The 124,389-nt window shown below is 39.8% G+C and overlaps 7 protein-coding genes and 4 non-coding genes across 15 annotated transcripts; 3 read left to right on the top strand and 8 right to left on the bottom strand.

Moving 5' to 3' along the window:
• The first annotated feature begins 6,250 nt into the window (after positions 1-6,250).
• LOC147333049 (uncharacterized) lies at positions 6,251-15,336 on the top strand. The gene is made up of 2 exons (XM_086289977.1): positions 6,251-11,842; positions 11,929-15,336. Exon 1 carries the CDS (start codon positions 6,867-6,869, stop codon positions 9,999-10,001), a length of 3,135 nt encoding a protein of 1,044 aa, XP_086146103.1. The 5' UTR covers positions 6,251-6,866; the 3' UTR covers positions 10,002-11,842; positions 11,929-15,336.
• Positions 15,337-17,012: 1,676 nt separating this feature from the next.
• On the bottom strand, positions 17,013-25,908 carry hsd3b7 (hydroxy-delta-5-steroid dehydrogenase, 3 beta- and steroid delta-isomerase). The gene is made up of 6 exons (XM_086289976.1): positions 25,715-25,908; positions 24,360-24,515; positions 21,416-21,524; positions 19,275-19,374; positions 18,654-18,816; positions 17,013-18,154 (listed from the first exon to the last, which is right to left on the bottom strand). Exons 1-6 carry the CDS (start codon positions 25,872-25,874, stop codon positions 17,742-17,744), a joined length of 1,101 nt encoding a protein of 366 aa, XP_086146102.1. The 5' UTR covers positions 25,875-25,908; the 3' UTR covers positions 17,013-17,741.
• A 2,196-nt stretch (positions 25,909-28,104) lies between these two features.
• setd1a (SET domain containing 1A, histone lysine methyltransferase) lies at positions 28,105-51,034 on the bottom strand. 4 transcript variants are annotated; one of them, XM_086289974.1, is made up of 21 exons: positions 50,893-51,034; positions 49,715-49,859; positions 49,528-49,626; positions 49,166-49,436; positions 48,727-48,857; positions 48,367-48,617; positions 45,621-47,292; positions 44,310-45,302; positions 43,814-43,981; positions 42,943-43,027; positions 42,715-42,857; positions 41,131-41,167; positions 40,853-41,045; positions 40,724-40,764; positions 39,338-40,629; positions 37,537-37,891; positions 37,161-37,342; positions 33,021-33,131; positions 31,907-32,026; positions 31,508-31,645; positions 28,105-31,394 (listed from the first exon to the last, which is right to left on the bottom strand). In XM_086289974.1, the coding sequence occupies exons 2-21, from the start codon at positions 49,850-49,852 to the stop codon at positions 31,221-31,223; spliced, it is 6,594 nt and encodes a 2,197-aa protein (XP_086146100.1). In that variant the 5' UTR covers positions 49,853-49,859; positions 50,893-51,034; the 3' UTR covers positions 28,105-31,220. The 4 variants fall into 4 exon arrangements, with proteins under 4 accessions (XP_086146100.1, XP_086146097.1, XP_086146098.1 ...); XM_086289971.1 differs by lacking the exon at positions 50,893-51,034 and adding an exon at positions 50,552-50,886; XM_086289972.1 differs by lacking the exon at positions 50,893-51,034 and adding an exon at positions 50,583-50,886.
• A 2,272-nt stretch (positions 51,035-53,306) lies between these two features.
• Positions 53,307-63,261, bottom strand: ccdc47 (coiled-coil domain containing 47). The gene is made up of 13 exons (XM_086289970.1): positions 63,105-63,261; positions 60,336-60,628; positions 60,136-60,237; positions 56,460-56,634; positions 56,233-56,354; positions 56,081-56,146; positions 55,864-55,965; positions 55,573-55,683; positions 55,361-55,446; positions 55,229-55,287; positions 55,020-55,129; positions 54,779-54,946; positions 53,307-53,917 (listed from the first exon to the last, which is right to left on the bottom strand). Exons 1-13 carry the CDS (start codon positions 63,154-63,156, stop codon positions 53,837-53,839), a joined length of 1,527 nt encoding a protein of 508 aa, XP_086146096.1. The 5' UTR covers positions 63,157-63,261; the 3' UTR covers positions 53,307-53,836.
• Positions 63,262-79,430: 16,169 nt separating this feature from the next.
• Positions 79,431-86,201, top strand: dcaf7 (ddb1 and cul4 associated factor 7). Its single transcript, XM_086289969.1, has 7 exons — positions 79,431-79,862; positions 80,177-80,335; positions 81,988-82,099; positions 82,207-82,325; positions 82,414-82,623; positions 82,872-82,989; positions 84,943-86,201. The coding sequence occupies exons 1-7, from the start codon at positions 79,725-79,727 to the stop codon at positions 85,113-85,115; spliced, it is 1,029 nt and encodes a 342-aa protein (XP_086146095.1). The 5' UTR covers positions 79,431-79,724; the 3' UTR covers positions 85,116-86,201.
• Positions 86,202-86,440: 239 nt separating this feature from the next.
• On the bottom strand, positions 86,441-86,512 carry trnac-gca (transfer RNA cysteine (anticodon GCA)). The gene has a single exon. It is a non-coding gene; the product is annotated as a tRNA-Cys (tRNA).
• Positions 86,513-87,543: 1,031 nt separating this feature from the next.
• Positions 87,544-113,449, bottom strand: kcnh6a (potassium voltage-gated channel, subfamily H (eag-related), member 6a). 2 transcript variants are annotated; one of them, XM_086289967.1, is made up of 17 exons: positions 113,359-113,416; positions 112,963-113,074; positions 109,584-109,814; positions 107,831-107,980; positions 107,445-107,548; positions 106,319-106,628; positions 104,389-104,591; positions 96,016-96,444; positions 94,676-95,093; positions 94,020-94,219; positions 92,968-93,220; positions 92,130-92,323; positions 91,094-91,193; positions 90,719-91,006; positions 90,334-90,517; positions 89,596-89,803; positions 87,544-89,087 (listed from the first exon to the last, which is right to left on the bottom strand). In XM_086289967.1, the coding sequence occupies exons 2-17, from the start codon at positions 113,036-113,038 to the stop codon at positions 88,800-88,802; spliced, it is 3,636 nt and encodes a 1,211-aa protein (XP_086146093.1). In that variant the 5' UTR covers positions 113,039-113,074; positions 113,359-113,416; the 3' UTR covers positions 87,544-88,799. The 2 variants fall into 2 exon arrangements, with proteins under 2 accessions (XP_086146093.1, XP_086146094.1); XM_086289968.1 differs by having other exon boundaries at positions 90,334-90,514; positions 112,963-113,449.
• On the top strand, positions 90,217-90,288 carry trnac-gca (transfer RNA cysteine (anticodon GCA)). Its single transcript has one exon. It is a non-coding gene; the product is annotated as a tRNA-Cys (tRNA).
• On the bottom strand, positions 93,541-93,612 carry trnac-gca (transfer RNA cysteine (anticodon GCA)). The gene has a single exon. It is a non-coding gene; the product is annotated as a tRNA-Cys (tRNA).
• trnac-gca (transfer RNA cysteine (anticodon GCA)) lies at positions 108,016-108,087 on the bottom strand. Its single transcript has one exon. It is a non-coding gene; the product is annotated as a tRNA-Cys (tRNA).
• A 4,620-nt stretch (positions 113,450-118,069) lies between the features above and the next one.
• Positions 118,070-124,056, bottom strand: gfap (glial fibrillary acidic protein). The gene is made up of 9 exons (XM_086289966.1): positions 123,512-124,056; positions 121,751-121,811; positions 121,558-121,653; positions 121,297-121,458; positions 120,999-121,124; positions 120,642-120,862; positions 120,511-120,554; positions 120,214-120,296; positions 118,070-119,762 (listed from the first exon to the last, which is right to left on the bottom strand). The coding sequence occupies exons 1-9, from the start codon at positions 124,030-124,032 to the stop codon at positions 119,721-119,723; spliced, it is 1,356 nt and encodes a 451-aa protein (XP_086146092.1). The 5' UTR covers positions 124,033-124,056; the 3' UTR covers positions 118,070-119,720.
• Positions 124,057-124,389: the final 333 nt, after the last annotated feature.

The raw sequence follows: 124,389 nt of genomic DNA, 5'->3' as shown, positions 1-124,389 counted from the left end.
GCATATCTTCACCTTTCCAGGTTTTCTTCCACCTTTTACCTACTTTCATTGTCATCATAGTTCATAGAGACTCCTGCCTGACCTCATCTGTCATTCTGTCCAACACCAATGCAAACAAGAAAGAGCTCAGAGCTAATATCCGATGTAGTCCCACCCACACAGAGCAAGGCGTTCTGACCTTCTCTACTCTTCATCAGCAGTCTCAAAACAAACATCTCATCTGCAGTGCTCTTTCTTGGCATGAAATCATACTGCTGTTCGCTGATCATCACCTCTGTCCTCAACCTAGCTTCAACAACTCTTTCCTATATCTTCATGGTATGGCTCATCACTTTTGTCCCTCTGTAATTATTCCAGGTCTGCACATCATCCTTGTTTTCTTTTTTTTAATAATTAAAGTTTTTTATTATTATTATTTTGAACAATTAAGAAAACCATAACATAACAACCCAAAACAACAAAAAAACACACTCAGCGAAGAAAAATAAATAAATATATAAAATAAATAAATAAATAAATAAATAGATAAACTGTTGCACACACAGTTAAGTCTTAATTCATACTGTATCTCACATTGTCTTCATGTTGTAGGCCCATATAAACCAAAAAACTGTCCCATTGTTCTGTTAGAGTCTCTGTCTTACTGCTCAGTCTTCCCAGCATTTTCTCACATGCGGCATTTTCAGTCATTTTCTCCTTCCACTTTTTTAGGGTTGGAGTCCGAGGGTCTTTCCAAAGTGTTAAAATGAGACGAACACACGTCACAATCCCAGTGTTTAACACTCTAAATCCTGCTTTGTCTAACTTTGGCACCTCACCTCTGTCCCCCAATAGGCACAGTCTTGGTGATCTATGTAATTTTAAGTTTCACCCAACCCTCCATATATTTTAAAACATTTTCCCATATTGGGGAGACCAGTGGACATTCCCATAAAGCATGTACTAACGTACCTTTTCCTTCTTGGCACTTCCAGCACAGGTCGTCTTTACTGATTCCCATTTTACAAAGTCTCGTTGGTGTATAATAGTACCTATTGAGAATTTTATATTGAATACATTTGCCTCTAGCTTCCCTAATGTAGAACCCATTTTCAGAAACAATTGAATCCCATGTTCCCTCATCGAAGGAACAATCCAGATCTTTTTCCCAAGCCCTTTTAAGACTTTTACATATGTTGTTTTTAACCCAATGACATAAATGATACCATTTTGATGCCTTTGCAGTTAAGGGTGGAAGTACAAAGAAATTCTCTATGACATTTTTCTCCTGAGACAATTTTATTTTATCTTTCAGACAGTCTCTCATTTGTAAATATCGCCAAAAATGGCCGGGTCATTCCAAATTAAACTTTACTGTCAAATCATTGAAGGACATAAACATGTTATCTTCATATAAATCACTTATTAATCTTATGCGTTTTTTGTGCCACTGTGGCCAATAAATTGTTTGTTTACCTATTTTTATTTTTGAGTTGTGCCACAGGGGTGCATATTTTTGAAAGTATGGGGAGAGATTGCAGCTCTTGTGAACCTCTTGCCACATCATTTTTGAAAAAAATAACATCATCTTTGTTTTCTAAAATAAGTACCAATCAGTTAATTCAATCTGATTAAAAGCCCACCTCCCTCTCTCCCAGACATCTCCATACCTCCAAATGCATAGATAAACACAGATGTCTTCCGCTGTTCATTTGCTTCATAGCTGTTTTTAGTCATTAGTGTCAGTTTAAATGAAAAACTTGCTGCTATGTTTAGCAACCTAAATGATAAAAAAGTGCAAATAATTTGGACATCAGAAAACAACAGATTTCATCAGTACAATGTATAGTAACTCCCTTTTCCCTGTAATTATAAAACCAAGTAGAATAACAATTGATACAGCTACATTGATAGATAATATATTCACAAATAAAATTGACCATGAAATAGTAGGTGGACTTCTTATAACTGATATAAGCGATCATCTTCCTGTTTTTGCAATTTTCCAAAATTATTTTGGGATTAAAACTAAACAAAAGAATCAAACATTTGATATGATACGACATAGAACAACAAGAGCCATTGCTGCCCTCCAGGTGGACTTAAAGGAACACAATTGGAATGAGGTTTTTGCAAATGAAGATTCAAATAGTGCATATGATGCATTCCTATCAACTGTAATCTCACTATATGAAAAACATTGTCCTTTATTGGAAATCACTAGAAAGCATCACAGATCAAATAAGCCATGGATCACAATCTATATAAGAGATTCATAAAACAGAGGACAAAAGATGCTGAAATAAAGTACAAGTTATACAAAAATAGATTAGTAAATATTATAAGAACAAGTAAGAAAGAATATTACCACAAATTATTGGAGAAAAGTAGAAGTAACACACAAGAAACATGGAGGATATTAAATAATATAATCAAAAAGGGCTCAAAAGATAAGAATTATCCAGACTATTTCAAAAAAAGATAAAGACATTGTGCTTGATAAAACTAAAGACATTGCAAATGAATTTAATGATTTCTTTGTAAATGTTGGCTTTAATTTAGCAAAAGAAATTCCAGAGTCAAGAAATAATAACGACTTAATTATTTAAGTCGTTATTATTTCTTGACTCTGGAATTTCTTTTGTGTCCTCCATGTGTCCTCCATGTTTATTGGTGCTGTAACTCATAGAGAAATAATTAACATTGTGAAGGCATTTAAAAATAAAAAGTCCACTGACTGTTTTGGTATTGACACGATATTAGTTAAAAGTATTATAGAATATATAGTGCAACCTTTCACATACATTTGTAAACTTTCCTTTCGAACTGGTGTGTTTCCCTCACAAATGAAAATAGCAAAAGTTATTCCAATCCATAAAAACGGAGAGAGATGTCAGTTTACCAATTACAGGCCAATATCACTGCTCCCACAGTTCTCAAAAATTTTAGAAAAGTTATTTGTTAATAGACTTGGAGAAGCATAATCTCCTAAGTGATAACCAATATGGCTTTAGAGTGAAAAGGTCCACTTCGATGGCAGTGATGGAACTTGTAGAAGGGATATCTAATGCTATAGATAATAAGGAATATACTGTTGGTGTTTTTATAGACTTAAAAAAGGCGTTTGATACAATTGATCATTCTATATTAATGAATAAACTAGAGAGAGATGGCATAAGAGGGATAGCATACAAGTGGATGAAAAGTTACCTGGATCATAGATCAATATGTCGAAATCAATAATGTAAAATCTAAGCAGTTGAAGGTAACTTGTGGTGTTCCTCAGGGCTCTGTGCTGGGCCCTAAATTATTCATATTATATATAAATGACATATGTAGTGTTTCCAAACCGTTAAAATATTGTTTGCTGATGACACCACTCTGTATTGCTCAGGTAAAAACCTAGAACAGCTTCTGACTACAGCGGAAAAGGAGTTAAATATATTAAAGACACTAGACACATGAAAAATGTATCTAAACTCAGGGTTAATGGAATTGAAATTGAAAGAGTGTACAAAAATAAATTTCTTGGAGTGATAATTGATGATAAGCTGAGTTGGAAGTCTCATATAAACCATGTGAAAACAAAAATGTCAAAAATGAAAAGAGCAAAAATAATAATACTGAAACTCTTGACTGTTTTTCTTTGATGTAGTTACTTATCTAGGGTGGAAAGGTTTTTTTTTCGTTTGTTTATTTGTTTGTTTTTGCTTTGCTTTGTTTTTTTCTTTGCTTCGAGCCCTGTGTACAGGAGCTGTATGCAAAAAGATCTTGTGTTAAAAGGGTTGGCGTAATAAGCAAATGCTTCAGCCAATACCTTTTGATTAGCCTTGTCTCGTGCTTTCTTGCTTTGTAGTAGATCTTTGTTCTATTTGAATGCTAATCAATAAAATCAAAAAATCAATCAATCAAAATCAATAAGTTACTGTATTTATTTATACTTTGTAAGGAACTAAAGGGAAGTTTCAAAGAAATAGGTCATATCAAAAGGAGAAGGCCACAAGATTTCCCACATCAAAATAATGATGGGAAGTTAGGTCAATGAAATCAATCTATTATCGGTTTTTTAAAAAAAAAACTTTGTTGGTGTGTTCAGTTGCGCCACTAGATGGCGCAGTTGCATTTTATTGCGACGAGTTGATTAAGTCTGAGTTTCTAGATGCAGATATCACCATGGCAACGGGAAAATAAAGAGGAGCGTCTCCTTTTTAATCCAGTGGGCCCAGGAATGTGCGTGTCAGTGATGACCGTCTGTCTCAGAGCACTCAAGTAAGGATTACTGTCTTAGAAAGCAGGAGGGGAGGTGGGGAAAGTCATTTTGATTAGCTTGGACCACTCTGTCAACATCGTAGCATAAAAATTTGCATGTGAAAGAAATAAAAACATATGGGGACACAGTTTATTTATGAACCTGTGATCGTCACACCCATAGTAATAGAGAAATCCACAACCCTGATTGTAACAGTTGGTGAAATGTTAGCATTTGACCACTAGGCGGAGCTCTTGTAATGATAATGTAACTAACTCATTTTATTTTGTATGTTTTATTTTTGTGTTGAGCATGTTAACATTTTCCTTTTTTGCCTACCGGATTGGTGTACAGTTAATTTGATACATGGAAAATAGCCGGTTAATTTTGTAAATATAAGGTAAGGGCAGAGGTCACTTCCTGTTTTGGAAAAAAGTCAGAGAAGCTGCGCATGGTGACGGTCTAGCCGTGTAAAAGTCAAGCTAAGAAAGAAGAAATAAGCCCTAAGTTCCAGTTACACCGGTTTGTCTACTTGCAGGCCAAAGTGGTATGTTTGTTTATATTTTGTGAATTTTATATTGTAATATGTTTTAATGCTGAAATATAATTTTCTTGTACATTTGTATTCACCAGTTCTACGGTGTACCTGTACGTTAAGAGAAGCACAGTAAACATCAGTAAAGAAGAACTCTCGTGTCTCTCGTGTATGTGTACAAGCCGGCATAGTAGAACACTCCACTGCTCCGGAGAAGGCAACGAGATGGTTGGACCGACGCTACTAGCAAGAGACGCTACTAGCAAGAGAAGTTACTAGCAAGAGAAGTATCACATGCTCCAGCAAATGCATTGAATACGTAAAGAAGCAAGCTAACAAGTGAAAGATAGTCAAGCAAGCACAAAAGTCCGTGTCTTGGAAGTAACAAAGCACTTGTAAATTGTTATCAAGCCTCAGTTCCATTTGAAATTCAAAGTGACCTTTCATATTAAGGAGCAGCTAAAATCAAGATTTATCAAGTAAATGTTAAAGTCAAGTGAAAATACTATTAAGACAACATGGCAGATGAAAATGAAGATGCAATACAGCCCACTGAAGAAGAAAGTGCTGAGGATAATTTTCAAAATGATGAAAGTAAAGAGCAGACAAATGGAGAAGAAACTCCACAGTGCTCAGTATTTACTGAAGGCACACAGTCAGAAAGCTTACGCAGAAGCCAGCGCACACGCACTCTCACTGAAAAGGGACAATCCTTACAAGAAGCCAAGTTAAATGACTTGACAAACAATTTTGAGCGAGTTTACAAGAAGTAGAAATACCACATAAACTTATTTAAAAGAATGGTGAAGAGTAAAGACATTGAGTTAATACCTGAAGCTGTAAGTGTTATAGACACTAGTATGACTGACATCTGTAACATTCATGATGAGATCAGAAAAATACAAAGTCCTGATATTGAAATGCGCAGAAGATGTGATGTGTGCATGGCTATCAGTGAAACTGCCAGAGCAAAGGCTCGGTGCCTTTTAGAAGAAGATGGTGATCCAAATAGTATACCCTGGCCTGATTCAGAGTCCGTGTATGACAGCAGTTCATCCAGTGCTTCTTCAAGGATCACATATAAGTCAAGGTCTATCTCTGGGATGTCAAAGCAATCATATCTGGTCACACTACAACAAAGACAAGAAGCTGCAGCTGATGTAGCAGCTACAGAAGAAGTCATTAAAATAATGAAAACACAGCATCAGTGTGAGGAAGAAATCAGAGTACTTGAAGTTGAGGATGCAAGGAAAAGAGCTCAATTTCTAACTGAGAGCACCTCAATAAAGACAAGGTTAGATGAAAAGAGAAAGGAAGTGGAACTTTTGAGAGAATTGCAAAAGCGTAATGCAGCACAAGCAAGATTGAAAGTGTATGCTGAAAGTGTGAATAGTGAGGATGAAGACAAATCTCCTGTTCATTCCCAAGTAAGACAAGATAGTTCCGTCCCGCAACCAAGCTTTCCAAATGTGAACTCGAAACCATTCATCCCATCTCAAGTTAGAGCTCCGCAACAAATTGCACCTCTCCGAGCCTCTGTCCCTCAAACAGCAATTCGTAGTGCAAATGAAACGCCCTCCACTGATCTTGTAAGGATGCTCGCTGAAGCTATCACTGCAAACAGAATCCCAATCCCAGAGCCTCCAGTCTTCACAGGTGATCCACTGCAGTATAATGACTGGAAGTTGTCTTTTCAAACATTAGTTGACCGCAAGAATCTGCCAATTCAAGAAAAGCTATTCTTCCTGAGAAAGTATGTTGGAGGTTCAGCGAAGAAGGCTATTGAAGGACATTTTCTGGTTGGAACAGACACCGCTTATCATGCTGCCTGGGAGATACTCAACGACAGGTTTGGAGATCCCTTTGTGATAGGCAAATCATATCGTGACAAGATTCAGTCATGGCCAAAAATTAACAACAAAGACACTAAAGATCTACGTGAGTTTGCAGATTTTCTAAGCAGTGTTGAGTCAGCCATACCTTATGTTCAAGGTTTACAAGTTTTGCATGACTGCGTGGAAAATCAGAGGATAGCTGCAAAGCTGCCTGATTGGCTAAGTGCACGGTGGAACAGAACGGTGACAGTTTCAAGATGAACACAGAATGTTCCCAGATTTTAGTCATTTTGTCAAATTCCTGAATAAAGAAGCAAGAATTGCATGTAATCCTATCACTTCTCTGCCTGCAATAAAGCCGACTGAACAAGACAAGCATGCATTCAAAGACAAGCCCAAAAGAAACTACATGCTGAATGCTAAGTCACTTAGTACAAGCTCTAGTGAAAGGACAAATGTCACATGTCTCTTTTGTAAGAAACCTGGTCACACGCTTCAGAAATGTCGCAAGATAATGGACAAGTCAGTTGAAGAGAGAGTAAAGTTTGTGCAGTCTGAAAAACTGTGCTTTGGTTGCCTCAAGACTGGTCATAACTCTAAGAACTGCACTTCCAGAAGTGTGTGTGACAAATGCCAAAAGCCTCACCCAACTTGTCTACATCAAGACAGAGAGAAAAGAGACAAGGAACAAAGAAAGAATAGCCAACAACAATTTAAGGCTAACCAGGAAACAGAGGTTTCTGAAGTACAAGAGCAAGTATCTAACCAAGTTACATCCAACAGAGTTGTGCAGCAAAAGTCAAAAGGTTGTACTTCCTCAGTTGTCCCAGTTTATGTATCCACTGTGGATGAACCAGAGAATGAAAAGTTGGTGTATGCTTTGCTCGATACTCAAAGTGACACCACTTTCATCTTGAAAGACACAGCTCAGTCGCTCAACGCCATGTTAGAGCCAGTTAAACTCAAGATTTCCACTATAACGTCCAAAACAAAAGTTGTTTCAAGCAGCAAGTTAAAGGACTTACAAGTAAGAGGCATTTACTCTGAAACGAGAATCAAACTACCAACAAGCTATACCAGAGACTACATTCCTGCTAACAGATCACATATTCCCACAAACAAAACAGCAGAGAACTGGTCACATTTGAAACATTTATCAAAGGAGATGGCTCCCAAGCTTGATTGTGAAGTTGGACTACTGATCGGATATAACTGTCCTCAAGCATTGCTCCCTCTAGCGGTGGTCAGTGGTGATCGAGACCAGCCATTTGCACAGAAATCTCTGCTTGGCTGGAGCATCATTGGCTACAGTGACTCTGAAGGTGATTGTGAAGATGAAATAGGAGTAAGCCATCGTGTTATTGTTAGACAAGTCTTGCCAGCTGTAGGACCAGCTCACAAGCTCAAAACGGAAGTTCACTTTGTAAGCAGAAACAAAGTCAAAGAAATACTTACTCCAGCCGAGATACTTCATGTGCTAGAGATGGACTTTGTTGAAAAAAGTGTTGAAGAAGAGTCAATGTCACAATTAGATCTACTGTTTCTAGCCAAAGTAAAAGAAGGCATAAAACAAAGGCAAGATGGCCACTTTGAAATGCCACTACCCTTCAGACAAGAAAGACCTGACTTGCCAAACAACAAACTTTGGGCAGAACACAGACTGAAGTGTTTAGAAAGGCGTCTCAGAAAAGACGAGCGCTACTACAAGGACTACGTGACTTTCATGCAAGACATCATAAAGAGAGGTGACGCAGAGAAAGTGCCAGAGGCTGAGCTAAATAATCAACCAGCATGGTACATTCCTCACCATGGCGTCTACCATCCGCAGAAGCCAAATAAGATCCGCGTCGTCTTTGATTGCTCTGCAAGGTTCCAGAATACATCGCTCAACGAGCATCTCCTGTCAGGACCTGACCTCACAAATACTCTTGTTGGAGTTCTGTGTCGTTTCAGGAAAGGACGTGTAGCTGTCATGTGTGACGTGGAGCGCATGTTTCACCAGTTTCATGTTGCCCCAAAAGATCAAGATTACCTCCGATTCCTATGGTGGGAGGATGGTAACATGGAAAAGTCCACATCAGTGTTTCGCATGAGAGTCCACTTGTTTGGTGCAGCATCTTCACCAGGATGCGCAAACTTTGGATTCAAGCATGTCGCTGCGCAAGGTGAAAATAAGTTCAGTGAAGCCACGGTGAAGTTCATGCAACGCATCTTCTACGTGGACGACGGTTTGGTGAGTGTGGATTCAGTGCAAGAAGCTATTCAACTTGTAAAGGAAGCTAGAGAACTGTGTGCCACCGGTAAGCTGCACCTGCACAAGTTCATTAGCAACAGCAAGGAAGTGATTGCTGCTATCCCAAAGGAAGAATGTGTAGCAGGAGCAACTGATCTGGATCTGGCACTAGGAGAGCCAAAGATAGAAAGAGCCTTAGGGGTCCAATGGTGTGTAAGCTCAGACACCTTTCAATTCAGGGTGATTGTAAAGAATAACCCCTTCACTAGAAGAGGAGTGCTCTCGACAGTGGCCTCAATATTCGACCCACTTGGATTCGTCGCTCCGTTCATTTTAGTTGGTAAGAAACTCCTCCAAAGAATGTGTCAGGAAAAGCTGGACTGGGACAAGCCGCTTCCAGAAGATCTCAAGCCTCAATGGGAAGCTTGGCTCAGAGACCTCCAGAACCTGTCCTCCATAAAGATATCACGTTGTTATGTCCCATCAACATCTGACCAAGTGAAGCAGTATGAGTTACACAGCTTTTCTGATGCCAGTGTAACCGGTTATGGTGTGTGCTCATACTTGAGAACAGTGACCAAGTTTGGAGAAGTACAGTGCACTCTTGTGATGGGTAAAGCAAGAGTCGCTCCTACTAAAGTGACAACCATCCCAAGATTGGAGCTTTCTGCGGCTGTAGTAGCTACGAGAGCAGCTGACTTTCTAAAGAGAGAATTGGAGATCCAAAATATTCAGGTGTACTACTGGACTGATTCCAAAGTTGTCCTTGGTTATATTAACAACGACGCAAGGCGCTTTCATGTATTCGTTGCTAACAGAATACAGAGAATCAGATCAAGTACAGAGCCAAGTCAATGGCGATATGTTGCCTCTGAACAAAATCCTGCAGATCACGCATCACGTGGAGTCATGACAAAAGAACTAGTACAGTCCAACTGGTTCACAGGACCAAGTTTTTTATGGCAAAAGGAACTACCACAAGAAGATGCTAAAGTGAAAGAGATCAGTATCGAAGATCCAGAACTCAAAGTCACAACAGTATTCGCAGTTAAGGCAAAAGAAGAGAAATCCATTTTAGAACGACTGGAAAAATTCTCAGATTGGACGAGAGTTGTGAAAGCAATAGCAAGATTAAGACGACGTGTAAAGTATGCAAAGAACTCAAAGTAAATGTCCAATGAAAGTACTACGTTGGAAGAAAGGAAAGAAGCCGAGGAGTTCATCATACAGACAGTTCAACAAGAAGCATTTGGAAAGGAAATTAAGATCATAAAGGATAAGGAGGAAGTCAGACCATCTCACTCAAAGCTACTTCAGTTAAGTCCATTCCTTGATCAACACAATATCTTGAGGGTAGGAGGAAGACTTACAAAAGCATCAATCCATCCCAACATCAAACACCCAGCCATTCTGCCAAAGAAACATCATGTGTCGCACCTGCTCATCAAACATTTTCATGAGAAGACGCATCATCAAGGCCGAGGGATGACAGTAAATGAGATACGGTCCAATGGCATATGGGTAATTGGCTGCAGTACTGAAGTATCGTCATTTATATACAAATGTGTCAAATGTAGAAAGTACAGGAAAGGCAATCAAGAACAAAGGATGGGAGACCTGCCACCAGAAAGACTGGAAGCTACCCCTCCATTTACATACAGCGGTATGGACTGCTTCGGACCATTCTGTGTAAAAGAAGGGAGGAAAGACTTGAAGAGATATGGACTCTTGTTTACATGTATGTGCTCGAGAGCTATACATATAGAAGTTCTAGATGATCTCAGTGCAGACTGTTTTCTCAATGCACTCCGTTGTTTCATAGCAATACGTGGCAACGTAGGTCAGCTGCATTGTGATCAAGGCACCAATTTTATCGGTGCAAGAAACGAGCTTCTAACGCAAGCAACTCAAGAGAAAGTCAAAGAGCTGGGAATAACTTTCGTTTTCAACCCACCTGCTTCTAGCCACATGGGAGGAGTCTGGGAGAGGCAGATTTGGACAATAAGAAATGTTCTGAAATCCATTCTTGACCAGTCAGCTTCAAGATTAGACACTTCATCATTGAGAACGTTCATGTATGAAGCTATGGCAATAGTAAACAGTCGACCACTAACTGTAGAGTCTATCAACGACCCTGTAGGACTGGAGCCGTTGACACCCAACCATATTTTGACGATGAAGTCAGCAGTGATCTCACCACCACCTGGAGAATTCGCTAAAGAAGATCTCTACCTCCAGAAAAGATGGAAACGAGTACAATATTTGGCGAATGTATTTTGGACAAGGTGGAGAAAGGAATATCTGTTAAACTTGCAACAGAGAAGCAAATGGAATAAAAACAGAAGAAATGCAAAAATAAATGACATTGTGTTATTACAAGAAGACTGTCTTCCAAGAAATCAATGGAAACTCGCCAAAGTTGTGGAAGTCACTCCAGGAGCTGACGGCAGAGTCAGACAAGTTAAGCTTCTCATCGGTGACTCTACTAGAGACAATAAGGGGAAGCACACAACTAAGACGATTTTAAAGAGACCCATACATAAGACTATACTTTTACTTGAAGCAGAGTAAAGACTCAACATAATGTTTATTGGTTAACCTTCGCTAAGTTCATTGTTGGGTCAAATTCCTTTAGGATCACACATGCTGTTGCGATAGTGTGATGGTGGGAGTGTAACAGTTGGTGAAATGTTAGTATTTGACCACTAGGCGGAGCTCTTGTAATGATAATGTAACTAACTCATTTTATTTTGTATGTTTTATTTTTGTGTTGAGCATGTTAACATTTCCCTTTTTTGCCTACCGGATTGGTGTACAGTTAATTTGATACATGGAAAATAGCCGGTTAATTTTGTAAATATAAGGTAAGGGCAGAGGTCACTTCCTGTTTTGGAAAAAAGTCAGAGAAGCTGCGCATGGTGACGGTCTAGCCGTGTAAAAGTCAAGCTAAGAAAGAAGAAATAAGCCCTAAGTTCCAGTTACACCGGTTTGTCTACTTGCAGGCCAAAGTGGTATGTTTGTTTATATTTTGTGAATTTTATATTGTAATATGTTTTAATGCTGAAATATAATTTTCTTGTACATTTGTATTCACCAGTTCTACGGTGTACCTGTACGTTAAGAGAAGCACAGTAAACATCAGTAAAGAAGAACTCTCGTGTCTCTCGTGTATGTGTACAAGCCGGCATACTGATGGATTTAACAACCTTATTTTGCTGCTCATGCCTGGAAAAATTACATCTTTATAGCTGGTCTGGAAACGCCTAGGATTTCCCCCAGATGAGCTGGATGAGGTGGCTGGGGAGAGGGAGGTCCTCCCTTTTGTGTTAGACTTCTGCCTCCAAGGGGCTGGAAATGGATGGATGGACTGTATTGCTTAATAAGATTTACGGAAAAACTCTGCTGTAATGTCCCCCAGTGTGGCCATTTGTAATTTCTAATCTAATTTCAGCCCACACAAATCAACAGCAGTGATCACAAAACGGTGTATAACTGAATACAGTAGTGAGATCTTTAACCAGGTCTTCCCATTAACACCTGACCTGTCCAGAGGTTCAGTCAATGAGCTCGTCAATAGCTTCAATGCTAAAATGTTAAATGTCATTGACACTATTGCTCCCATTAAGGTGAAGGTTATCTCTGGAAGGAAAAAGTCTCCATGGAGAAACTCCACACTGGTGAAAAATGAAAAAAGAGAGTGTAGGAAAGCTGAGCGCAGATGGAGAAAAACAAACCTCCAGGTTCATTATGACATCTATAAAGAGAAACTTCACAATTATAATTTACAACTGAGGAGTGCAAGGAGGTCCTACTTCTCTGACATCATCACCAAAAACAGTCATAATGCTCGGGTCTTATTTTCTACAGTTGACAGGCTAACAAACCCTCCTGTGCCAGTGGCAGCTGAACTTCATTCGACCATGGCCTGCAATGACTTTGCCAAATTCTTCACAGAAAAAGCAATTGGTACATCAACAGCATATTCAGGATATGTACTGTGTCCACTGAAAAACTGTTTAAACACCATCAAACAGTTTCACCCGATTAACAGCAAAGACCTGAAGACATCTTAGGTCAACTGAACTCCTCCTGCTGTTTAGATGTCCTGCCAACAAGTTTTTTCAAAAAGGTCTCAAAGACTTTGGAGTCAGACCTGTTACAGATCGTCAACTTTTCTTTAATGTCAGGTGTGTTTCCAGAACCACTAAAAACTGCTGTAATAAAACCTATACTGAAAAAGGACAATCTTGACAAGACACAAATGAACAACTACAGGCCGATCTCAAATCTCCCATTTTTAAGTAAGATCATTGAAAAAGCAGTTTCTCAACAGCTCAATTACTTCTTAAAACAGAATAACTGCTATGATGCCTTCCAGTCAGGTTTTAGACAGAACCACAGCACTGAAACCGCTCTGACCAAAGTGTTTAATGACATATGTCTGAATACAGACAGTGGAAAAATGTCAGTCTGTCAGGGGTTGACATTTGTTCAAACACAAGTAAGAGAAATAAGACACTGTAGACCGACTCAGAGAGTATTAGAAAACGTGCGCACGGGTGAATGTCTCTGAGAAGACACACACACTGAGCGCAGGCTTGGTTCTTTATTTATAGTGAAAGTTAAGTTACATAGTACTTCCTCTTTTAACTGAAAGGGGAGAGGTCAGGCATTATCTCAGCTTATCTGACCTTGCACACATACAGTACACTGAAAATAACAATGCAGAAGTATATCATGCTTATCTGACATCACACACTGAGGTAAGGAATGCATTATGTTCTCTTTAACAATAAGCTTGGTTATGTGAAAATATATGAACACACAGAATATAAGGCACACTTGATTATATTGTATTATAGAGATTTGGTTATATTGTATAATGTAGAAAATCTCTTAACACAGTCTTAGTTTTACTGGATCTCAGTGCAGCATTTGATACAGTTGACCACAACATATTACTCAAACGACTGGAGAACTGGACAGGTCTTTCAGGAACTGTACTAAACTGGTTCAAAACATACTTAGAAAACAGGAAATACTTTGTATCAATAGGTAACTTCACATCTGAGCAGACAAGTATCACATGTGGAGTTCCCCAAGGTTCCATCTTGGGACCCCTTCTGTTTAACATTTACATGCTCCCACTGGCACAGATTATAAAGAACAACAAAATAAACTACCACAGCTATGCAGATGACACACAAATATATATCACAATGTCACCAGGAGACCGAGGCCCTATACAGGCTGTTGGTAAATGCATCGAGGAAATTAATGACTGGTTGTGCCACAATTTTCTCCAGCTAAACAAAAACTGAAGTAATAGTCTTTGGTGCCAAAGAAAAACAATTACATGTCACCAGAGAACTTCAATCTATACACCTAAAAACCACAAACCCGGAGAGAAATTTGGGGGTAGTGATGGATGCAGACCTAAACTTAGAAAAACACATTAAGACAATAACAAAATCAGCTTACTATCACCTCAAGAATATTTCAAGGATAAAAGATCTGATGTCTCAACAGGACCTGGAAAAACTAGTCCCTGCATTCATCTTTAGTAGGCTTGATTACTGTAACAGCATCTTTACAGGTCTACCTAAAAAATCAGTCAGACAACTACAGCTCATTCAGAACTCTGCTGCTCGAGTCCTCACTAAGACCAAAAAAGTGAACCACATCGGTCCAGCTCTGAGGTCTTTACACTGGCTGCCTGTCCATCAGAGGATAGACTTTAAAGTTCTGATGCTGGCCTATAAAGCTCTGAATGGTTTAGGACCAAAAATACATCAGTGACCTCCTGACCCAGTATGAACCTTCCAGATCCCTCAGGTCATTTGGATCCGGTTTTTTATCAGTTCCCAGAGTCAGAACCAGACACGGAGAAGCTGCATTCAGCTTTTATGCTTCATATATCTGGAACAAACTCCCAGAAAGCCTCAGATCAGCTGAAACACCCAGTTTATTTAAATCCAGGTTGAAGACTCCTATTCTCAGCTACATTTGAATAAAACACCAAATCCACACTGTTAAGCTTAAATTTCAAAACTTACATTTTAACTACTGATTTTATCTACTGTCCTGATTTTATCTACTGTTTTTTAATCAATTTTAACTCATGCTTTTTATTTGTTTTTGTTCTTTAATGTCTCTAAAGCACTTTGAATCACCTTGTTGTTGAATTGTGCTATATAAATAAACTTGCCTTGCCTAATCTAATCTAATGTCGGCCTTCACTGTTTCCTCTCTTGTAGCCGTAGGAGAGATGTCTTATCGAGTTATTGTTAATAGTCATAGTTAGAGCATAGTAATGGTTTCCTATTTAACTGAAAAAAGGCAGGGCAGCTTTACAGGTCTTTATTGAATGTAAGTTTTATCTGTAAAGGCAAACATGTTATGAACCATTTTAGATAAGGACCGGGGAACAGAATACAAACAAAATAAATGAAATATGAACATAAAAATTCAGTCTAGACAGGATGAGCTGCAAAATGGCCATGCTGAACCTCATCCTTGAGTCCTTGATCTTTTTCTGTAGGGCATGGTTTGCTGATCCATTATGGAGCCTCTAATACCTGCAGCTGGGTCCAGTTCTGGGCAGACCCACAGAGTCTGCTTTATGTGATTTTCAGTGGTACAGACACTGTACCTTTCAAATGCTGTTTGACATAATAAGTGAATCTCAATCTTTGAACAAAGACAAACATTACATGTAATCAGATTACATTCAGACAGTCTGTCTGCTTTTAAAACACCCCTTTAAATTCCTTTAGTTTAGTCTTAGTCTTAAAAATCATTTCTGTTCCTTACCCAAATATCCACATCATATCCAAGGTTCCATCTGTAACACAAAATGTTTCCATTAGTGTGACTGATTGCAAAACAAAGAACAGATGTCTTTTATTTAAACAATGATTGCTACAGTGACCTACAATAAATGTTGCAGTGCAAGGAAGCTGGCTGACCCTTACTGTCCACAGAGTGGAGGTCTCTGTTTTCTCTGTCTCCATAGTTCCTGCTTCCTGGAACAGGACCCTCACCTGCCACAGGTCTACGGAGTGGCTTTTCTGACAAAAGACTGTAATTTTTTTTAATTTGTATTATTTTTTGTCTTCTGCTATTCCTGGAGTAAGGATGTGATGCCAGTATTACAACAATGGTGTTTCAATCACAAAGATGCATAATATTGTTTTTTCTTTATAGAATCAATGTGATCTGTCGATTGTTATGACAGCAGACTCTCAGACAGAGTTGAAATTAAACTTTAAGACATCTCAGGCTGTTCATGTTTTTGTATATATAAAAATGTTCAGAATATCTATTCACTTCTCATAAAAGATATAGGTGTTTGTTTTCACATAGGTTATGTTTTACTGGTTCACCCCATTTGTTATATATAGCTCCTGGTTGGCTTGTGAACTCAAACAGGTTTGACACACCTAGAGACTCCAGTTGTGAACCACCAAAACACATCAGTTAAACTCATACAGATATTTTGCTGTATTCCCACAGACATGCTTTCTCTTACATCATAGAAACATTTTATAAGAAAGCCTAGCCTTTGTGTCAGACCATATTACAATCTGCTGGAAATGTAAAAAACAAAACAAAACAAAAAAAACCACACACACACAACTTAATTTTTCCACATTCTTGTTTCCACATCTTTTGGTTTTGTTTGCAAAAAAGGATTTATGAGTTTGTTTGGAAACTGTTAGTCTTTGCTTTGTATTTCCTAGCACCATGCATGGTGGTGTTTTGGAGATTGCTATGCAAAACCTCAAAATGGGGGACACCCAGGTCTACAGGAACACTATTTAGCAAACTCTAAAGGAACTCCCTTTTCCTTCTGAGTCATAGAAGTTCAAATCCAGCTGGTTTTAATATAGCATGACAACAAGTTTCCACATGACTTCAAGGAGTGATTCTCTCTACCTACCGCAATGGGTAAACACTTGGATACATAGAAACCGGAGGACACAATGTAACCATGGGGATATGGTGTGGGCAAATATGCATACTGAAACAAAAACAAGGATTTAAAGTTGTGCAAGTGGTTTCCAGGGATGGGATGTAGTGATGTGTATCAGAGTTGTTATGCAACCAAAGACTGGGATGACAGACAATGAGATCAGGGCACCGCCCTGATGCCAAGCACAACACACGAGGCCTTGTACAAAGGATTAAATAAATCTTTATTTGTAATGACAAAAAAAAATTAAACATTCCAATTGTGACACAATAAACATTTATTCAAACAGTATAAAACATTTTATAAACTCTGCTAAATCAATAAAATATTAGTAACCTGAGTAGTAAATGCATGTAAATTGAGTTTACATTGTCACTATTAATACTGTGCATATTGATAATATTTAATGTGAAATGCATATCTAAAATTAGTACATGCCACAGAAATGGATAGAACAACAACGTAATAATTATGTTGTCTTCACCATTTGCCCCATCTAGAACTAGTTCATTAACAAATGTAGTTAACGGTTCTGATGGAATCAGTGGTCAACATTTTATAATGAAGCTTATTTTAACTTTGAATTAAGGCATTCTGTGGATGTTGGCAGAACTGAAAACACCAACACAAGACCAAGAACAATACTGCTTTATCGGTACTGCATAGTTTTTAAAGCTTGAATGTCGAAATGAATGCCGTTTCAAAAATGTTATGAAAGCACCTTTTAATCTACTACGACGAGAATTATTGAGACATCTTTTATAAAACTATGTTTATATGCTCTGTATAAAAGCTCTGTTACACTGTCCCTACTGTAAGGCACAGTACTGCTTGTTTCTCTACAACATTAATAGACAACAGGCATTATTTACGTATTGCGATCCCGTCTGTTTACATAGCAGCTTCTAATAAATGTTGCTGTGGTTGAGCTCAGATCAACAGTCTTTGGAGTTTTCTGAAGGAAATGTGCTAATCCATTTCTTTGTGCGGGCCAGACATTCATCCCAGCTGTACAAGGGGCGGTAATCGAAATGACGCTCAGCTTTGTCGGTGCGCACTGTGAAGGTGGTGCTAACAACGGCCAAGGTGTAACTGTTCAGCAGCGGCGTGTAGTTGTATATGGGTTTTAGTAACCAGTGCATCAAATCATTAAACATGGCCAGAAACCATAACACCATTGTGGGTATCCGTGCCTTTCGAAAGTTAAACTCTGAGAACAACACCATGTTGAAATCTTCGTAGCTTTTGTAGGGTGAGTCATCGTAGCAGTAGAACGCTTCTCCTCCAACTTTCTCTGGGCGCTCTCTCAAAGCTTGGGCTGCAAGGAGATGCATCCAGGCAACATTGCCTAGGTAGACAAGTGGATAAGTAACGGATTTAATTATGGTGATGGTAAAGAGTGCAAAAATACATCAATTGTAGATACTACTTTAGTCATTTAATCTGCATCCAAGTGACATCCTTTCTATCCAGTTGTGGCTGATACTGCATGCCTTACATGCATGCATTTGTAAAATGTATTAATATCATAAATGCAATCATATTCTGTTAGGAGATCAGAGGATTTGTGGTGTGAATTGGATGCATGTATACATGTTCACCGATAATGACCATCTGGTATTGAATTTATTATAAACGGATTAAAAGTTGCTTAAGAGCATCAGGGTTTCTTATCATATTATCATCTGAAATTCTAATGTTATGAATTGCGTTAGGTGTAAAACCGTAAACTTCCTGCGAAGTGCAGAGGAAGTGCTTCTACATGCTACATCTGCTTTAAAAATGACGGCGCCTTTAACCAAGTTTTCAGTGCCACATAGGAAACATCACAGAAGTGGTAATTTTACCTGCATAAACTCGACCGTGTTCAACATGATCTGGGATGCCTCCAACAATCAAGCCTCCCCTTTGAACACCCTGCTTATAGAAGTCCTTTATTAGCTGGTGCCCCTCGCCATAGATCCCCGTTGGCCTCAGTGAGCATGTGTATAAGTGCTTACCACCCTTAACCTGGACAGGAAATAAAAACAACTTTTAGTTTCCAGGCCGGAGGCAGATAAAATAAAAGAAGATTTAGATATAATTGTAAACAGCAAAAATTACACCATTGTACCACCGCATAGCCACAAGGGAAATTCTCACATTCTGTGGCAAAGTTGCACAAGAAACCACCCCCCCCCACACACACACTATGACTTTGTTTTTTTAAAGGCTCCAGTCCAGCTCAGCAAGAGACTAAAAAACAAAAACATCTGCATATCTCGAGCCTCTGCATGGAACTGCCCAGTCAGAGTTTATCCAGGTTAAGCCTTTTTAGAAACTAATCCTTTTACTGGTTTCACTGCATTATCATAGTTCAGTTCAAATGTACATTTACTAAATCTGCTTCATTGTGATGTAGTTCAAACAGTATACCACTTTTCTTTACACAAAGTAAACATACCATTAATTTGTGAAATATATCTTACCTTGGTGCCATTAGCATCAAGCACAATTTTCTCTGCCTCTGACTTGCTCTTGGGGTAGGCCATGCTGTGTTTCACTGTATAAGGTGTGTCTTCATTGCCCCTACAAAGAAAGAAGTTAAACATTCAGAGAAGTGCTCAGGAGAAGATAATCACCTAGTATTTTCTTGACCTTGCTGTGTGTGTTAGGAATGTGCTTATGACGTACTAAACAGAAGTGTTGAAATGAACCTTGGCAAAGAAGAACAAACCTGATATCCATGTTTATTTGCAAGTTTTTCAAAGTTTGTTCTTATCTTTTTTCCAAATCTACTGTCTAAATAGAACAAATATTTGTAACAAGAGAAGGAAAAGGTTCATTCTTATAGGGTAACGTCAGAACTACAACAGCTTCCAAGGTGCCTGTGTACGTGCAAAGAGTGCACACCATCTGGAAGGCAGACAGCACGTCCAGCACGTTTGCTGGGCGTGATTTTCCTCATGTGACAAGGGCATTATGTGGAATTCTTTAAATCCATTTGTTACTTTAAATCCATTTTTGATATTGATAGTAATATGCTGCGACTTTAATTCTACTAGGAAATACCAGAAAGCCAATCTGTCTCAGTGGCTGGAGATGGGCTGACGTAGAAAGATCTCAGTAGATAAGAGGGCATCCACTTGGAATGATTATATCAATATTTATCTTTTGAATCTTCATCTAACAATCTGAGAACATATTGTACTGTGAAAAAGCTTTGCACGTGTTCTACGTCACACATCAACAAGAAGGTGCCTGATTGGTCCCAGATCCTTCTGTAGCATCAAACATCCCAAAGAATCATCAAAAGAGACAAAAAGAACAAGGAGTCCAGCCTCAGATGCTGGCCTCTGTAAAGCCCTAATCTCAAGATCATGGAGCCAGTCTGAGATTAGCAGGCAGCACTCAGAATTTTACTGGTACAGGTTGGAGGGTAAAGGGTGCACATGCTAAATATGTGGTCAGAGTTTCTGCAGCGCAAACTCTTTTGTTTTTAACCCTTGGTAGTGGTTGGCCAGAATAGATTAACCGTAAACCTTCAGGAACTGGGTGGAATTTCCAACCAGACACTTAAATATTGAAGAATGCCCACTTGTGCACCGTCACCTTAACCTTAGTGCATACAAGCATTGCACACCAGGGTTTTTCATTTCGGTCATGGGTGACAATGGGAAAAACCCTACCTTGAAATGCTTTCAGCCAAAGCACAAAAACTGTTCCCTCTAACCGACATATGCCAGTAAATGGTCTGTCTGGGTCTCCTATTCCTATACTCAAACAATATGATGGTGAACTATACACCTGGATCTGACTCACGCCTTTAGGAGTGAACTTTCCATTTGTCATCAGTCTTGATTCAAGAGTCATTTCTATTTTGGTTTCTGCTCATTCTTACCCAAAATATTCCATAGCTACACAGGTATGGACATGCCACTCAAATGATGTCACTGAAAATGATGAATACACAGAAAAACCCGGAGACAGCCCATATTTAGAAATCACATTGTGTTGCCTTTTCCTCTCATGACAGGCAAAAAACCTGGCAAATGTACATTACATAACATTTTTTATTTGTTATTAAATAATTCAGAACTATTCCTCTGGTATCAACCAACCTTGAGTGACATAACTGTCAATAGCATGCCAATGCAAATGATGGTTGCAAAACAGTTTGAACTTTAAGCTCCAGATTTAAAAGCTGTTTAACTGCAGCAACATTACATAACAAGTGCGTGACATAAGTCTGGAAAATATTAAAGCACTGGCAAAAGAAAGCTCAGACAGTAGCTCCCATTTAATGTCTTTTAATCAGAATAAACTACCTTGATCACTCGGTTGAATAACACACAGAAAATACTAAATACTGCATTTGTCATTGACGTTTGACTCCACCCCATCATATCTTGCGCTGCACAAGTCATGTGTTAAATGATGGTGCTTTTAAGATAAGAGTGGTTACAAGGCAGCAACTACAGAAAATGAACTAGATGAGCTAAAGCACTTCTTCAAATGGGTTTAGATGTCTACTATGTTGGCTCAGTCAGCATAAAAAAATAAGAATAATTAAAAAAAACCAACAACAACATTTTAAACAACTAACAATGTTATAGTTTTTGAATTTCACCTCTTAAAGTGATCTCCATTGATGTTGGGACCGACCACTTCCATGCTGCTGGTATAGAGGAGGCACTCTATGCCGCACTCCACACAGGCTTTGATGACATTCTTTGTTCCTAAGAGGAAAAGAAAACATCGTTTTTAGCAAGTCTGCTCACTTTTGTGTTGATAGAGCAGACTGTAGCTCAAAGGACACTGTGACACAGAAATAGTTTATTCCATCAGTGCAGATTTGAAGAAAGCTGCTATTTTTTATTTTTTTAATGGATTGCTTCAAATTACTATATGAAACATCTCTGTGTGAATAATTTAAACGGGACCCATGCGTGTTCTGTTTGTATGAGAGGATGCCACGAATATTTCTGGCTTCCACTATTGAGGCTATTGTTTACGTATCTGAAAGTTAAAAACAAAAATCTACGGAGTAAACACTTGACAAGCTGCATAGTTAACATTTGTTAAAGTGCTGATGAGAAAAAGAAGTGCTGATGTGTTTAATTTGCCATCTGAGCAAAACAAAACAAAAAAGAAACCCACAGAGTTCACAAATACCATGCACAACTGCACAGACAACCATACCACTCCCTGTAAAGTGACAGACTTATCAGCACCAATGTGGTAGTAGATTATCAGGAACGTATGCCATATTTCACTAGAACAGAGCGAGAGGTTTCACGCGCTACAGAAAAACTGAAAAAGCCAGACCAAAAACACCTCTACAAAATCTAACAGTAAATTTGCTGAATATGTGTTGTGATACTCTATTCTTGGCAAAAGTGATGAACTGAAATTACCAGCACTGTCAAACCTACAGCTTTGCTGCTAGCACAGTTAAAACTAATCTCACTTTAAAGGCAAAAATACATAGAACAGGACACAGATAAGACAGAGGAACAGACCATAATTTAAGATTCAATTTAGGTAAACCAGTTCCACAGTCTTCTATGCATAGTGGCTCACTGGCATGATTTCTAGGACACCTAATTAAAAACAGGAAACACTAATTAAATTTGTTTGATCTGTGCTTTTCCTGATGCAGTAATGTTTACCCTCTGCAAGCTCTGCTGTCTAGCTTTTGTGCCAACATGTGGTCTGAAAGGAGGTTAAACATTGCAGCTACAGCCTAAAATACACAGGCTATAAGTGTTTACAATATACTGCTGTTAGACTAGCATTTTAAATCTATACCAGTTATGAGAAGAAGAGAGATTTTAACCAGACACTAGAGGAGGAGGAACTAACAAGAATGTGTTGAAGAAAACCCCTTGACGCCAACACAGGGGAAATATTAAAATTCTTGAAATATTTTTCAGGTCCGTGAGGCCAAATGGGACAATCTCCTTGGACCGAGTAAAACAGACAGATGCAACTACTGGATCTTATCAGATTTTTACAGAAGAAAAACTTTAACTGTAGTGGTTTGTTCATATACACTCTAGCAATCCAAATAATTAACATCCATATGGAAAAAAGCTGACCTCTGCACGAGATCTTTGGGAGCCTACAGACAAAACTGCCTTTAATCTGCAGTGATTGTTTTTGGGGTACAGATATTAAAAGCAAAGCCTCACCAGCAACATTTGCATCCCTTCTTTATTACTGTGATCAGTGTCTTCAATCTGGTTTTAGATTCAGATCAATGAAATGTTTTTGTTTTCCTTCATCGCAGCACATCTGGCATGCTGCCGTCAATAAAATTCTTTAGTCACTTGAAAGTCAGCGCCAGAGACATTTCAGGAACTCGGGGAAAATAGGCTGCAGCATTTCCTGGCTGACAATTGTAGTCAACAAGTCCACTGAAAACAAATACCTCTTAAGTATAAAGAAGGCTGAATAGCTTATTCCTCTTCGTCACAGAGCTCCACTGTTTTCCACACACCATTTGATTTAAGGTTCAGTTAGCTGAATATTTTTTGAGTTTGTCTAACATGATGCCAACCTACTGTTTTAAATGTCCAAATACCAAAAATATTATAGAGATTAATGATAGCAAAAGCTTCAGTGTTTGAGCCAAATTTATCTCTTGAGAGCCATTTTGCTACATAAAACAGTAGAAGGAATGTTTAGACAGATTTTAAAGAATACAACCTGCCCACCTTCAAAAACCCCTAGAAACAATAGTAAAATAAACCCAGTAAATTCCACAGACCCGAAGAAACGATACTTTTGGGAAGCATTTAAAATAGTTTTCCAGTCAAGAGTAAACTCATTGGTTAACTGTTATTTTGGACTGCTTTTGGCAATCCAATACATTTATGAGTCACTAACTTTTCCAGGTTTGAACAAGGTGTTTTTATTTAACTGAGACACTTGACACACAAATCTGGAGTCTGTCTCTGATGCTCTCATGTGCAAATAGAGCTCTACAGTGACATATGATCAGTTAAACCTTGACCTAAATGTATAATTCAACCGACTCTATTTAGTCATAGTTTCAGTCAGTGAATAGTGACACTACTCTCATCATGTTCCAAAAAAGTAGAGGGGAAGAAAATGGGTTTCCCCAGCAGTTCGCTTCTCGTCTGCACAAAGGAAACCCATCTCCAATAACAACTTCAGCATCATGTAACACTTAAACTCACCGCTAAATTCCACACTAACAGCATCAGCCAATTAGAGTTGAAGTTTAAGAGAATCTGAGACCTCTGGTGTTTAAACAAAGTATCCTTTCATAAAGACGAAACAACACTTTGAACACACAAAATGACCCTTGACTGAAACAAGAGGAAACCACACCTCAGACCAGAAATGTGAATATGTGAACTATAACTATTTTTCCATTTTTTGGTTGAAGGGAAACGTTCAGCCTTGGAAGTCATCCAAAGTAAATGTAGCCAAGGTTCTCCTCTAAATATCTTTCTGTGGTAAAATGTTTTTCAAGTTTAACTGTTGATTGATGTTTCCACCCCACCCCTTTTCCTTGTTATCACTTTGATCTTTCCAAGCCTCACCTGTTACGTTGACAGAGTAGATGAGGGGCTCTGGGACTTTGTACCAAACATCAACCAAGCTGGCTGTGTGGATGACAACATCGGTTCCACGGGAGGCCTCCAACACAGATTCATAATCCGTGATATCTCCTTGAATGACAACCACTCTTGTCCGCTCTGGGTAAAAAACATGAAAACACAAAGTTAAAAACAAACAAATAAACCTGAAAATAATGTCCATATTCTCCCGAGAATTCCACAAGGATGTTACAAATACACTGAGGAACAAACAGTTTGTTTACCAAGCAACTTCAAAACAACCTCATTCTTTTCCCAGCCCGCCCTGATTTCATAATAGCAGTGTTATTTCCAGGTGTGATTTGCATCTTTCCGAATCATCAAGGCAAGTCCAATTTTATCCAAAGTGATAATGTCTTATTTTTAAATTCCACAGAAGTTTAAAACAATATAAGAGATCAGTCTCCACTGTTGCGCTGACATGGCAAAAATATTATGAAGGCCTTGAACCTATAAATTATCTACCATTTGTCCTTGAAACGCTGATAGCTCTGCACCTGGACTTTCACACAGAGATTCTGCTGAAATTCAAACTCTGTTTTATGGGTTTTGATTCTTAGATGGATCACTAGTCTTTTTGTTGGGGCATTAGTCACAGCTTTGAGGGTCTTGTCTTGCTTAACTTCTGTATTTTACTGTAAGCAGACCAGCAATCAAGGAAATAAAACATATCTTGGCTTCCAAGTGATTTCAGTAATGTTTCCCAGGAAGCAGGGAACAAAAACAAACACATCATGTGAACCACCTTTGGTCACGACTTCTGGTTCTATGTAAACCAACAGGTTAGCATTCAAATTATTCAGAAGGTGCTGAAAGTCACGGCAGGTGCAACAACAAGACACGACAGGTAAATTAGGGTGGGCTCAAAACACAGCTTTCTTTACGTTGCCAAGGTGATTAAAAGCATATCTGAGACACAAACATCAGGGTATGCCATTTTTTTCCTTATAAGTAATGCTGTACCTGCTCGAGGTATTTCATTCAAACAGACTCTAATTAAGATGACATAAAGCTGGCACGCTAAAGGTTTGAGTTACGATTCTTATCAGGAATGCGGTGGCGAAGTGATGAAGACAGTTTTGTTTTCTCTGGAGAATTACCATGAAAAGGAAAATGCTGCCGAATAAAACAAACAGCTCGAGTGATTTACGACAATATATCTGCGCGTATGTCTGTTTGCCGGTGAAAGATTTAACGTTAAATCGGTATATTAGCTAACGAAGTTCCGCATTATAAACAGAAACAGCATTGCATGACATAAGTCACGAACAGTCAAGAAGCGCTTCTGCTCGTCTTACCTGTGCTGAGATCATGCAAGGTCGGATCTACGCGTTTGTCAAACACCCGTATCTCCTCTAGACTGTCCTCCTTTTCCAGGAGAATTCTCAGTAAATGCTGGCCGAGAAACCCACAGGCACCGGTGAGCAGATACACAAGACCCCGCTGGTGTTCCGACATCGTGTTACGCTGATGAACTCTGTGCTCTGCAGCGGCGAGCTGGAGCTTTTGCCTATACTCGCCCCGCCCTTCCCGCCCACAGAGATGATGACACTGATGCTAACAGACTCAATAAACTGATCCGCAAGGCCAGCATTATTTTAGGGATGAAGCTGGACTCTCTTAATTTGGTGTTGGAGGGGCGAATGTTGTCCAAGATAAAGACAATGTTGGATAATTCCTCCCACCCACTCCATGACATGCTGGCTAGCCACAGGAGCATGTTCAGTGAGAGACTGACATCAAAAAGCACCACTGCACGACACAGGAAATCATTCCTTTATTTATCAATAAGTGAATTATTTGTATGTATATATTGTGCTACTTCTTGTACTTCTTGTATTGTCTGTTTTTGTTACTGTTTGTACTGGCACACTCTAACCAACATAATTTCCCCTAGGGATCAATAAAGTATTCTGATTCTGATTTACCCCTTTTTGTGTTTTTGTGGGTTGATCAGCCACTATTTTAAGTTTCCCCTTTGTCTCGCTAGGTAGGTCAGTTTGTTTGAGTTATAAGTATTGTTTGTCAACTTTGAGTAGAGTTCTGTTACTTTGACCCAAGATTTCGATTTTTTTGTGTAATGTAACCAACTTTGTTTTGAGGGGAGCTACGGGGGCCTCATCTTGCTTCCTTTACTTTCCTTCTGTCATGAATATATTGTCATAGTAAAATGGATCAGGAGACCTGTGAATGTAAAAGTAATGCCTTACACAAAATGGTCCATGTTTTTCTGCTGATGTTTTTAATATGTTTGCCTCTTGAACACACTCACCTACTTTTCACTGTGAGGAACAGTGGATCAGAAGAAAGTTGGCCTTATAGGGAGAGCACTAAAAAGATGGGAGTTGGAAATGCATATAGGGGCACATGTTAGCCAGCTGTAGCCTCGTCAACTCAGGTCACCATCTGTTCTCATCAGATTTCACTGCTTCCTCTTACAGTCTATGACAGTTGCAGATGCATTCATTTCCGGCACACAACTTCCTGCTCAACCAACATGCCTTTAAAGTGGCATAAGAGAGCGATCAACTAGAAGTCAGACTCTCACGCTTGTTTCCAATCTGAACATCCATATCCAGCAGGACACTGACTTGGTAAAGAAAAACACAAGATTTTCATTTATTTAAAAAATATTTTTTCAACATGTTGCTTTAAATAAACATGGAGACAGTTCCATATTTATGTTGTTTATAAAATAAATATAAGAATTATGCTACATTTTGCTTCTATTTCACTATATTTTGGAAACAAATATTAGTTTATATTATACAATATTGCAAACCATAGGTTTATTTTAGTCATTGCCATTTTTTGCTGGTTGGCAACCATTAGTGAGGGTAATTTGGGTCAACAACAACAAGGCATTTATGCTGCATTATGACAGAAACGGGTCCTTCTTGTGTTCACCATGCTTCATTAAATGTTACAAAGGATCTCCACTGGACAGCGGACTACACTTTGGAAAATCTTCTGCTCTGTAATTGTTTTAGCATGTTGCATTGCTTGATTACATCTACCTTTAAGTGCACAACTGCTTCTCAAGTTTACTAAGAAAAGGCTTTTGAAGTGGTTAGCACTGTTACAGCCCTCTTCTTCAACTTGGGTGTTCGAACCCACTGTGTACTAATAAATTCAGTAGTCTGTAGGCATGCCTGTTTGGTTAACTGATGATTTTAAGGTGACCAATGATGTTTAATGTTTAAGAACATAAAAATGATCTGTTGTGATAGACCAAGGAACACCGCATACCCATCCTTGTGCCTGAGGGGAGCTAGGATTGATCCCAACCATGAACCATAAAATGTATTAACAGTTTTAAGACCACACTTTATGCACCATACTTAAACAGAGGACGTCATTAGAAAAAAGGGAAGAAAACTGGTCACATTTCTATAGTGTCATTTCAAAAGGAAGCAGATAAGAATGACTTGATGGTTAAAGGTTAAGAACTTTTCTTTTTTTTTTACTGCTTCCAGATGAGTTACAGGGCTAGGAGTCTTCTGAACCTGGTGCCTTTATTGCCCTCAATAACTTTTAACCAGCAGCTAATGGCTTCAGAAGTGATGAGGGGAGCTACGGGGGCCTCATCTTGCTTCCTTTACTTTCCTTCTGTCATGAATATATTGTTATAGTAAAGTGGATCAGGAGACCTGTGAATGTAAAAGTAATCACTTACACAAAATGGTCCATGTTTTTCTGCTGATGTTTTTAATATGTTTGCCTCTTGAACACACTCACCAAGATTTTCATTTATTTAAAAAATATTTTAATGCACCATTAATAAAGGGTCCAACGCATTAATACAAGAGAAATATTGCAAATAATATTAAAATAATCATCAAATTAAAAGGAAAAACAATAAAAAATAAATGAATGGAAGGTATGTACATGTTTCCTCCTCATTGAGTAAGGAAACGGAACAACATATTTACAGCTTGGAATCAGTGTGTTTCTACAAGAAACAAACACCTCTACAATATTTACATGTACTTCTTTGTTTTTTTGTTTTTGCTTTTGTTTTTTCCTTTCATCTTTTTCTCCTTTATTAAAGAGGGTTGGTTTGTACTGAAAGGCTTTCATTGCAACAAGAAATATCTTACACATTTTCCTGTTTGGGAAAGAACAAAAAACAGGAGTTTAGTTAAAAGTTCAACATCAAAGTTAAACTTTGGACGGCCATAGCCATGAAAATAAAAAAAAAGACAACACAAAAGGTCACTGAAATCCCCGTCTGCAACGTATCAGAAACTGGCTAGGATTGTTAACCTCGCAGGGACACGGACACTTTCACCTATCTACAATGCAAACAGACTGTAAGCAGGATTTTTTTTTTTTTTTTGAGTTACGATCTTTCAGAAGGGATGACTGAAGTAAAATATAATGCATTCTCATGAATTCTGCAAAGATCTGCAACACAAGGGGAAAACAAGAACTTTAAGTCTTTGAACAGAAACCAAATCAAATAAATGTGCCTTACAAACAGATCTGCCAAGTTTACCTCGAAGGAGTTCTTCTTCTTATTATAACTTTATTTGACTTGGGGCTCTGCTAGAAATGCAAACTTGTAGCAAATGGCTGCAAAGCCAGCAGCATTGTTCACAAACTCACTTGTGTAATTCAGAACTTAACAAAGCAACTAGGGAGAAGGATTTGCAGAAAACGCTTTTGTCAATTGTTTAAACAGGAATTTGTGCGCGTGTTGAAACGAAACAGGGTGATATATTGTAAGCAGCAACAAAACCTTTTCTTGACTTACGTCACTGACATACGTGCTTTTAACCAACAAACGCAACGGCTGTGAAACCAGCGTCATTGCTAATAGGATTGCGTCCTTTGTGAATCTTTAGAATTCACCCACAAACAGGGACGTGACCTTGTCGACAACGAAACATACTTTTGCGACTTCTCTGTTGACACAGCAGATATAGCGTGCCAAATCATCGCTGACAAACAAGCGATTCGAATTATGAACGTATACACTCCCCCTCCATTGTGTTGGTGATAGAAACAGTCATTGACAATTTCTGATCCCACCCCCACTGGACATGTGCTCAACTGCATTTCACAAGCACAGCCCTAATTATTGTAGATGAATAAAGAACCCACAAAGAGCGCACAAATAATTTGTTAAAAGCACCTATGTCAGTATCCATAAGTTTGGAGAAGAACAAAAAAAAAAAAAAAAAAAAAAAAAAAACATAAAAAGGGGAATATAAAAGTTTAGCAGTGGCATTTAAAAAAACCAAAAAAACCAAAAAAACCAAAAAAAAAAAAAAAAAAACACGCACACTGTAAGCTGAAACCTAAATTACACATTTTCACAGTGGGTTAAAACGGCTTTACTCTCATACAGACTGTTGCAAAACAGGAGAGTAACACACAGTGGAGAGAGGAGAAAGGATTTATAGGGCTGGTGGATCACAAAGCCACTGAGGACAGTGGATGGGTACACTGAAGCTCATTTCACTGTAATATACTTACAGCTAATGCAAATAAGTAACAATACCATTAATAACAGCAATAGTAATATAATATAATACTATGAAATGAAATTTAAAAAAAAGCTCCAAAACAACCCTCAGGCTTGGAAATCTTGCATAACTGAAGACCAAATTGATTGAAGTGATTTATCTTAAAAGTTACGCCCTTAGTGAGCGAGTCTAAAAACCCTGAATTTTTCTGGTATTCGTGTGCGTCTCTGTGCGGATTTGTATGGGTGCGTGGTTACAGAAGGAATTCGACACTAGAGGAGTGACTCCTGGACGACGCCGACAAAAGAAAGCCCCTTTCAGACATGACCTCCTTATCATTAACGTGACGGCATCCAAATGCACTGCTTCACATCTGGATAAACACCCTGGCTTCTGTAATTGTCACAAAGAAAATCTTAGAGAGTAGGAGCCTGGCACAACTCTGCTTGCTGCCAAGTCTACAGATAGTTATGCACAATATTATTTTTGCACGTCTTGTGCATGTTTGTGAATTATTAAGTGCCCTAATCAGCAGTAACTTCTGGACGGCATTTTTCCTACCGACTGCTTTTATTAAAGATCAAAGTGTCCCCCACCGATTTGTTTCAGCTACACCCAATAAAGAAAAAAACAATATTTCAGAGGCTGGTTATGAGACGCACAATACAACTTCCACAGCAGCATGCAAACACGTGAACAAGTGCTGCTCTTAGAGATAATGGCAAAGGAAATGAACACCGAAATTGTAGTTTCACTTCACTAAAGTCGTTACTAACAATAGTTATTTACAAAAATATAATCCTTTTGAAAGTAAGTCATGAGGAACATAAAAATGACCCATGTCTGACTGATGCCGTCACTTTAAAAGAGTAATGAAGCCATGTCTGAGAGAGTGCCAATAAACATTTGTCCTTTTTTATTTTTTTCTCCACATTGTCTCCTTTCAAACGGATGCCGGCATGGAATCAGACAAATCCTTCATGCCCTGACTGACGCAACAACTTCCTTGGAGCACCCGGTTTTGTCCAGTAATACTGCCACTAACGAGCTGATGCTAAAGGCCTTGTCATGCATCGAGAGCCAGATGACGCCAATCCATCACCCACTAGCTTGTGGAACTGCCTAGAGAATGAAAACTGCGTGTGAAAAGTGCCAAGTGTGTGCGTGTCTACGTCCTAGGTACTGTGAGGCCGGCTATGAGGCCATGAGGAGGGGCAGCATAGTGTACTGGGGTGGTTCAAGTTACACATTTAGGAGAGCGAACTCATGGGGAAAGGGAGGTTGTTTACGGGTATGGCTGGCCATTGGTAAGTGTGGTAGAGAAGTGCGTTGACTAGTTGAGCGTCCCACGACAGTTCTCCGTTCCGCACAGACAAGGGATCTTGTTCTCCTCCAGTGGGAACTTGTAATCGTACGTGATCTCTTCGTTGACGGCAATGGGTTGCTTTGAGTAGATCACAATCTTTTTCTGGGACTCTATGGTGATGACCTTGGCGTAGCAGTTTGGCTGCAAGGGGGGAAAGCATCGACAGACTGATGGGCGACAGCTGCAGAACTTAACATCAGTCCATATCTAAAGCATGTAAGAGGCAGATCATTGTTGAGTGTTTTCAGACTTACAGTGCAGCAGTGGTTGATGAATCGTGCCAGGTTCCCACACTTGGTGGCATCTATAATCGTATCATGGTCGACTCTGAACAAGTAGCTGCTCCCGATGCCCTGCTGTGCGTAACGCTTCTCTCGATTGTCAGCCACCATCTGCGCATAAAGAACATTTTCTGACTGACCACACCCTCAAAGTGTCTGAAAAACTGCAATTCACATACAGTCATATCAATATTACAATGCAAGAGTAAGGGTCCAACACAGCAGGACTCTTAGAGATTTATTATTTGTATAAGTATTTTACAGATTTGTTTAGATGGCAACAGTGGATAATGAAAACATTTAGATGTCAAGATGGCTGAAAAGTTTCAAAAACCATCACTGGTTAAACACAAAACTCCTTATAAGTCATACCTGTCTTATGTTTTGACCCACATACTCAATGACCATCTCATCAGCAGCAATGGGCTCCATCGCAAACAGGCCCCATTCGTGGATTCGGCTGCGTCCGAAACGAAGCCTCTTCTTTCGGAACTGCATCAGGACAGAGCGGATGTAATTTAAGAGGAGCCTTACTAGCAATAGATATTTTTATAAACTAACCTGTCCTGAATTAACAGACAGCTTTAAGTATTTACAGGCTATATCTTTGTTTTATAATTGGATCTTCAACAATTCAAAAAGGTAAACTAATCCAAGTTGATAATTTGGTGTGAAAACCAGAAAAAAAATAAATTGTTGACTAGAATAAGAACATGCAAAAAAGGCCCACACCCAAAAGTTTGACCACTGACCTACTGTAGTGAGCAGATTTTCTGCACGTTTAGCACAGAGGCAGATCTGTGACCTCGACCCCGGATTTGTGTAACAATGAAAGCCAGAGATACAGCCTCTTTCAAAACCAAACACACACACGCACACAAAAAACGAGACAAGAGCCACCTTCCAAAAAAACGCCTATTCAGACATTGCATTAACAAATAAACAAATTCATCTTGAAACCAAAAGGTAAACCCACCATTGTGAAGGTAAAATTTCTGCATTCAGCCCTGAGTTTCATCTTGTGAAGCTTGGAAAAAACCTTTTGCGAGTTTTGATTAATAAACCACAGAGTTCGTGTCAAAATTGGTCTTGTTTGTAGTCTAAGTCTGGACTTAAAGAAGTCCAGATGCTTTTCTTTCCAAGCTACGATGACCTGGATGACTGAGAACCTTCACAGATGTCTTGTTTGTATTGTGTTTAGACTGTAAAACATGTTGGTATATATCCTACTAAATTCAGCTATGCGCTTCTAAAAGCATGGAATCAGTTTCAGGCTCTGGAAATTTATTCCTTAGATGACCTTTTGATTACACTCGTGAACTGTAAACCATTTAATTTATTGTGTCAGGTGGCATAACTTACAGTGTTTTTGTTTTTTAAGCAAAGATTTTTTTTTTAAAGTTAAATCTGTTGACAAGTCGCAGGTTGCAGTTTAACTTTGTCCTTTAGCTTGTAAGTGACCACATGAATATAGTACTGCTTGTACCTTAAGCTGGTTGAGTTTAAGCAGGTCAGAGTCCATGACAGCAGTGGTGCCGATGACAGTGAGGAGGCGGCGCTGCTCTGAACGTCTCTCTGATAGCACTCGGTTAGCACCCTGCCAGGAAACAAACAAAAGAGCTTCAGAGAGTGCAACGGTTACACTAAGACTTCATCAGATGGCCTTGACGGGTAACAGCATGAACCTCAATTTCCAATACCCCTGCTCTTGTAGCAGAGGTTCATTTGCGAAAGAGATATGACTGGAAAAGTTATTACGCAAGAATAGAAGCAAGTCTGCCCTCGAATACTTCAGTCCCAACTACTGCCTTCCCTCTATTATGGTTCAATAATTAAATTCTTCAGGATGTTAACTTGTGTTCCTTATACATATCAAAAATTACTCTCATAACTACTGTGAAAAAAACTTGAGTGTTAAAGGGAGCCCAGCAGTGTAACTGTAGCACAAATTTCCAAAAACAAGGAAAAGGAATCTATGGAAAAAATGAAGCAGCTGAAACTTCCTTAGAAACAAAATGAACTGACATGTTCTCATGCTACGTCTCAAACATCATTTTAGATTTTGTCAGACTATGCAACTTCTGTGTTTTTACAACCAATTAATGCTTTGCTTTCAGTACTAAACAGATCAATATTACAATCAAGATAATAATCCATGAGATTACATTTCATGTTTCACCTATAAAGCTAAGTGAAACAGCTGTTTCAATGTATCACCATGAAGTTAAATCATGTGTGTCTGTGTTGCTCTGTGTGCGGGGGAGAGATCCTCCTGAGTATCAGTAACTCTTTAAGCCTGCCACAAATCTTTGGTTTGAAAACATAAACAGGGATTATTCATCACGACACATCTCTTTGTTCCTGATATAAGCACATAAAAACCTCAAAGCAGCAGACATATCTCAGTTATTGGGACACTTTGATCAGATAATAAAAGACGCAGACTGATGTGGTGCCCCAGTTACATCTCATTCTGTGCGGAGTCTGAATTAGTCTGTAACTCTAGAAACAGCAAGACTGCATAAAACATGCCACAGTAAAATATAATAATTTGTGTGTATTATTCTAAGGAACTATGCTTGTGTCCATGGAAGCAGTAAGGGAAAGCACAACAGCTAAATGGGAAATACATTACGGAGGAATAAACCTTGCACAGCAACACGATAACGTGGATTTTCCACTCTTAACTCACACAAACACTAAGTGAGCTGATTTTTCAAATGTTCCTGCGTTCCATGACAATCTGGCATTGTGTGGAGGATAACTGGCTGCACATGGGACCAATGACGGTGCATCATATGAGTGTCTGACGAGCATCAAGATCATCACCCCCAAGTGACCCAAACCTTATTTGCAGGCATTATAAAAGAGGAACGTTGCATGATGAAATCATAGAATCATCACAGTAATAGCCATATTTAGGCCTATGATAAATGTGTGGGGCTCTGTGACCCCTCTTACTCCTTTTTTTTCTGCTTTTGACTCTAGGCAGACTTATCAGAAAGCTTTCCCTGCACTTACACCAAAGTAATACTCACAAAGAGCTGAAAATAACTGTTAAAAATACTGTGACGCATTCAGGACACATACTATGTTACTGCCCAGCATTATGCACCGGGCAACCATAGCTCTGTAGGTTAAAGCTGACCACACGAACATATATGCAGTAGGACTATATGCATGTAGTGCAACTGTAATTACTCCTGGCACACAGGAAATGGTTCTCACACATTTTTTTTAATCAGCCATTACTAACAAATAAAAATAAAAAAAATCATCCAAGCTGAACTATATTTAAAGGTTAGCGCAATACAATCAGCAATTCCAACTTATTTTCCCTAAATTCATTCAAACATTTTTATTTTCTCTGTCCACACGCCTCCTTCAGTGGCTTCATGCCCCAGGTCTTTGAAATTAATTGGCTGTAAATAAAAAAAACTGACTTAAAAAAAAATAAATAAATTATTTTTGCATGTCTGTGTTTGCTTTAGGCTGGGAGATGTCTATACTTGAGCAAATCGTGCCTTGGAATACAAAGTGATAAGTGCACAACCGGTCTAGCCTTACTATTTTTGTTTTTTCTAAGTAAATTCTAATGAAGACATAGTGGTTAGTGTGTTTAGTGTAATAAATGCTGCGCTCATGTTTCCTGTTTGTATTTCCAGCTAAGAGGCACCCAATTCAGCAATATTTCATGGAAGTTACAGACTGAACCCAGTCTTTTTTAATGAAAAACACATAAAACATGTATTCAAATCCTCCAATCTTTGAATGTGTGATATTTTCTCCTTTATTTTTAAGAAAGGAGAATTGGTTTAATTCTGGATTGGGAATACATGTGCTGTGCAAATTTCTAGAGCTGTTCAACCATGCTTGACGAAAGTTGGAGTTGCACATTTGCTCTGATTATTCTTTCCAAAACACTTTAAAGGTGTGACACTCACTATGATCAAACTTTTCAGGGAACTTCATAAGAATTTGTGATCGTTAGGATCCTTTGACGTAAATTGGATTCATCATCTTTTGTTCAGGAAGGAGTAATTCACATGTGACAAATCCGGATCTACATCAGGAAAAAAGAATTATGGATTTCCTGTGTCACAAACGGGAATGATCACTGTGCTTTACGTGAAATAACGCCTGGACTGAAACATCCTGCCACTGGCCCAGAGGAAGAATTCACTCTTCAACATTCTCGAAATGCAATAACATTTGTACTGTTTTTGAATACTGACGATAAGATACGTGATATGAACATTAAACTCAAAAGCAGTGGACACAACATACAATTTCAAGTATGTTACAATTATGGCTGCCAACAAAACGGGAAAACAAAGGGAAAACTACACGTTTACATTCAAGGTTGCCGCACTTGTTTCGTCTGTTGTTAAATTCATCACACCCTATCCCCACTCTAAACCCACTTCTAACAGCAAAGATGATGAGAAAAAAAAAGAAAAAAAAATGTCAGTCAGCAAGAAATATTTTTGTTTCAAGTAGTCTTGCAAGGAAAAACAAAAGCCTAATGTTTTCAGACATCACATTATTCCTGTGAACGACCACATTCTGACTCATACAAGCCTGATAAATCAGGAAGCCCGACTAGAAACGACACGCATCTCGCACGTTTCTCCATGACTCTTATTTTCACACAGTTTTTCAGTTTGTATTGTCCTTCTTTTTTTTTTAAGCATGATTATAAATCAATAATTTACTGATTATTATCAGCCCTTATAGCACTGTTGTTGTTTTGTTGAATTTAATGTTCTTTTTACTGACAAAGAATACATGCCATGCTTTAAACATATGAGCAGTGATGTGACTGAAATTAAATATAATTTGTTTTTCCTGCATGAGTCTGTCTCAACCACCAGACAGCACAAATGTAATGCCTAAAACCTCTGTATTGTAAATGTCCACATACTCATCATCTTACTTCTCTGTCATTTGAAAACCCTCACCTTTTTCCATCTCAAATCCTAAAATTACCACTTCAACTAAGCCAAATATGAATCACCTCCATTCCAAATGCCTGAGAGGCACTATCTAGCCAAATGTTGACTTTATAATAATACCCTGAAACAGCTACAAACCCCTAATAATTGATTACTGAGGCAGTGGAGACCAGCAAAATATTTTTCCTGGAAAAAAAAAAAGGTTCAACTGGATATCACATTAAAATTCCATTTAAACCCGGCTTCAACTTTCCACACAATCGAAAGCACGTCCACACCAACGTCTCCACTGCCAATCAGATTTACTGACTTTAGGTTGTGCTGCACGCACAGATTCACTTCACGGGCATTTTATCCTGTTCTTTCAACAACGAATGAAGGATCAAGCACAACAGAATCTCCAATCTCACAAACATTAGATTAGGAGAGTGAACGTTATCTGTGAGCGAGTGAACATGAACATTGAACTGTCCAAGTGCGTCGGCCTGTTACCTGATGCCGACTCGTTTTAAGGAAAAGCCTAAACAAGTTTCGCAAGATATCTCAAGTATTTCAGCAAAGCTTCTCAACTGCTTTAACAGACAAAATCAAACTGATGTGAGAACAACAGATTCAATAAATGGAAAAGAAATAAAAGAAGATGCATCCAAAAAGATTTGGAGTCTGCCTACCGAGGTGTCGACATTCTCCACCTCCCGTATGACCTGCTCGGGTAGGTCAAGGTCCAGGTAGACATCCTTCTCCTTGCGGCTGATGGCGTAGTACCCCTCGCTCCTGGCACAACCGGTCACATGCTCACGAAGCTGCCCATCTGTGTTCTTCTTTTTGCGGCGAGGATTTGGCAAATTGGTTAGTGCAGCCCAAAGGTCAAGGCTGACAACAGGGCACCAAATATCAAAGCATTCCTCAATTTAAAAACGTCACGTTATGCAGACAATTTAGTAAATTCATAACAGTCAGACTTTTTGGATATTGTGTCACTTCCATGTAAATCAAACCTAGTGCCCATACATCTTTGAGGTGAAAGATAATCACTGAAAAGGATATTAGTATGGTTGACCCAATGAGTGTCATTGAGCCAGTCGGAGCTATGGTCATCCTGCAGCAGCTTCTCATAAGTCTTCTTCAAAAACGACAAGTCTTCACCATCCAGACCAGAGTTCCAGATGTCATACAAGATGGTCATCTGCTCAAATTCACTGCGGTTGTCAAACTTCACAGCTGATGGCTCAGGCGCTGGGACAGGTTTCGACCAGTTCTGGGATGTTATTACTCCTGCTTCTTGCAAAAAGAGCCGCTCACTCTTTCTCACTTCTTCAACCAACTCTTCCTCAGTGTCTGAGCTGGACAGCTCCCCAGATTCAAGCTCCTCCACATCCACATCTTTGTCCAAATCTGAGTCCTGCAGGAAAGAAAAAGTCTTTTAGTTTCTAGTCTATGCGGTGTTTACACTAATACAGACTGACACATTGGACATTTCTCTGGCCAGTTAAAGTCATCTAATCCATAACAATATTCATAACTATATTCAGTGACTGAATGTCATTGACATTTTGGTTGAACATAAGTGTTCTTAGAAAAAAGGCACAGGTGTTGTGCCAAGATGCAGTAAAGATCAAAGATTACAATGCAGGGACTCCAGCAACACTTAACGGGAAGAGGATCAACTTTATTGACTGACCAACGCATTTCGCAATTATGTCTCTAAAATGTAGACTTAAAACGAGATGTCTAGAAAGCTTCTCTTTCTTTTGTTGATAAAATAAATTAAATTAATTATCTAGTCCAGTGTTTACTTGGGCATGCCTTAACCAATTTACCAATACCAACCTGTTATATGTCAGCTGGTTTACCTATGAAGATGTGATTGGTTAATTTGAATTTTTTTCTGTTTCCTGCCTTTTATTGAAGCACACTTCTACTATGTGTTACTATGACCCTGATGAAGGCCACAAGCCAAAATGCGTTGGTCAGTCAATAAAGTTGTTCATCTTCCCTTTAAGCGTTGCTGGAGTCCCCGCATTGTGATTATTTTCATCCTCTCCACACACTTTGGAAGCAGGTGAAGTTGTGCCAGAAATTTTTGCAAAGACCAAACCTGAACCTGAGGTAACCTATTGTTTGGAGCACCATCTGGTATTTCAAATACCTATTAGAGAGGAGATGCCTCAGAATCCGTCTGACTAAGTTCAGGGGGTGAAAACAGCAGAGACTCAAAAACAAATCAGAAACTCATCCAAATTGGTACTTTTTCATATATAGTGCACGAGTTGAGACAGTTTAATTCAGACGAAGTCTCTGGACTGTTACCTGCTGTATTTGCAAAAAGCGCCATCGGACATTAGACGTGTCACTGGCAGGTGGCAAGTTTATGGTTAATGAAAACTCATCTGCGCAAGTAAAAGAAGTTTTTTATGATGCAAAGCACCTGGCTGACATTAGCTTTAAGCAATGCTAAGGAAATGTCAGTAATTCTAGTGTGATTGCACCAGTAAGACTGAGAGCAGAGCGCTTCTACAGGGTACACCCTGTTGTTACCCCATCTGTTTTCAGCCAGAACATACCCAAGAATAAAAAAAACAAAACTGTATCACACAGTTCTGTAAATGCAAAAAAACTACATTTCTGTCTACACTGGAAATATATTCCTGGTCTGGAGAGCCCAAAGGTTTACCAGCGGATTCTGATTCTGAAAATTCTTTCGAGACATGTAAAACTCTTCAACTGTACCAATTTCAAAATTCCAACTTTGGGCTTACTGGTAATGAGTCAGTGCTATTGTTGCCTGTGGCATGTTTACGGTTATGACAATCTCAAACATTTACAGGAACAAACGTGACAAATATACCTCTAATTTCCGCTTCCTCTTTTTCTTGCCTGGCTGCTCCTTCTGCTTTTTTGTGTGATGAACCTCAAGGTTTTCTTTATCTTTTCTCTTCCTCTTTTTGCTCTTTTCCTCTTCAGCTTCAAAACCCTTGCCAATTAGGTTCTTCTTCTTTGGTGATGGAGACACCGGCGTAACCTGGCCCGTATCCTCAGAGTCACACATCTCTCCCACTGCAGAAAAGAATTCTCCTGCATCTCCCCGTGACGTAAGTGGATCTCCAATGACTTCCTCTGGGGCTTCCAGCACGCCAGAAATAGAGTTGAGGTCAGCTGGGAGCAAAACAGAAGAATCTTGTCTGGAGGAAGTCCTTTTGGCACCAGTTGGTACTGGTACAACAGGGGGTTTGCAGTAGTTGTGCTCCATAAAGACGATTACAGCCCCTGGACTCATAAGGAGGGCCAGTGACTCTGGGGCGAAGTAATTTCCTTCCATCTTGTGCTCCTCTGCTTCATCAGATGTTTCTGTCTCCTCTGAGTCTCCAGGATCAGGGTCCATTTTCAAAGCCACATCAGCTAACACAGAAAGGTCAGTTGTTGAAGCAGAGGCCAGCTGCAGGAGGCTGGAGGCCCCAACCTGTTCTCTTAGTCTTAACCTCTGCTCACTTTCTTCCTCATCCTCATCTTCCTCTCTGAGAGAGTGACAGGAAGAAGTAGACAGGCTAGATGTCCGTGGTCTGCCTCTGGACCTTTTGTTGACAGATGGTGGTGCTGGGGCCTCCTCAAAGGCCATCCTACACATAGAGGCATGGTCCAAAGGCAGGTTCTGCACAGTGCGGCACACCATAACAGGAGGAGCAGGAGATTTGGGAGACTCTTTGCCTGCACCGCGTTTGCTAGGGGATTTGACTGGGGTAGTCTGGGGAGAAATGAGGGGTCCTCTCTTGGTCTCCTCGGTATCTTGGGTTCGTCCAGATGGGGGCACAATGAGAGCATTCCCTTCGCCTGGTTTAGAGGCAAAGGGAAGCAGCTGGATGCCCTGACTGGGACGAGATGAATTGGGTGAGGTTGCAATGATGGGTGAGTCTGGAAGCCTGCCTGAAAGGAGGGGAGATTCACCCGAAACTTGAGACGGAGATGGTGGTGCAGCTGGCAATTGCATTTTGCTTTCGTTCTCGTCTGTAGAGAAGGAGACTGTCTTTTTGCGCTTCTTGAGAGGGGGCACAAGAACGATAGGGGATGTAGGGCGTGGGTATGGTGGTGAGGGGGGATGTTTGGTAGGCGCCGTTGTGTCTGCCTTGCCATCTTTTGTATCACCTGAGAAAAGATACAAGTTTTCAAAGATTGAACTCGAACTGAAGCAATTATGTTACTGGTGCTTTTTGGTGATTTATAACAACTTCTGACTAACCTGTTTTGACCTCTGCCTTTGGAACAGCTGCATTATTTTCCCTGAGAAAAACAAAACAAGCATTTGAGTGTTGAAAAGTACAACATTCATTGTTATATAATTCTGATTACAGCAGTACAAGTGATGTACCTCTCATTGTCTTTCTCAGTTGTGCTATCCATAGTTGACTCATCCATGCTGTCTGGTCCTTCACTCTCTGCCCGCTCTCCTTCCTCTTCATCTTCATCCTCTTCTGAGGATGAAGATGAAGATCCTGAAGATGAAGAGCCTTCAGAAGAGGATGAGAGGCTCTCGTCATCACTGTCTGCACTGAGGACATCATCTAAAAAAATAAAAAAAAGTCAATGTAAACAGTCATGATAGCTGAAAATAAGAACAAAGTTATGAGATTCCTGTTTGTGGTTTACCATCAGACTCTTTTCCACTTTCGTCTTCCTCATCCTCCTAAACATGGGGGGGAAAAAAAGTTGTCATCACAACAATATAATCACAGTGACATCCTGCCATCTACAGGTGAGGACAGAATTTGTAACCCTGCTATGAAAATTTCTTTTTATTGCATTCAATTCACTACAGAACTATTTCCTAAGTGGTGTTAAAGAGAGCATGGAATTTTTAAACACAGCTTTTCCAAACATATTGTTTTTTTTTTGGATGCTTACATTATTTTACTTTGCACACAGATTTCATAAAAACGACCAGGGTTATTACCCCCCTTGATATTAATAATCAACTGCGTATCCTTTTCCTGGATAACAGCCTGCAGTTGTTTGTTATAGTTTTCATCAAGTCACACACACACACACACACACACACACACACACACACACACACACACACACACACACACACACACACACACACACCCTGAGCAATCGCAGCCCATTCTTCTTTGGCAAATCTCTCAAACTCCTCCAGAGATTTAATGGGTTTTCTGGCACAGACCTCAGTCTACAGTTCACCCCACAGATTTTCAGTGGGACTCAAGTCAAGGCTCAATGTTAACTTGGCTTTCTGTACCAGGAACAACCCATGCTTGGGTGTTGTTGAGTTGGAGAACAAAGCTTATGTTCTACAAACATAAGCATTGTCTCCATGGCCAAAGAACTCTACTTTTGTCTCATCTGACCAAAGGAAACATTTCTTTGGTTCCAACTTTGCTTAGTCATTCACTAGTGTCTTGGCAGTTGTTAATGGGCTCTTTAGACACCTCAAACCCATGCTTGTTTTAGTACTGCATGCAAATTGGAAAATAACCTTCAGTTTGAACCTTCACAAAGTCAAAGCACATCATTGCACAGCAGTGGTTTGTGCTATGGCTCAATAAAAAGGTCTCATTTTCTGGCGACTTATAAAGGTGACACTGGTAATTTTTGATTTCTCAAAAAATTGTTATTGTGTGTAAAAACAAATCAAGAAACAACTAACTTATGGTTTCTAAAAAAATTTAAATAAATAGTATCCTTACAAGTGCTATGTTAAAAATCCCTTGTACGTTTTAAAATAATGGTGATCACCAGTTCTACCCCTTAGCCTCCTAATAGATGCACATATAGCATAAATTTGAAAATCCTAGGCGACTTCCTTCTTGAGTTATTGTATTCACAGGAGTTTCAGAAGATCAAGGTCACCGGGAGTCAAACTCATGTGAGATTTTTAGTTGATGCACCAGTGGTATGAATTTCAAAATCCTATGCTGCCTCGTTGACGTCGCAAACTTGGGATGCCCGCCTGCCTGCCCAATGGGGTGACAGCAACATCCCATCAGCCTTTTACAGCTGAGAGGTAGAAACTACTTTGGAAAGTTTTGAAAACAACTTTAATTTTCATACGAGGCTAATAATTTTGTTCTTATCTGTAGCCAACTAAAATAAATGACAACATGAATTATAAACTCATGTTATCACATTCATATATTCTAATAATCTAAAGTCATTTTTTAAAAATTGTGTTTTAATCTTGAATCACAATTTTAAAACAAACAGACAAACCTTTTCAGTAGAAGAACCATCAGATGTTTCTTCTCCCTCACTGTCAAGCTCCCAGGGTTTCCGATTTCTTGGCTTCTTTTTCCTCCTCTTGTTGTCCCTTTCAGCTCCATGCCTGTCTGCCTCTGGTAATCTCTCGTCAGCAGCTGAAAACAGGATAATTTAAGACTTACATGGAGCAGATCAAGTAATCCAACCTTTTTTTAAAGCCTGAATTACAGCTGAGCAAACCTTCATCATCTTCGTCCGGTGGTGTTGAGGGCCGTGGCCGTTTCATGTCGCCCTCTTCAAACTCTAGAGGTTCTTTCCGTTTCACCTGCATAGTTCAAAGTGTTTTTTAAGAATAAAAACCCCCCAAAAACCCCCAAAATTGACTTTACAAAGTCTGACTATTTTTCAGAACTAGAGGAAGTACCACAAACTGACAACACCAAACACTTGTGCACTTTTTGAATATTGTGGTACCACATAAAAATTCAAAATATTAGAATGACAATATCAGATATTTTAAACTACTCTTGACACCATTTATTGACTTAAGCTTGACATATACTGTGCTGAACATTTATACAGTATGGTTTACCTGTGACAGCCTTAAATGTAGCTTGAAGAGTATCTAATAAGAATTCCAACTACACAATGCACCAACACAATCATTATTATTGGTCCATTTGGTACTAACATGCACTGTAAATACTGCACTATTGACTGAGAAACAATAAGCAGGAAAACAGCATGATGATAATGCAGTGAAACTTATGCCGTTTTATTATGTTCATGTCACATTCAGTTCATGTATGAACAAAATTACTGTCTTTTCTAACTCCTGACACTGGACAGGTCTCCCTTGTAAAAACAGAGTTCAGTACAACTAAATAAATTCTGTATTTATTAGGTCCAACATGGAGAACAGTTTCAGTTACCATTTAGTGACATCAACAAAGTGCCTCAACAAGGTGACATACAAGCACCACTGCCACCTAGTGTTTTGGTGGTGTAATGGCAAATGAGACACAAACAAACATAAAATATGAAGGCAGTATAGATTCCATACAGTAACATGGAGATGAAACCAAAATCTGCAGCAATAAAGTACTGTTACCTTGAAAGAAGGCAGTCGTAGTGCTCCACGGAGAGAAAATCCCTCCATGCCACCACTCTTTGCCCAATCCACAAGAGACATGAGAGGCTCCCGTGGACGGTTGACCTTTTCCTCTTTTTTCTCTTCATCCCGTAACGCAGAAACCCCCCTAACCATCGTCTGGAATGGCTACAAAAAGTAGACATTTACAGAAGATATTACGTTTTTCTGGCCTCGTAACAACAGGCTTTCTTTTATATAGTTAACTGACTAATAAAAGCATCATTAAACTGAGATGAAATAGTAACAGGAATGACATCTTTCATTAAAACAAAAAAACAAAAAAACATGCTAATTATAAAAAAATCAATTACAGTTAAATGGAGGAAGCACATACATAAACTAGTAAAATTATTAAGTAACAGGGTGGGCCTATTTATTTTATTTTACATGCACAAAAATTAACTGCAACCTTAGAAAGATGACCTTCATTATTGTTGAGGCTGGGCTTCCTTACCTTGGCCTTGGTCTCTTTCCGCTCCCACCACTCGTCAAAGGTGGCAAAGGCTACATTCTCCACCATCTTGCGGTTCAGGTCCCTTTGCATGATGTTCTTCATTTCTTGGATAAGAGTGGCCAAGACCATCTGCACTGTGGCTTCATGAGGATTCTCTGCCAGCATGGACATCTCCTCCCCTGGAGCCCTGTACTCATCTCCATCCCCAGGCAGCATCGTGCCATAGCCAGGTGGGGGCATATAAGATGGGTAGTGTGGCGGTAAGACATGTGGAGGCCAGCCACTGTGTGGAGGCGGGATACCATGGTGTGGATGGGGTGGTATTTGAGTGCTGTGGGGATCGGGGTAGGGATAGGTCATGTGGGGTGGCATGTATCGGTGGTCTTGGTCATAATGAGTGCCTGCCCCATTGCCCTCTTGGTCCATGTAGGGGTGGTGTGTGTGATGTTGTGGAATAGAGTGGAGATGGTAGGAATTGTAGTCTGCAGTAGCTGCCTCACCCGGGCCTGTGGTGCCATTGGATGAGGACATGCGCAGCTGGTGTAGGCGACTTAACATGTGGGTCTGCATTTGGAAAGACATAGGGGTTCCACCACTGTACTGGTTCATCAGCTCCATGGAGCTGGCATAGTCATACATGTGGTGAGGCATGGGGGGAGGATACTCAGGATGCAGCTCCATGTGAGGAAGGGGAGGAATCCCTGGTGGAGGTGGGGGTTGTAGGGAGTAACCAGGGGGTGGTGGAGGGGGCAGATGAGGGGGGTAGGATGGTATGGGAGGGTGCATGGAGGTGCCAAAGTGCTGTGCAGAGTCAGAGATGGGTGGGGGTGAAGATGAGGGGTCTGTTGTTTGTGAAGTCATGGCAGCCTGAGATGAAGAAGGTGAGGATCCTGAGGTGACTGATGGCTGGTGGGTGGTCACGGTTGTTATGGTCGTAGTCTCCTCCTCCTCATCTGAGATCTCCATGTCTTCTCCTGAGGAATGAGGAGAGGCCTGAAAGAAAACAGAATTTACTGTCTTAAGTTGAGAAACCACCCACATATTGAAGCAAATTCTCAAAATAACACTTACTGAATTATTTTTCTGTCCCACTTTTCTAACATAGAAACGGGCACATTAAAAGCAAGAAACCAAAACATGAACATTATGTTTGACAGCACTCAGAATGTTAATCACTGTGTCGGTACTGAGGAGGTTTTTATTCATTTCCACCAAATATTTATTTCTCTGCCCACAGACAGGTATTTCTGGGTGACTATCAAAACAACTGATTCTATTTATAAAAATAAATTGAATCAGGACAGATCATACCTGACTCTGTCCATTAAAAGGTGGTGTGTGCGCTCCTGTCCGGCTCTGTGCATCAGCAGATCCAGCCTGTGAAGACTCTTCCTGCAATACTCCAGGACCAGCTGGGCCGACTTGGGCCTGAGTTTCCTCTGGGGGTGGGATGTGGGGAGAATAAGTAGAAACGGGTGGTGTAGATGCTGTAAGTACTGTGGGGCTCTTCCTGCCTTCTCCCCCTTTTCCCCTTTTTCTTCCTCTGTGGCCATCTCTGTCTCTTTCCCCTTTCCTCCTGTGGTCTTTCTCGCCATTGTCCCCCACCTGTTCCCGCTCCCCTTTCGCATCACTTGACCCACGTCTTGTTCCAGCTCCACTTCCATGCTTCTCCTCTTTCCTATCCTCCTCATCTTCTTCATCAGAGGCAAGAAAAGAGAATTTAGCTTTTTGTTCCTTCAAAAGCATCTCAATACGAGAGTCCAGACTGCTGCTGTGGTAGACAAACGGTAAACTCTCATTGGTGGAATCTGGCTCTGGGGAGGACGAGTCCCTTTGAGGGGGTGGAGGGGAGCTAGAAGAAGATGAAAGATGGTGGGGAAGGGAAGTAGAAGAAGGAGAATTAGAAGAGGAAGCAATGGTGGGGTGGGGCGGAGAAGAAGGCGGGGGTGTCTTGGGTGGGGCAGGTGGGGTGCTGGGACGACGTTTGGGTTTTGTCCATTGTTCTTCACCAGCAGGACTATCCTGGTTGAAGTCCAGTGTTCCAAGTGTTTCTGCTACAGCTGCTGCAATAACAGAAGCTGGTGGGAGAGGAGGTGTAGGAGGTGGAGGGAGAGCACTGTGGTGACCATGGTAGTCTTTTTCAGCACCTAATGAAGGCAGAGAACCCCTCTCTGTGAGACTTGTGCTCCCTAGGCGAGTGGAAACGTCCAATCCCTGAGGAGGGGCTGGGGCAGGCTCTTTGGAGGAGTATGTAGAGTAAGATGATGGGGGAGGAGACATGCTGTTAGATGAAGAGCGGTACGAGTTGGAATTGTACCTGGGATCCGAACTGTTAGAGTAGTCACTGTCCCTGTCTCTATCTCGATCTCTGTCTCTGTCTCTGTCCCGGTCATGGCTGCTTCTTCTGCGGCTGCTGCTGCCATGGTGGTTGTGAGAATGGTGGTGGTTGCGGTGTCTCTGGTGGCCGTGGTCACCTGACCGAGAGCCCAGGCTGTCTCGCCTGTACCCCCTGTCATCCCTGCGATCTGAATGGTGGTGGGAATGATGGGAATGGTACTTTGAGGAAGAGTTTGTGTCTTGCTGGTGATGATAAGATGACCTCCTGGAACCAATCCCCGCTGGCCCATACCGTCCCCCTGAGTCTCTTTCACGCTCCCTCTCCCTTTCTGACATTAGGGGCTGATCATATTGGTTGGCAAGAGGTGGTGGGGGCATTGAGGAGTGGTGTGCCATGTGTGGCCCAGGTCCTCCAACATTAGGGTAAGGGGGGTAGCATGGTGGCTCATTGGGACGGTATGATGTTGTTGGGGGGTACATAGGACGACCCCGGTGATACACTGAAGGTTCCTGTGCATCATCAGAGTAGCGTGACACTTTGTATCCTCCAACCGTCGAGGAGACTGCAGAAGACGAAGATGAGGAAGGTAACATGTCCTGGGGAGGGTAGCCGCTGCCCATTGTGCCAGTATTGTAACCAGGATGCCTAAAATGCAGAAATGAGGAATTTATATATGAACCACTAAGTCAATCAATGATGCTTTTTGACTTTATGTGAAAAGGTAAAATGTGGTTTGTGTTGTAACGTCATTTAAATGTTTTTGTTTTAAAAGGGATGACATGAGAAGGATTTTGAGGTTGACATACAATACATACATACAGTGAAATCTAATTGTGGCAAATACTATTGGAAACTCAATGTCGCACAACTGAAACAAACAACCTGAGAGCATTTCCCTCCTCTGTGCAAGCCAAGCTAACAAAGGACACAATAAACAAAAACAAAAAAAATGATGAAAGATGATAAGACCAGACCAGGTCTTTTGTACCAAAAATTTCCCTTCATATCATTTGCACCAACAAGTTCAGGAAAGAAGTATATGGTAAAATATGGTGGAGGCTCGGTTATGGTTTGGGACCGTATTTATAATTATTAATGCAGAAAAGTACCATCAGATTTTGATCCACCACTCAGTACCATCTAGAAAGTGTCTGGCAATAGCTTCATTTTTCAGCATGACAATGATCTCAAGCATACTGCCAATCCAGTAAAAGCATAGAAACACAATAAAAGCAATAACAAAAAATGGACACCATCAGTCATGGACTGGTCTTTCCAATGCCCAAACCTCAACATTACTGAGGAAACAGAGAAGGAACAAATGACAGCCAACATCCAAATAAGAGCTTAGATATGACCTTCAAAAAGTCTGGAGAACTATTTCTGAAAACTACTTAAGTAAATTACAAGAAAGCTTGCCTCAGAAGGTTCAGGCTATGTGGAAAAATAAAAGGTTTTCAAAACAAATATTTCAAGACTATCGAACTTGTTAGAATTGTACAAATCTTGTTTTTTTGCCTCATATACTGTATTTTCATGTATGACTGCATGTTTAAAAAAAAATCGCTGCATCCATTTCTCATTTTCCTAGCAAAATATATCGAAACAAGGGGTGCCTCAGTCTTTTCCACAGTACTTTGAACCAAACCACAACAGTAAGACCACTTAAGGTAAATTTTATTCAAGATGCTTTGTTCCAGTTAATTATCAGAAACTAACCTTCCACCAGCATAGCCCGAGTCTTGTGAAAAAGGGGTCCCAGATCTTGAGCTGTAAGGTGTTCCTCCCCCACCCTGAGATGACGCAGAGGAGCTTGGGGTGTAAGGACCTGCCATGGAGGAGGGGGGCGTGTCTAGACGCTGATCATAGCTAGTCTCTACAGAAGGTGTGACATTTCCCGATGTGAGGGCCTGGACCCCTGCTGCCAAAACTGCAAGCTCACTGGAAAGCCTTCGCCTCATTTCTGATGGCTATGGAAACAGAGTAAAAATGTATAAAATTAAATGCATCTTCATTCAGATTACCACTCAAGCATGACATCACTAAATAAGTGAAGAGATGTTTGTGCAGTCACAATACCGTGTCAGGCTGTGGCTGTGTTGTAGCCTGAGGCTGAAGCCTGTCTGTCAAAGCCTTGCCTCCTAGAGGCACTGTCTGAGGAGTGTAGGACCCATTTACTATCAGGTCATAATATTTCTGCCTCTGTTGACCTGTATAAAAATAAAAGTCACAGCTATTTAAATGCAAGCTCTCAAACCGAATCAACAGACAAACAATTTATATCTAACATGGTTTGTATGAAAAACTTTAGATTTAACTGCAGCTTAAGTTTTTTCTGTGTCACTTGACTGTTTTGTTAGCAAGTCTTCTTCCTTTGAGGAACTGCTCAAAAGATTACATGAAAAAGTGACTCTCTTTGTCTTTTGATTTAAAATTGCAAACTGCATATAAAGAAACTGCCCAAAGCATCACTGTAACAATGTGCATCAGATGGCAAAGAGGAGACATTTTAACTTACCTTTTATATCCAACTGAGCATGAATGATGTTCCCCATGACAGAGGTGTTGTGCAGGTGCTTGACTGTGTCCTTGGCTCCTCTGGTGCTGGTGAACAATACTCGGGCCAGGCCTAGGTGCTTTCTAGTCTTGGGGTGAAACAGAATCTCCATCTCCTCCACCTCACCAAACTTGGCACACATTTCTGCCAAGAAGGGTTCCTTGATGTTGTCATTGAGTCGAGCAAAGGTCACCTCCTTGAGAGGTATGGGACCCACATAGAACTCATCAAGCTGCGGTAACAAATTAAAGGATCAGTGAAAAGATAATCAAACAGAAAGCTCCCGAGACGTGTCAAATGAACACTAATCCAAGTATTCTCACCTTAAACTTTGGCACTGGCAGAGACAGCTCTGTATATCTGGACCACAGTCTCCGGGGTCTTGGATCTCGCAGTTCTCCCACAGGTGGAAATCCAGAGTCCTGGGGACGAAAAATAAACAGCATGCAACATACAAACAATAGTCGAAATGATTGAAGATAAAATAAATAAATGTGAACATTAACTCACTGGCACACTGAAATGCACTCCATCATATCTGTAGATCTTCTGGGTGACACGCCTAATGGCTGGGTCCTGGACGAGTTTGTAGCTTTTCCACTGCAAACTGACAGCTTTTTGTGAATCTGCCCCACCGTCTGGATCCATCCTACAACTGTCACACAAAGAAAGACCACCATTACACACACAGTGCAGAAGCTACTGATAGAAGAAGAAAAGAAAAAAAAGACCGGGCATCAGCACAGGGAAGTAAGCTTTAAAAAATCCCTGCGGAATTAAGCCAAACAGATACAAAGTGCTGCAGTAATTACAGACTATGAGCACTCTGTATGGCAACCTGTCAGGCTAGCGAGCTGCGTCACATCAGCTGCTAACGATCAACTTTTCGGACATCTATATTTCAGTTGTAGTTCTTCTTGCATGGGTAAAATAAGTAAATTAAACAGACTAGCAAATGGGACGCTCTTAGCCGCGGATATGATGCCGTGTGCTGTCAAAACAATGATCACCGTTACGTCACTGACCATATACTTCAGCTAGCCACCTGCTGTTAGCAACGGCTAACCTAGAATATGCAAACTGCTGCTTTCCGGCATCATGACAGATTTCACGTTCCACGCATTGAATCGGGCTTCAGAAACACTCAGTAAAACGCCCACCTATCCGTTTCTCTCACCTCAGATCAGAGCGATGTGATTGTAAATTAGTTATGCCTTCTCGTTTTAGCTAGGGCAAGTCAACGGTACGGTAAGCTAATGCTAGTTAGCAAGAACATCACGTTAGGAGTTAAAACTGTGCACTTCATGTCCCTCAACCCACAGCGATAAAATGTTACCAGTTACGTGCCTCACTACGAGGATCTGTAGACTCGTTTCACCTTCAGTTTAATTAAATTCAGACCCCTCTCCTCTTCGACACCTACTGCCCGCTCATCCGAAAGTAGCAACCCGCCGCTACAGTGTAGGCAGCTCCAGCCAGGCCCGGGAGACGAACAAGAAAAACACTGAGTTCCTAACAGAAACGGCTCACCTCCGGCCCGGCTTTAACGCAAAACCGACGAGCTAAAACGATACCGCTACCATTCCGACAGTTAGTCAAAACAGCAACGCGCCTGTTCGAGCAACGGAGCCATTGTTTTCGCTTCGAAATCCTGACATTGTTGAGAGAGCGGCCATCGCGTAACTAACCTGAAAGCCTCGCCTGTTCTCCATCAGTGTGTTCAAAATGCAACCTGCGATTACTCACCGGCACTTTCGTCAAAGCTGAAACTAAATACAGGGAACTTTCACATTGACACATAACACTGTACACACAACAGCATTAAAAATTGTTAATGTAAATAAAGTCATTTGTTTTATTCAGCGTGAAATTTACGCATTTTTAAAAATTGGTTTGAATCTGCTCCTACATTCGCAAGTATAAAAAATGGCCAAAGGTCCCTCTAGCGGCTGATAAGCAAACCTACCTCAAAATTACTGTCAAATATAATTTATTGTATATTAAAATCTTTCAAGGCTCATATTATACTTGTAGTGAACACTTTAAAGGAATTTATTTCAACATATTAAGTGTATTTATACCGCTACATCTTGAAGAATTTAATTACTTGCCACATACACAATTACACATCTATAATGTGTAGTGAAGTGCTTAAGTGCCAGACTGGCTGTACAAAAGAAAGAGAAATAGAGAAGTATTCCAATCAGCACCCCCCCATTGTGTTAGATAGCTGGTTAACAGCTATCAGTTGAGTAGCTGAGTATCAGATAGGCAGTGTGTGAGTTGCAGTCTCATTTAGCAGTCTCGCGGCTTGAAGGTAAAAGTTCTGCCTCATTCTCTTGACTGAAGTAACTACACTCCTGAGGGCCACCATCAACGTCGTGATGCTCCGACTAAGGATGCTTTCTATAGTGTAAGAATAGAAGTCCCTGAGCATCCCAGCCAGGAGTGTGAAATCCTTTTTCGTTATCTAAAGTAGGAGAAGCAATGATGGGATTTCCTTATCATGAAGTCATCTCTGATAGAACAGCAGCCAGTGGGCACAACTTGGAATATTGATGCTGCAACTTGCTGTAAATAAGCTACAAACCATGAAATTCAAATAATTCGGACTGACCTTAGGCACAGAAGATCTAAACAATCTCCAAAGCTTCAAGGTGGGCACTCAAGATTTTTGTCCCTAGTTCAATAATTAACCAGATGTAAAATATGCTTATAAGCTCCGTCTGGAGTACCTGCCTTGTAATGTTGAATAGTGTGACAATAAAGTTGGTCTTAAGACATTTTGGATAGGAAATTCCATAATTTATTAAATAAGTTGATTAACACCAAGTTGGTTACACTGCAGGGATATCAATCTGTCCGGTTATGAAGAATAAACTGTTGCAAATCCATGTTGTTGGGGACAGCATAACATTTGCCATGGTGTTCCTAGACTCCGTCACTTGAACACACCAAGGTGCTTAGCATGAGCTTGTTCTCATCTGTGTAAAGAACAGGGTGCCAGTGGTGAATCTATCAAGCTGCATGGGGCACAACTGTGATTGCAGATCTTACTAAAAGATACCAGGATCTTTTAGTAGGACCTCATGTCACCACCATGGAGCCAGGTTCAGAGTCCAGTCACAAACATGAACCAGGCTGGAGGGCATTTTCCAGAGTTCTGGTAGGGATCCCTCTGATTCTCTATGGAAAAAGGAGCAGATATTATTCCTGCTGCTGGGCTGATGCCCCTCTAACCTCTTGAGACTGCTACAAGAACCAGAACCTTTGTGTGACTGTGCCAGGTTGGCAGAGTCACACAAAGGTTGTTGACTCTCCATTGCATCAGTTGTCACTTTTAATGTCCCAAAGCAGGTGAAATGGATTCATATTGGTTCTAGCTTTCTAACTGGACAGATCAATTGCCTGAAGTTTAACCGACTTTGTGTTAGAGTGTGACGAGTATCTATTATCTCTCTGATTTATTCGAGATGAAAAAGAACTCACCTGTCAAAGTATGTAAGAACTGGTTTGTGCTGCTGAATTGTATATTTAGTAAATTGATGTAGTTCTAGTTCACCTTTAAAAGAAGGGCAGCAATAAACTGCCAATAATACTAACAAGTGCCTTCTGTTACTTTAACCAGAGAGGGGAGTTCATTAAACAAACATCTGGGACTGTCACACTTTAAAAAAAAAAAAAAGAAAAAAAAAAGGAACTAACATTTTACCAAAGACAAGGATTAAATTATTTTAGCTGACAAAATGACAAGTCCATTTCTGCACTTCATTTCTCCAGATTCAGTAAACTATTAAACACCTTCATGATTACAAATGACTTCCAGCCTCACAGGACTATAATATTTCAGCCTGTTAAGACACGACCATGCCGATGTTACCAAATGTAGCTCAGACTGCTGACAGAGTCTACTAGTTAAATTTAGCACTAAGCCCCACCCGTATTCTGGTGCCCATTTTATTCCTTCACTCTTTCAACAACTACCACCCAAAGAAGTATATCAATTTAATAGTGAGAGACTATTTTATTACCCACACACACGACACTAACACCCATAACCAGCTGCCTTGTCATTTACCATTAAAAACAAAGTTTTCCAACAGACTCCAGTACATTTTATTTTTTGCTCAGATAAAGATTAGAAACAACTTGCAAGAAATCAACCACATTGCATATATAAATTAAAACGTCCTTGACAGTATCATTTATTATATTAATGCTAATATATATCCAATGAAACCACAGCAATCCTTTTATTCCTTTAAAAAAATGTGTCTGAGTATTACCAAATAGCGTATTCCTTCCCTGCAAACTAAGGTTAAAAAGCTCACTGAGCTACGCAACGTTCATGAAATTCAGGGAAAAATCTTGACGTGAGAAGTGGTGACAGATTCAATGGTGAAAAAAAGTCCTCATATTCACTCACAGTCTTTAAGATTTAGCCACTGACATGGAGCAGGTGGTGATACAAACAGCTAAGCTCGACACATCCAGAGGTGCAGAACGTCTGTTTGAAGCTTTGAGCGACTTGTAAGGAAGAGCTGTGGACGTGGTGAGACAAGCTGGAAGAAAACGGTCTGAGCTGAGCACTGCTTTTATGTGTGCTTGTATCCTCATCCCTGTGGTGATGTTTCACATGGCTTTGACTTTGATCTGCTTCATCTTCATCTGCTTCTTCTCAATCTTCTTCTGCTCACGCCGCTGGGCAGCTTCCTGAAAATGTCACATGAGAGAGTTGAATTTTGCAGATTTTGCACACTTGCTGTCTTGCTAAGGTATAAGTGTCTTAATTAAAAGTGTTGTGACACCCCAACACCATCAATGTACATTATAACTGATAATATTAGTCACTTGAACTGAAGATATCTAAAAGATATTCAAAGCCGATTGCATTCAGAGATGGACTTGCAGCAGTCAATTGCTGATCATGAAACTCCCTCAACCTCTGGCCACTTTTGATTGCAGATGTTGCCTGATGGGAGGCAACCCATCTCAAACTCAGGCTAACTGCAATCACTCAGATTGCTGTTATTTCCAAACTTTCACCAATCTGATTTACAATAACAGACAGTTAGTTTGAAAAGATGTTGCAACCAGTCATTAGGTCATGCTTTTTAATCACACTTGCATACCAGAACACCAAATGGACAAGGTCCAGACTTCTTGTCACACTGCTGCTTATTGTCTTTGCTCCCAAGCGCAAAATCTATTAGTTTTCCCTTGTACAGAGCTTTTTCCGTCTGTGCCACCAAGGCTTTGGAGCAGATTACCACTCCAGCTCTGTTTATCTGACTCTGTGGAGTCTTCTTCTCACGGTCTTCATTTATGTTTTTTAAGTTCTTTTTTTAAAACATGGTTCTCTGTTGATATTGTCTTTTAATTGTGTCCGGCACTTTGTGTGTTTTTTGTCTATGAAAAGTGGTATATAAATATTTTAGTTACTCACTTACTAGTGGATTTTACCATGTTTGGTCAGTTTTTCTTTTTCTTTTAGCTAAAGCCATCAGCACATTTACTGCATACCATATCATATCATTTTGAGTGTATTCAGTCTGAAAAGTTCTTGTTGCAGACCTCCAGACGACGTTGTCTCTCAGGGTCCTCTTCATTCATGATCCTCTCCTTCTCTGCTCTCTTCTTCTCCTCCCGCCGTGTTTGGGCTGCCTCCTGACGCTGAGCGTGAGTCTGCTTCAGGAAGTTCTCTTCCACACGGGCACGGTTTTTATCAGCTTTCTGTTTGCCCTAAACATACAAGAATGATTAAAAAAGAAGCTAAAACATTAAAACACTGCAATAGTGGGTGCACTGTACACACCTCTCTGTTCAGACGAAGCTTCTTGACTTTATCGATGCTGTAGATCACCATGTTCATGAGAGGAAGCAGAGCGTCCATGTCTTTGGGAGAGGTGTTGCCCATGCCAGGCACTGAATATAAAAACATAAAATATATTAAAATAAACACCAGTGAAATCAAATTAGGTTTAATGACGATGTCCAAGACAGTAGCAGAAATGACATGCTCACCATTAAATGTAAACAGCAGTGTCTTCTTGGTCTCAGGCAGCTTTAAGGGCTGACCCTCCCTGAAGCATCAAATAAATCCATCAGTAGACAGAAATTCTTAACTATAATCTGAAAAAGTAAATGATTACTTACTCTTGCATAATTTTTGGACCAGAAAATTGGTCCGAGAAATGGATGGACTCAATCTTATCAGCATGATTGGTGATATAATGTACCATCTTAAATAACAAAAAAAAAAGGGAGGCAACACAGAGTTTTAATGACAGCAACAGATTTAAAGAGAGTATTCTCAGAATATTCAGTCTCTTTTATGACACTGCTTTGATATGAGAGCCAGACTTCACCTTGTTGTCCATCACACCATCCGTAACCTCGCCCATCTCACTAAGAATAGCCAGGGAGTCTGGGAGCCCATACTTGGCTCCAGACTTTGGCTTATCACCACAGAACTCACTCTGAGATAAAAGAGATAAAAAATAAAATAAAAAAATAAAGGAATACATAAAAACAAGGCTTTTATTTTAATATTAATGCATAGCTGGTAAAAATTCAAAAAATCCAGACTACACAAGTCAGTATTTGCATAAAAACAGTGAATTTCAAAATTGCATGTCCAATTTGAGGAGGAAACTCACCAAGTCCTGCATCTCCTTCTGAAGCCGGGCCGTGGCCTTCTTGGTGCCCACAGCAAATACAAAAGTATCCATGTCCTCATCATTAAGAGTCACTTTGACTTGCTGCAAAAAAACCCCAAAACAAAATAACAACAAAAACCAACCCACAGATGCGGCTGGTTAGAAAGTGTATCTGCAGCAATATACAGCGGAGAGAAAAGAAAAAGTGAAAACGTACCACTTGGTCACAGGCGGGCCTCATCATCCTGGCCAAAACGTTAAGCAGGTCCTGCCTCTTAAGAAACTTTAAAAGACAATAAAAACATGAGATACATGTAGCATACATATATCTAATACTCATACTTGTATATCAGAACACATTGCCCACACCTTGAGTTGGATCAGCATGCCTTCACAGCACACACGTCCAGAGCACCAGAGGTTGTAGATGTGCTCATTTTCCTGGTTCAGCTTCCCAGTGCTTACCGCTTCTTTACTGGTGCCATCATCACCTACAAAGTGTCAACAGTTAACCTCATGCTAACCATTAACACTAAATACAAGGAAGCAGATCTAGCCTGTTGAGTCATCTTTCTGGCAGTGTGGAAAGAACTCACCCACTAGTGCAAAGTTGCTTTCAAGAAGCTCCCTGTGCGAGTTAAACCAGGCCTGAGCCAGGCGACTGTTTTTGTTCTTTCCAATGATGTAGTTCATGATATAGGCCAGCAGGCCCGTCACCATCAGGATCTCCATGTAGTAACTCTCCCAGCTGTTCTGGAGATGTGCAGGAACCTGCAGAGAAGCAAACAGCCAAGAGTATGGCAGCTCAGTCAGGAATGAAGATTAAATTTAAAGAAAAAAAAAAAAAAAAAGACAATAAAGATTAATTTATAATTTCTCACTCTAAGGCCTGTTTTTATTATCCTTGTTTTTAATGTAAACATTTAACAGCATCTTTAATAAAATTAGAAGATTTTAAATTAAAGGTTTATTACACTTCACTACAAAATGACTCCTAAAAGTACCTGGAAGCCTCACTGATCTTGAAGTGAGTCAAAGGTTTTTGCAGGTGGTCCTTCCTTAGGATCATTATTAGCCTGCAGCTGTTTGCTAATACATTGTGCCATTTGGTTGTTGCTTTTGTTTCCCCAGTGATGTTGTGCTGTTCTTCCCTAGGTGGATTAGTTCATTGCTGCCTGGGGCTCTTGTTGCCCCCATCTACACCCACAGGCATGCTGTGGGCCAGCGGGGGACTGACTGCAGCCCTGGAAAGACTGGTTTACAGTCAAAAAACACTTGCTAGTCTGAGCCTAATGATTACAGAATGACCTTGTGTCTTCCAACACATCCACTTGTTCAGCCGTACATGTTTTATTTAAATTAATCTATCCTTAAACTTTAAATTTAATTTTTTAGTTCAATAACTACATGAGGCTTGTTTATTAAAATAATGATTAAATGTGATTTTTGCCCTGAATTACTGAAGTTTGTGTTTGTTTTTTTAAGATGTTCTGAACTATTAAACAATGGCAATTTTTAAAAACAAAAACAATCTTCAGGTTGAAAACTTGGTTGATTTCTTTTTGACTGTAACATAATAGGGATATTACAGGTTGCTACTTTTGTTCTGGAATGACTGTACTGTTTCTAAATAACCCCAAACCTGGTTTGACATTTCTGAGATCGGTCATTCCTTTGCAGACATACACAGACACTACTGTGTATGAAACAGGTGAATAACAGCCAGGGTATCAGTCTGACTAACTTAGTAATCTAGCTCAAATCAGTGCAACTCTGAGACTATTTTACTCAATAGACTGATGAGGAGGGCAAGCTCTGTCCTGGCCAGTCCCCCAGACTCCATAGAGGTGGTGAGAGGAGGATTATGGTCGATGTACAGCTCCTCTCTCTCCCCCTGCATGAGAATGTGGAGGCCCTGAGCAGCTCCTTGAGCATTAAATGGTTACAGCCATTGTGTAGGACAGAGCACCATAGCTCCTTCCTCCTGACAGTAGTTAGATGGTACAATTCACACACATAATAGGGTGTGTTACATGTGCTAAAACTCAGTCCAGATCAAAAGTTTAAGACCAACTTGAAAAATGTAAAAAAAATAATAATAATTTAAAAACAATCCACATTCAAAAGGTAAAGTTTTTTGCCTTTGCCATCAGAACGTCATGACAGTGACTACCTGACAGAAAATTACAATGAATCCACATTTTTTGCACAGATTTGGCCTTTTAAAGGCATGTGGTCCTAAACTTTTGATCAGCTGTAAAACAGCCTGTTTCAGTTTAAGAGTTGTTTTCAATAAATTGCACTCTCGAAAAAAAAAAGTTTAGTCTCACTCCCATTTCTTCGTGTTGGATGCTGAAGCTCTACTTGGAACCTTGTTAAGATCCAACAATACAAAATATGTTTTTTTTCCCACATTTTTCAAGTGGCCTTAAACTTTTGATCGGGACTGTATGAGTGTATACACCATCACTCCCACTGCACTTTATGTACACATAAAAATAAAATCTGAGTGCATTTTACTGGATAAAGCAACCTTTAATATACAGTACAAATTACTCTTGTGCAGTATTTTGGCTTTTTTTATTTTTTAATTTGTACACAGTTGTTTCTTTCCATTTCTAAACGTATAATATTGATTTTTCTTTCTTCTTTGTGCTGCTGTATCATGTAAATTCCCTCAGTGTGGGATTATTAAAGTTGATGTCTGTGTCTTTAGGATTGACCGAGTTTTATGACTGGCATAAACCTTTTCTGAACTGCTGATCTTTCTGTATTATAATACATCATGTTTAGTGTTTTTGTTTTTTAACATATGATAATGATCATTGATTAGTATTGATGGCAGAACAAGTTCCCCTGTGGAAGGTTTTGCTACACCACATCTAGGCAGAGTTCTCTTTCATCTATGCATTCATTTGGACACTTCACTTATATGACTAGCAATAGATATCCAAGTCATCATCCCCATTTTACTTGTTTGAAGTCTGCTTGAAGTCCACAGACTGGAGAGTAGGGATGGGTATCGTTTAGGTTTTATCCGATACCGGTGCCAAATCGGTACTTTTGAAACAGTGCCGGTGCTTAAACGGTGCTCGAACCGGTGCTTAAAGAATGGAGAACACAAACTTTGTCCAAAAACCTCTCATGTTCAGCTGTTTTTTTTTGTAAAAAGATAACAATGCGTGCCTTTTCTGCAGCCATGTGGCATATATGGCATCACTCTTGGCTGGAAGCAGTGCTTAAACAATGGAAAAAACACAAACTTTGTCCAAAACCTCTCATGTTTAGCTGTTTCCCACTTTTTCTTTGGTCATTTTAGCCTTTTTGGCCAGGGTGAAGGGAGTATCTGCCATCAAACAAGAAGACAGCCGCATGTAGCTATGATGATGTTTGCTAGTTCACCTTACATGCATTAATGTAATAACGTGGTTAGCCTACTCAACGTAAATTACACACGAACAACATTAAGCTACTCATGCAGAGAAGAATGGCTGCTGCTGCCATCATCATCCGTCATCATTTCTGCTACACTGGCAGGGCTAGGGGCCAGGACTCTATTCTTCGGGTTTTTGGGGGATGTTGCTCCGGGTCCGATAACTGGCAACCCACCCGACGTGCACGGTGTGAGGTCTCGCAGCAAGCTACCAAATACGGCGCATTTCTCGGCTTTTAAAAAAACCGCTATGCATCGCCAGCTGTTTAATCGGATTCTTGGTGTTACCTCCTTTGACAGTATCACAGTATCAGCTTAAAGCACTTGTTGCAGGCTGCTGAGTTTGCATATTTTGCTGTGAAGTACAGCCAGACTTTTGACCGCTTCGCCTTGGACATTTTTAATCTGTAGCTCTGCTCTAACAGAACTTACGTACCTGGCCCCGCCTACTATCCTCGGAAACGTAAAATGATTGGCTAGAAGTGTATCACAGCTCAGGAAAAAAAAGCACCGAAATAAAGCACCGAAATGTGCGCTGCTTTTCGGTCTGGTTACTACCGTTTATGTCAGAACCGGTGCCATCATGGCACCGGACACCGGTACCCATCCCTACTGGAGAGCATGTCAAGCTGTTGCACAATAATGTAAACTCTCCACATATAAATGGAGAATTTATGTGTGGTCAAATTAGTGATCTGCATGGACCCTTGCACTCACAGTCCTATTTCTCAGGAGTAAGTGGACTCACAAACATGCAAAGTATATTTAAGGATTAGGAATGCTCCACTCACTATGCCAGACTTGCTTTTTAGGAGATTTCAGCAGTAAGCCCGGCTTACCGTGTGGATTATCAGGGGGTCTTTCATGGAGTGTCCAGTCTTCTCCATGTCTCCAATCCCCTCAAACTCCTCCTGGTCATATTTGCTGTATATATCTTGATCCTAGTAAAATACGAAAACAAAATAAATCAAAACAAACATGATTTAGTATGAAAACTGTGTTCAAATACTGAGACGTAAAGAGTTAGAAGGTAATGAACCTGTGTGTCTGGGTCTTCAAAACCATCCTGTCCATCCTCCAGCTCCACTGTGGCTTCATCTTCATCCTCATCCGGCTGCAAGGATGGTGAAGCCCGAGGCGGAGGGGCGGTTTCTGCTTCAGCTGCTGAATCATCGGTCATGTCCTCAAACTCGGCAAAGTCATTGTCATCGAAGTCTGCTAGGTCCTCTCCATCGTCAAAATCATCATTGTAACGCCCCCTGGAGACGGGGATGGCCAAGAGGAGCAGCAGAGCAGGTATCAGGAGGAGATAGAGGCTTTGCATGGTGGGACCTGCATCAGAGAGAATGTTGATGCGACAAACAGGAAAATAAGGGTTAACATTAAAGCCACTTATGTCACCTTATTTGTAAATACTCAAAGAGTATTGTGTAACTTCATTTAACAGAAATCTGTGCATTTTTCTTTAATCATTGTCCATTTTATAAAACCAGTTCTGGTGAAAAGCCAAACTTTTATACGCAAAATCCTTTGTTAATGTAGAAAAGAATGATATCTGCAGGATGTGAAAGATATAATAGATGGGTGTGGGAAGCACAACCTCTGCATCAATGTGGGGAAGATAAGGAAGTTGGTCTTGGACTTCAGGAAGAGGAGCAATACTCCATCTCCCTTTTCATCAGAGGAGGAGCTGTAGAAACAGTCCACAGCTTCAAATACATCTGAGAACACATTTCCAGGGACATGACGTGGAACAGTAGCACCTGCAGCATCATTAGGAACGCCTACCAGTGACTTCATTTCCTCAAGAGGCTGAGGCAGGTTGGCCTCAACACCCCATCACCACCTGGTATGCTGCTGAGAAGAAGCCGCTGCAGAGCATAGTGGAAGCTGCCCAGATCATTTGTAGCTCCCTCCCCTTCATGGTCTGTATTATGAGGGATCCCACCCACCCACTGACCCAGCCTATAAACTGTTATGACACCCTGCCCTCCACTCAGGCAGAAGACTGTTTAGCATCAACACAAAACCCAAAAACTGTAAGCTCCATACATCACTAACTACACTTACAGTGCTATACTTTTAACATGCAGTGTCAGAGCTTTATTAGTGATACGCTTATAAGTTATAATGCTGGTTTACTCTTAAGGATAGCTTGATGTTATGCATGGAGCTGGTTCTCAGGACAGATTTGGTTTTTCATGTGGAAACATGCAAAAGAAAGAAATCTTCCCCCTGATATCTACTGCTATGTAAATATGCAGGTTTCCAAGCAAACAACAACAAAATAAAATAAGTCATTTGCACAGTTCTGCCCGCCGTGAATGATTTACACAAAAGAGATAACCTGATTTTGTTTTTGTTTTTTTAATTCTTTCTCTGTGAGAAATAAACTGAACTGTGGCTTTAGGGAAATTTTACAACCTCAAAGTGTACCATATCCTCAACCGGATACTAAAAATTTTAACTCTCTCTTTCTCTTACTCCACCCAACAGAAGAACATAAGGCCACTTACTTGAGAACTTTAGAGTTAAGATATAAAGACAGACATACTGAAGCATAGAAAATAAAACCATAACACTAATTATAACCACCTAGGACCATCCCCATCCACACCCACTAAGAGACAAGGGTCATACTTCTTTTGGCTACTCCCTTTAGGGGTTGACATCTGCCCCCTTCACTACATCTATGAACCAGTCAAGTCCCTACTCTCACATCTACAGTCCTGCCTTTCCTTCTCTTGCAGTCTCCTAATATTCCTTCCCTCTCTCCTCTTCCTTTGTTTTCAGCCAACAGTAACGCAGTTTCCACTGGCACCCCAATCTGGTATGGAAATGTCATTCTTTATGACCAGCGTGTTTGAGAACTATATCGATGAGATCGGACATTAAATATTTATGTGGTTGTTGTACTGTACATTAAAAATTAATAACTGCATATAACAACATATTATAAAGAACAATATTTTTGGACAGGTGTGGTAAAGTAATTATTGACGAGTGTATAGTTCATCAAGTTAATGATGCCAAAGACAGAGCTCCAACAACAACAAAAATACAAGATAAGCAGAAAAAGATCCACTAACTTACTAGGATTCAGCAACACTTGACCACAGGAACTTACATATGCGTCTTACGTTTAGCAGATCTTTAACCCAAAGACTTAAGTATTAATCTAAAACCACCATCTTTCTTTGAGATTAAACTCTAAGGAAGTTTAATCTCGTCACACAGTGGGATATTAAGGTGACAAATTCCCAAAGAGGAAGCGCTCCCAGTATAGCGACAGAAACCAGAAAGGACTAATGAAAAAAAAGTACCTTTAATTGTCGCATCTCCGCTTTATCATTAAAGAAAACTTATAAAACTACACCTTCAGACGTCTGTAGACACACATGCCAGCCGGGAGTAACTTAAGCAGCTTCAATCCTATGAGCTTTCTTTAGCTCAAGTAACTTTTAGCCACCGACCCAATCTCTGCTAAACACTCGCTAACAGCTAAAACAGAGATTTAAGTCTTTGACTTTTTAGTGACATTTGTGTTAAAACTATAAATGCGGCCTTATCTAGTAATGGCTATATAATTAAAGCATAAACAGTATTAATATCACCCAACCCATCCCCCCCGCCGCCCAGCTTTCACTCACTCATTAACCGCTAGCAAATCTGACATTAGCATGCTAACGGTAGCTAACTAGCATGACAGCACGTCTCTAACAACACCGCTTACGATTTGAGGAAAACAAAACTTCCTTTACGTTTAAAATAAGCCCACTTATCATAAACTAGTGAATAAACAGCTCACCTGAAGTCGACCTGTGACGGTAAAAGTAGTGCTCGTGTAGATTAAATAGCATGAACTGCCCTTGTGGTGACGGTACACCTGAAAATCAAGAAAAACCTTTCAAAATTAAAGTATCGCGACCGGATGTGGTGGATTTGTTTCTGTACATTTCCAAAATGAAACTTTTATTTTGATTGTTAAAACCGGAAGTGTTTGCATGTCTACATTAAGGTCTATCGACACTGCCGCTCCCTGGCGGACACAGCGCGCAACTACAGTTACACTTAAAACCTGAGTTGTCATACACCACATGTTAATCTTAACGATATTTCTCGTTTACCGTCAATCTTAACGGATTCAATAAAACGCTCTTATTTCTAAACGATAAAAAAGTAAATCAAATAAACAAATAGATATATAAGCATAAAATATATAATATAAAACATAAAAACATCAGATCCTCAGATAATATGGCAAGCGTAATTTATATTTGCATGCAGGCTTTTGTACCTAAAAAGACTAGTTTAAAAAAAATACTCCTTTAATTTACAGTCGTCGAAACACAGTCCCATTCGTTCAGTTATTTTGGTAAAAGTTTGTGTTAAAGTGACAACTTACAACATATCAATACTTATCAGTTAAGTATAATCAACATAACAATGAGGCTTTTGTTTTACTCGAATTGTTCTTTGCATATGGTTACTTTGCAAATTTCTCCAAGGGAACCCAAATTGCCAGCAGCAGCCCTGAATGTGAGACTTTCAGAAAGCTAGAGCTACTTCTAAACCTGCAGGTTTTGTGCCTCAAATATATCCCTTTTCGTTGCTCCAGATGTGGGGAGGCAGATGAACGTTCGAGGTGGCATCGTCCCCTTCTTATGTGCTCAAATGTGCGTTTGCATTACATTCTTTTTTCTACTTGCCTTTGTTTATACATAAGTGTTAGTTGTTCTTGGATTGTTCCAGGAAGGGTTATCTTTTTGTCAATAAAATCCATGTTAATGATTGAAGCAATGTCTCTTGTCTTATAAGTAAAATAAACATCTACAAACTGCTCAGACACAACATAATCAAGAATTAACATAATCTTGATGTAATTATAATCAGGGGTTTTGTTTAATAAGGGTTCTTTGGGTGTTTTGTGACAGATAAAACCCACAATCTTACAGGGAGCACACTTAATTCAAACTGAAAGTTATGAAGTTATAATTATGAAGCCATTCTCTAGTTTTTTGACACATTTTAAAAGATAAATCAAATTATTTTGTGCTGTATAATGTAGATATATTCAAATATAATTGAATATACAACTTTTTACATCAAATAATGTTATTTAACCCAACTGTTAACTGTATATTTCTGCAAATTTAAGCATTATTATTCATATTGCCACATTCATTGACCTTGCTTATAGGTAATTTCATTGTTTAATCACATTAAAATGTTCCTAATTTAATGTCTAAAAGCACTCGGAAAAGGCAAAATCCCATGTAAAATTAGTGCAACAAACTCTATTTTCATCACTGAAAATAACTGTATTTTTATGAGAAAGTTATTTTCTGTTATTTTACGGTATTACTTTGGCGCCCCAGCCGGGGGGTGCTTAGAAATGACTGAAAGATTGGCTCTGTTTTGAGTTTTGTTCAAAAAAGAATGACTTCATATGGAGAAGAATATATATCACATATATAGGACACCTTAAACTAGTTTTTTAATAAAGCAGCAAGGCAGAACAAAGTCGGGGCTGTATCAAGACATGCGGACTAAGCCCTAATTCAACCAGACCCAGAACTGATCTGGAATTAAAACAGGACTACAACAGTTCAAAATCAGGACTATTGGAGGGGTGCTTTATGGAGCTTCAGGTCCTTGAAGGGAATAAATGCCCTTTTAGATGCCTATCTATCTCCGAAAACGTTAGAGCACTTATGCAAGCAACACATTGCGAGCAAGTGCAAAAACTGAGCGAGAGGGGCTGCTATTGTGTATGTGTATGGATAATAGCAAACACTGAAATACATTTTTGCACGCAGCAATGAATTCTGTTCACTCAAATTTAGCTTTTCTTCGCTCAAAATAAATTTCTCCTCAAAATGCAATACTTGCACCTGCAAAAATTTTCTATGTGCGCTCACTTTTCTTTACGTGCGCTCAGAATAGTGGCACAAAAATAACGCCATAGATGCCAGCCCAGCATTTTCCTTCATCACCACGAAGGAAAACAGTCTGTGGTGGTCTCAGTTTGGTGATTTTTGTGTCACAGGTTTACGTGCTTAATACAGGGACCTCCAGAGCCTTTTTAACAGCGCTGCGGACCTAGGGGGGCAGTATTGTGGAAATGACAGTCTTCACTAGTGGGGATAGTTACAACGCTTTCTCCGTTATGAATTAACATGTTTTTATTGAATATTTGAAGAACCAGCAAAAAACCCCAGAAACTCTTTTAGAGGACAAAGTTAGAGATAGAAACGACAAGGAGCTGGTGCATCTAGTACAGGTAGAGCTGCTGCAAAAACCCACAGAGCTCAGCAGCCAGCGCAACAAATTCTGGATCCTTGGCTTTTAGTTAGCAGTTAGCATTAGCAGCACATCCTGCGTCCTATGTGAAAGGACCTTTATGCTGCGCACTGTGGCTCACAGCAATGGTCCCGGGTCAGCCCTGACTTTGTGTTAAACTAATCCTAAAGTAATAATGGTATTTCTAAACACTGATATACCACGACTTTATCTTTTCAACAGCTACTGAAAGTTAGGGGACCTAGCTTCTGTCGGATATTTACATAGAGATCCTCCAGCTTCATTCAAACTGTATTACCCTTCAAGGACCTGCAGTTCTGCAATTGGATAGTTAAATTTGTGACTGACATGACATTGGCCAATCAGCATCCTGCCATGCGATTACCTTTGTTCCTGACCACCGAGAACACTCACGTTAACTTATATCAAGTGGGAAAAAAGTTAGCTTGTTTATATTATGCTAACATAGCTGTGTCGCTAGCGGTCACGTAGCACATCATTATATACCAGCTAGCCCAACTTCAGTAGCCCTACAAACGTCACTGCTGTTTAGTTTTCTGTCTTCATTTATGTTGGAAGTGATAACAGAGCTGTACGTTTTAATTTGTTTCCAAAACCCCGCAGTCAGGACATGCTATATTGTATTTAGATAGAAGCTAGCGAGCTAACTCCCTGCTAACTTCCAACTCCGTTAAATGTCATAAATTCCGTTTTCATGGATGCCTGGATGTTAAACTCAATTGTTACACCTGGTAGAGCAGAACGCTGATCATTTTATTAAAGATGAAAGACTTTAGACAGTTTTTGTGATCGTTTGATATATGGACCTGTGAAGGAAATTGCCGTCCCGGGTTTCCTCCGTGGCGTGAGCGATAAGCAGAGTTTTGTCCTTTCCTTCTAAGATTCCTAATTATTTAAAGTAACACTCAGGTATGCCATTCAGCGTGTTAGTACGAGCTCGGGAGCAGCTTGGGAGAACAAGAAAACAGAGACTGCTTTAGGTTGCCTTCCCAATCGACTCAAAGGTTTATTTAGTACATAACAGCTTATATAGAGGAAAAAAAGGTTCGTGTGTCAGCTTTCCCAGTTCAAACCGGTACAGACCAAATAAGGAAACGTCTTCCTGCCTTCTGAGCAAAGTATCCCTTGTGTAGTTTATCAGTTCAGCTATAATTTATGATCATCCCAGCAAAATACACTCCTAGACATAAAATACAGAGTTCTTTCATTAGTGAATTCTGAAACGAACCACCTAGCCTTTAACGAGCCTTTTCCAGGAGATAAAGAAAAAGGGAGGATGGGAGTAAAGAAGTGGTCTCATCTCTGTGGTGTTTTCGACCTTGGGGGACCAGCTTGTGAGTCTTACACCTTAATTCTTGGGTCACAGAGAAAGAGAAAAACAACTAGTAGATGGGCCATATTGAGTAACAGTTTTCCTGTATAAAACAATATCCTGTAAATGCTAACCGTGGTATCAAAATATCATAACAACCTGCAGCAGAGTTTAGGCCCAGACACGGCTAGTGACGTCAGACTGAACGATTGGATTATAAATAATTCTAATTATACATCTTGCTTCCATATTTGTATCTTGTGTCACTAAAAATACATATTATTTTAATTTTATACATTGATTAATGACCTGCAGAATCTCCTTATCATATTAAGTGATTCATAATTGTCACTTTATGCTTTCTCCATCTCTAAAGTGATGACATTACACATTACATACTTTAGGTTCATTTTCTGCAGGCAGGTTTCTGACAGAGAACAGGCAGATTTACACTATAACATGCAGCGTTCTATAGATGGGCACATAAAGAAATGAAAAATTATATGTATGTGCTAACTTTCTAAACACTTTGTCACATTTATGATAAAGTAGATAAAACACATTTATGTCAGCCATGGCTCATAGTTCTTGTCTTTAAATTAACTTTGTCTGTGTGTGTTTCAGGTCCTGCACTCTCAAAGACTTCATGAACCAGCATTGCAGCCATGGGTCATTGTGAGCATCACAGGGAAGGTTGAAGCCGCCCACTGCACCTGTAAGGCCGGAGTCGCGGAGACTTGCACCCATGTCCCTGCTCTTCTGTTTAATGTAGAAGCAACAGTGTTGATCTGTGGCACAAGGACTGTTACAGATGAACCTGCATACTGGGTTTTGCTGGGTAATATGACCAGGATACAGTCAGTGGTTGGCCATAAGATAGACTTCTCCTCTTCAGCTGCCCAAAAAAAGGCTCTTGATCAAAACATAAACAGACCATCCGTATTGAAAGGTAAAAGGAGCTGTCCTCAAAAAAGAAAAATCCCACCTGCTACTGTGGAGGAGTTGTCACTGCTAATAATGCCATAATGTGTTATCTAGGGGTCTAGATTTATGCCCGTAGTGCACTGCCGTGTAAATAATTTGCATTTACTGAATATGTACTGACTGAGTCCCGCTGTTTAAAAATTGAATAAAGAAACAAACTAATTTTTGCCTCTTTTTTTTTTTTATTAAAACCACTTTATAGAACATCACATCTGTTATAGTGTAGAATCCATGTCATTTATAGTTTACAAATGACAAAATGTTTACATAAAATCATGACAGTGTTTACATGATATCACCCACTACTAACACTACTTTATTTACTGTATCTTTTGGGGAAAAAAAGAAAATATACCGCTATTTATACAGAAAAAGACTTAAGAATATTTAACAGGAGCAGGTTTCATTTTTCCCTGGTTTTATTATCACACTGTTCAACAAACGGCAGCAAACCTTCACCATCTTATCCAGAAGGGTCAGCTCTTCACCCTCACATGGAAGAAGTAATCTGATTGGCATGGTGGTTTGTTTGAAGCAGGTCCCTTGTGTAGCGCTGGAACCCAGTCATGATGTTTCATCCATTTCATAGACTGGTTTGCTGCAATAATGCCAAATAATTAGCAACTCTATAAATAGAAGGTAGTTCTGCAAAATCACTCAGTAGGATGTTTGTTCTAATTTGCTATGAGCTCAGAGCGCATCGAAAAAATAAAACTAATAGGCTTTTATAAAGAGTGAACATATTTAGAACTTACCGGAATGAAAATGTCTGGAGCACCAACAGATATTTGGAGAGGGAAGAGAACTGGATATCTCACAGTTCTCTTCCCTCACAGCTGCTATCCAGGCTAGACGGCTTCGTTTGCTAACATCGATACACGAGCTGCCTCATGTTGCTTCCAGGTTGGGAAAGAATGAAAAGAGAAACCCTTTTCAAGCTTATTCTCTTGCCGGTCGTGCGATCGAACATTGCAGCCGACCACACAGCAAATATGAACGGTGGCTGTTGTGTGTGCCTTCGCTCCCTTTTCGCTTGCGCTTTGTTTAGACCCCCAAAATGGCGGATCGGGCCAAAATCCTTTCCACGCCCACCCCCGTGACATCACGCTTCAAAGCGTTTCTATATATTGATATCTATTGAATTTCTTAAAAACAACAAATCTCCAGGCACAGATGGGCTGGTGGCTGAATTCTATAAATTATTTTCTTTTCATCTTGCATCCTTTTTGTTGCAGGTTTATAATGAAAGTATTGAAAGGGGCACTCTGGCCTTACTCAAGGACTTATTACTTTAATTCCCAAACCTAAGAAGGACCTACTTTTTATAGACAACTGCAGACCAATAAGCCTCCTATATAATGATTATAAAATTTTAGCTCTATTGCTAGCTAGAAGAATTAAATATATTTTGGATGATATTGTAGATGAGACAGTCTGTATTTATGACAAACAGGCACATCTCCAATAATATTAGACTCGTTTCATTTCTGGTGCCGCTTACACAACAAGCCGGCCCGGAATTAACAGTTTTTATTTCTGCAGGAGCCAAAAAAAGAGTAGCTCCACCACTCACCCTAGCCGACTGTACAGGAAGAAATCCAGGCTCTCGCTGGGGCTGTGAATGCTGGCGGGGTGTCTGCCGCTTCCCTGTTGAAGAGGGAGCAGGGCTGGCTGAAGGTGATGTGAAAAAACCTGGCTGTTGCGGTGATGTGGGCAAACTCTGCTGCGGTTGCTCCTGCTGCGGTGTGGAAATGTTGGATGCACTGGGGGTAACAATGATAATCCCTAGCATTTTATAAAACGCCTGTGCTGGCGTGAGCTGGTTGCTCGCAGGCTCATAGTATTCCCTTCCATGAGCTCTGCGTTTTCCTTCCTACTTGTCATATCTGTGTGTAGGCAGGCAGGAGGAGAGGACCCAAAACGCAGGACTCACGGAAGCGGAAGTAACTCAAAACACACAGCTTTATTGCTGGTATGAAACTGAAAAGGAAAAACACTAACTAAACTGGGTGAACAGAATAACCAAACTGGGTGAACAGAATAACTAGACAGGTTGGCATGCTGGCAAATGGAACACACAGAGGATGTGAGGGTGAACAGCCGTTAATGACGTGACACTGACACAAAGACACACTGGGCTTAAAATATACTGAGGGAGTCATCAAGGAATTAGAGACAGAAGGGGAACACAGCTGGGAGAAATAAGACCTAACGAGACAGGGAGAGCAAAGCCGGAACACTGACATCAGACAGGAACAAGAACCTTCAAAGTAAAACAGGAAACAAAACACACTTTACTAAGACACGGACTAGACAGAGAGAGACAGACTTGACACTGACCAAAGCCTACTAAATAATAAGCATAATCAAAACAGTATCACTGATTAATCAAATCATAATCTAGAAAAACACCAAAGCATGAAAAACAGAAAGCTGGGTCAACATGACCCAGAATTGTGACACTACTATTTTCGAGCTCTTGCTTGAGATCTGGGTTTTCTTTCCTAATATTTTTGAGCTCTTCCCTGAGATCTGCGTTTTCTTTCTTAATATTTTAGAGCTCTTCCCTTCATTCTGAGTTGTCTTTCCTACTATTTTTGAGCTCTTGCTTGAGATCTGCGTTTTCTTTCCTAATATTTTTGAGCTCTTCCCTGAGATCTGCGTTTTCTTTCTTTAGGGGCAGGGATAGCTCAGTAGGTAGAGTGGTGGCCCCATGATCGGAAGGTCGGGGGTTCGATTCCCCTGAACAGCTACCCTGAGGTACCCCTGAGCAAGGCACCATCCCTACACACTGCTCCCCGGGCGCCCAGTGGCTGCCCACTGCTTCACTGAGTGAATAGGTTAAATGCAGAGAGACATTTTCCCCACGGGGACCAATAAAGTAGTGATGGGATTTCCGGCTCTTTTTAGAGATCCGGCTCTTTCGGTTCGGCTCACTAAAAAGAGCCGGCTCTTTCGGCTCCGAACCGGCTCTTCAGGTTGTTTTGTTGCTTTAATTAATTTATTATTAACAATAATATAAAATTATGCACAAAAGGAATTACTAACGTAAAAACAAGTGGTTTTATTTATATATGTTTATATATAAATATATGCGGTGGCCCCTAGAGACAAAACACGTACAAACTCCAAAACACATTTCTAGCATGAACTGAACTTCCAAAGCAGAGCTACTAGATCACTTAAATTACACAATTGAAAGCATGTGTGTATTGTTTGTGTATTTATACACAGGCACTCATATATATATTCAAATAATTTAAAAAAAAGTTCATTTACCTGTTATTACCACACACCAAATCCGGTCGTTGGTACTTGCTGGCTTGTGTAGCCACAAGATAACAAAGGCTCAACACTGCGCCCAGCATCCTGGAGCACTTCTGTTGTCTTTTGTACGTGTTTTGAGTTTTTATGTGCTTCTGAGTTTTTATATGCTTCTGAGTTTTTACGTGCTTCGGAGTTTGTACGTGTTTTTACGTGTTTTGGAGTTTTTACGTGTTTTGGAGTTTGTACGTGTTTTTACGTGTTTTGGAGTTTTTACGTGTTTTGGAGTTTGTACGTGTTTTTACGTGTTTTGGAGTTTGTACATGCTTCAGAGTTCGTACGTGATTTGAAGTTTGTATGTGCTTTGTCTCTAGGGGCCACCGTAAATATACTTTTATTTATTCACTCCACATAAAATGTAATAAATAAATCATATAATACAAAAATCAACTATTCACATTTCAAGTTTTAACTATTTAAATTTTCAGCTTTTTCCTTTCACAAATTTAAAGTGAAAAGAACACAAAACACTGCAAACCACAACACAATTAAATATAAATTATAATATGAAAACTAAAAGAACATGCATATTCTCTGTCATATGGACCTGCATGAATAAACTTTCTCAATCCTTTATCATCTGCAACCGAAAATAGTTGTGGATGATTACTATACCTTTCTAATGTTGTTGTCCCTGCCTCTCTTTCTCTCTCTCTGTTCCTGTGCTACTGAGTGTAACTACCGCCCCTCCCCCCTCTGCCCAGCGTAAAGCACAAGGCTCGCGTGCAGAGTGAAGCGGAAAAAAAGTGCGAGAGAGAGGCTGAGAGAAAGAAAAAAAAAAAAAAAACCCACGTGACGGCTCGCGATAAGGAGCCGGCTCGCGTCGTTCACGTCAAAGAGCCGGCTCTAAGAGCCATTTCGTTCGCGAACGACCCATCACTACAATAAAGTACACACTTTCTTTTCTAATATTTTAGAGCTCTTCCCTTCGTTCTGAGTTGTCTTTCCAACTATTTTTGAGCTCTTGCTTGAGATCTGCGTTGTCCTTATGGTGTATTGACACTATTGAAACTTTTCAAAAGCAGTCTAATGTTAGAAGAGCTTTTAAGTAAACTGTTTCTGTTGTTATTCCCATATGGAAAAGATATATATAAATCTTATAAAGTTTGTATCTGTCTTGTGTGAAACTTGTATGAAAAGCATATAAGAGTGAAAACAGATATAAGATCCCTTGAAAAATTATGTAATGAAACTTGTATGTTTTGGATACTTACTAAAACAATATATGAAAGTAATGAGAAAGTGGCCACTTTCATGAGTAAATCATGTAAGGCTTATATGATTTACTCATGAAAGTGGCCACTTTCATGAGTAATCACATATAAGTTTTTACTATTTCTTTTCCATATGGGTTATTATTCTTCTTATCATCATTATTATATATTTTATTAATTATATTTTTATTATGATGTTGATTTGGGTGACAATTATTTGAAAAATATTATATATTAATTTTCTAAACATATTAACCATCCCTAAGCTTAAAAAACTCTTAAAAATATTTTTCTTCCTTTAAACTTGTGTATTGTTTGACTTTTAAAATGTTTGTATCAGGTGTAAAATTACTTTTTAAATAAAGTTGTTTTTAATGTGAGCAGCTCCTATTGCCTCGTTTAAAAAGAGGGAGGAGCAGATTGCATAGGAACTGCTTGGGGTCGTTTTTGACCCCACTTGTGGAAGAGTGGGGTAGTGATACAAAAACTGCATTTTTTTTTAATTAATGAAAAAATAAATAAATAGAAATGGCTTCATGTTACAAACATATTTTATGAGGAATACCTGGAATATGAATATATTACAACTTTTCATTTTAAAGATTTTGAAGAAAAACAACCCATGGGGTCATTTTTGACCCCACGTGTGCATCTAAGGGTTAAAAGGAAAAAGCTGAAAATTTAAATAGTTAAAAGTTGAAATGTAAATAGTTGGTTTTTGTATTATATGATTTATTTATTATATTTTATGTGGAGTGAATAAATAAAAGTATATTTATGGTGCCTGCTAGAGACAAAGCACGTACAAACCCCAAAACACGTAAAAACTCCATAGCACGTACAAAGGCTGCGTAATTTTGTAGATAATGTCATTGCCCTATGCTCACTGTCGGCAGGTGCAGAAATGAGGTTTTGCCAGGACACTGCTGTCACTAGCACAACAACAGTGGCCTCAATGGAGACAGAGACAGCTCCTGAACTTGCACAGACCGCTAACACAGTTGACCGCAACACGGAAATGCCAGTTGATATTTCACAGGAAACAACAGTCAACTTGCACAGCACAGCAGAAGATTGCCCTGGTGCCAGACTTATCACTAATATCCAAAATACCAATAATGTCAAGGTTATTCAATTTAACATCTTTAAAAGCCTGGAATTCAGTTTAATACGAAAAACCGAAAAAACAATTGTCATGCCCAATACTCCAATAGACAAGAAAGATCGTGATGACACTCGGGCTGCAGGAGAGGGAATGGGGTCTTTTCAAGCAGTCACACTTCAACTGTGTAACTCCCTTGTCCTTACGGTGTATTGACACTATTGAAACTTTTCAAAAGCAGTCTAATGTTAGAAGAGCTTTTAGGTAAACTGTTTCAGTTGTTGTTATTATTCTTCTTATCATCATTATTATATATTCTATTAATTATATTTTTATTATGATGTTGATTTGGGTGACAATTATTTGAAAAATATTATATATTAATTTTCTAAACATATTAATCATCCCTATTCTTAAAAAACTCTTAAAAATATTTTTCTTCCTTTAAACTTGTGTATTGTTTGACTTTTAAAATGTTTGTATCAGGTGTAAAATTACTTTTTAAATAAAGTTGTTTTTAATGTGAGCAGCTCCTATTGCCTCGTTTAAAAAGAGGGAGGAGCAGATTGCATAGGAACTGCTTGGGGTCGTTTTTGACCCCACTTGGAAGAGTGGGGTAGTGATACAAAAACTGCATTTTTTTTTAATTAATGAAAAAATAAATAAATAGAAATGGCTTCATGTTACAAACATATTTTATGAGGAATACCTGGAATATGAATATATTACAACTTTTCATTTTAAAGATTTTGAAGAAAAACAACCCATGGGGTCATTTTTGACCCCACGTGTGCATCTAAGGGTTAAAAGGAAAAAGCTGAAAATTTAAATAGTTAAAAGTTGAAATGTAAATAGTTGGTTTTTGTATTATATGATTTATTTATTATATTTTATGTGGAGTGAATAAATAAAAGTATATTTATGGTGCCTGCTAGAGACAAAGCACGTACAAACCCCAAAACACGTAAAAACTCCATAGCACGTACAAAGGCTGCGTAATTTTGTAGATAATGTCATTGCCCTATGCTCACTGTCGGCAGGTGCAGAAATGAGGTTTTGCCAGGACACTGCTGTCACTAGCACAACAACAGTGGCCTCAATGGAGACAGAGACAGCTCCTGAACTTGCACAGACCGCTAACACAGTTGACCGCAACACGGAAATGCCAGTTGGTATTTCACAGGAAACAACAGTCAACTTGCACAGCACAGCAGAAGATTGCCCTGGTGCCAGACTTATCACTAATATCCAAAATACCAATAATGTCAAGGTTATTCAATTTAACATCTTTAAAAACCTGGAAACTCAAAAAAGAAAAGTCCCACCTGCTATTGTGGAGGAGTTGTCACTGCTAATAATGCCATAATGTGTTATCTAGGGGTCTAGATTTATGCCTGTAGTGCACTGCCATGTAAATAATTTGCATTTACTGAATATGTACTGAGTACTACTGTTCAAAAATTGAATAAAGAAACAAACTAATTTTTGCCTCTTTTTTTTTAAAATTAAAACCACCTTATAGAACATTACATCTGTTACAGTGTAGAATCCATGTCATTTATAGTTTACAAATGACAAAATGTTTACATAAAATCATGACAGTGTTTACATGATATCACCCACTACTAACACTACTTTATTTACTGTATCTTTTGAAAAAAAAATATACCACTATTTATACAGAAAAAGACTTAAGAATATTTAACAGGAGCAGGTTTCATTTTTCCCTGGTTTTATTATCACACTGGAGGACTTATTACTTTAATTCCCAAACCTAAGAAGGACCTACTTTTTATAGACAACTGGAGACCAATACGCCTCCTATATAATGATTATAAAATTTTAGCTCTATTGCTAGCTAGAAGAATGAAATTTTTTTGAATGATATTGTAGATGAGACAGTCTGTATTTATGACAAACAGGCACATCTCCAATAATATTAGACTCGTCTTGGATATTCTGGACTACTCAGCATTAATATCTGATGACTCATTTATCCTTCTCCTGGACTTCTATAAAGCCTTTGACTCAATTGAGCATGAATTTATATTTCTTACACTTCAGAAAGTTTTGGTGATATCTTCTGCTAAGATATCAAAACTCTGATTATTATCATGACCCCACAGAGCGGGACATTCACTTTAGCCGAAAAGCATTGAGATGGCCCAGCAAGCTGCAGGAACAACAATGGCCACTGTGGCAAGACCTAAACCTACTTTAAGTAGGCGCTGATTATTTTCCACATTTTTCACGAGTTCTGCATTCGCTTTCGTGCTTTTTTCGAGCTCTTCCCTGAGCTTTGTGTTGTCTTTCCTGCTATTTTCAAGCTCTTCCAAGAGCTTTGCGTTTTCTTTACTGCTATTTTCAAGCTCTTCCCTGAGCTCTGTGTTGTCTTTCCTGCTATATTCGAGCTCTTCCATGAGCTCTGCGTTTTCCTCCCTACTATTTTTGAGCTCTTCCATGAGTTCTGAGTTGTCTTTCCTACTATTTTCGAGCTCTTGCTTGAGATCTGGGTTTTCTTTCCTAATATTTTTGAGCTCTTCCCTGAGATCTGCGTTTTCTTTCTTAATATTTTCGACCTCTTCCATGAGTTCTGAGTTGTCTTTCCTACTATTTTTGAGCTCTTCCCTGAGATCTGGGTTTTCTTTCCTAATATTTTTGAGCTCTTCCCTGAGATCTGCGTTTTCTTTCTTAATATTTTAGAGCTCTTCCATGAGTTCTGAGTTGTCTTTCCAAATATTTTTGAGCTCTTGCTTGAGATCTGGGTTTTCTTTCCTAATATTTTTGAGCTCTTCCCTGAGATCTGCGTTTTCTTTCTTAATATTTTCGACCTCTTCCATGAGTTCTGAGTTGTCTTTCCTACTATTTTTGAGCTCTTCCCTGAGATCTGGGTTTTCTTTCCTAATATTTTTGAGCTCTTCCCTGAGATCTGCGTTTTCTTTCTTAATATTTTCGACCTCTTCCATGAGTTCTGAGTTGTCTTTCCTACTATTTTTGAGCTCTTGCTTGAGATCTGGGTTTTCTTTCCTAATATTTTTGAGCTCTTCCCTGAGATCTGCGTTTTCTTTCTTAATATTTTCGACCTCTTCCATGAGTTCTGAGTTGTCTTTCCTACTATTTTTGAGCTCTTCCCTGAGATCTGGGTTTTCTTTCCTAATATTTTTGAGCTCTTCCCTGAGATCTGCGTTTTCTTTCTTAATATTTTAGAGCTCTTCCATGAGTTCTGAGTTGTCTTTCCAAATATTTTTGAGCTGTTGCTTGAGATCTGCGTTTTCTTTCTTAATATTTTCGACCTCTTCCATGAGTTCTGAGTTGTCTTTCCTACTATTTTCGAGCTCTTCCCTGAGCTCTATGTTGTCTTTCCTGCTATATTCGAGTTCTTCCATGAGCTCTGCGTTTTCCTCCCTAGTATTTTTGAGCTCTTCCATGAGTTCTGAGTTGTCTTTCCTACTATTTTTGAGCTCTTGCTTGAGATCTGGGTTTTCTTTCCTAATATTTTTGAGCTCTTCCCTGACATCTGCGTTTTCTTTCTTAATATTTTCGACCTCTTCCATGAGTTCTGAGTTGTCTTTCCTACTATTTTTGAGCTCTTGATTGAGATCTGGGTTTTCTTTCCTAATATTTTTGAGCTCTTCCATGAGTTCTGAGTTGTCTTTCCTACTTTTTTTGAGCTCTTCCCTGAGCTCTGTGTTGTCTTTCCTGCTATATTCGAGCTCTTCCATGAGCTCTGCGTTTTCCTTCCTACTACTTTTTAGCTCTTCCATGAGTTCTGAGTTGTCTTTCCTACTATTTCTGAGCTCTTGCTTGAGATCTGCATTTTCTTTCCTAATATTTTTGAGCTCTTCCCTGAGATCTGCGTTGTCTTTCCAACTATTTTTGAGCTCTTGCATGAGATCTGCGTTTTCTTTCTTAATATTTTTGAGCTCTTCCCTTTGTTTTGCATTTCTTCTACGGTTGTGCTCAAATTGAAGCACTACGTCTCTGTGAATTTGAGACAGTCTCATCTCACTAGCCTCAAGCTGCACTCTTAGTGACTCATCTCCACTATCGCTTCCAGAAGATAAGTTATTTAATGACTCCTGTGGCATTTTTTTAAAGGTTTAAAGCACCGTGTCACAGGTTAAATACGTATTAGCTTTGTCTAAAACAACTGGCTGTTTCTGAAAATGCTCCAATGTAAACTGTTAAAGGAGCTCCCTATTTAAGGACTAGCAGAGAACGTGAAGTCGACCGTGACGTCAGAATGGTCCTTTGTGAAGATCAAAGGATCAAAGAGCGGGGTGCGTTCCAAGATGGCCGAGTAAGTACACGCTGGTCGTGTCCAAATTCAAGGGCTACATCCTCCTGAGGCCGCATTTGTAGACCGATTACGTCACAGCGACGCGCCGAAGGCTGTCCAAATTCGTAGGCTGTGTCCCAATTCAGGGTCTGCACGCTTGAAGTACGCGCACTACACGCACTACGCGTACTACGTACGGTGCGTACTATAAGTACAAGAATCTTTATCTTTATCTGTTGTACAGTGTCCTTGGGTGCTTTGAAAGGCGCTATTTAAATAAAATGTATTATTATTAAGAAGTGCAGAAGTGAGAGGCTTGTGAAATGGGACGGTCTAGCCTTCGTCTCGCTGTTCAGGTTGCCTAGCAACCATGATACTAATCGCGAGAAACGTTACATGCATGAAGGAGAAAGGAGATGTGACATAAATGAAGGAGAAAAAAATGTTTTGTTGGTCATTCATTTTTGTCATGACATCACTTTGATCAGTTGAGTATCTGAGGCTGAGACCACAGGACTGTAAAACATGATTGTTGGGCTTCATTTCTGTACTGAACAGTCATTTCAAGATTAGTTAGTAAATAACAATTAGCTAATGTTGTTCATGAGACTAAAATCATCTCCCTGTGGTAATGTAAATATAATATGGCCAATATTATAGTATTGTCAGATTATTATGAGTGATATATATACACACACACACACTCACACACATACATATATACACACACACACACATATATATATATATGTGTGTGTATATATATGTGTGTGTGTGTGTATATATATATATATATATATATATGTGTGTGTGTGTGTGTATATATGTGTGTGTGTGTATATATATATATGTATATATATATATATATATATATATATATATATATATATATATATATATATATATATATATATATATGTAACTGCACAAAAAATACTGCAGTACATTACACATTAACAAATCAGTGCGAATGCTGATTAAGCATTATGAAAAATGTAGTGTAGTCCTTATTATGCCATTGTACAACAAAAGCACACGAGTGAGAAGAAAGCAATCGTTGCAAATGTCATACATTATTTGATAGATGTAAGCTGTATGAATATGATATTACTAAAGACAATTTACTCATAGGTGATTTAGACTCATTGACGTACTGTTGCTGTCCCCAGAAAGGCAAAGTAACTAACATTCTTCGACTTTTTCCGCATGTAAAAGGAAATTGCATTTGTGATGAGATGATGGATTGTATGTTTGTCGGGAAATTTTTGGGAAGAAAAATGAGGAAATATTTGCTCTATTTCAGCATTTTCAAACACTGGTTCAACTTGGACAACTTGATTAGTGTTTCAGTTTGGTTTCCACATTCACAAAATCGTTTCAGTTTTAATTATTTCTCAAAAGTCTATTTTTTTAAATATTTATTTTAGTAAACAACATTATTTTTCACAACTAATTTTAGCTTTTAGTTTCGTTTTAGTTTAACCTGGGAAGAAGCACAGGCGTTACAGGGAGCAGCAGTTTCCACCTTTTAATCACCCGCTATTTACATCCAACCAGCAGGTGGCGGTAATGCATCTCTAAGCTTCTTCGCTGACCGCCAATAAATTCAAGAGTAGAGGGGCTTTTATGTTGGAAATACTAACCGGAAGTCATCTGGATATCGTGTGACTTGACCTTTTCTTCAGGTTGAAGCCAGCGATGGTACTCTTTGTTAAGTAACGTGGTGGTAAACGTTGCTTTCAGACAAGATTTGCTCATTTAAATAGCCGCTGTCGCCGTGTCTGCCGTCATTTGTTCATACAAGTTAAAGAAGCGGTCGAACTTCGCTTGTGGGACTACTTAAATCGCAGTTCGCTGACGCTGGTGTGTTGGCTGCAGTTCGAGGGGGGATGTCTCTTCACGGCAAAAGAAAAGAAATCTACAAATACGAAGCGCCATGGACGGTGTACGCCATGAACTGGAGCGTCCGTCCGGACAAACGGTTTCGGTTGGCTCTCGGCAGCTTCGTGGAGGAATACAACAACAAGGTGCGCAGTGTGGTTTGGGCCGCCAGCAGCTAACGCAGCGTTGACGAATTAATGCTAATGCTAGCTGCCCTAGCGTACAATAACAATGTCCGATCTGTTGTTATTTACCAGTAAAACTAAAACAACAACAGTGGGCATATGTGTTAATAACCAGCGCGTCTTTTGTTGTGTATTACTAATAATATCCCTTAGTAACGCCACTATAAATGGATAATTCTAACTCCGAACCCCCTTGGGAACAGTCATTTGGTTTCATTCCCGATATATCAGGTCGTCTGTTTGATATGACAGGAGATGTTTTCCCTCCTGCACAGGTTCAGCTGGTGGGTCTGGAGGAAGAGAGCTCAGAGTTTGTCTGCAGGAACACATTTGACCACCCTTACCCCACCACCAAGATCATGTGGATCCCAGACACGAAGGGGGTCTATCCAGACCTGCTGGCCACCAGTGGGGACTACCTGCGCATTTGGAGGGTAAGAATACAGATAACTGTGTTTTATATAGGAAAATCCTGAACACGCTACAAAGAGAACAAGTAAAATATAATAGATAATATGAATTAAAACCGCGAGTTTCCAAAAGTGATTTAAAAGAAAACGGCAAACAAGACACGGTTAGAGTAGTATGTTGTGAGCAAAGGGGTCACCACACAGGAACGAGGGTGTTGGAAGACATGTATGAGTACAGCGTGATAGTGGTGAGGATCAGCTCTGTGCCCCTTCTTGTTTGCACTGGTGATGGACAGGCTGAGAGATGAGGTTAGACAGGCGCATCCATGGACTGTGATGTTCACATGATATCGTGATCTGTAGTGAGAGAAGGGAGCAGGTGGAAGAGAGTCTGGAGAAGTGGAGGTATGTTCTAGAGAAGATTAAATTATTAGAAGAATCAAAACAGAATATATGTGAGTGAATGAGAGGGTGACACGTGTAACAATGAAGACGCAAGCAGCATAGGTAGGCAAGAGAAGTGAAGAAGAGAGTGCAGGCAGGGGGAAGGGAGTGGAGATGAGTTTCAGGGGTGATTTGTAGCACAAGGATAGGAGGAGTGAGAGGGGAGGTTTACAGAGTGATAGTGAGATTAGACATGATTAGAAATGAGTACATCAGAGGGAAAGCTCAGGTTGAGTGGTTTGGAGCCAGATTTAAAGAGGCAAGGCTGAGATGGTTTGGACATGTCCATAGGGAGTGATGGCCAATATTGGTCAAAGGAGGCCTGAATATGGAGCTGCTAGACAGGAGTAAAATAGGAGGACTACAGAGAGAAGATTCGTAGATGTAATGAGAAAGGACATGCAGAGGGTTGGTGTGACAGAAGAGGATGCTTAGAGACAGGGTGAGATGGAGAGAGATGAGCTGCTGTGCTCTAAAAGCAGCAGTTGAAAGATGAAGAGAAGAGGAAGAGATCAAGGGAAGAGATCAAGATGACATCTCTTTATGACCTACTGGCTTTTAGAGTGATCATTAAATATTTTTAATACCTACTATTATGTTTTAAGTTGTACTCTAAAACAGACGGGGAGTAAGTCACCTGATTAAATGTAAGAGCCTGTGGGGCGAAGAAGAATTTGCATTAATTTAACTGGGATGAAATGAATGCACGATTCTGCTTGTTAAAGTCTTAGGAGATAAAATGAGCAGATAACAAATGTAACTGGAGGATCAGACAGCCAATTGTGTTAACAAATAAGAGCTATTTTGTGTCTCTGCGCTATGGAGCTTTGCTGTTGTTAAAAAAATATATATTAATAACACATCAATGACCCACATTTTACTTCTTTATTATGAACTGAAAGTGTCCCGCTGTTCTAACTATTACCTCATGGAACAAATGCATGATTTAATCCTCTTTAGTTGCTAAAAACATATCCAGCTGTTTTAAAAGCAGGAAATATTACATTTGTGAATTGTTGAGGACTTTTAAGAAGATGCATTTGGTCTTTTTTTTTTTTTTATGTTTTCATAGCAAAAGTAAAAACGGTATTTCCAGCCTTATTTAACTTGTCTGCTGCTGAAATGCACAACTGCATGTAAAAGGACTAAAAGATTTTTTTCGTCCTGGAGGCTGGCTGGTGGCACATTAGCTGGTAGCACTTGTTGTATAAGTCCTTGGGTTTGTGTTGCAGGTCAGCGACACAGAAACACGTCTTGAATGTTTGCTGAATAACAACAAGAACTCAGACTTCTGCGCTCCCCTCACCTCCTTTGACTGGAATGAAGTCGATCCTAATCTACTTGGTAAGTAACCCAGTATGTCATAAACTGTAAAGAGTTACTAAATTGAATGTAGTTTTTCTTTCTTTTGTGACCTTTGAAATCGTTAAGCTTTGTTGCTTTTTCTGCAGGTACTTCCAGTATTGACACCACCTGCACAATCTGGGGGTTGGAAACCGGCCAGGTGTTGGGACGAGTTAACCTTGTGTCTGGACACGTGAAGACCCAGCTGATCGCCCACGACAAAGAGGTGTGTGTGTTTGGAGCCCAGAGGTGATCCCTGTGTTGCTGTGTATGCACAGGAATATTTAATTGAATCCAGCTGTTTGTCTCTGCAGGTGTATGACATCGCGTTCAGCCGTGCAGGAGGTGGTAGAGACATGTTCGCCTCTGTTGGAGCCGATGGATCCGTCCGCATGTTTGACCTGCGACACCTCGAGCACAGCACCATCATCTACGAGGACCCCCAGCACCACCCGCTCCTCCGTCTCTGCTGGAACAAACAGGACCCCAACTACCTGGCCACGATGGCCATGGACGGCATGGAGGTGGGTTTGCTTTAAAATACTATAACACTTTTTTTTGTTTGTTTGTTTTAGGGAGCAAAAAAAGTAACATTTAGATTTTTTGGGGCATGTAATTATCAAAGTACCTCTTCCAGAGTTTTCCATTAAATACCTCAGCAGAAGGAGATTCCCAGAAAGACCTTAGCCATTTTGTAACATCAGGCCACATTTTATCTGTTTGAGGAAAATAGTTTTATTATTATTTAATTTGAAATCTTTTTGTTTAATAGGTGGTTATCCTGGACGTACGCGTGCCCTGCACTCCAGTGGCTCGGCTGAACAACCATCGCGCTTGTGTTAACGGCATCGCGTGGGCACCGCACTCCTCATGTCACATCTGCACCGCAGGTAAGCAAACTGCAAGCAGGCCTTCAGTAAAATTAGAACCACTCACGGAGATGTGTGATCTCAGGTACCGCTAAGACGTAAAATAACACACTTCAGTGTTTAACTAGAAGTTTATATTTGTGTTTTTAAAGGCTTGTAAGATACCAATATGCTGGATTTTGATTTGTAATATTAACTTATCTTTTCTTAGAAACAGAAAACCAGGACTCATGCTACAAAGTCATTCACTTGTATTTTGATATGCTTAAGACAAATAGCGACATATACAATATGAAAAAAACTACGTGTGGGTAATTTAACCATTTAGTGGGGCTTTATCCTTCAGTGGGAAATTTGTGAAATGTTGTGCTTGGCCCATTAAATACTGTTGTTCCATTTCCACAAACTACAAACACGCTCCATCTACCACAAGCAGCAGACTTCAAGCACACTACAAAAAAGTGTAACAGTCATGATTATTTGGCCATCAAATCTCCACCTGTCCATGTCTGTAACGGGCTATAATTGAGGCTTTTGACTGTAGTCGTATGTCCTGCTTCTGATGTTAGGGGCCATGAAATGTTTAATTGGTGCATTATGTAAAAGATTATAACATGCTATTTTATTTTTGTGGTTTTATGATATTTGGCAAACAGCTTCGACCATATTTGAGCAAGGGAGGTGCATTACCTACTGCCAAGCAACAGTGAAAACAAGCGACACAGCATGCAAAAACCCAAAGTTCACTTTCATTTATTTGTCTTCACATTTTTTTTTACAAAACTTTTTTTTTTTAGATTTCTTTTTAAATGTCAAAACATCTAGATTAACATGCAAAAACAGATTTGATCGGTCTTTGTTCGTTTCTTCAGAATTTTTAATTTGAAATAGCAAACTGTGTCCGTTCTTTGAATTATTTTGGTTTAGGAAAAATGCAAATAGATAAATACTGAATGTTGCACTCACTCCCCACGCCGTGAGCGGGGGTTTCCCCTTATAGCCAAAATGTTTGCTGGATGAGGATATGGAGCGAAATAGTGCATGGTTTATTTACCAAATTTCCTCTTGTGGGACAATTAAATGATTATTCTATTCTATTTACAGTTTATTGTAGATGTTTTGCAGACCGTGAGGTTGAGATAACAAACATTAGAATTATCGGAAATTCCTTTTCTTGACAGTGTCAGGCTGTTTCTTTATGGGTGGTTTTTCTGTACAGAGTCTCACGTATTTTAGGACATGAAATATTGCATAAATGATTTGATTTGTCTTGTAAACCATGACCTTAACAAAGTGTAATGATTTTACTTTAAACACCAAAACCAACATTTGTCTACTTAAAATAAGTTTGGGCAGAAATACAAAACGATATTTAATAAAAACACTTTAGTTTTCTAAAAGTGTGTTGGGCGAGACTTCTCTTTAAAGAAGAGTGCTTTGCCTTTCCCATTTAGTTTTTTTTCTTTTTTTGTGGTAACTGAAACAACCTTCTCTTTGTTGTCAGTATGTCAGTGATTAAGTTAATAAAATCGGTCATAAAAAGCCCGTGGATAGGCCAAATATTCAGTGCAGCAGTTATCCAAATGTTGTGTTCGTTGCTGTAGAAAGTATAACAAAGATTCGATTCACGATTTAAGATGACTCTGCCGCACATCATCACGTCAGAATAGATCAGAACAGCAGTTTTCCAGCTTTAAGCCAGGGTCTGGATAGAAAGGTGCACCGTTCTTTGCTGCTTTTAAGAAAATTCAATATTAGCAGTGTGCTCATTTTGTTACATTTTCTTTAAAGTTATTTTGCCCAGCCCTGGCATAATTATGTTAGAGGAAGCACTTAAACATTTTATTTCCACCTCAGCACCGATATCTCTGCTTTGCCTGCTTCCCGGGTTTCCTTTTCTGTTCTTTTTTTAAAAAAATTCATTAATTGATTGTTTACATTTTATTGTTCCCTTTTCTTTCCGTCTCCTCTAAGCTGACGACCACCAGGCCCTGATCTGGGACATCCAACAGATGCCACGGGCCATCGAGGACCCGATCCTGGCCTACACCGCCGAAGGCGAGATAAACAACGTGCAGTGGGCCTCCACGCAGCCGGACTGGATCGCCATCTGCTATAACAACTGCCTGGAGATCCTGCGTGTGTGAAGTCATGGAGAAGGAGCGACATTTCAGATGTGGACTTTTTTTTCCGTTCTCATTCCTACGTTTTCAAGACGAGGATGAGGTGTCGAGTGAACTCTCTGAATGTGTTTGGAATATTAAACACCTGCTCCGCAATAACCTGGTTTACAATGTTTTTTCCATGTCTTTACTGTTATATTAACCGTGTTTAAGCACTTATTTATTTTGCTCACATGGTAGTGTTCAGCAGCTGGAAGAGACACGAGTGCTTTGAGCTGCTGCGTATGAAAGTCCGATTTTTGTACTCCTCGGTGTGATTTGTAGCCAGCCGTGTGATATTCATGAAGGGTTTACCTTCCTTGTACATTTCATCTGTTTCCTTTCTAAAGGTTGATACCAGCTACTGTAGGTGCCAGAAGATGGCCTCTCTAATATGTAGGAATATGTTGTAGCCTTTCTCGTGAATGCATACCTTTTTATCGATAATTCGAGGATTAATATATTGCAGTCTTGTTTACCCTTGTGGCAATTAAAGCTGTTAAATTTGGGTGTATGTACTCTCTTCAGATGACTGTGCCCAGCCTCAAGCTTGTGACTGGTGCAACTTTTCGAAAAATGTAAAATAACCTGAGAGGGTTCATGTTGTCACTGCAGTGGTGTGTCATCATATGTTGTGTTTTAGTTCGGCTGGCGATGCTGTGAAGCAACCGTGTACAGCAGCACTCAAAACCTACCAGAGCAATGTTGTTCAACCTTTTATTGCCCCCACCCCCCAATTATTCAATTATTCTCCTCTTTGTCTTATTTTTACATGTAGAAAGTTGTGCTTGGAAAGCTGCATTTTTTTTTTCATGCGCGTGAGCTGTAAAAATGGGAGGAAAAAACTTTCTGACTGTTTATGTCTGCCTCTTTTTTTGTTGTTGTTTTCAGTAATTAAAGGGTCATGTCCTTGTAGCATGCCATTACAAGACAAATTGTACATACATATAAATATATCAACTCAAGTTGTTTGTAAGACAAGTGTTCATGCCGTAGTCTTTTTTTCTTTTCATAAAGTTTAATATGGAATTTACTCAAATAAATTGTATTCCTCCATGTCTTACAAACTAAGCCTTGTGTTGCCTTATTTCTTTTTTGCCCCCCAGCTTTTGTAAGATCATTTTACTGTTGCTGCCTTTGCATGGCACGAGTTAATCTATTTAGAAAGCTACTGCTGTCAGCACATTCATCCTGCAGTTCTCAGAGAGCCAGAGCTGTCTATTTACAGTTCGGGGTCATTTTCACCTTACGCTCAGTTGCCTCTCTCCAATAAACATAATTTCAGTTTGTGTTGGTAGAAGGGTGAAAAGAGGGGGCACCCGGATTTGAACCGGGGACCTCTTGATCTGCAGTCAAATGCTCTACCACTGAGCTATACCCCCTACAGGTGCAATACTGTCATTTTCTCTTCTTAGTTGTCAGTTCCCTGATAGGTCAAAAACACTGTTCTTGTAAAAGAGGTAGCTTTTTTTTTCAGTGCAAAAAAACCTCAACATTGCACTTCCCATCAATAATTTTAAGGTCTGATACTTGCTTTTCATAAGAACTTACTACTATTCCTCCTGAAAATTCTGAAAGGTGCAGCCTTCCAATTTTAAATTGGGCTAATCTGCTCTTCCACTCAGCTTTCTGTGCAGCTGATAAATTTAGATCACTCCCTAGAAGTCACGTTATGACCACTTATGCTGGGCACATGCTTTAAATTTGTCACAGAAATTAAACATGAACTTTTCTTTTGCACTGACCCAAATTTTGAGCGGCGGATCACCACTGGCAACGGAAGCTGGGTTTCCAGGAACTGAGCTTTTTCATCAGTTTTCATGTGAAGAGTGGACAGTTTCCTTTTCACATGTCGGGTTAAGAGGAAGCCCAGGAGGATACTAAACTGGCTTCATCCTGTTGTGCACTATAAAGTTGTCCCGAGTGTGAGACTATCAACAAGGAGTTCTAGTGTGATGCCCTGAGTTCTTTGGCCACACGCGTCATACTTCCTCATCACCTGCTCCCCTTGGCTTTGCAGGATTGCTGTTTTGACACATTAGAGGACATCCAGCTGCCACTGCAAGTGACACAACAGCAAGGGGACATAAGCGGCCTTCCTTTGAGAGACCTGAAAACATCAGCCTAATTGAAAACGGTGCAGAAGTGCAAAAAAAGTTGACCTTGAATGTGAGGTTGGCCAAATTTACATCAAGATTTTTTGCTTTTATACACGTATTCTTACAACTTGTTGATCGGGCTGAGGTGTACAATATTTAGGAAAACCCGTCCTCCTAAATGACAATATATTATATATTCATTGAAAAGCTTAGCTTTAGTGTGTTCTGTTATTTTGAAGTGTTTGCAATGTTTCATTTGGCATTGCAGTTATTATCCCAGCGCTCGGGTAAGTTACTTGGAAAACAAAAGGAAGTAACTTTGCAGTGTGTCTTTAATCTAAAAAAGACAAATAACAGGAATCTGTGCTTGAAGAAGCCTTTCACAGAATTATAAATGCTTAATAGGTCATTACATTCACCCCGTGGCTGAAACTGAGAGATCATCTCGGCGCACATTTAGACGTCGTCTCTGCGCCTGTATGCGATTGACAGTTACCATCCACTTCAATTGCCACTAAGCTGATTTTCCTTTACGTGCGTCCAGGGTGCGGTTTGTCCACTGCGAGTCAAAATAACTGAGAGAACAAGTCCTTCATTGTTGGCACTTTCAGATAAACACATCAGGAGCGTTACGACACCGTGTGACCACGCTGCTTTGAGAAATAGTCGACACACGTCTGAGGTGAGCGGATAAACAAACACAGAAACGGGAGCAATCAAAGCATTCGTGACCAAAAACAAAACTGTAAGAGCTATATTTAAATGTACATGAAACTTTGGCGTTTTTTGTTTTGTTCTGTGCTGCTTCATTGTGTATATTCTAATATTTTCTCATGACACGCTTGACACGTTTTCATTCACATCAAAATGCTGCAACAGGAAATATGAGATGAAAACGACGCTTTCTCCTACGTCTGCCATAAATCGTCATCCTTCACGGTGTGTGAGACAGTTATTGTACGACTTTTTGATATTTTTAAACATACACAACAACGACAAAACACTGAACCTAAACCACTCACAGTTGTTACATTTACTAAGTGCATGGTCCTGAATGTACCTATAAATATTTGCAATATGAAAATAATTTCATTTCCAAATAGCTGATTATAGTTTTCTATGTTCAAATCTAAATGTGCAATTCTTACACAAAGTGACTGCAGATAATTCTTGAAACGTGAAACCTCTTAATTCTTTCTTGTCATTTCACTTCTCTTCAAGGACGCCTCCATGTAGGAGCGGTTGGTGTAGCTTTGAGATCCAGTGACTGCTTGGCATGTCCTGTAGATGTCAGTGCACCATCCTGCTCTTTATTGCACAGGACTTTGGGAGTGATGGGATGCTGGAGCACAAAACTACAGCAGCCTTGAGGGCATTGTTCGGTCTGTGCTTGAGAAACTCGAGACACTGTGTACCCTCTGTGATGTGAAAGGCAAGGCATCCCACGCTCCACAGCAGCATCTGAACAGGAGAGGAGGTTTAAATGGGAAGGAAGTACCGATGTGGGGAAAATATGGCTGTACTGTCCAAAGTACCAGGCTGTAGGGTGTGAGGGTCAGTGATAGCTCTTCTAGCTGCCCGGCAGGACAGGATCAGACACATGCCTCTGGATCTCCTGCATTTCTGTGGAGATCTCCAGGTGCTCCGGGAGAGAGGGGAAGCGCTGGATGCCGCACAGAAGTCCCGAAGGCTCTTGGTCTCCAGAGCAGAAGATCTGAGGAGGAGTGAGGTCGACAGAGGGTAGATGTGGTCGGTCTGCCTCTGGTGACATGGACATGGTGTCATCTGATGCCACAGTTAGATGGATCCCGCTGGACAGGGAATCCTTGGATTTGTGCTTGCAGTCAGAGTCTGGACTCTGGAAAGACAGAGAAGTATTAGTTCATACAAGATTAGATGTATGTAGTGTATAATTTAATTATATTAAATAAACGGCCTGACTGATGTTCTGCGGGACACAAAGGTCAGAATCTTTTTTAGAGTCTAATTTTAAAAAATAGTTTAATATTATGGATGTTTTGGGCTCAAAAAAAGTGCTCTGAATCCAAAAGCAAGGAAGAAAGATCCTGCATTAACTGATCTCTTGCTACAGATAATGCAAGACATAAATGATGATTGGGGCGAAAAGGCAGTCTGTTATCTTGAAACCTGGAGATAACAATCATCGTTCGACTTGTAGATTTATCAGATATCTCTGTTATTCTTTTTCCTTTCAGGATTATGGATGTCTTAAGTTCTTGTTTTCTTTTTCAACTCTGATGAACTGAATTGAATTGCTTAAATAGTTTTTCTGGCAAAAGTGTCAAAAAAAGTAATGACTATAGAGGAGCAATCTTATTGCACATAGCATATGATAAGTAAAGCACCTGGAGTAATGAGGCAGTGCTGTCGATCTGTGGTGGCTGCTTTGGAGGGACGGTGTGGATTGTGGGTGTGCCCGTGCTGTACAGTGTGGTGGGATGAGGTGGGTGAGGGCTGGGGGACACAGCGCTGTAGGCCGGAGGCACCAGAGCCATCTGTCTCTGAAGGAGCTGCAGGATCACATTAATGTCTGCAGTCATACGGGTCTCCAGTCTGGACAAGACAAGAAGATAAAGATATATGGCTTCAAGACTCTTTCACACATTTTTTCTTTGATTTCTATGATTTGATCCTGGTCAGAACACTTCTATAAAGCATTATGAGTGTTAACACACTTTTCTCTATCTGTCGCTATAGAATCATCACGATCATTCACGTGGAAGCAGGCAGGCAGTTAAAAGAAAACATACATGATGGACATTTTCAGTCTCACCCCTGACCCTTTCTTATCTCTGTTTATTTTGTTCTTACTCCTCCTTTTCTCTCACACACATGCAAAATAGCCCCATGTAGTAAGCACTCAGCTGGAAACTGATATGCAAACACAGAAAGGGTGGAGCTGAAATGCAAACACTGCCTTGGGACAACAGTGACAAATGCATCCACCTCCCAGGGGCCTCTGCACCGGGGGTATAGCTCAGTGGTAGAGCATTTGACTGCAGATCAAGAGGTCCCCGGTTCAAATCCGGGTGCCCCCTTTTTGTTTATTTCTTTAATTCTAAAACAACATAAGTCTAGCTTACCGGTTTAATTGTGACTGAAGCAGCTCCAATCGAGACTCTAGCTCACTGGGCCGATCTTCAGCACAGGGTGAAGGGTGAAAACTCGCCCTTACTGAGGATGGCCGCCTCTGGCTGTCTGAAAACTGACTTGCTCTGCGGTCTGGCCAGTAGCTATACAGGCCTGGCATGTTGATAGGGGTTGCTGCTGTGCAAAAGTAAAAGAACAATCATTTCTTGAAAAAATGTTTGTTAAAATATGCGAATGTATTACTCCACAGTTATTTTTTATTTATCTATCAGTGCTGCATTCAAACCAAAAAAAGCAAATTAAAATGGAATAAAAAATTTACATTTGTGGAGTTTTTGTGTTCTCTGTGCCTCCAAAAGTGTTTTAAGTGGATTTTACCTGAGTATGGAGGTCCTCCAAGGTCTACAGGCGGGCCGAGTCCAGCTGAAGGTCCACTGTGAGGCAGAAGGTTGACTACTGCGGATGGATAGTCTCTGGTATCACCCGCATGGGGGTACAACTCCCCTTTGCTGTGTCCTATGGGCTTCATTTCCTCATCACTAGACTGTGAACATATACTAGCACTGCTGCAGAGGTCTTCCCAATGAGATCCTGCCATTGTTCCCCGGTGGTGGTTTGACATCGAACGTGACTGATCTGGGTAAGAGTCTTCACGATCCATCCCGTCTGTTCACACAGAGTCACAGCTCAGATAGGAATAAGACAATAAGTTGATACAGGAGCATTTGGCGTTAGACCGCGTCCCTTACTCACCTGGCCTGTTTCTCCGACGCAGTGAGCTTCTCCGATGCCTCGTCAGACGATAGCCACATTCAGAGTCCCTGCCTGGGGTTGTCTGGTTTATTCTATCTACCTGATACAGATCAGCTTCAGTAATTCAAAATTACAAACCACATCTCCTGCTTAAAAGAAACATACAGCACCTTTTCCATCAGTATATTTAGAAATCTAGGTGAGATCTTTATGATTTTACCACTTAAGATTACCTCTGATACTGGTAACCACTTGTAGCGCTGTGGCACAATGCTTACTGAGTGTGTTGTTCAAATGCCCCAGTTTCAATACTGCCTCTAAACCCTCCTGCACACTTTGCCTATATTTACATGTTTGTCTGGAGGGCCCTCACATTAAGTGCTTTTCCAAACCGTTTAGTTTTAAGTTGAAACGGCACCACACTCAGAAACCAGGAAGGCTCCAGTTAGCCACTGTGATTATTTCAGGACTGACAGAGTAATATATGAAAAGAAATGTCTTTAATGGACATTTTATACATGTTTGATCACAATTTCATTGTACACATGCAATGACAATAAAGGGCAATTCTATTCTATTTATTGTACTGTTATAAATATTAGTTATAAATAACAAGAAATAACAACGTCATGAAGTCATATGGGAGCATTTTGGAAAATGTAATAGATTCATTTACTTTGAAATGATAGACATGGTTCTAGTTTATCTTCTTGACAGCACTAGAGATCAGCAAACTGGAAGTTCCTGTTTCCAAAAGAGAAAGGCAGGTATTTCTGCCCTAACCCTTAAAAGAAATTAAAAGAAAAGCGTGACCCCACACAAAGTTACACTCATCACAGAGAGGAAAGGCATAGGGGACCGATTAAAACCGGGGCAGAAAATGCAGTTTTAGCATGTTTATGATGTCATGATGACAACATCTCAGTTGATTTGCTACGTTTTTACTAACAGAATAGATCTTGAGACATAAATCTATGACTCTAAACTCTAATCACAAGCAGGATGCTGTGTAACAACGCCCCCTGGTGGCACTCACGTCTCTCAAGTTGAAGGTGATCTCCAAATTGTTCCAGAACATGTTGGAAAAATCAGGATACATGTCTAGCACTTCCAGAAGGTCGTCCCTCAGGATCTTGTGAAGATCACAGTATGTCAAAGCCCTGACATCAGCGCTGGATTTCCCTGACCTCTCGTACAGATTGATGGGTTCACCAAAGATGTCATTCTTTCCTACATACATCACAGCAAAAGTAGTGGAAAATTCAATTAGGCAAGCCCATCCTTGTATAAGCAATAACAGGGTAATGTCAGTTCTTTTATTTATTTATTTTCTTGTTTAATGTTTAATGCATTATTAAAAAAGAATGCACCACAGTGACCTGATCCACAGCAGTACAGCCACAAAGATGTGACCTGTGCAGCCTGGATAAGCCAGTGCTGGCTCTATTGATGATCAATCGCTGTGGAATGAAAGTGGAGCTGTGCCCAAACACCTCTGGCCACACAACACACACACACACACACACACACACACACACACACACACACACACACACACACACACACACACAAGTGTGTGCTGATGTGAACTAAGGGCCAATGTCAGTTCTGGCTGTGACTTTGCAGGAAGAGAAAGAACAAGTGAGTGGAAAACAAACAGGACTGCAAAATAAAACAGCTAAAAAACATTTCATAATCAGATAAATATAAACAAATTAAACTGGTTTTGCCCAAAAATAGGTGAATTTTTTTGTTTAACCTTGAAAATTGTATTCTGGTCATAATTATTTTAACTAAATGGAAAATGAAATGATTTTTCTTAAAGTGTTAACAAGTAATAATAAAAAGCTCTTTATTAGCAACTTGCAGCTCACCCAGTATGGCCACCACCACATCGTCCCTGAGGATCTCTATAGAACCCCTGGAAATGAAGTATAGGGCAGTGAGAATATCCCCACTGTGGACTAGGGTGTCACCCGGCGGAGCGTGGGTGGTCTTAAATCGCATGGCCAGAGCCCGCAGGCAGCCTTTGTTAGCACCTCGAAAAGCTTTGCAGTTCTGCAACAAGCTGCGGTTCAAATGAAGGCAGATATCAGCTTGCAGACACTCAGGGAAACCCTTTAAAACCTGCAGGAAGAAACAAATGGGACACAGGAAATCTAACTTTGTCTTCATATTATGTTTCTTTTTTAAGCTTCTGTAACATAAAAAAAGAAGTAACGTGAAAGCACATGAAAAAGGTCTGGAGGGGAGCAGAGTATCAGATTGATGCATGCAGGATGAGAGCTACAATTGATAAGCTATTCCCTCATTGAATTGGCAGGCACTGATTCTGCTCTTGCGCTCTGGTTAGCAGGGATGTCCCAACCAGCAACATGACGCACATCACATCTGAAAAGTGGGTCTCTCTATGAGACACCGGAAACAATGAATGTCTGTAAATGAAGAGGGGGCACCCAGAGTTGAACTGGGGATCTCTTGATCTGCAGTCAAATGCTCTACCACTGAGCTATACCCCCATGAACACAAAGATGCCCCTAAAAGTCTCTGAAAACGTTTGAAATAAAATGTGTTATAAAGGTTTTATTTTAATATTACGAAAACTTTTTTTTCTGGGAGCAAGTGCATCAAACAAAGCCTGGATTTGTACTTATTACTACTTTTAAGAACTACATGACATTAAAAGATCACCACACAAAAACTGGGCCATTGCAGCAGCATAGAATACGGCAAGCAGCCAGTGTAGGTCAAACACTGGACATGCAGAAAAACTGGTTTGAGAACTTGAGGACAGCAAGTGTTTCTATAAATTGTAACACATTATTTGTACTTCAGTTAGCTGCTCTGAATGTGCACATTGACGTTTGCACTTTGAAAGCATGCTCATAAGGGGAAGGCAGCAGTCAAAGTTTTTTCATTTCCTTACAGCATTCATGTCGATGCCGTTTGTGTAGGACCAGGCATGTTGGAAGTACTCCTCCAGCCTTTGTCTCAGACCTCCTGGGATCTGATGGAAACGTATGAACTCCTTGACCCGCAGCATCTGGGTGTGGTAGCGGGCCGTGCCTGAGTAAAGTCTCTGAATGATGGCTGATACGTTTCCGAATATACTGGCATACATCAAAGCTGCATGGAACAGAAGGCAGAAACAATTTACTCCTGGGGTTGTGATAAATTTGATTATATTTCTCCTGTCTATCTCTGTACCATCAAAAAATAGGTTAGCAAAGGCTGTATGTATGCTCAGGATGTACTGGATTTATGTAAACAGTACAAGTTGTTCTCATAAAAACAGGTAAGATCTTGGAGGACTTATTTTACCAGCTAACAAACAGTGACTGACCTAATATTTTGACATGATTCTCCTTGAACTTGCTGATTTGTTTGACATTATCTTTGTAATTTTCCTCATATTAAAATGAGGAAATATCACCTAAGTGACTGAATATATGCAAGAAGAATTGAATTACTCCAGAGTTTCTAAGATGAGCTTCAGAGTTAGAGCAAAATATTCTGGATTCTACTTCAATGATTCGAAGTCTGAAGTGTTGCATGTTTCTGATCCTTTTCCTTTCTACTCACAGCCGATTAGCATGACACAGATGGAGAAGATCTTCTCTGGGTTGGTGTTGGGTGAGACGTTGCCAAAGCCCACACTAGTCAGGCTGCTGAAGGTGAAGTACAAGGCTGTAACATACTTGTCTTTGATTGAAGGGCCAGAGGCTGGGTCACTGTCATTATAGTATTTCCCAATCTGGTCGGCCAAATTGTCCAGCCAACCAATCTTCATGCCACCGATGCGGGCAGAGCCATGACGCTCCACATTACCGATGGCGTACCAGATACAGGCCAGCCAGTGAGCAATGAGGGCAAAGGTGCACATAAGGAGGAAAAGAACAGCAGCTCCATATTCTGAGTAACGATCCAACTTCCTGGCCACTCGCACCAGCCTCAGAAGTCTGGCCGTCTTCAGTAGTCCAATAAGAGTGGTTGTTTGAGGCTGTTGAAGACAGAGAAGATTTAATGTTAGTGCTATTAGCAGACTGGACATTTACCATGTGTAACTCAGCGGGTTTTCCATCTTCTTAAAACGCATATAAACACTTCTAATTTGTCCATAATGCTTCCAGCTATCCTGCAATAATTACTCCATCATAGTATTATAAAAATATCAATTTTACATAAACTGGTAAAAGGAAAAGGACATCACAGATAAAAGTTTCTCCAAACCAAATATAGCTACATTTGTAGCACAAAAAGCACAGGCGCGTTAGTTGGTTCACTTAGTAAGAGTTAAAAGGCCAAGAGCTGCCACTCATAACAGCAGTGCCATGGCGCTGGGGGGGTTGTTCATGCATTTTGAGTTTAGTATACTTGTTTATTTAGTTGAGTTTTGATTGGTATTTGTTTTTTGATAATGCCAGGGTTTGGAGGCTACTTCTGATGGCAGTTTCTGTTAAGGCTGAGAGTTTGCTATTTAAACATAAGTCTTGTATTTTGGTTTATTTTCCTAGCTTTCCTTCATATTTCTCTGTGCCAGGCTGCTGTGTGTGTCAGTGTTGTGCCTCTTATTTTTTACATGCTTTGTTTTGCTTCTTGTATATCATTATCTTGGATATGCCTCACTTTCCTGCTGTTTCCATTTCCCCTGATTGCCCTCTGTGATTGCTGCTCCCTTACAGCGTTTGTCAGCGTGTCTACTTATCCACCCTAGTCTGTTCCCGAGTTACCTGTTTTATGTCCTAGTTGGTTGTATTTTGGGACTTTCTGTATTTGACTTTAATAAAAAAGTTGTGTTTTGAGTAATTTTCCAGTTTTACTGCAAAACTGTAAAAATCTGTTACACATAAAGGCTATAAAAGGAGACTTTTCATTTAATCTTTTGTCTGAAACACAAAGTGATATTCCGATAGCTTTCTCACCTCCTCAGACCCAGAGCGAAATATGAGCAGGTCAAAGGGGATGGCAGCAACTATATCGATCAGGAACCAGCCCTTGAAGTAGTGCTGCGCGATGCGTCCCGGGTGGCTGACCACCTCGTCGTTATGGTTCACATAGGTGGTTCTGAAGTTGATGAGGATGTCCACGATGAACATGACGTCCACCACAAGGTCCACCACATTGAGTGGGTTGCAGGTGTAGCCGCAGATTCTTCTCTGTGTTTCTTCTTCCGCTTCATTGAGAAGGAAGGCAGCAGAATATGGCGTGAAGATGGCCGTGTAGATGACCAGCAGCAGGATGACCCAGTCCCATACTGCTTTGAAGGGGCTGTAGTGAAGGATGGTCCATTTGTGGATGCGCGGGGCCTGGAGCTTGTACTCTGGCAGCACGTCAGCTCCGAGGGATAACACCTGATAAGAGGCCAATGGGATACAGAGGAGGTTATTAATAATGGAGGAAAGATCAAGGCCCATAGCCAGAAAGTATAATATAAATACTATATAGAGTACTTTATGAAGCATACAATTAAAACAGGAAAAAGGGGGAGGCGTGTACATTAGCTAATGTCTGAGATGAGAGTAAAGGAAGTAAGTGCACAGTTCTCACAAAGCAAACAACTATCCTTATTCAAAAACAATAACTTAATTCTGACATAAAAATGTGAAATGTTTTTGGTCTGTAAGTCAGCATCTTAAGTTATCATTTAAACAGCTTTCACTGCGGTTTAATTATTAGAATTTAACAATTTTCAGGTTTTATCCATAAAGCAATATTTAATAAGAAATTTCAATTTTCTTAGTTAAAATGAAAATGATGTTCTTTACAAAACAGCCAAAACTAATTTCAGTCATTTTTTAAAAATTCCAACATACTGATAGTGCCTTAAAAGAATTAAAGAGAGAGTTAAAAGAGTGTATGTTAAAACAGTCTGGTAGCTGTTGCTGACCAAGTAAGACGAAGGTTGGGGAAACTGAAAAACAAGCAGAATTTATTGCAGGAAACATGGTGCACGAGAGCCCAAGAGCCCAAGAATAACTGTAGTTTTCATAATTACTGTTAGTGCCATCTCAAGTATTTACAATACAAGCTGCAAAAATCCATAAGGTGTAGCAGTACTGTGATAAATAGATAGACACTGGGATACTTTTACATTAACCACACCCCACTGCACCCTTAAAGTAAAGCCCAGCATGTCCTTTGATAGTGCCATGCCACCTCAGATGATGAACTTCATCATGAACACGGCTTTAATTTATAATAAATGGTGCATTGCTCAAAATATTCTAAACCTAATATTCTAAAACAGCAAGAGGTTAAAAAACAACTCTGGACTCTTCTTTCAGGGTGGCAGAAAAGAGCAAAACACAAATCCACTCATATGTCGAGTACCATTTACATGCAGACCAACACAAATCAGAAAATTACCAGTGACTGAATCAGTGATGAGTAAGATCCACTGACCGGTACAACAATAAGAGCTTCCATGTCCAGGTTCTCATCCTGGCGTCCACAGCAGCAGAGGAGGCTTCTCCAAACTCTCTGCAGCCCCACCTGCCTTCTTCCCCATCTCCCTTCCTTCATCACTTTCTTCCAGATAAATATGTTTGCTGATGACTGCCATGAACACACATCCCAGCTCCTGCCTTCTTCTATCCTCTCTTCAAATGCACTTAACCGAGCCAAATCACTGTCCTTTTTAGAGAGTCCACTGCAGCCTCACCTGCCTCCGCTGCACCACGTGATTGCCACGTGACCCTTTCTGCCAGCAATCTGATCAATTTCAGACTGGAATAAGTGCTGGCATCGACTGGGCTTCATGCAGAGGAGTGATTTTAGGTAATTTCTGTTAATGGAAAGGTCAGCTCTATTTGGCCAAACTGGCTTTGCAGAAATCAAAGTGCTTTATTCTTTTAATGCACTATAACTGACATTCACATCTACATGAACCACAGAGCGCTAAACTGCTGTACATGCTGTTGGGTTTCCATGTCCTTCTTGTCCTTACAAACCCTTTGGCGGTTAGACCGTCATTTACATTTCAGTTTGCATAATTATGTTGATAGTCATCATGACAAAAGAAGCTGAACTTGTATGGCAAGCACACAGATCAGTGAGAAATTAAAAGGGAAAAGCTTTTGGTGTGCTATAGCTCAAGTCCTGAAGCCCACTGCAGGGAATGAACCATATTCACCAAAACAGCTTCTTATCTGGTGTTTTGATGAAGAGAATGTGGTGTAACCCTGTGGCCAAAGATCTCCCATATGTATCCAGCTGATAGATGGATACATATGGGACTGTGAAGGCCATGACATATGATGTGCATCTTATTTATATTTAACTATTAAGTGATCCCTCCCCTCCTACTGATGGAGATGACACTGTAAAGCTTGAAAAGATCTCTCTCTTTTCTCTTAATTCGAGCTAGAAATGTTTCACCACAGGATAAATCTGATGACTCAGAAGAACATTGCATTGATTGATACATGAGCTATCCATCCAAGGGGAGAAGTGCACCCAGAAAAATGTCCCAACAACAAAACAGGGCCCTTGGATCTCCACAAGTCGAGAGTTTTTCCTTTAATTTGTCACATATTGGTACAAGAAACCAGTAAACCCATCTTCCCTTGCAAAATATAATATATATTTAGACTTTTTTGTTCGTTGAGGGAAAAAAAGTCTCCTCAAAAATGCATTTCCCTTCCACTTTCCCAGCTTGAATGAAAGCAGTGTCCATAAATAGTCAAAGTAAACTTTTTCTCAAGACAGAGTACTATATATAAAAAAAGATGGTCATTGGGAATAACCAAGGTTTCGATAATATTTCCAGTAAAGGGATGTTGGCTGCTTCACTTGCTTCATAATTTGGGTTTACGACCAACAAGACAGCGTTCAGTTTGGAAAACAGACGTAAATGGAAGAAAGTGCACAGAATTTATTGAATTCTCCATCTAGGACAACAAACTGTGACAACCTTTTGTGTGTAAGCAACTAACCACAGGAGCTGAACAGATGTGAAGAGACAACACAGTAATGAGAATGTAAACACATGAGCAAAGGTTCACTCATCCAAGAAATGTTACGTTATTGATGTCCACCACAGCTGTTTAATGATAATGATGACCAGACAACGACAGGCACCTCTAATTTGCACGCTACAACTCTCTGTTGCTACTCCGACTTTAAAGTCATCATGGGAAGAGATCAAGCTGATACATTTCAAGCTGTACTAGATTTAAAAGTCAGCAGAGCTGTAATCAGAGAACACGATTTAAAAAATATATATCATATAATAGTAATAATCCAGCATATATATATATATAAATATATGAAGAGAGAGAAAAAGTGAGAGACATGCATATAGATATAAATATATATATGAAAGTGCTTCTTCTAAGGTATTCAGAGCAGAAATATAAAATATTCATAATAATATGACAACTGTGGATAAAGCAACAATGCAAAGCACAAAACATTTTAAATATTTTAGTTCAAAGTTTAAATAGTATCTATAAAAAATAAGTAAAGATAAAATTAAGCCTTTAGGATGTGAATATCACATTAATAGAATGCAGACATGAAAGTAGCATTTATTTTCAGCTTAAAAACCCCTCAGTAAATTTGAAAGTGCTCTAACTCTGCACAGTTCTCGTGTAATCTCTGTGAAGTTACGTCACTTTGACATGTCATCAGCTTAACTTGAGTCAAGTGATCATTTCTAACTCGTGGAGAAATATTCAGTGAGCTGGAAGTTTGAGGTGGAAGACGACTAAAGATGGGGTGAGGAAGAACAGGGAAAGGAACACTGGCAGCTAACAAACAGGAATGTGGAGCTGAAAAAGAAATGGAGTTTTGAGGGTAACTGCAGAGAGCATGAAAGACCCAGTAAGGCTGTACTCACAGGCTGAAGTTTCTGCTTGACGCTCATGCTGAAACACACACCACAGGGTAAAAAGCAGGACAAGACTACGACTAAGAGAAAGAGAGAGGGAGACGGGAACTCTGTCCGTCAGTCTGTGTCTCCCTCCCTTCTGCTCCTCTCGCTCTTCCTCCCTGATTGTAGCCCTGCCCTCATCATGGGATCCTCTTTCAAGCACATAAAAAGTGATGGATGATGGTACCTGCCTCCTGTGTGATGCTCAACAAGTAGTAATTATTGGAGAAAAAAAATCAAAGGTGGTTGTGTTTGGCCTGACAATAAAAAGCTAAACAGCTAAATAAATTTTAAGCTCTTGACTGAAGTAAAATTTCCCTTTAGCTCTATACACTCTTTATAGGAGGTGAGATTTATTGTCAGTTGCTGGGGAAATAATTATAAAAGCATTTGCGTGAATTGTTTGTGAATGCAAATACATTGTGCGTGTTTGCTGTTTTGGTTTTGTTTAGTATTTTTGCATATGCAAATTATTATCTGAATTAATGTAGTGTATGTGAGGTCTTGTCATTTTGTGAATAACCTTCCAATCACTTTTATTATATTTTCAAAAAATAAAGGTTTACGGTAACATTGCCCAGTCTTTTCTCCCCTCTGAATTAATGTAATTCTTTTAAAAAAATATTTTTTGCAAAGTCTTGTAAATGAACTAATAAATTCCATTAAAAAACTCAAATAACCTCATATTCAACCCTGATATTTGGAAAATATATTTACACATTTTTAACTGCCTAGTCTCTAAGACGCCTTGTGAGGATGTTGTTTTTTAGAAGCATGCGTTATTTGGGTGTGACTGCTTCAGAGTTCAATCAGATCTCAAACGAGCATGTTATCAACCTGTACACACACATTCATGGAGACAAATACTAAAAAAAATAGCTGTGCAAACCTGCAAAAAACAGAGCCACACTCAGTTAAAGCTGCAACTATCTCCAAGTTGCCCTGTTGCAAGATCAGTCAACGCCAGGGGGCGCCACATACACACCGACACACAGTACTAGTTACAGTGTGCTGAGGCTCTTGTACAGTTATCTGTCTTTAACAAGCCACAGTCTATAATCAATCGCAGTGTGCTTTGTGTTATGCAGACAAATCAATATGAACAAAGATCAATGACAACCATCATGCCTCTTTTTTTAACTTGCCAATCGAAATTCAATTATAAGGGCAGCATAAAGAAAACATTCTATGCATAATGAAACTGGGGCCACAGAGAAAGGCAACATGTGCTTTACTATTTATTACAGTACCTGTAGAAAACTCACAGTCAGTAAAAGACCACTGCTACAGTTCACATGGCAGCAGCCGTGATTACTGTGACGTTAGCCTGACCTTCTTGTCTCTGAACTCAACATTATGATACTCAAGCAAGTTGGTTTAACCGGACAAAAACTCACAGCGGTAACAACACGCAGTTGTGATTTAGTGTCTGACAGAGGCACAGAGACCAAGCCCACTGCCCTCCACTTCCATTAGTTCCAGGGGCCAAGGTCACTGGCAACGTCAAGCCACGAGTGCCGCTCAATAGTCTCGCTCCCTTTCATAAATCCAGCTAACCAGCAGGACTCCTCTCCACACTCACAGGCAGCTGTGAGCCCTACATACATCCAGGCATTCTTCATGTACTGACATTACATAAAGAAAACACAGCAATATGACTACACAGAAATTTGGAAATAACTTCCATTTGCATGTGCAATTAATGAAACCTTTTTTTTTTTTTCATTTTTGAATGTTGAAGAAAAAGTTTATATTTCTATAAGACACAGACATATTTTCTTTATTTGGATGCTTGACCTTTGTGTTTATAGAATTTAACCCTAAAAGGATTGAACAGTCATGTAGTTAGGAGAGATTTTACTGTTATGGTTCATATGTATTTAAGTTGTGTACATGAGTGGTGACCAGGAAGGGAAACACCTGAAACCTCAGGTGCACAAACTCTGACAATTTTCAACAAAGTAGGTTAAAATGTTTTGTGCATTGTTATATATTTGAAAAAGAAATATGTTTTCACATTCATAGAATATCAAAAAACAAAACAGGAATAGATTTAATTAATTGTAAATAAAGCAGCAGCAATGGATGGATGGATGGAAATGCTTTGAGTTTATTTAATGTTGTATAATCTTCATCAAAGCACTTTATCAATCTAAAAACAACTAAACATCTAAGACGGTGTGTGGTCTGCCAGCAAGTGGCATACCAAAGAGATTTCCAACAAAAACAAAACAAGACTAAAACAAACCTCCCTGACAAGCAGACAAACTCTGTCTGTGTGGTTAAACAGAGGAACGCTTACTTTCTAACCAATCTTGCTCATGACGTCAGCTAAGCCAAGATAACAGATGAAGTGTTCAGCCAGGCTTTTCGAGAGGTCTTCTGTTTGTGCAGTCACTTTTTCCAGGACCACAGAAGCTACGTTGCTTGCATATAGAGTCAGAGCTGGCTGTCAATACCACAATCACTCCCAGTGCAAAGAAGCAATATCTCACCACCACCACAGCAGCAACATTCAGTCACAATGCAGTCACATGAGGTCACAGCACTGTGCAAATGCACAACTAACATCTCCTAAAAGGTGGTATCCGTACTGAAATGTTTATTAAACTTTCTAAGTAATTTAATAAACTTCACAAAGATTAACCGAGTCATCGTCGCTTAAATGCCCAGAGGCAGATTCAATTGGGGTGAACTGCAACCAAATGTAATCAAATCACTTACTGTGAGTTACTGTGTTTTATAGCCTGGATTATATAGATTTGTGGAGGAACTAATAGATGAATCATTAACCCAGATTAAAAAAAATCATACTGTATATTAAATCAGCTGACGCTCTAAATTTTAAAGACTAATGAATCAGATAATTAAAATCTTGTAAAATGTTACAAGTCATGAACCATGTAGATAGCTTACAAAACACCTCATAGTGAACCCATAGCTCCTATATCTGATATCCTGCTAAAATAACAAACCAGCCACTCCAAAAAAAAAAAAAAAAGATAAATGGGACACAAACAAAAACCCTTCTTTGGTCAGTTTGGCTGAAAAGAGGCTCAACTGACCATCCTGAAAGCCTCTCAGATAAACCGGTTAATGTGATGCACTTAGGGAGCCCAGCATTGCCTTATTTTCTGCTTTATACCTGAGCAAACAGGCCTTTGCATTGTTACAGTCATAAAGAAAAGCTTTATCATTTTTTCTTATGTTCAATGTAACATTCGTAGATCCATTTATACTTACTAATGGCAGCAACCTGCTGTGCAGCGTGTCTAGTGCGGCATGAGACCTTCATCAAATCTATTAAAAATATTTAATAATTATAGTAATTTTAATAATTTAATTATTACTACTAGAAAACATGACATACTGCTGTACAAATAATAATGCATTTAAAAAATATTTTGGCATCTATAAACTGCTTTTCTTAATCATTGTTCATGTTACTTACTAACATATGACGTCACCACAGTGAATTTTAAAACTATCAAATGTAATTCAAGTGCAAAGCTATAAAGCATCAAGTGAGGTTTTTGAATCAGCTTCAAATATTATGTCTGCTGCATTTGTTTACATGGGCTCAGGCCTGACCTCACCATGAAACTGCCTGTGAGCCAGCAGTTCATTTAATTTTAAGCTTCTGAAATTGGGGGACTGTGTATAAAAATGACTGCTAATAATAAATAATTTATCCTGTACTTTTGTAAAAAACCCTTGAATCAAAGCTGAAACTGTGCACTTCAATCACATGTACTCATCGTTTGATTTTAAATCACTTGTCGTGTATAGCGGCAAAACTGCAAAAAAAGAAATTATCGACCTAACTGTATTTTACTGGAAATAACGGTTTCCCTTCTTGGTTATTTTAAGGTATTTTCCATTGTGGTCCTTCTTTCACTCTTGTGAGGCAGTTTGCCAAAATATACACAGAGACACCGTGGTGTGATGACAGGTGGCTGATGAATGTGTTTTGCTGCCGGTGCCATAGATGCCACACCTCAGGTGAGATTATTCGTTCACGCTTTCACCCTGTGAGTTCGGATGTCTCGCGTCTTCAGTCACCCTGAAGCATGTACCATTTATAGACACCTTTGACTGAACTATCTGACAGAAATATGATGTTAATGATCATATTTCTTTTTTTCCAGTTAGAAACATTATAAATTTCTCTTTCAGGAAGAGCCAAAAACAGCTAACAGGTGAGAAGCAAGTAATTTCTGGCAATTTTGCCTCTTAAAGATCAGACAGCAATTTGGTTGATGTAGCCAATTACTGAATAAGAAAATATATATGCAGCCAGCAATGTGAAATGGAAAATTTAAGACCCTGGTGATGACATAAAATGAGTGAAGATGAGTAAAGTGCAAAGAAAACAGGCATTTATTCTCCCTTTTTTCTCTTGAGATGGTAAAGAGCAGCTTACCTGTGTGACCTGAGTGACCTTCTCTGTGACGTTCTGCGTTCGGTCTTTAATCTTGCTGGGTGCAATGATTTCAATCTCAGTTGGGGAAGGCGGTCTCATTCGGTCAGAGACGAACGTGAGGGTAACCTGTGGGATGCGGCCTATGGTTCGATGTCTCATAAGGTCTGAGTCTGAAGTGGAGTTCAGAGTATTGGGCTTGAGATCTACAACACAAAACAACAGCATCAGCAGTCAAGTAAAAAAAAAAATCTGTGGAAGAGTAGATTGAATAGAAAACGGGAAGAGTATGATTGGAACCTGTACAAAAGAAAACGTTTCCTCATGAAGTATTTCCCCTGAGAGCGGAGGTTAATAGATGTGCAGTGATGAGCAATTTTAACACAAACCCAATCACTGACAGAAGAATTGATTATTGTGTCTCTACTGGAATTTTTATTAGGCAGCTGCACAGAGGGACGCTCTCTGTGTTATAAATATCAGAGCAACAATCTGACATCAACAACCTGACAAGTGCCGAACTGGTGAGAAATCTGTTGAAAGCTGTTACAGCTCAGCTGAAAAAAATCAGTTTTGATTCTGATTAGTTTGCATTTATGTGTTTTAGGACATGCCAAGGACATTTTAAGCTACTAAACATTTAATTCAACTGCATTTAACTTGATAATACTAATGATTTGATGTGTCACCTCACTTTCTAATCTGATATAAACTTCCTTTTCTTTTTTCAGCTACTCCCTTTAGGGGTTGCTACAGCTGATCATCTGCCTCCATGTCCTCTTTAATGGCATCCATGAATCATTTCTGTTGTCTTACTCCTTTCCTCCTGCCTCGTAACTCCATATACAACATCCTTTGTCCAATACACAGCCCTCCTCCTCCTCCTCCCCTAACCATTCTTTGCACATATTCAGATCATCTCAGTCTTGCCTCTTTAATTAGGTTTTCCAAAAACACTCACCCTGAGATGTTCTTCTGCTGTACCCATTTCTAATCCTGTCCTTTCTGCTCACTCCCAATGAAATTCTTAATATCTTCAGCTCTGCCACCTCCAGCTTCACCTTCTGTCTTTTGTTAGTGTCACCATCTTCAAACCACACATCACAGCATTTCTCACTACCATCTTGTGAACCTTGCTAGCATCCTCTGTCACAAATCACCTTTGACTTTTTTCTCCACCTGCTCCACCCTGCCTGCTCTCTCTTCTTCTACTCTCTTGTCCACTGTCTGCTGCTTTGGATTTTTGACCCCAGGTATTTAAACTCATTTGCTCCTTGCATCTTCACTGATACATCTGTCTTCCTCTTATTTACGCACATGTATTCTGTCTTGCTTCTCCCGCCATTAATTTTTCTACAGATCACAATGTCATCTGTGAACATCCTGCCTGACCTCATCTGTCAACATGTTTGCCACCACTGCAAGCTTGTTTCAAGTCTGAGATCCTACTGTATCCTAAAATAACAAATAATAGACACGACTTGTTAGAGATCCCTTTAATACCAGCAAACCTTCCAGCAGATCTCACAGTGAAAATGTTTGTTTGTATGCAAACCAAAGTGGCAATAATAACAAAGGCAAATTTATGTCTCAAAGCAGGTTTTTTTTAACAGAATAAAAGGCTAATGAAGAAAAAAATTTGAACTGCATTCTGTGTCATTTTCTGAGTTAGTCAGAGAAACCAGCTGTGAAAAGTGCTTTGTGTGATTTAATTTATTAGGATGCTGCTTTATATTCCTGTCAGAAGGTTAACCTGAAAAAAAGTTAAACACACATTAAATTCCACTAACATCATAAAAAAATATGCATTGTAAAGACTTCATAGTTTCTTTGAGACACAAATACAGCAACGATAACCTGATGATACTCTTACTAATTCTATATTTTATTCACAGCTTTAGTTTCCCTCTGAGATGCCCCATCAGACACTCACTGCTGTTAGTCCGGGGGTCTCCAGGCCGACTGTTCCATTCTGCCCTCATGCCATCGATGTCATCCAGTGACGAGGCACGTCGGAGGCTCCGAACACTGTCCCTCGAGCAACTTCGAGGTAATGTCCCTCGGGGGAAGGCATGCATGGGGTCCAGTCGATCTGTCAGAAGGGAGCGTCGTTTGGTGGAGGGCTGAGCTGCCGGCGATGGGGGATCCATGTCCTGTTCTATCAGAGCCTCCGTCTCAGACTGCATACAGCTTTCCTTAGATGGGATCCGAAACTCTTTCAGAGGGACTTCCTCGCTGTTTGGCTGTCAAGGAAGGGCAATAAGGCACAAGCTACTTTGAATATTACGTAAATGAAGGCCATGCGTCTCTTTATAGTTCAAACAAATAATTACACACCATATCTGCTGGTTTTTGGCTTGAAATGCTTTTTTTCTCTTCTAAATGTTTTCTTAAAAACGTTGTAATATTTCACACTTCACAAATGCTGTTCTGAAACAGAGAGGAATGTCACCTCCCCGCCAGCACGTAAATGTAAAACAGTCCCAACATGTCAATTTATCTGATTCAGTACAGTTCCAGTGTCAGGTAAGGATACTGGCAGGAAATACTTTCATACAAGGTGCCATTCATCAAAAGAGAGAACTCTAAACACAAGTAAAGGAAAATTCTAAGAAGAGAAAGATAAACAGACCAGTTGCTTTTCCCCCTTATTCTTCCATTTGGTGTCTTTTTGGGCTGAGAAACAAGAACTTCTGCTTCAAAAACATCTCTCTGCTATTTAAGGTGGTTCGTATTTAACTATTTGAACTGCATATAAAACTAAAATTGTATATATAGCACTTGAAAGGCAAATCAAAGACTTTGTTGTTACTATAGTATGTAGAACATTTTGATTAGTGCTCTTCATGCATGATTGAAGAACAGTAGAAGCATTGCAGGCATAATATGTCAGTAAGTTTTAAAATTGTATCATTGCAAATGTCATGCCTAGGAGTCACAGTATGACGTATTATCTTTGTACAGATTTTTTTCCACTGCCAGATGTGTTTATGTATTCCAGCAAAATGCAAAGCATGCATTCATGCAAATGGACTGCACTGCATGCATGTGTTATTCACCTGCAGGTAGTCTACTACCACTCCTTCAAACTGATCTTTTGAGAGTGAAGGTCGTCGCATGGATCGCAGCACCGGCAGCCTCATCTTCAGCCTGCGATTCTGGCCTAAAGAGAAAACTTTATCTTCAGCTCACTTGTTATCGAAGTTCAAAATGTATTCAATTCAACTTTTCTGCTTTAAAATATCCAACTTTTCTGCTAAGGTAAGACAGTAGTACACATTCTGACCAATATGATGAGAAAATCAAGACTAATTACACACATTAATTTCTAATTTATATTTACAGTTGCAGAATTCACAGGAAAAGAGAAAGACAGAAAAATGTTTAGCTTCTATAAATTTGAAACACAAACAAAACATGCAGTATGCAGTGTGAAAGGCTTTACAATAGGCCCATCCTTGGGTGATTCTCTGTCTGAGAGCAGTCTTCTTGTGGGAGGGATCGATGAGCTCCTGGAAGTCAAGGATGAACATGATCACAAGGCCTTCTTCATTTTTTACTGGAACGATTCCCACAAGGCAGGGTCTGCAGGTCCCTATTGACACAAAAGATAAGAAACAGCAGCTATACAGGGGGCACCTGGACTTGAACCAGGGACCTCTTGATCTGCAGTCAAATGCTCTACCACTGAGCTACACCCCCTGTTGGTAACCTAGAAGTTACTTCTAAAATGTGATCAGCTGAAGGCTGGCCTAGTTTAACGAGGTTATGTTTCTAAGGGAGGTCACACAGGAGAAAGCAATATGAGCAAAGGAGAAAGAAAGAAAGGAATCGTTTCAAAAACTGTGGAAGCTAAAAAAAAAAGGCTAAATGAGCAATACTTCTGTCAGGTCTGACTTCACTTCACAATCAGTGAGCTCCAAAAATAGAAACAGGAGAGAGGGCAGAACGGACAAACACACACACACACACACACAGTGCATGCATTCACTTCCATTCATACATTCACCCTGAAAGACCTTGAACAGAGATTTTGTTTGGAGGTTAAGAAAAAAAATCGACCTGTGAGCGCTGTAGTCTTGTTCTGAATCACATTGCAATCACATGTTCAGATTTTTTTCCCCGGTCTGTTCAGCCTGGGAGCACAGTGGGAAGCAGGGGAACAAAACAAATGGATGCTTAGTGGATTTGATCTGGCACACAATCCCATTCCCATGACAACAGCACTCTAAACTCCGCTCCTCATGCCCAAATGGCAAAAGTTATAACAGACATGTACTATGAATGTCCTTGTATAAATGTAGACAGTAAATGTATGGTTTATAGTCAGTAACTGTCATTGTCTAACTCATGCTCACTCATGTGTGTCTACCTCAGTTCCTTTGTGCCAGAAAAAGATGATAAAGAAAAAGAGATGATGGAGGTTAAACACAGACCTCGGCAGAGGACAGTGTTTCACTGGCATCCCAAATAACTTGGAATAAACAGGAAATTAAACTTTAAAAATAAAAGTAAACGATGTGCAGAGAATCATGCATAGGACTGATGAGAATACAGGCAAGTATGAATTAAGGCTACACCAAAAGAAGCAGGTTTGAAGAAGTGATTAAGACGCTGAGTCTGCCTGCCTAAATATAAGCCTAAATATAAAAGCATAATCTGGCCATGGTGACGGATTCGCAAGATCAATGGGAGTCCAGCAAAAGATAGCAGCTAAACTCGGATACCTGCCAAACATAGTGGTCTGAGATGAATAAAGAATCTCCTGAACTACACAAACTTAAAGGGAGACGATCTTTTACTATCTACTTGTTTTGATTGCAAAAATTATTCACATGAAAATCATCTTTGTGCATCAGATCCAGACATTTATCATGATGAATTATCAAAATGAAAGGACTAGTCTTGGAAAGCAGGAAGGATGTTTTAAAACAGATCCAATCGAATGGCTGGTGGACTGAGGTAACATTCTGGATTAAGATCTCTGTAACAAGGTTTCTTGTCAGAAGATAAATGATAAACTAGTTGAACATATGGAGGATTATTTGGACTGTTCTGATAACAATCAAGCTGTCAGCAGGCCAAATCTTGTGACAGCCAGAAGACTCTTTTCATGAGGTTTCGAGCTATAAATGGGCTTACTCCAGTCATTTTTCCTCCAGCTCCGTTGTCTTGTTTTTGTTTTTCGCGTGTCTTACCTTCCTTAGAGTAGTACAGGATCTCCACTTTGCGCTCCTCAGACCCAAGCAGGGCCTGTCCCAGCTGGGCCAGGGAACTCTTCATTGTGCCAGGACCCACCAAGAACTGGCAGGTACAGGGCTGCTGCATGATCTCTGCTCTGGTAAAACCAAACATCTGGCAGAAGCCTTCATTGCAGTAGATGATGCCACAGTTCTTCATCTGGGCATTGGCAATAATAAACTTGCGATCTGAAGGGAGGAACACAGTGTCAGTTGACAATTTATAAAGGCAAGATATCCATGTGGCAGTACAACGACCGCCCATTAAAGCTGGGTTAGAAGCAACACTGATAAAGCCAATTTCTTGCTTATAAATATTAATAAACTTTCTGCTCATTAAAGGAGAAATAATATACTGCATAGAGGTTCATAAATTAAGCTTAGCCATGACTATCTCACCAACTAAATTAGCCTTATACTTCGCAGAGGGTAATGACGCCTGATTCCAGTGATTGCACTTATGCCTGTCACTGAAAGATTGAAAGAGATAGTTTGTTAATGCTGACAATTAAACTGTTTACACTGTTTAAGATTTAATTTGATTTAAAGATGCTGAAGTACAGACTGTTGTGGATACGCATTGACTTCACGGCCCACAAAGTCTGTTCTTCCTCCTCTAGGCATGACAATCAGCTGAAGTGGAACTAATGAAGTCTACTTTTCCATGGTGCTAATGTTATTAGCGTCACAATTCCTCCCAAGGGATTGAAAAGGAGCAGGTGGGCACTTCAGCATAAGGGTATTTGGAGTATAGCACATGGCGCCAGGTAACTTATGGGAATCTACAGGTTTTGGAGCCTGTGTATCTGACATTTTTTAATTACATCATTACATTGGTATCAGCCACTTGCCTATGAATATATTTTATTTGTTTAGCAAGGCTACCTAAACAGTAAAAATATTACATTTCCAGATTTACATTGTTTATCAAAGAGTTTTCATATCTTAAAAGTACAATCACTGTACAGTTGATATTTTTGCCACCAGCTTTGATTTGTATTAAAAATGTTGCCAGTCTGTCTTTTAAGAAGGTCAGTACTTGTGAATGTAACACCTAGCCTACATTTGAAATAGTTTTGTTCATGAAAACACAATATTAAGATCATTTTACATTGAAATTTCATAATAAGATAAACATGTGACAGTGCGACAAAATAATAAAATAAAATAATGCCATTAAAGTTGAGATCAAATCTCTAACTGCATGGTAGCTGCTGGACTTCTCATCAGCTAATGACACTCACTGGGGCGTTGACCACCACCATCAGTGATCTTTCATCATGGGGGAAACACTGTGGCTGTACAGTGTCAGTTACAACAATAATGGTTCTTCCTGGTCAGTCAGAGCTTTGATTCTGAGTCTCTCAGAGTCACCCTGCTTTCAGAAACATCCCTAACAGTAACTCCAAGCTCATATGTCCTTCAGTGCCTAGTACCGATGAAATGAATGATACTGTTCGTGGCAACAGAAACACCCACTGTCCCAAAAATGCTGCATGACAGGGAATTGGGGCAGTTTTGTTTGAAGGCTGCTAATGGAGGAGTTGAACGATCTGAATGAAAAGTACATACATAACCTCTGTCGCCTCTCATTGGCCTTTTTATTACACGCTGGTGAAACTGGGTTAAACAGCTGTTTCCTGCCCACACAGATGAGAGCAGGGGACTCTTCTCTTGGCCCCTCTTTTTGATATAAACGGGTGAGCTCTTAGAGTGGAAAAGCACATTCTGTCCAAAGTCATTATCTGGGGCTCAAAGCAAAAACACTGATCGTCACACCGTTGCTAAGCAGCACCACTGTGGCACGTGCACTCACCTTATCGTGCACGTGTATGTAGACTGCGCGTGCACACACATACACCTTTTTGGGATACAGTAGAGGCATTACATAATACGGGTTTCTTAGGGGATATTGGGAGATTCAAGCATTACTGGTCCTAGAGCTGATCATACTAAAACAGACTGAGAGTTGTCAGCAATCAACTATTTCTCCATCTATGGCCAGTATCTAATCAGGATGGCAGGGTTATTTTCAGTCCTGTGTCAACACGCTGCTAGTGGTGAGGAAATGTACTGATTATGGCACATGAGATATAATGTGGCATGGTGTCTGTCAGTGTTTTTGTTTTTAAACTAAAGTAGCATTAACAAAGATTTACAGGCTCATGTAATAAGTGTTAAGTACAGAAAATGGATGAAGGTAAAACTGCATACAAATAATGGTCAGGTCAAAAGAAGACAGCAACATATGTGTTCTATCAGAGGCCTTTGTGGTTTCAGGGAAAGGGATTTTTTCCTCTCCAATAAGTGAGAGGTGGTCTCTTCTTCCAGCCATTGGAACATGTGAGCTAATGGAACACAATGTAAGTCATAAGGTGAGCTCTCACAAACAAACTCACATGCAGGTGCAACAACCCCGCAAACATAAAAGCAGCAGCTGGGTTCTGTCAGCATTACTGATACAGATAAGATAAGATGTGTTAATTTATTATAATATAAAAAGCCTGTCCTTCTACCATCTGTTCAATAGAATAGAATAGAATAGAATTCAACTTTATTGTCATTGCACATGCACAGGTACAGGGCAACAAAATGCAGTTTGCATCCATCCAGAAGTGCTTTAGTGATATAGATATATTACAATATATATTAGCAATGGTATAGATATGTAAGTATATTACAGAAATGGGTCTATTATGGTATGTTATAATGTACACGGTATGAAGTATGTTGTGAATATTCTATAACTATAAGTATGTACAGGCTGTAGTGAGTACAGGCTATGTACAGGCTATGAACAGGATATAAATATGAAAAACTATACAGAATATGAAATAAATAACTTTACAGAAATCTGAGATATACAGCTATACAGAAATGGGAACTATGCAAGTTGTAAACAGTTGTTCAAGCAATGAGACTGACCGACAAACAAACACAGACGTGTGAAAAATAAAGCAAACAAAACTATACCAACAAGATTTAACTGGATACACTAACAGCTCTGAAATAAATACAAGCTACCACTCCTACTGATGAACTAGCTGTCAGAAACACTTTTCCCATAGACAAAGAGCACACTTATCCCTTTTAAAATAGAGAATGTACGGTAATTAATTCAGCGTAAATTAGAGTTCGCCCGTCTCTGACATCTCTTTCGGATTTATTTAAAGCATTTGCGAGCTAAACCATCGCAGCAAAAACCAGTCCAAATGTTTAAAATGGGAAAACTAAATATGTATTTTGTAAAACGTTTGGAATCTAAATATCACACCCTTTGTTCGGACCTCAACAGCAGCACAGACGCATAACTGAAACTAATTTCATGTGCACTTACTTTGCTCGTCGAATTTCCTGATGATAGTATCCAAGTAAGTGTTCTGGAGCGCAACATGACCGCGTCTCACGGGCATTTTGATGCTGAGAGAAAACACTTCCGACACATGAACCTGAGATAAGTAAAAAAGCAAAGAGATTTGAACTGACGCCAGTGAACAAAAGGGTCCACTTCCACTTGGAGGGCGAGCGTAAGCGGCAGATTTTGGCTTCCCTCGGAGCCTGCCTCTGATGGTGAGGGGTGAAGCGCCAGAGAATGATGGAGAGGAGGGCTGGTTGCCAGGGCAATAGCAGTTGCAGGATGTTGCACGCTGATAACGTGGGGGTAAAAAGTAGACTAGGATACAACAAAAGCTGTATGAAACCGATTCGAAAGTCTTTTCCTTAGTGAGGTTACCTGTTGTGGGACAAGTTGTGAACAAAAGCTGCAGAGCGCAGAATCCGTTCGTTGCTTTATAATCGCTGCATTCTCCCTCAAGTTTTGGACAATGCGCGATAAGGATGGCAGTGAAGAAGCTCCCATTAGCCCGATCCCAATCCACTCCCCTTGCACCACCCCCTGTCGCCCATCAGCAGCGTGAAGGCAGAAGACAGCGGAAGCATCAGTTATGTATATATAAGTATTAAGTCTCTCTACATATATATTAGATATACCTTAGAAGACATACCGTATGGAATTTTAATTCAGGGAAGCGATCCCATAACATTACTCATTAGCATCACTGTCAGTCAGGTTAGAAGATATTTGTGATGAAAAACTATGAAGAATTTGGTTATTAGTAATCCTGGATATCCAAGGTTGGTTGGTTTTGTAATCATATTAATTATTTCTTCTACATTTCTGGCACCCTATTCCTTAGGCGCTACATATCTTTTATCTAATAGCTGTTTGTACTTTGTTTCTCATTGAAGTAATGTTTTATTTTGAAATGTATATACTGACATTATCTATTTATGGCATTGTGGATAGCTCGACAGTGATTTGACAATGATAGAGTGCAGACCCACAGCAGTCTATTCTGCTTCACCCTACATCTGAAGACTGTGCTGAAAATAGCAGCATCTTCTTACTCTGTGGCTGCCATTGCACCTCTGAAGTATTATATTAAACTAGTGATGGTAATCTTAAAAGTGCACTCATTTGTTTGTGTTTACATGTGCCTCTGTGAGAGGTTTTTTATCCCTTTTTAAATTGTTCATAAAGCACATTTTAAGTTTGTAGGTGAAAGTAATCCAGGACTTCTGTGGGAGAAAGGAATTATACACTGCACCGGTTAGGCGCGCAAGTGCCACTGCAGAAACAATTGAACTGTCAAAACTAAAAAAAGAAAAAGGGATTCAAAACATGGTCGTAAACTGAGAAGATAGATTACTTTGTGTTTAACAAGCCTGAGACTGTGAGACTGGAAACTTTCAGTCTGGATTTTATTGTGCCACAGCCAGACGTGAGGATGCAGACTCAAACAGTGTGACTCGATCTGAGTTGCAAAAATGAAACATTCAAGTTTGACTAAATCAAAAGCTAGATGGGGTTTAGCTTTCATACTGTGAGTTCTTGCCTGGGCTTTAGTCTTATAACTCAAAGGCCTCAATCCTATCCTTAACTTCAAATTGGAGCAGCAAGGACACGATTACCTGGCACTGTCTTCTGGGACGGAGCAGAAATCGTGGCCAGACTTTCTATTGTGTACCTAGTTAAAGGTCACCTGCAGGCTGCAGCTGCCTTTTTCAAATTCACACAATGTGCACATTTTGTTTGGAAAAAAACACAAAAGAGTTTCACAGACAAAGCAGGCTGAACAGAGCTGAGTTATATCTATTGGGCCTTCCTCTTTTTATTGCAAATTTTTCTGTGTTTTGTCCACCACTAGTAAAAAAATACGGTCACTTACAATATGTCTAAATGGTTTTTGAATCTTTAGAGTCTATGTAAATATGTTATTCTAATCTTCACCATGCAAAAACTCAAACAATGTGACAGAAACCCACCAGGAAGCCACTCATGACCCTTTGAGCTGCCAGCAGACAAATGTGTTTAAGAAGTCATCCTTCCACTTTGTCCAAAGACATGTGTTCACTGAAACCTAGACAGAAAAAGGTGTTAGGAGATCAGACGGTTCACCTTTCACTAGACGGGTTGAGGTAGTGGCTCTGTGTTTTGTCTCAACGGCCTTGATGAAATGAGGGCTAAAATTAACCAAGGAGCACACATGCCTCCCCATGACCCTGTGGTGTGAGAGCCACCAAAGGGCTCTCACACAGGAATGTGCACTAAAGAGGGCAACGAAAGACAAAGAGCTTTGACTGGAAGGCTATACACGTGAATTTGCCCTGATTCGCCATCACCCTGATTATTTCCTCTATGAGAAGTTAATGAACATGTATTATCACCACTCCAGTGTGATTTGATTGTCTTATTTTTGTCTTAAAAAACAAAAAACAAAAACAAAAAACCCAATTAGGAATATGTAAAATTAGGTGAAATATTTTTGTTTAGTTTCGCATCTAGGTGCTTGTGTAATTTCTAACTTTCCTGAATATCTTCTGGAACATCCAAGTATAATTTTTTTAAATGTATTTGCATAGTAATTTGATTTGTTGTTTAAGCTTTAAATGTCTAGATAATACCAGCTGGTATGCCAATGATACAAAAGTGGGTTAAGTTACAAATTAACAGACATGTGGGACAGGAGTGTAAAGTAAGGCACCATCTGCCTCCTCTAGTAAAGATGCCCTTTACTTGGTGTTTGTGGGTGGGATCAGACAAGCCTTTGAACTCAACCTTCATTTTGATCTCAGATACACACTTTAAAATTTTCATGACAGTATCTCCCGTGGCTGTAATTCTATCATTTCGAATCACCTGTTGTTGGGCAAAAAAAAAAAAAGCAACTGCCAAAATACTCTAAACGGCCGCTGTGAGAGTCTTTTCTGTCGTCCGTGTGACTCGAACCATATTTTGCAGCAAATCCTAACAACTGAGACGCTAGAACAAGCTAATCCAAATTGTTTGTCTAAATGGTGTAGATAAATCCTCTCTGTAATTCACCTGCAAGATTTAGTCGGCTTCTTTCAGTTGAGTATCTCTGCAGAATTTATTAGAGAAACATAGAATTTCCTGGTGAAAATAATCAATTTCAGAGGTTTATTTTTTCTCTTGATATTCGGATTTACATAGTTCAAAAAAGGTGTTGGCACTGTGTGCACTTGTGACTTCTGTACATAACATATGCATGCATGACAGCTGTTGCTACCTCACATCCACCGTAAAAAGATAAGCCTGAAAAATGCTCGTCTCTGTAACCCTTTGTACCTTCTCAACCTTGTGGAAAAGGACTAGATGGGAAATGGGGCCAATTGCCTGAGAGTTTTATCTGCTTGGAATTCCTTCAGCTCAGGGTTGCCTTCAGTTAAGACCTGAGAACCTCCATTCTTCTGATAAAAGCTGGACAAAACAGACACATGCTGTGCTTACGGACGGTTACTGGATCATACTTTAACCCTGTAAGACCCAACCCATAAAAAATAACCAGAAAATTCATTTTAAAATTATGGCAAGTATTGATCTTGTTGATGAGATAGAGGTATCAGAAATTCACGTATCAAATATGATACAAAGGGAATTATAGAGTTAATACACATGTTCCACTCACCTGGTAAGAAAATAAAAAGAACTCACCACTAATGCCAGTGAGGCAGGGTGTGACGTTTTTCTAAATTTAGGAGGAAAACCGTGTTCATGTTAGGTATTGAAAAACATTGCATTTACTTCATTTACTCAAATGTTTGCTTTAACAGATCATACTTAGACATGTTTTTTCACCATTTCGAGACAGTTTACTTCTTGATAAATTTGGCAGACAAAACCATAAGACAAACAAGAGTAGGGAAAACAAATGAATCACATTTAAAGTCTTTTATTACTTGGTCTTTTCAGCCTTTTAGCTGCTTTTGTTAATCCTTATTTAAGGCAAAGAAAATCCTTTGAGTTCAAAGTATAGTTTGAACCCTATAACTAAAAACACCCACTGGAGTGCAGCACAAGCTTGACCCGTTTCAGTAACTGTTGGTTAACAGACCAGATTCAGAGCCTGTTACAACTCCTTAAAAAGAGTAAATTGTCTTTTGTTTTTAAATTGTCTTACAACAGTACTCCTATTCCCATTGTTGGTACATCAAAACATGCTTTGCTTACTAAAATAAATCCTTCCATAACAGTTTGGAGATTAAAAAAGAAAAAGTGATAAAAATAAAAAAAATTTAACATCCTGTGCAGTGAATAAATAAATAGATATAAATAAATAAATAAAAAATCTGAAGTTTATATAGTTTTGTATCTTTAAAAATCAAAAAAAAAAAAATCAAAGACAGTGAATATGTGCAAAAAATAATCCCTAAAAAAAGTCTTTAAGCTTTCATTAAAACTTTAAATTAAATTAGTGACTAGTGGCCAGTATCAATAAGAGGGATAATTTCAGGAGCAAAAAAAGTTTATATTTTAACACCTGACGAGTAGTTTGAGACAGACATGGTTGTGTAGGTGCCTGAAATGGAGTGGCCTAGTGTCGAGTCTGTGGCCCTTTGCTATGTGTTTTCCCCTGCTCTCTTTCCTGTCTGCAAATAAAAGTCAAAAGCCAAAAAATAATTTAAAAAAATCCAAATATCTATCCTTTAAAAACTCAAACTCAAATTGTAGCCCAAATGACGTATAAGGACACCTCTGACAATGTAGGAAACTCACTTTTTGAGATCATGTGTTTATCAGTCCAGTAAAAATGTTTATCTGCATCTCAAGCCATACTATCTTTTGCCACAAATGATATCTAGGCCCATACATACAGTGAAACTCACACAGGGCCATGACATAACTTGAAGTGAACCCATCTGCTCAGCGGTACAGCCTGCTTGAAGGGCAGAAACAATCAGTTACAATGAATAATATCTGTCCGCTGCTGTCAGCCCTCTTGTCAGGATACATAACACAGCTGAAAGTGATGAGAGCTGATATACTGTATGAATGTGTCAGGCTTGTATGAGAGGCAAAGGACCATGACTATGAACACATGAAAACACTGTTAGGACAGACTTTTTATAAAAAACAAGAGGGATCAGCAAACAAATTGTTTTATTTTTGTTAACATGACATCACAGCTCATGGCACTGGTCAAAACTAATGTTATATTCACACCTGCAGAGGTTTCTAAAGAGCAAAGGAGCAAAAACTTCTATTTGACATTCAGTAAAACAAAATAAGTTGCTAAGTGTTATTAGAGGAAAAGGGAGAAGTGGCTGAGGGATGGGGGTGAAAGTTCCAGTGTAAAGGGTGCTAGGCATGAACACATGGTGTCCTTGGCGACAAGTACAGACACAGCCGGCTTTGGCGTAGCACCACTCTCATTAGTGGCAGGTCCTGTCAACACTGCTTCAGTCTGTGGGGGTTTCAACAAAAGTTGGGGCTTGGATTACAGCGTTTGAACTGTGATGTCCATCTATGCTTCCAGCAGTTTAAAAAAAATCTAAATTCCTCCCATTCAAAAAGAAAGAAAAGGAAAAGTCGGAACTGCAGCACAGTTTATATGTGAGGTTATTATAACAACCGCATGGTCTCTGTGTCTTCCTCTGCTATCAGCCTAAAATACAGGAGCTGGCTGACACTTGGTGGAGGCTGCAGGGCAAAAGCCGTGTCAGTACCCACACCTGTAAACTTGCCTGTCTTTTCCTGTTATCGCTACAGGATAAGTGGGCATGTCATGACGCATCCTGGTGTCAAAAAACTCTGCCCTTATCAGGTTGTGTTCAAGAGGCAGAGGATGCTAAAGAAGAGACAGAGGAGTGAAAGGACAGTGATGGAGGGCATTTTAGAGGCCCCACACAAATGGTGCTGCTGACAAGCTCTTACACTTTTTATAGAGCGAATGAACGCTTTAGAAGTCGCCATAGTTACTCCCTCACGACCTGTATCTGCACATTTATTTGTACTTCCATCTGGTTGTGCAGATTTAAGTCCCCAGAGCAGCAGAGATAGCTTTGTTTGGGCAGTCATTCCAATGCAATGCATATAATGTATCTACCTATGCATGTGTGCTATACTTTACATTCAATAAGTAATGAACAAGTAGAGACTAGAACAAAGGGAGTGAAAAATCAAAATAAAACCAAACGAAGGGTTAAAAGAAAAAAACAACAATTCAGACTCACATGCTCTGACAGAAGCTGCAGTACACACACATATCTGCCAGTACTTGCCTAAATCCATTTAAAGTGTCTGCATCTGCAACTCCCTCCTTTATTTCACTTGCACATCAATCTCCACCATGCTACATGCTAAACATAATCACTATGATTCTGTGCCTCTTCTGTGTCATTTAATCAGAATCAATGCTAAAAATCTGTCCTGTCAGCTCAAGTTAAAATTAAAACAGCTTACTTAATTTTTATTGGAAAAATCTAAAGATGGTGTAAGGTGACTGGGCTGCAAACACTTCAGGTTTATGGTGGAGCTGTACACAAAGCCACACCGAGATATCTTTCAGGAGAAATTCTGACAAGGGAGACTAAGTACAATCGGTGGTTATATTGTGGTTGCAATAAAAAGAAGCAGGTGATGGAGGAGGGAAAAGAGAGGGATGCAGTGAATTTGATGGGGTAGCTTTTGTGTCTGGAGACAAACAAATAAAAATGGTAGTAATATCCAATAATGCACATTCAGAATCCCCAGGTAGTAACTAAGGAAAATATGGATGAGCTGGTCTTGAAACTTTAAGGAAGATCTTTGTGTTCAGTGGTTGATTCCTTAATGATCTGAAAAGGGGAAAAATTCAGTTAAAAATAACAAAAAGAACAAATCTCTCGTGGGTTTTTAGTATCAGTTGCACAAGGCATCAGGTGTACTGAGCCACAGTGAATCTGTGAAAATCTGCAGAAGAGTTCAACATTGCCCTCCAGAGGGAATGGGTTAGAGGTGCAATGTGCAGATCGTCCTGAAGCAGTGTGAAAGACTTATACAAGCACTAATTCACTCGGTTTACTAAGTGGCTGGTTGATTACAGTAGCAGAATATAGTTAGTTTGCCAAGTTCTGTCCTTATGACTCCTAGAACATATGCTGCAGACCACTGACATGCCATGGAAAATGAGAAATGTGTGCAGATTAAAAAGATAAATTAAAGTTAAATAAATAAATTGGTGGTGAGGAGAGTGAGGTATGCTATGTCTGTACGATCCAGTGTTGCTCTTTGTGTTCATCCACATACCTCCCCATCCCTGGTCTCCACAGTTCGAACCAGGATGCTTCTCTTCACATGGGCCTCAGGAGTTTTAGTGTCCAAGTTAGTTTCTAAGGGAAAAACACAGGGAGAGTGAAAGGATATTAACTCTGACCAAACCTGCTGAAACACTATCCTCTGTTCACATTTGGTTTAGAGTACAGGTACAGGATTAATCTCTTTTTAACCAATAAATACTGTCCAGTTTAACTGCTGGTATTCTACAGCAAAAACAATTTAATCAGTCAAGGGAAGAAAATACCGAGGTTCAAAATTTAAACTGACCTCTAAACTGCATGTTGGAAAAGCTTTGAACTGGAATCGTGATCCTGGAAGAAAAGAGACAAAAATAAATAAAAATCAGTATCACATACTATGATTTATAGTTAAATCTGACCAGACAAACTCTAACTCACCTGCTCTCCTCTCCCTCCAGGAGCTTCCTGTATGTGGCAATCTCAATATCCAGAGCCAGTTTGACATTGAGGAGATCCTGGTACTCCTGCAGGTGCCTTGCCATCTCCTCTTTCAGTGCCTGGATTTCCTCCTCCAGTCGGCTCACTGTATCCTGGTATCCCGCTGTTTCCATGGCACAGCGCTCCTCCATTTCCCGGAGCTGGCGTTCCAGTGACTCATTCTTAAATAGAATTATAGTTTTAACAGGCTATTTTATAGACAACAAAAAAGTGTGTGTTTGCCAAAAGTCCATCTGACTGCAGTGTAATTTGTGAACTCAAAATGTCTGTGTAATCTGCGGGATCTGGTGTACTTACTGTGCCACGAAGAGCCTCCAGGTCACAGGTGACCACTTGGATCTGACGACGATATTCATTGGCTTCCTGCTTGGCCTGGCGGAGGGTTTCTGCATTTCTATTGGCTGCATCTGTCAGGTCAGCAAACTGTGTACAAAGGTGAAACAGCTCGTTCGTATGTGGTGTGTGCATTAGCTTATTAGCTGTGAAACATTATCTTTATCTTTGTGCATTTTTTTTTAATTTTCACAGGAAATACAAAAAGAATTGTCACACATATACAATATGTGTTTTATGTCAGACAGCTAATTCTTCTCACCTTGGATCGATACCATTCCTCAGTCTCCTGCATATTCGAACTTGCCATGTTTTCATATTGGACCCTAATGTCTCTGAGAGCAGCAGTCAGGTCTGGTTTAGACACATCAAGATCAACATGGACCTGCTGGGCCATGATCTGCTCCTGTAACTCACGCAGTTCCTGCAAGGAGGAAGTCCAAATTTGATTGTGGTTAGTGGCAATTATTGGTGCCTTAATATTTCTCCTCCGTGACTTCTATTCCTTCAGTTGTATTCTTACCTCCTCATGAATTTTCTTCAAGAAGTTTATCTCGTCCTGCAGTGCATCAATCTTCCTCTCCAGCTGGACACGATTTAAAGATGCCTCATCCACATCCTATGCAAGAAATGAGCACACAGGGAGATGAAGTTGGATAGTCAGTCATACCGAACGTCTAAATTATTTAGTTGATGATTTCAGGGAACAGAATTACCTGTCTGAAGCCATTTAGATTATTTTCTGCATCCTGTCGGAGCCCGATTTCATCTTGCAGTCTAAGTCACACAAAGGAGAAAAATCCCCAAAATAAAAAAAAATTACTCAAATTTGTTTTTTGTAGGTTAATAGAACATCCAGTCTTTCCAGTTTTTGCTCTGCAAAATACTTTTATAGACAAAAAAAATCATAAACGCGGCATTTATTTTGAGTTAACTTGTTGTGCATGAGTATGCCTTTTTGTCAACTCCTTCACAACTCAGCAAGAAGGAAACAAGCGTGGACGGATTTAAACTTTTTTTTTTACAGTTTCTCATTTATGTTTAACAGAGTATCATCTGCAAGGGCTAAAAACATATATTTAAGCACATCGATTAGATTTGCGATATCAGCTTTACCGCTGCTCCCCATGCTGCTGGGGATGTGCGGGGCTCAGCTGAAAGGGCAGCTTACGCATCATTACACATTCACTCGAATCTAGCAGCCAGAAGCCTTTCCCACGGGATGGAGCAGACACACACAGAGACATAAAAAGGACGCATCTACGCACAGCCTCGTGCACAGATAGGCACCACCCTACAATCCATCTGCCATGCACACAGTGACATGGAACTCTAAGCATCTGTATGGCTTCATGGAGCGATTGCTGAATAGAGGGCTTCAAGAAGAGCAGCATGAATCACAAAAGTGACCTCTGACCAGAATCATCACTATTCATGCTGCATTATTTTAGAGGACCAGCAGCTGCGTGGTAATCGGAGGATGTAGTGTGAGAGAGACCTTTCGAACCATTAGAGGCTTCAAGTCAGTCATTCACAAGATTAAATTATAGATTCATGCCACATATGCATCTAAATTTAAAAAAAAAAAGGTGCATATGCAATGGCAGTGAATCAGTATTTTGGAGTAACAGGGGACTAGTAAACATCTGCCCGGCTGGCCGTTCCCTTTGTGTTGGGCTACCATTGTGTTTCCCTCATTCCTTCGCACTCACTCAATGGGGACAAGGGGTTCAGCGAGGATCAAGTTTGTAAAGAGGGATCCAGGAGTAAAGCTGGGGCAGAGCACAGTGGGCTGCATTCCAGCGGGTCTGAAATCTGCATATAAATGAACTGGCAATTATAAAAGAAAACTAAGAAAAAAAACCTTTCCACTGGAAAGAGTTTGTCTTATTTTGTGCCAAAATACATAAAATCTACTCCAGCTGAATGTGTTTTCCAATCAAAGACCAGCTAACCAAAAGCATTTGTCTAGAAAACACACTTTGTGGGGTTTTTTTTCACAGTCCAAATATATTTTTCAGAGTGTGTTTCAGGTTCTACTATGCTTTAATCAAGAACATGGAAAGGTTTAACATAAACATGGCTCCAAAACATCTGCACACTAACTGAAATATGAAATATGAAATTGAAATTCAGTACATAACTCTAAAAAATCTATAATATTTGAGTAAAGGAAGCACATAGGGGGTTCATTCCTACTCCTCCATCTTTTAAAAAAATGGTTATTCATTTAAATTTTAGCTTGTAACCCTAAACATAACACAAAATGCCAATGATATCACAAAAATCAAGTCTTTGATTATTAGAGTGTGCATTCAAGTAAAAAGAAAGCAAAAGGAGTTTGCATTTCTTTCATTATTCTTATACATACATATGCAATCTCTACAAGAGATACAAATGGGTGGTACTACTGTGTGATCATACATCACATCTACATGATCCTCCACCCACAGAAGTCCTGCCCTGCTCCCTCTTACTTCTGCTTAAGTACAGCCAGATCTGCAGCCAGGTTATCCCTCTCGACCTCCAGTCGAGCCTTGTTGTTGGTGAGACCATCCACTTGTCGTCGTAGCTCCCTGAGCTCCTCCTGGTAGATGTCTCCCAGTCGGCTTGGCTCCTTCCCCTTCAGCTGGTTCAGCTCTGCCACCAGCACCTTATTCTGCTGCTCCAGCAGGCGCACCTTCTCTATGTAACTGGCAAAGCGATCATTCAGGCCCATCATCTCCATCTTCTCGTTAGTTCGTGTTTCCTTGTACTGGGCCTTCAACAGAGAGTCAGCTGAGAAGTCCAGCCGGTCAACGGGGCTCCCCAGCAGCAGGGCTGTGCTGCTTGAGCCCAGGGAGATCCGCGACACAGGACTGGAGTGGGTGACATTGCGAGGGGTGCCATGCCAGGAGAGGCGGCTAGAAGAAAGGCCACCAATTCTGACTCCAGAGCTGCTCGAGCTCTGGGGCCCAAAACGCTTTCTGTACGAGGACTGGACTCTCTGACTCTCCATGTTGGGGAATGGAGCTCGTTCTGGGCACAAACAGGGCTTTTATACAGCCAGGCAACCAACCCCCCCCAAGACCAAAGCAGAGAGACCACAGGGTGGGGCAGAGAGAAGGGAGGGTGGCAGGCAGTGAATGGGACAAAAAGGGAGAGCGAAGGGGTGGTTTACATGACACTCAAAAAGCTGTGTGCCAGGGATTGTCTGTGCTCGTCCACTCAACTACAAATGTCTCTTGGCTTTCTCCCTCTCCCCCTTTCTCCTCCCTTCTCCCCAGCCTCTAACTCACTCTCTCTCTCACACTCTTACTTTCACCCTTTTTTGTCTTCCTCTCTTTCTTTCTGTTTGAGCTGAATGAAAAGGAAT

The sequence above is a fragment of the Aulonocara sp. 'chitande type north' Nkhata Bay genome, linkage group LG4, assembly GCF_057382095.1.
Source record: "Aulonocara sp. 'chitande type north' Nkhata Bay isolate Kocher_YH1m ecotype deep benthic linkage group LG4, A_spYH_male_GT1.1, whole genome shotgun sequence".
Lineage (NCBI taxonomy): Eukaryota > Metazoa > Chordata > Actinopteri > Cichliformes > Cichlidae > Aulonocara > Aulonocara sp. 'chitande type north' Nkhata Bay.
Note: the sequence above shows the minus strand (reverse complement) of the source record. Positions and strands in the feature narration are given on the sequence as shown.

Bases quoted from the DNA above. Each gene is read 5' to 3' on its own strand.
- hsd3b7 (XM_086289976.1), bottom strand. From the start codon at position 25,874: ATGTCGGAACACCAGCGGGGTCTTGTGTATCTGCTCACCGGTGCCTGT. The intron at 24,516-25,714 runs GTAAGACGAGCA...TTTTTTACCCAG, and splicing joins CTTGCATGATCTCAGCACAG to AGCGGACAAGAGTGGTTGTC. The intron at 18,155-18,653 runs GTAAAATTACCA...TTGTCTACCTAG, and splicing joins ACACGGTCGAGTTTATGCAG to GCAATGTTGCCTGGATGCAT.
- dcaf7 (XM_086289969.1), top strand. From the start codon at position 79,725: ATGTCTCTTCACGGCAAAAGAAAAGAAATCTACAAATACGAAGCGCCA. The intron at 79,863-80,176 runs GTGCGCAGTGTG...CCTCCTGCACAG, and splicing joins TGGAGGAATACAACAACAAG to GTTCAGCTGGTGGGTCTGGA. The intron at 82,326-82,413 runs GTGTGTGTGTTT...TTGTCTCTGCAG, and splicing joins TGATCGCCCACGACAAAGAG to GTGTATGACATCGCGTTCAG.
- kcnh6a (XM_086289967.1), bottom strand. From the start codon at position 113,038: ATGCCCGTGAGACGCGGTCATGTTGCGCTCCAGAACACTTACTTGGAT. The intron at 104,592-106,318 runs GTGAGTGTCTGA...TTTGTGTTGTAG, and splicing joins AGACCCCCGGACTAACAGCA to ATCTCAAGCCCAATACTCTG. The intron at 91,007-91,093 runs GTGAGTAAGGGA...CTGTGTGAACAG, and splicing joins GCGTCGGAGAAACAGGCCAG to ACGGGATGGATCGTGAAGAC.
- ccdc47 (XM_086289970.1), bottom strand. From the start codon at position 63,156: ATGCTATTTAATCTACACGAGCACTACTTTTACCGTCACAGGTCGACT. The intron at 55,130-55,228 runs GTGAGCATGTCA...TTTTATATTCAG, and splicing joins ACTGCTGTTTACATTTAATG to TGCCTGGCATGGGCAACACC. The intron at 54,947-55,019 runs GTGTGTACAGTG...TTGTATGTTTAG, and splicing joins AGCTTCGTCTGAACAGAGAG to GGCAAACAGAAAGCTGATAA.
- LOC147333049 (XM_086289977.1), top strand. From the start codon at position 6,867: ATGTTCCCAGATTTTAGTCATTTTGTCAAATTCCTGAATAAAGAAGCA.
- gfap (XM_086289966.1), bottom strand. From the start codon at position 124,032: ATGGAGAGTCAGAGAGTCCAGTCCTCGTACAGAAAGCGTTTTGGGCCC. The intron at 121,812-123,511 runs GTAAGAGGGAGC...TGTGTGACTTAG, and splicing joins CTGGCTGTACTTAAGCAGAA to ACTGCAAGATGAAATCGGGC. The intron at 120,297-120,510 runs GTCAGTTTAAAT...TTTTTCCCTTAG, and splicing joins TTCCAACATGCAGTTTAGAG to AAACTAACTTGGACACTAAA.
- setd1a (XM_086289974.1), bottom strand. From the start codon at position 49,852: ATGGATCCAGACGGTGGGGCAGATTCACAAAAAGCTGTCAGTTTGCAG. The intron at 45,303-45,620 runs GTATGATCTGTC...GTTTTCTTTCAG, and splicing joins CTTTTAATGGACAGAGTCAG to GCCTCTCCTCATTCCTCAGG. The intron at 31,646-31,906 runs GTATGACTTATA...CTTTATGCGCAG, and splicing joins TGGGTCAAAACATAAGACAG to ATGGTGGCTGACAATCGAGA.